Source organism: Sphaeramia orbicularis, chromosome 4 (assembly GCF_902148855.1).
Source record: "Sphaeramia orbicularis chromosome 4, fSphaOr1.1, whole genome shotgun sequence".
NCBI lineage: Eukaryota > Metazoa > Chordata > Actinopteri > Kurtiformes > Apogonidae > Sphaeramia > Sphaeramia orbicularis.
In genome coordinates, this window is record NC_043960.1 from 31,362,911 (window position 1) to 31,464,970 (window position 102,060).

The following is a 102,060-nucleotide window of genomic DNA, read 5'->3' on the forward strand; positions in this document are numbered from 1 at the left end:
GCTGCCTTCATCCCCAGGGTGTTTCAACTCAAGGGGTCTGCATGTGTGATAGTGCAGTCTGTTAGACATAATGGGTGTTTTCAGGTCTGCTTGGTGGACTTTCAGTGGTTAGATTAAGTTGATTTAGAACCTCTCACAACATTGGACTTCCTGTGTGAAGTGAGAAACACTGATGCTATATGCAACCCATATCAACCATAGAACAATCATAGAGTGCTGCAGAAATGAGACATAAAACCTGGAAATGAGTTGGCATGAATTACCATTACATAGATATTTGAAAAGGTTTTGGGTTACATGCCTGAAATAAGGTCACTTCCTTTCTCATAAATGGGTGTGGTCAGAAGGGTTGGGAATGATATGCACATGGATGAAATAATCCACCACTGTAGCTTTGTTGTGTTTTGCTCTTATAAACAATGCTAGGTCAGGTCACGCAACAGTGTTTTTGCAAAAGTGTGAACCAAAGCACAAGATGTGAGAACTGCATCAATGACACTGAAGTCATGCTACCAAAGTGTGGTTTGGTGACAGTGGCATTAGCATTGGCATTTTACCTTTGGGCTTGGAATTTAACCCATAAAGACCCAGTGATACTTATGTGGCAGATTCCAAATACATTTTTCTCTATATTTAACCTTTCTTAAGTGATTTATCACCATTTATTGTAATATTATCCTCTTGAGTTTGATTTTTGTTTCAGTGTAAATCATGTATTTGCCTATGTTAATTCACTGATCATGTAGATGTTCATTTAAACTCAGAGTAAATTCAAAGGTTATAATATCAAAACAGCGAAAACTTAAGAAATAGTGACTTTTTCAGTAAAATCTATCATTAACTGAACATAAACCCAGTGTGTCCATCCACTGTCATTTATTAAACTCCATGGGTTTTACTGGTGAATCAATGTTGTAGAAGATGAGGGTGTTTCTATGGTAACTACGGAGCCTCTGAACGTTCAAATGGGTCATGTCTGATGACCGTGAAAAGACGACAAACTGCATTTTACATCGGTTATTTACATGTATTGACAGAATAAGTGGATCAACGGGTATTAAACAGTTTACCTCAGGAGTTTGTTTTGGTTGCCAGTGACTGTTTGGGTCTTCATGGGTTAACATGTAGGATGTGTACTTGTGTGCTCACTTGCATTTTGTGTTTACGACTGGGAGCCAGTTGGTTTTTGATTTTTGTTAACTTAAGGCAGAGGTGTCTAAACCCGGTCCTCGAGGGCCGGTATCCTGCATGTTTGACATATTTCCCTCTTCCAGCACACCTGGTTCAATTCATGATCAGCTCATCATCAAGCTCTGAAGAAGCCTGATAATGATGTAATGGCTTCCAGGTGTGCTGGAAGAAGGAAAAATCTAAAACATGCAGAATACCGCTCCTCAACGCATGGATTTGGACACCCCTGACTTAAGGCAAGTACATTTCTAACCCAACAGCATTTATTGTTGCTGCTGTAGAGGAGCAGAACAGTCTTCATTCCATAAGCTGTTATCATAGATCAAGGCAACTAAGGAGATTGTTAGCTTAGAAGTGAATTTAGCGCACTCAATTCCGAGAAAAAAAAAAAGAACTCCTTTACTAAAATTCATGGTTACACAAGCCCATGAAAATCTTCCAAATTGAACCTTTAAAAAATTATTTAGGTGGTTTGTCAACCTTATATTGCTGAAAAGGTATCATAAATGTATGTTTACAGTGGAAAACTCCCAGTGGCTTTTTGTTAAGATGCTAACTTCCAGGTTAGTCTAAAAATATATGTCCTCCCTGCAGCACTCTATTGCTGTCATGTATGGAAACAAATATGAATAAATTACAATATGCTAATAAAGCTGTCAGGGGCACAGGGATACTCTTAAGGAGACAAAATGGAGTTGCAAGCAGGAGTAATAAGTCAATATAAAACGCTGAAAGTCAGTATCATCAAGATAAGAAGTGGAGTCTTCATGTTGTTCCAACTAATGGCTGTTTCATAAATGTAACTCACAGCTCTGAATGAGAACAGCCATAATCAGTCAAAGCCAGGCTCATCTTTTTTTTTTTTTTTTAATAAATCATTATTCCCTGATTATTGTAGCAGATTGTATCTACCCCTCCAGTGGAAGGCACTATGAATGGTTTGAATGTCCTTGGATTTTCATCAACTGGGTTTGACTGATGGCTGGATAATAATGTGTCGGTACATTCACTACTACAATACAAGTCATCTTCCTGACTGAGAAGTTTGTGTAGCAGTGCAAAGCACATTCCCTTCTTTGTGTTCATGTTGTCATTGTGTGACAGACAGTCCATCCTTCCTTTCCTCTGTGACCAGCATATGAAGGGAGTCGGTAAATATTGTTGGTTTTTTCATACCTGAAGTCACAGAGGCAGCAGTCTCTGTGAGGCACAGGCCTGTTCTCTGTTTTTATCTCCAGGTATCAGCTTCACAGGAAAGACTTTATTTGGTTGCCTTTCAATGCTCTCAAATGTTTTGTGTTGAACTGTGCTGTCCTCCTTTTGCAAACTCCTGAATTGTGCTAAAGGTAGAGATATCCCACCCAGTAGACAATGTTAAACAGCAAAAATGAGGTGGGAAAAAAGACACGGGAGTAAGCATCCAGTTCAAGTAGATCTATGTGGACCCGTCCTTTTCTCCAAGCGCCTCCTTTACATTCTTCGTAGCAGCAGAAGAAGCTCTGGCAGTCTTTTCCATCAAGACACTCGTAGACACAAGCGTCCTCAAAGTCCTGCCAGTACATGGAGTTGTTTAAAGCGATGACAGTGTGAGGAGGTCTCACATCCAGGACAGAGTAGTTCTGAAAAGATGAAGAGACAGGAACACACTAATACACCATGTTTCACAGTAATGATTTGAGATGACCCATCATTATGTTATTCTTCTATTTCTATACAGATTAGTAGCTTTGCTGCTGCAATAGATAGTACTTTTAGGAAACCTGACATGTACACAAAATGCATGTTTTGTGTTTGCAGTGTTTACATGCACATCAGTATTCGAGTTACTATTGGGTTTTTGGAGTATCCTGTCTTTGTGTTTGCACATAGATACCATATCCCGATTTCAGAACCACAGATATTACCTTATTATAGTTTTGAGAAACCCTGGAGTACCTGGAGTACTCCCATAGCATCCAGGCAGTATAACATGTCATGCACTGTTACATGTATATGTCTCAGCCCAGTGACTGACAGTTGTTGTTGCACAGTCATAAAGTGATGTAACAAATACAAACATGGCGGCAGCAGCGAAAGCATTTCACTACAGGAGCGTAAGTGATGAAAAAAAAAGTAAATACTTGTCAGATTAAATGTAAAAGGCATCGGAAAACCGAACATTTCAACCAACAGTACGTCGGCTTTCCCAAAACAAATACTGCAACAAGTCAGGTCACAGTGGAAAACACCACAGAAACATTATTGTGTGGATTAACATCAAAACCCGTCATTGAGCTCCATCATGACGACCCTTTGCTATCAGTCACCACTGCAGATCTTCATCATCCTTGTCATCCTAAATCATTACAGTGTAAGAGGAGAACATGTTCACCTGTTGAAGTTCTAATTTAATGTCAGATTAAATGAACACACTAGGCTGTGAACATGACAGGTGCTGGAGCAAACAGCACCAGTACGAATTAATGGTTAAATGAGTATTTATCTTGTATGTAAGTATGAATGTGAGTATCCAGACTTCTTTGTATGCCATGTAAAGCCACATCCTGAATGTCACCAAAACAAGGACATGCCTTATAACAGGGATAGTAGTGTGCCTGTAAACACATTCCATGACAACTGCTTCACAAAGGCCACTGTGAACTTAAGTGCAGCCATGTACTGTACATTCAGAGTAATTGCCAATTCTACTGGAAGTAGAGTGTTAGCTTGTACTGAAAGAATAATTTATGTTGTTTACATCATTTCACAGACAGTACATGTACAAATGAAGCTGCTGCTCATGCAACAAAGCATTAAAGCTGCAGTGCATCATAGGGATTTGATGTCACATATTGTAACTCAAGTGTTCTGACAGGAAACAGTAGTTTTACCATCCTCTTCTGTGAACTGAAGTCAGCCTGAAGAAAATCTGCCCTCTAATGCAGACTTTGGTTAATCACATGTAGAAGGTTAAATATATGATTGACAGATGTAATTACTGATCAGTGATCGGGTTCAGTCAGACATGTCTCTACTGCTCTCGTTGCTAGTTTGACACAGAAGCTTGGTAAAGTGTTTTGTTTTTCCCACATTGGCTCGAAACACTTTCAGGTTCATCTATATTCATGTTCAGTCCTTTGATTTGGAGAGAGGAGAAAGCTGCACTAGGAAGGTGTTTGTTATTACATTCTGGCATCTTTTCTGTCTCCAGCTTTAAGTTTTAGTATTTTTTATTTTGATGTGGTTTGACTTAGACATGCACATAATGATCCTGCACACTGAAGACAAGCAGGATAAATATGTGTGTAGTTTTTACCCCTGCTGATTCTTATGTATGTCTGGAACCTATTATCTTTTGCTGCTTAAGTAAATGTTTCACAGCATGTTTTTTTTCTGCCATTGTCTCTCTGTGATGTTTGTCCATTAGCAGATTAGAATGTACAGTTTTGGAAAAAGTCCTTGACAAAGACTGTGTATGTGTAAGAGTGTCCCTATAATAATGGACTTTTATTTTTGTGCCTTTTTGAGTTGTCTCTGGCTGTTTTGTTTTTGCACTACTTATTTTTGGAACATTTATAACTGATTTTCTGCAACAGTCCTTTTCAATCTTTTGCCTTTCATGCATTCCATCCCTGTCCTTCATGAGCACCTGATTAATTTATGCACATTTACATTTTGTGTTTGTTGACCTACGGAAGCACCTACTATCAATTTTTTTTTCTTCAGTACTGGAAAAAAAAAAATCGTATGTATGGGTTCCTTGAAACAGAGGCTGCAGATGATTACACTTTGACCACTCTTGGTCAAAGATTAAGGTCAGGACAAATCCCCCAAATTCCAAAAGACCTTTTTTTTTATCATGACAACACAATTTTTAGTCAAAACTCATCTAATCTGACTAAATCACCACATATATGTAGGGCATCAAGATCTAATGCCACATAAGTTTAGTCCTTAAAAGGTTGTATGCATGCTCATAATAAGAGCATGCATAAAAGGAAATTGTTGTGAATTAAAATCTTTATGCAGCTGATGCAGGAGGTTTGCTTTCTAAGTCACCTGTAGAGCAATTAAAATACATACTAAAACAATATAAACTAGTATTTTCCATGCCACACTTTATTCTCTTGTGCATTAATGCTGTGTTAGTTGTACATTTTGTCTAACATAACAGACCAGATCCTTTTTATGTATAAGCCCTGACTTGACAATGCACTCCCTTCTTTCAGTTGTTGACAGGCTAGAGAAGGTGCATCTGTCTCTTTCAGATTGAAGCAGTGGCCCTTAAAATAGTAACAAGCTTATAAGAAGAGCTTAAAAAGTGCACATCATTTCAACCCTGAAAGGCTCTCTAACATCCAAAACCAAATCACTGTCACAGAGAAGCTGCTTTTGTGACAAGTGACAGTAATCCAGAACAAAAGGGCATCACCTTAATTTACATTTTCTTGTTTCTCTATAAATTCAGAAGTAGGTAGCTTTCAGGATCATTGCAACAAGAATATTTTTATCAAAAACAACGTTGAGGCTAACTTACTGATCTTTTCGTTTCCATGCAGCTGGGCCTTCGAGTGCTGTGTGAGTAGTAATTCAATGTTGCGTATTCCATCAGAGCAGCAAAGACAAACAGGAAGCAGACAGTGACGAAAAGGTCCATGGCCGTGACATAGGACACTCTGGGTAACGAAGTCCTGGCCACTGTGCTGAGAGTGGTCATAGTCAGCACCGTGGTTATACCTGCAGGACAGAAACACAGAGGCATCTTAGCCTAAAGGCAGTGATGGAATTTGCAAAGATCCAGTTTGATTTGGACATGTTTCCTGAGGTTCAATTACATGATGGGCATCATGAACACTAAATAAAAAATACTCATAGTATAGCTGTACAACTGAACTTATCCTTGAACACCTTCAAATGTCACACTGATGCTACTGGTGGGTGTATTTCAGCTAAAAACACGTTTTTTTGTTTGTTGTTTTACAGTTATTCATTTTTATGTACACATAGTAAAATATTCCAGGTATTTGTAGAGCAAAAACAGCTGTGGAATGTAATGTTTAATAAAAGTGTCACTTTTTTTTAGATCATATTTATACAAAAAAAGAAAATTACATAAATGTTCACGTGTTCGTGTGTAGAGGTGTGTGGCTGTTACTGTGTGTTAAGTTGAATATTTAAATTGTTATAGGTTTTATTTGTAATTAAAACAAAAACAAAATAACTGTAGGGGTGAGGGGCAACATATTTATTAAATTCAAATATAATTAAATAGTTGAAGCTTTTCCATATGCAGCCTATTATATTATGCAATATATTTGACACCAGCAAAAAGCCATTGAAACCCCTTCCTCCTGAAATTTTCCCCATATTTTTGGTCCATTAAGATACAGTGTGTTAACATGTGATGCTAATCCTGTTTAACATATCAGTGTGGTAGTGGTATTAGCACATATTTCAGTGTAGTAGTTGCAAATGAACTAATCATATCCATGTAGTGAAACATCTAATCACACCAGAGTAAGAGCTTCACTCCTGCTAATCCACTATAGCACTAACCATGGACGTATAAGACCAGATTTGTGCAAGATCCCACAAGAGTTTGTAGCTGAGACAAATTCTCAAACAAAATAATTTTTTCTATTGATATACTGTATATGTCCGGGAGATGTTATTTTATTGTCATAATCTTCAGAAGATATGTGGCCTATGGAAAATTGGTCCATTTCTATGTCTCCCATTGGAAGGAAAAATGGACCGATTAGTCTCCTGAAGGGGTGGGGTGGTGGAGAAACCCACCTAATATGACAACAGAAAATAATTTACAGTAAAGTGTCTTCAACTAAAGCATCTATAGTGTTACCTTTAATAGACACCAGTTCAACTTTTTCTGCTCATGTTTGACTGAAGGCAGCATTGACAGTGATTACCTCCACCAGGAGGTATTGTGATCGCTTTGCTTTGTGTGCGTGCTTGTTTGTTGGTTTGTTTGTTAGCAAGATAACTCAAAAAGTTATGGACGGATTTTCATGAAATTTTCAGGAAATGTTGATACTGGCACAAGGAAGAAATGATTTAATTTTGGTGGTGATTGGGGGGGGGCAGATCTGTCTTGGCAGAGATCTGAGTTATCTGAGTGCTTTTCTTGTTCACTATTGTCTCTAGTGTTAAAAAGTAGTATATAATGGAAAAAAGTTTTACGGCACCAGCAATATTTGCAAAAAAATCTGTTTGTGTTTCAAAAAGTGTGTCTGCATTAAACAGACACAAACAAATGCAATTTTTTTTGTTTGTTTAATGTTAAGAGAAAATTACCAAATCTAATTTGTTGACAATTTCAACATGTCAGGCCCTGGATGTGTTTCATCATTTTGCTGAAACATCCAGTTTTGACCTCAACAGAACAGAGCATGTCACTGTCATGTCTCGTCAGAGGTGTTAGTCATGTTAATGTTTAGAGTTTCATGTCTTGTCTTAGGTTGTTAGTGTCTTGTCCTTGTTTGATTAATCACTTTATGTTAAGTTAGAGTTGTTCATATTTGATCCTGTCTTGCACTTCTTGCTTTATTTTGTAGTGATGTGACATTCATGAACGAATCAAATCTTTTGAACGGCTCTTTGAAATGAACGATGGGAACCGAGTCTTTGTAAAGAGACATTCATTTTTTATTTATTTATTTATTTATTTTTGTAAGGAGGGAGTGCCTGATTGCCTGTCAATTTAGCGTCACTGGGGAGGCATTGGGCAGGAGGAGAATGTTCGAGCAGAAAAAAAAGTGCTTGCACACTGCGCATGTCTCATGGCAAGAAGTTAGCAAAAAAACAACAGTTTGAAGCGTGAGGTGAGCATACTTGAGGAGGCGGAGCTGGAAGACTGGTCGAAACCAGAGAAAAGTTTGAGAGTGAGTGAGTGACCATCTATGAGTAATGAGCCAAAGAAAAAGGAGTAGTATTTGGATGCACTTTTCAGAAAGAAAAGATGGGCATGCAACTTGCCATATTTGCAAAAAAAAGTATATCTTTCAAGTCTGGGTCAACGAATAATTTGCACCACCATTTGAAGATGTTTTTTGTCAAATTCCAGCATTTGCCTAATGTCACCTCTCATGTCATGTATTTAGCCCACACATTTTAACTAACTATTCTTTTTTATGGTGAGATAATATTTACTGCTGCGCCAATTAAACACCTTTAAAATGTAATGTCAATCATCCAAGCCCGGATTAACCATATGGGCAACTGGGCAATTGCCCAGGGGCCCGCGATGTCTGAAGGGCCCTGGGTAGCTCGGGCATAACGAAAATATCTGGTTATCTTTTGCTTATAAATGAAACTGTCCGCTGTCCGGAGCTATTGCACTGCACAGAAACCCTGCTCCTCCTGTCTGTGACCGTGAGCTGAGACCCTCTCCTCATTGGTCAGTCCAAAAAGCAAATCAGCTGTGACGCAAATCAACGTGCGTGCACTGAGCGGGATGTGAGACGTCAAGAACTATGCGACATACGTACGCGAATCAAAACGATGTTTACATTGCACTTATTTAACTCTCTTGTTGAATTCTGAGGTGACAAGTGGATTTCTGTTTAACTCTTTCTTCGCCAATGACGAGATTTTCCGTCAGTCCGTGTTTTCACTTTCATGCTATAGTTGGAGGTGTTGCGGATCATGTGAAATACTTTCCTTAGTCCAAAAATAAACAGTTAAGTAGTTTTTTCGGAAAAATGAAGGACCGGGTTAAACGCTTTTGCACTGGAGTCTCCGTATCCCATGGCAACGCATCCAGCGGCAGTCACTGAATGAGGAAGTGCAGACTGTGCAGGAACCGCGCGCAGTTTCAAAAGCCTTAAAGATGATTATGGAGACAGAGTCTGACAGTTCAATATGTGATGGAGCTACAGAAGAACCATTTAGAGACAGGAACGGAGAAATAGAAGGTGAGGGAGACGGACACGGAACACGGGAAACACGGAGCGGCTCAGGTCCGACACGGAGATGGGGGGGGTTCACGGAGCGACACGGAGAAAATGACAGACAGGAGGAAGAGAAAAGAGACATTTCTAGGGGACATTCAAGGAGAAGACAGACAACCAGACGTGGGACAAGACAAAGGACAGCTAGTGTTCATCTGTTAGAGTGAGTTCAGATTCAGACTGTGGACACAGAACAGATTCAGCTGTAGAATGTCAGCAGGGACAGAGGTAAGACACTGTTGGATTTAGCTTTTGTATGAAATAAATAAATAAATACATATATTCATCCAAAGATAAATAACTACATGTCCATATAATTATTTACAGATCAAACACAGCAGGTGGTCCAACAGGAGGATGTGGTGCAGCCAAAGAAAGGCCAGAAATCTGCAGTATTTAGTGAATTTGTTTCTTTTTTTCTTGAAAATGAGGAATATTGAAGTGTTTATATCAAAAAGCTAAACTAATATGTTGTTACTTATAACTGATGTATGTCAAAGTGTAAAGTTTAGAAGGAACCTGGTGCTTTAGAAGATGTTTGGTCTAAAGTTTGGTGTGGATTCCACTAACATTTTGCGGAATGATGGAATATCTTAGAGCTGTTTGTTATTATTATTGTTGTTATAATTATTTTATTTTGTGATTTTGAATACAGTGTTACGGTTGGTAAAGAAGAAAGAGTCAAAAATGTAAATAGGAAATCAGTTTTATCTTGAAAATCAATGTCTTTGAAAAAATTCAATTTTCTCAGTTTTTTGCTCTAAATTCATTTTTTTCCTGAAAATGACCAATATTCAAATATTCATATCTCACGAACGAATGAAGATAGAATAAAATCGTTTTTTGTGTTTAAAAGTTGAAGTTCTGTTCTTTCTTTTGATGTATTCAGTGTTCACATACTCCTAACACAACATTTTCAGTGAGCCTCCAAAGATTAGTGAAAATGACCAAAAAGGCTGGCGCTGGCTACCAACTCACTGGAAAATGCTCTGGCGGGGAAAGAGTTAAAATTCATATCTGAGTCTATCAGATTATGTTTGTGTTTTGTCTGTGGGCTTTTTCTGATGATTCAATACATTTGTGTTGGCAAAAAGTGTTCTTAAATATATACTGGATACTTTGGAAATGGTTTCTTATTTATTTTTTGTGAAAATGGAGGACACTTCCCTCTCTTTCTAATGTAGTGGATCAATTTTAGATTATACTGATGCTAATGTGTTTTGTTTTCATATCATCATATGCAAGTGAGTGGCCTTGACAAGAGGCTATAGTGGTGCACTTGTAGTTCTACGAGCATTTACACATTTGTACATCAAAATGCATTTGATGATAGTTAGATATTGAAGTATGGGGTATATTTACATATATTCCTGGAATTTATTCTGTATTTTGCCAGATTATAGGGATCCTGGGGTTGTGATGATAGGGCCCTTGAATATTGTTGCCCAGGGTACAATGAAGTGTTAATCTGGCCCTGCAATCATCCCATGAAGCCTATTTAGTCATTAAAACATTGGTGTTTCAAAATAATGCAAAAAACACAAAAGAGCCAGTTTTTTGAACGGCTCTTTTCAGTGAGCAGCTCCTGATTGAACGGCTTCTTTCAAAGAGCCAAAAGTCCCATCACTATTATTTTGTACACATCTCTTCCCTCTTGTTTCAGACCCAGACTTCCTCCCTTTGTGTGTTTTCCCGCCAGTGTGATTGTTAGCCCCACCCTGAGTGGTGTCACCTGTGTTCCCCTACCTCATGTATACATAGTCCTGTCTTCCTTTGTCTTGTGCCAGTTCGTCTGAATCTGTCAGTGGGTTCACGTCAAGGGGCCAACCAGGTTTTTTCCATGTTTGTCAGTTTTTGCGTCAGTTTTTTCTGTAAGGGTTTATGTTTATCATAGATATTTTTTAGTAGTTTTATATATCCTCCTTGAGAGCGCCTTTTATTAAATCAGTTTTTCAACATTAAAATACTTTTGTTAAAATCTTCAGTTTTTGGAGAGTCGTGCTTTTGAGTCCACCATTTTGTACATGTCAAGGAGTTTAACAGTAGAAGAGCATGTGGGTTTGGAAAGTGGAACAATATTCAGCAGAGTTCAATGCTGATTCTTAATGCAATATATCACAAATGCATGGGGTGTCCAAAACTTTTTTCCCCCCACTATTGTAGAACTGGTACAAGATAGGCCGACAACTGCTTTGTAAGGATTCTAACTGTTATTGATATCTCAGTATAGGAGCCTACACTGACATCTTCAGCATTAGAACTTTTTTTTCATGTTCTAAAGCAAAAAACCCTGCAAATAACTCCTGTAGGTGTAAAATATGTAAAATGAACATTAAGGTTGATTGACTTTATTATCCCTGTAGGGGAATTCAGTCTCTTTTAACCAAACTTAATACACACACAGCACCTAGCATTAGCACTTAGCATATTGAGATAACAAGATAACATTAGATCTAGAGTTAAGGACACTGACAGAATTAACTTCATACACCAGTTTGTCACAGTGGGAGAAACTCGCTAACTGTGAAATGGAATTACTAATCACTATGCCACACAATTATGCTTATGTGAAGCTTGCCTTGGAGTCTATGTTGTGCTGGGAGCTGATCATTTATCAGTATAGATGGTAGTCACTGATGTCACACATCCAGGGCACTAGGTCAGTCTCCACCATGTTGAGGGGCAAACAGATGCATAGTTGACTGTGCTTGCCTTTTCTATGGACTCGTGCTTTTTTCAAACAGCACTTGGTTCGTTTGGAATTATTCAGGCTTACATGAACCATGTCATCACCGGAGTGGCGACATCAAAGCACGTCGCAAATCTCTTTAAATGGCTCTGGTGACGTCAAGTGAATACCATCTATTAGCTAATTTCATTTCTAAAGTAACAGTAGCACACTGTTGCTGCTGTAGAGGAGTAGAAAAGAGGATCTCAAGATTTAAGGATAACTGTGTTTTTGAGAGTCTTCTACACAGATATCAATGTACATGTTATCATGAGTGAAGGCAAATGAGACAGTTAATGTAGGAGTGAAGTTCACTGTTCCACCACAAAACAGACTCCAGAGTTCCCTACATTTCTATAATAATTATCTTCAGACTGCTGCTAAGCTGCTGAGTTAAAATCCGTCCTTTGACTGAGCAGCAGATGTTGTTGATGTGGCAAACTGATAACACGTGAATCACTCAGATTGACAGAAAATGAGAAAGACCTCTTGCTCTAACACACATTCACTCCCCCAGCATCTCTGGATGATTTCATTCTCTCATCGCTGCCATGGAGGAGAGATAGATCTCTCCTTCATGAGCATTATAGAGATGCCTATAAGAAAAAAAAAAAAAAAACATCTGCGACTGTTTCACCGAGGTTCCCATGGTAACAAGCTGGCCCCCATCTATTTTAGGCGGACATCTCACACTTTTCCTTTAGCCTGTGCTTGCCACAGTGATTACCCTTACCTGCTTTCTGCCGATGCTGTGGCACAGATTTGAGAGTTTTTTGCTCAGAACAATAGAAAGTACAGCAGGTTTTAACAATGGAAAATACTCAGAAGCATTTATCTTCTCTGACAGCTCAATCTGGAGGAACCTGTGAGATGCTGTATGCAATGTGTCAACCATTAAGGTTGACACATTGCATACGTACGTCGCAGCATTTCTGAAAAATTTGAATTATACTGAAATGTGATCACATGAGCAGGTAATGTAGTTGATAAAAATGTTTCTGAACCCACTTGATGCTATAAGTACTCGTTATTAAGGCTCAAACCACAGTGGAAAGGTTTGCTGCGACAGTCTGACTCACCTAAAACCTTTATGAAGGTCAGGATTGCAACTTAAGGGTTTTATCTTGTACTCCCACAATGCCTTCGCTAACCTTCTTTTCCATTCACAATCGGCTGACATCTAAGATCCATTCATTATCTTTACTCTTTGCACTGAAGATACTTTCAAGCAAAGATGGAGGATTAATAGGGGTCATTCATTTCCTTCTTTTGTATTTTTTTTTTCTTTTCAGTTTTGAATATAAATTATTGAACACACTGCTGTAGGACATAACTTGAAGTCGCTGATGTAAGGCTTTACTGACACTGGGTCAGATGTAGGAAGACACCAGACATATTATGTTTCCATTAAGAGTGACTGAAAAGTACGTGTTCATACCAGTTATTCAGCAGCTGAAAATGTGACTGACTACAATACACGTCAGACAGTAATTTTCACTTATATTATACCTACTAAAACACACAAGATCATTGCATTAAATGATTTAAATTACTGATGGCGAGTCATCAGAGTGTTCTAAGATGTCTGTAAACTGGTCTAAATTTACTGTGGTTGTTTGTGCAAACACAAACATCACTCAAATGTATGGATTGTGTATGAAATATAAATGGAAAGAAGAGGAAAAAAGTGTAAAATCATTTACCTTCAGTGAGATGTTCCAAAGCACTGCACAATGTACATTAAGGCAAGGCAAGAGTACAAGCATACAAGAAGAAAAACATAGCGTAATAGGAAAAAAAACACAGAATTATTCAAGTTAAGTGATGAAAATCCATGCAGTATAAACAAAAGCAAGCAATGCATGCTCAAAAGAAGCAAAATGAGATGAAAATGCAAAACTCAAGAGTAGAACATAAAGATGATAAACATCAATATTTTCTCTGATTGTCTTTAACTGAAACAGACAACAGTCTATAAGGCATAAACCTTACAGTGTGTACTTGTACGCGGTACCTAAAGCGGTTCGCGCTGGAGTGGCATCTTTTTTTATCCAGAAGGAAACCCAGGAGAGGACCACAGTGAGGATGCATGGGATGTATGTCTGGATGGTGAAGTAGCCCATTCTTCTGCTTAGGTCGAAGTACACCGTCATCACCACGTAGTCGCCTATGAGTTAAAACCAAGGAGCTTGGTTATAGCCAATATAAAAGTAACTATGTGTAGTCCAGCTTAGCAGTATTGATGAACCTGTAAGTTGAACTGTTCCAATACTCAGTCAGTAGCAAGACATCCAGTTCTCAGTTTTCATACTTGAACATTAGCTTTAAAGTTTAGTAATAAGGAAGTAATGCAGAAGTTTATACAAGACAACTTTTCTCATCCTTCCTGTTGAGTTAAATAAGAAGTGGTGCTTCTTGTAGTGGAAAGAAGTTTTTGGACATCCTTAAAATTTTACACAATTTCAGTCATCATGAAATAAAATCTGTTGCATTTCAAAAGGTGTGGCTGCAGCAGACGGACACAAACAAATGCAAATGATTATTTCTTTTCTTGTTATTCATTGTTACGACAGCGTATTAGGGCCGCATAGGAAAAATAAAAACACTTGTCACTCCAAGAATAAAGTCATAGTTTAAAAAAAAAAGAAAATGATGTCATACTTTTATGACATTAAAGTCACAATATTTTGAAAATAAATTTGCAGTAGTGCAACAAAAAGGCATAATTTAGAAAATGAAACTGAATAGAAACAAACCCTCTCTGTATAGCTCTCAAGGTGTAACCACCAATAGCCCCACAGCCGACTACTTCCAGTCAGTTCCACCTCCACAACAGAGGCCGTTTGCTCCAAATCTATTCAGTTCTTATGATCAAACAAACCCAAACATGTGCAAACTCACTTTTATGTCCTTAGATTAATGATAATGTGTTGACGGTAGACTAATAGGCTCAGTATTTGGCTGTGCATAAACCCTAAATGAAAGTATAACCTCACAAAATGTTCCAAGTTCTCCACTATGCGACAAATGGGTACGACTTTATTCTCATAAATTATGATATTTTTCCCGTCTGTTTTTAAATTAGGACGTTATTCTTGTAATATTATGGCTTTATTCTCGAAATATGATGACATTATTCTGATAATATTACAACTTTCTCGTAAAATTACAACTCATTTTGTATTTGTCTTTATTCCCATAAAATAACAGGTTTTATCTCGATAGTTTATGACTTTATTCTGGTAGTGACAGGTGCTTTCGTTTTCTTATGTGGCCCTAATACACCATTGTACATTATTATTGTTTTATTGCTAAATAAATAAATAAATAAATTCATTCATTCTTGACAGTGTTTCATTATCAAAACCTCCAGTTTTGACCTTGATGGAACAGAGCATGTGCAGAAGGGAGCATGTGGATTTGGATAATAGAACAATACTTGGCAGAGATCAATAACTTAAGAGCGATTCTTAATGCAAAATATCACCAATACATGGGGTGTCCAAAACTCTTTTGCACTATTGTATCTTTGTGCAGATAGGAGGATCATTTCCTTTCACTCAGGGTGTCAAGGTTTGACTTCTCTGCATCATGAGTCATTAGTGTCAATGTGGCTATGCTACCTTCTTTAAGTCTATGTACAGTGGTTCCATCTACATGAAAAGTGTTCAGTTCATTCACTTTAACCTGCAGACCTTTGTGTAAAGTGTTTTGCTGCCACTGTAAAGTCATGATATCAGATCTAAAACACCTTCAGATTGTGTTCAGCTGCAGTGCAGTGGACTTGTTGGAGTTGTCCCAGTTGACACAGGATTTCAACAAGTTACAGCCATAAGTGAAACTGGTAGGGTCATCTGCCACATTACGATGCACTATTGATACCTTCAGGGTAATTTTTGGACTTTGCGAATTCACCCTGTGGGCCAGATTGTACCCTTTGGTAGGCCAGTTTTGGCCCATTGGCCAAATGTTTGGCACCATTGCTCAAGAAGCTGGCTAAAAAAAAAAAAAAAAAAAATTGTGACTCCACTGTCAACTGTCAACTTACAGATATATTCTATAAGAAGTGTACTGTTGATCCTTTAGTTAAATATTAACTGTGTGGACTATGAAAGCTCACTTGCCTAGATTTTTAGAAGTTAGTTGATTAGAACCTGTCAGCATAACTTGGCTACTAAGATTAGAGAGCGTGTTTGTACAGTAGACGAAGGGGACATATTAAAAAAATAAAATCTAGATTTAACTAGACAAATAGGTAAGAGCGTTCCATCAGATAATAAGTAAGATGATCAACATATTTCAACTGCAGCAGGTTATTTAACCCTAGCTGATGCAGTGAATGACTTTCTTAAATTTCTTAAACAACTACTGATACAATGGTATGACTCAACAGGTTCATCTGGCTTAAGAAATAAGTTCAGGAGCATGTGACGTCATTTTCATCTATGGATGGACCACAACTCCTGTCCAGACCTGAACCCCATTAAGAATGTGTTGGATGTGATAGAGAAGACTTTACAGAGCAGTCCAACACTCCCATCATCAGTCAATCAGATATTAATGTAACTGTGGATGGAAAAAAAATGTGACAAATATTGTGAATGTTTCCTGTGATCAAAGCTGTGATGAAACACTGCATGTGGCCTTTCTTTTTGGCTGGTCTGTATATGTTTACAGACACATCCACCTACATGCAATATTCATAAGTCAGGCCAAAATATTTAAGAACTGAATACTGTTATTTTTAGTTTGTGTGAAGTAGGGTCTGCTCCACAGGTTAAGTTGCGTTTGATTACACATAAATATTTATGTTATGTCTTTGGGTGACTCAGCTCTATACAGACTGCACAAACTGCAACTGTTATAGGATGCACCTGACAACAGGTTATTATTAGTGGATTAAAAAAAATCAAGGATTCGTGTTGAATTAGGCAGCATTTTTTTCTGTTTTGGTACATATAGTCAGTAAAATTCAAAAGTCACTGCCTTACCCAGAGACATTTGAACAACTTTTACAAGGAACTGGAAGTTGCGAGTGGCTGAAGTTTTAATTCATGCTGGAAAGTAGATGCCTAAAGGGCAAAGTCAAGGGAAGGTTAACATCTGGTCAAAAAAATGTTATTCCTTATATTTTCAGGAAAATTTATTTTCAAATGAGAAAAAAATTGTGAAAAATTTGTTTGCGGACTTTTATGAGTGTGAATGTTTGGAAAGTGACAAAGTTTTCAGCCGTCACTCTGGGTTCATTTTCTAAACTCTCATAAATAAACTGAATTAATTCCAAATACACTGATATTTGACTATTATATTATTTATGTCATATTCTAAACACACAGTGTTTAAAATTAATAAATGCATATATCTATGCAAAATATATTTGAATATAATGTTAAGATTATTTGTATCTTGTAAATATTGTAAAAAATAATGTATATGATATTGATAATTGAAATAGAAAATGCTTAATTTGATATTTACATCTGTTGTCCATCCATGACATTTTTGGCTTTGTAAATCTGTGATACTGACATTTGTCAAAACTCTTGCTATTTAGGTATGATAAAAAAATTTTTTTCCTCTAACCAATCATTAGGTTGTAAAATAGAGGGTTTAAGGTATACACTGAATACATTTTAGGATGAAAATGTCATAGGAACTTCACTTTTGAGAACTTTGTAATTCTTGCAAAAAATAGACATTAATTTTTTTGTCCATCTGTGATGCAGTAGTTTTTGATATTTTTCATTTAAAAATATTTGAAACTAAATTTTGCCCTTTGAGTATATTTAAGATGGCATTTAGACCTTTCCAGTTATGTGTAATATTTGTCTTAAACTTGTCTGGTTCAAAAGTTATGAATCAAAAAGTAGTGGGTTGTCCATCTGTGACGTCCTTGACCTCACCCTAATACAGTATATGAGGCATGTGTAGAGTCCATATGCAAAGGGATATTATTGCAGTGCGTGTAATAGAGGAGAATCAGCTACTACTTCTACAAAGTAAATGTCTTCGTGTGCTAACAACATAGTAAATATCATCAACCTCTTGCTCGCAGATACTTTGTGGTACCAGGGACAGATCCTACCTGCTGTGGTCTTTATTACATCGGTGGTGTTTCTCAGGCCCATAAAATCAAACTGGTAGAGCCGCCAGGATTTTTGGTCAGCCGCCTCCACAGAGTTCTTTCTCCACTTGTAAATCATCTCGTCTCGTGGATATCCATCTGCAATTATACAGAGCATGTGTGTGTGTGACCCCTGGCGGATCATGGCACTTCCTAATGATGGATACCATGTGCAGACAGACCTAGAGCCACCCAGAGCAACATTTGTCTTGCGCTGGAGGCTGCCTAATGAAAAGACAGTCTGGGATGAAGACAGAGGCAGAAGGAAACTAGATTAAATGAAAGCTTTGGTTCAATAATGTACTGAATCCATCTTGATGTTGGGCCTGACCTTCACATGATGCACATGGAGCCTGGGAGTGCTTTTACAATCGATCATGTGAGGTTAATGAAGGCCTAATGTTTCCTTTTCTACTTCACTGTCACACTAGCCTGAATCTTTTTGGTCCCCAACACTCACATAATTATTTTAAGTCGGAAAGCTAGCAAAAATTATGATCCTCCCTGATAGCAATTTGATGTAATAGGCTTTCAATTAACAAAAACATTAACTGCGAGGGAAGATACCCAAACTGCTAATTGTTTTCAAACATGCTTGATGAATGAATTCCATTAGCATTTGCCACACTTCTTTCATTTGCTATTAATGATGCCATTAAAGATTCAGTGATACTCTAATGCAAAATGTTTGGAAAATAAGAGCTCGCTTCTGAGAATAGCTGCTAAACTCAGTAAACTTTTATGAATGGAAACACTGGAATGCAAATGCTCTTGAAAACATCCATTTCCATTTGTGGATTTGTTTACTTCATGAAAGCATCTTGTAATTCATAAATTGATGTATTAGAGTACATGATGTATATTAGTGTAGTATTGTTATCTTACACAGGATAATTAAGCTTGATGAATTAATATTGTTAAGTATTCAATGTGTTGTTAAATCGGTTTTGTATTAGGCCTACTAAATCTTTATTCATAGGTTTTATGATGACAGTTAACTCGGTGTTATTATACTGTTATTTGGGGTGTGTGGAAAAAAATGAAAGAGCTAATTCCTACCAACATTTGGATCCAGTGTGACTGACTTCATGAAGTCTGAAAATCCCAGTCATTTTTACTCAAGGTCACTTATACAATAGAAGTTTATTTACACCTTAAAATGGCTTTCCTTCTTTCTTAAACTTAAATTGCTCTAAGGTTAAAAAAAAAAAAAAAAAAAAAGACCACACATTTTCTTAAAAAGATTCTGGCATTTGGGACAACACTGACTATATTCATTCATTCAATTTCCAAACTGATTAATTCTTGACAGGGCTGATCCTTGAATTCTTGAAGCCTTGAGCAAAGAAAGATACTTTGGTGGAAAAAAGTTTTTGGACACTCCATGCATTTGTGACATATTACATTAAGGATCACTTTTAAGTCATTGAACTCTGCCGGCTACTGTTCCGTTCTCCAAACCCACATGCTCCCTCCTGCACATGTTCTGTCGAGGTCAAAACTGGATGTTTCAGTAAGATAATGGAACACATCCATGGCATGACATATTGAAACTGTTCAGAATCCAGTTTTGTTATTTTTTCTTGGGGACATTAAAGGAAAAAATCATTTGCTTTTGTTTGTTTGTCTGTTGAAACACAGATTATTTCCCCACATATATTTAATAAGATTTAAGATTGTGTACAATTTTAAGGGTGTCCAAAAACTTTTTTCAGCCACTTTATAGAGACAAATAACCGTTAAGTCTCACATTCACACCTACAGATGATTTAGATTGGTGAGTTAACCTGTTCAAGTAAATGTCTTTGGATGGTGGGAGGAAATGAGAGAGAGCAACTCTTACACAAACACTAACAAACACTTTGCATTTATACCTTGAAATTGTTAGCTAGATAGTGTCATTTAAAAAAAGAAAAAAAAAAAAAAATCAGAATTTCTACCAGGGAACAATGACTGGCCTCATTCAACTCATTCTTCTGATAATCATTTCTGGTCCAGATCCACCAGTTATAAACTGTTCCTGATGCAGTCTGGGTTTTCATCACATCATCAGTCTAACTAATCTGGGCTAGTGCAGGGGGCTGTTTGTTGATTTAACATAAGATTACAGTCATTCATTTATTGGGCAAAAAACTCATTTTCTAAGAAAGAAAATTCATGTGGAAAAACTCACAGCAATGAGGGAAAAAACAAAAAACAAGCTAAATCTGATATTATAAAGTCCTACAGTTGTGATAACAAAAATATTTAAGGTTATTTTCCAACATTTTTCTTAGAAATCTTAGAAGTGTCAAATAATATTTTTTTTTTCTCAGACTTTTTTTAATACTACCCCCATAATCCCTAGCTTGTAATATTTTGTACCTAAACTGACCCTAATATGCCACAGTAGAGACCAATTATGTTGAAATACATATATATATATATATATATATATATATATATATATATATATATATATATATATATATGTTTGTGTGTGTGTGTGTGTGTGGCACATATCTAACACACAGAATTTAGAAAGACAATGATTGTTGGTCATCATTAAAACCGTACTGAAGCATTGAATACTCATATTTTTGTCTATAATCCTGGGGATAGTTGTGGTGGAGTTTTGTAACTGACCTTTTCCTCAGTCCGTCACTGTGCCTGACTCACATACTTGTAGCTCAGCGTCTGTTCGCTCACCTGCCTCAGATTGTTCCCCTCAGCTGTGGATTATTGGTGTGAATCCTGATACCAGTGCTGTCAGTGAGAACGAGTATTCTCATATGAAAAGTGTCATGTTCCTTACTCGAGATCCAAACATCTTTTTTGATTTTGTTGCTTTACAGTCGAGTGGAAAAGTGGTTACTTTTTTCTCTTTTTCAATTGATTTTTCCTTGTATGCTATTTGTATGCTCTGGTGCAAAACTGCAAGCCAGCAAATGTGTAAATCCAACTCTGATTAGCTGACACACACATATTACATTTGTCATCCCTATCGATTTTCTGTGAAAGTCTATTGTCGTGAAGCTACACTGGCTGCATTAGTAATGTGGGCATTAATAAGAAAAGAAGAAAATTGTCTAAATTTGGCATTTTCAGCACAAAAATGTACCCATTAATTTACAGCTGGAGGAAATTGAGTACAGCATCTCTCTGCAAAAACCTGGAAATGAAAAGGTCTGATTATGCAATAAAACACCATATTATGAGCCTCGTATCATTAGTTTAATCTTACTGAGAGTTACAAAGTCCCAAAAAAAAAGGACTTTGCTTGAAAACTGTTAACAAAGACTATGTTGAAACTAGTCTCACAAATCCAGGTCCATCCTCACACTCTGTTAACAGTGTGTCAATGCTGTAGACAGATCTGGCATCCTCTATGGTTCTGGGACAGGGGTAAAAGTTGTCTATAGGGTGGTGCTGAGCATGGGATGGAGCAACAGTGCATTTGCAAAATAGTACTGACGCAAGAGTTGTTTTGGTGGAGCATGTGCATGAGAAAACCCACTGGTATTAAAATGAATAATTCTTTTGTCAGAGGTTGCCATTTTCAGATGTAGTTGCAGCTCAGAGGTTTTTCTTTCATGATGTGATGATGGCAAACACTTATTAACACTTTCAGTACAGATATCAGTACAAACCATTCTAAAATGACAGTTAAAATGAGTATTAGAAGAAAATGCCTGTATTTTGGCTTCATTTATAAATCTGTCTCTTCATCCACCATAAACTGTTATAACTGACTAGACATATCTTTGAGATCACACACAAATCGATACATTTCTGTCAAGGTAAATTTGACGTGGTGGCTGTTAGGGGCATAAATGTCCAGTCTTAGTTACAGATTTATCTTGACTATGTTTAACCATTGGGAGTGTAACACAACAGAGTTTTAGGAAAGGTAAAGAAAACAGGGAAGATTCAATAATTTATTAAAACAGAGAACTGCACAGTTAAAGAACCTAACCTAACCTACTTTCAACTGCTCAGATAGTAATATTCCAATGAATGGTGATAATGAGGGAGCAGATATTCTCTTTCATGTCGCCATGGTACCAAATGCAGGACAGCAGAGAGTGTAGATGGTCTATTGTAGGCTGAAGACAGCGTACTTCACATACAAAGACCTGTTTAAACACTGTAATTTAGTGCTATATTCACATACAGTGTTATTCAGTGGAAACTACAGTTCACAAACTGAGGTACTTGGGCACATGCTGTTCAAAGATGTTGTTGAATTTGCTGATGACAATTTGAATAAAATTGATGCTAACATTATTATTACCTTATCATCTAATTATTAAAAAAAATTCCATGTTAAAAGAAAATTAATAGAATCACAGATGCAGGCGTATTAGTATGAATAACAAATAATAGTCCTGATCTAAAAAGTCTTTGTGACCATTTTAGTATAGCTCTCAGATGTTTATGAAGTGTACTTGAATCATTCATTCATTCATTCATCTTCTGAAGCTGCTTTATCCTCACTAGGTTCGCTACTTATGGGTGAAGGCGGGGTACACCCTGGACAACTCATTCAAGTTCATTGTAGGGCTGACATATAGAGACAAACAACCAATCACTCTCACATTCACATCCATGGGCAATTTAGATTAACCGATTAACCTATCAGTGCATGTCTTTGGACGGTGGGAGGAAGCTGGAGTACCTGGAGAGAACCCACGCAGACACAACATGACATCAGACATCAGACAGAACATGCAAACTGAATTTCTCTCTTTCGATAGGGTCTATAAGAATAAAAGCTAAATATTGTTTATATACTTTATGAAAAAAGCATGTCATATTCCTTAATGATTGATTTAATGTACCCTTAGGGATACAGTTCAGGCGATGGCATTTATGTAGTAGAGCTAAATAAATTCTGCAGAGAAATTCAATAAAATAAATGGATCTGAAGAGGGGCAGTTTAGAAGAAATGGGCATTTCCGACTTTGCATCATCGACATGATGGAGCGAGATTTCAGTGGAGATAAAGTGATTGCAACTCATCAACACCATGATCTGGTTCAATGAACGGCTATCCCAGCCGCGGCATCGCAGCGCAGACAAACCTGCAGCCTTCGGACAGGTGTGGACAGGGTGACTTCCCCTGTTATTCAACTTCAGCAATGAAGCCTAGTTTGGGCAGTGGTGCCCCCTACTGTCGACACCACAAATCCTGCCATGGAAAAGGGCAATTAACTGACAATTAATAATTTAATCAAGCAAATTCTTATCGACAATTAATTGATAGTCGATTAATTATTTACATCCCTACATTGTATATAAATCAAATTCATTTATATAGCATCCTATCATAACAAAAGATATCTTATGACACTTTACATTTAGAGCTGGTCTAAAGCAGACTCTTTTGCCAATTTACAGCAGTGTATATGTACTACTTTCACATTAATATATTTTCACTCTTAAATACCAGTGCATACATCTGAATTTTAGATGGATGGATGGATGGATGCTTTATTCATCCTTTGCAAGAAACTGCAGGACTTACAGCAATAGCCATCAAATTCAGTCGTCACAATACTGTAAGATAATAAAAACACTCCAACTTTTTATGCAGCAATTGAAAAGACCTAAAGTCCTAAAAGACCACGAGAAAGGTGAAGCTTCCTTCTGTAAAGTGAGAGAGAAGTAAGAGCACAAAAAAAAAAAAAAAAAAAATCATCCTCACTGCTTGATGAATTCATTACGTCTCATATTGCAAATTCACACAACTAATTGAATGAATTAATGTGTCAGAATCAAGGTGCAAGGTTTATGTGTGTCACAATTTTCATTGGAGGACAGATTAAAGAATGCATGTACAAAATATGGACTTGACTGGATAAAGACCTTAAATTTAATCTGAAAAAAAAAAAAAAAAAAAAAAAATCTGAAATTTGAAGTCAGTGATATTAATGTAAAGCACCAGAATTTTTTAACAACAAATTTCCCAAAAACAATACGGCACATGTGGTCTTTAATCTTACATTCATTAAGTGCAAAGGCGCATGATTGATTTTATTCCTGTTAGGAATATAGTGACCAGTTTCACCATTAGATAATTTAGCCACATGTCCAGAGTATAGACACTGCTCTGTTCATTTATGCTGCATATTAACATTTTACTCAGCTGGTTAGTGAAGTGCCCAGAGGTCTGAAGGCTGTCAATATAATCAAGATATCAAGATAATCTGCCTTAATCAGTAACACAGATACATCGCCATGGAAACCCTGAGAAATTCAGGTGATTCCTTCAATATGGAAATGAGTTAAATGGATCACAGCAGGACAGGTCGACACACTGGTCAGCGCAGGAGCATGTTTGGAGCTCTAATGGGCTGCACAAGGGGCACATTAAATCACTCTGTAATCTCTATAATAGAGCTCTCTGATAGTCTGTGATGAATGCACAGCAGATGACACATCAACTACCTCCATAACCCAACATCCATCCCTCATATTGTCACCACTTGTTGTGTTATAGACTCTGAGTAGTTTTCTAAAGACTGACACAGAAATTAGCCTAAAAGCTGTAATGAAAGGTATCATTTTGTACCTAATTTAAATACTTATTGCATTTTCAATATAATTCCTACATTTTAGTTTCCTGAATTATTCTAGTTAATTTGAATAGTCTGATATTTATTCAACTGTATCTACAGAAATCTATCCATCTGTTATTGTGTATGTCACGGGTTGTATGCAGAGTAGATCCAATTGTGTGTATCGATCCTCCTTACAACCCAAAGACATAAGTCCCAAATTGTACCCCCTTTACATTTTTGTCTCTACATTTGTTGATGAAAATTTCACTAAATTGTGATTCTGATTCAGTGCAAGATTATGAAAACAGCCACTTAATGTAATGTTAAACACCCTTATGTAACATCCTTTATGTTATTATTCTCAAATTTAGTTCAAAACTATTATGAAATATGTTATTCCAGATGCACAGTCGTAGCTACTATTTTCGTGGTTAAGTGCACCTCTTAGCTCTTAAGCTTCAGTTTTCTACTCATCTACCTCTATGATTTTTCAGGTGTTGCCATAACTACTGTACTTTCAAGTAAGTGTGAGAGGCTGAGGATGTAACAGCTGCTGGCATAGGATGGCTTGCAGATCTACACAGTTTGGACCAATGAAACATAGTCATGGTACAAATGATATGATATGATATGATATGATATGATATGATATGATATGATATGATATGATACGACATGACATGACATGACATGATATGATATGATATGATATGCTATAATATATATGATATGACGTGACATGACGTGACGTGACATGACGTGACGTGACATGCTATGCTATGCTATATATGATATGATATGATATGATATATGCTGCTATGAATGTTTTGCATTTGTTTGTTTGTTCCTTAATTGTTTGGGTGTTCAATAAGGCAGGGTAACTGTGAACTGAATTGCCCTTCAGGGATTAATAAAGTAGTCTGAATCTGAATGATACCATATATCATATCATATCACATCATATGATACAGTATATGAGATATGATACAATCAATTCCATTAGGAAAGCAAGTAAATCTATATTTCCTATACCTAGACATACTGAAGCACTGTTTGATTTAATTTCATTAGATACACTGTGAAAAATAAACAAATATAAAGAATATCTACAGTATGTACAATGCAGACAGTATAGTTTAACATATGACATAAATAACTTGATTATCTCCTCATTTTCATTACAGTTGAGCTACATTTCACTTTTCCAAACTTTCTTTCAAACAAACTAAGTTAGTTGGCCTTGAGGTTTGCACCAAACCTTTCATATGACCACAGATGCAATAACATGTTTTTGTACTTAAGTGTTCCTCTGCTCTGCCATCACCATCATCATCCTCATCATCCTGTACCTGTAACTACTACAGTGTAGGAGTACAAACTTTACATCACTGGTCTGTGCTTTATAAGGAATAAGTCCCTCATAAACATTAGTGTTCAGTTTGAAACTGACTGTATGGAAAGAAAAACAATTTGGCACAAAAACAAAGGACACCAGATATATAGTTTACACACTGCAAAGAACATAAAGTAAATCTAGTAAAGCAAAAAACAGACAGCATTATATTGAGAAATGTATACTCACAGCTGGAAAAGATAAGAGGACAGGAGTGCTCATCCATTGGAAAGTTGTGGAGCTGCAGCTGGCATTCTGCATTGATAGTTAGCCTGCAATGAAAACAACTGTCAGATGTATGAATTTTTTAATCATTATGATTTATTTAATTTATTTATTTTTAGGTTCATTTTCAATTTCCCCAACAGGAAGTTCAACCTCTGCATTTAAGCCATCCAAGTAAACACGCATAGAGCAGTAGGCTGCCACTGAATGTGCTAAAGGGTTCTCTAATGTCATTACTGCTTTTACAGACTTTACACTAAAACTCTCCAGCTTTAGTTTAACTCTTTAAGTGCCAGACAGTTAAGGGGATAATAAGCCTTAAAAGTGCCACAGAATTTGGCCGTTTTTCAGTATTTCGCGTCGTTTTCATAATATTTGAAGAATCCTGCAGGAAACCGCTCGGTAACATCCGACCGATTGCTGATTAGATCGAAAACGCACCGGACGCAGCCGATTCATTATTGATCGTAATTTGCATAATTTATGATAATAATAATAATAATAATAATAATAATAATAATAATAATAATAATAATCTTTATTTATATAGCACTTTTCATACATTAAAAACTGTAGCACAAAGTGCTTTACATATCAGTTTAAAAATCAGTACCGCCCCCCACCCACACCCACCCACTCACCCGCACACACATATACATGCAAACCCACATATACATGCAAACCCACAAGCTCACACATACTTAAGAAGACTGACTGAGCACAGGTAGACCAGAACAAAAATGTACAAGTAAAAGTAAAACATCAGTTTAGGAGGCGCTGTCTCAGGGAGCCATCCGCACCAGGAGGCAGCCGCCGACCCCGGCACCAGGCACCAGCAACACAGCCCCGCATCCCAACTAGTGGGAGAGGGCCAACTGGGACCCCCACCCACCAGAAAGGAGCGGATCCCAGTGAGAGAAGGCGACGCCACAGCCCCCGGAGTCCACAGCCGCCCCCCGGCATGGAGGGCTCCCTCTGATGAAACACCGGAGAATAAGAAACATTAAAAAGATATAAAAATATTATTCGGTCGCGTGACCTCAAATTCCCGTCTGCTTGGTCTCAAAAGGGGGACACAGAAAGAACGTCATCGAAATGTGAGAAAGAAATGGGGGTGGATGGTTTGTTTGTACACAAATGTGGCGTGTTCTCCAAAGCCGATCTGATCGGCCCGTGGCACTTTACAGGTTGTTTTCGTAGAGCCGATTTAATCGGCCCATGGCACTGAAAGTGTTAAAGTTTGTAAAAGCAGTAATGACTTTAATGTACTGAGTTTGCCTCATCACAGAGATATGTGTTAGTAACACCTGTTAAAAATGTATAGTGTTTAAAATTAAGTCTCAAAATCATGAAAAAATAAGCAGTATATAAGCTCAAGAAGCATAGCAAAACAGGAAATGGTTCAATCCCAGGTTCGTGTCAAAGTATCCTTGAGCAAGACACTGAATCCTGAGTTGGTGCCAGAGGCAGTGGCCCTGGTGTGTGAATGGGTGAATAATGCACTCTGTGAAGTACTTCGACTACCAGTAACGTAGAAAAGCAGTATAGTCAAAAAAAGCAGTATCCATTTATATGTACACTATGATATAAATATTTTCATAACTTCTCGTTGCCGTAAGACAGCTTTAGACTGAAGCTGTTACATCGCTAACTGCAAAGCCACCTGACTCGAACCAAAGGCAAAGTTAGACCAACAATTTCTGTTTGCCTGGAGTCGGTGACATTGTAGAGATCACTGTAACAGCTGCAGTTAAATGTTGGAAAGGACTGTCTGATGACAACCTGAAGGCAGGGGTAAAACATTTTTTAGACATAGTATACAGCAAAACTCTCACTGTTTGCCATCACTTAGCTGCTGAAAGTCCTATTTGGATCACTCTGGTAAATACCACAGCAGCCATTTCATCTAATAAATTCATTTTACAAACCAGCATAACTTAGACACCATCAGATCTGAGAATGCCTGCTAATGCTTATACGGTTACAGTCACACTGAGCCAGTTCAAATGGACGATAAAGACTTTATGAGGTCTAACTCTGCTATTCAGTACCATGCATTTCAGAGGTTTTCAACAGTTTTCACAAACTCTTTCATCAGATGCTTAATAAACTTACAAATAATTTACTTAAGTGACTTTACACCAACCTTAATGTGTAACAAACATGATACCAAAAGAACTTCTTTTAAAAGCATCATTATCATAAGTTACTTGTTCTACTTCCTTCATGACTAAAAAAGGGTGCAATAAACATTAATGTTGCAGCTTTAACTAACTCATAAATTACCCACACTAAAGAACACACTTTTAAGCTCCACCATAAGTTAGGGTGAGATAGCTGTGTGTTTTTGCAGCAAGACACCTCTAAATCACCACAGTAAAGTCTGTGTGTGTGTGTGTGTGTGTGTGTGTGTGTGTGTGTGTGTCCGTCCTTCAAGGGCAGGGGGGCTTTACCGCTTCTTTCTCTTTTTCTATTAATTGCTTCTTGAATTCCCCTCAAGGACATCTGAAGTCAACTAATGCTGTAAAGACACTTTAACCTGCAGAACGCAAAAGCCCCCAACACTCCTTTCAGAATTCTGTCCTTCACACCTCCATTCTTTGTTATAAAGATGAAGGACAACAATAAACCTTAATAAATACTTAAAACTACCGTAATAGTAAGGGATATCTCATACAATATGTGATTTAATACAGTTATAAAGTCTGTCTACTACAGTACAAAGGGAGTCTAGTTTCCTCCAGACTGCCAACTGACATTTTCATCCCAGTTCAGACAAAAACTTCGTGACAACATGGATAGAAATTTCTAACTACTTACATAATGGTTTCATGTAATTTTCTGGCAATATTATGAGTTTTTGTGAGTCTGAGCTTCCTTTCTCCAACAGGATTCTGTAGAAGCTCAACCCAGGAGTATCTAATTATCATTCACTGCATCCAGAGGTGAAAAAAGTACTCACATTCTGTACTTAGGTAGAAGTACAGCTACTTGGGTAAAAAAAATACTCTCGTAAAAGTAGAAGTACTGATTTAGCTCCTTTACTTAAGTAAAAGTTAAAAAGTACAACTTCTCAATTGTAATAAAGTACAAAACTAAAAAGTATGAAGTATGCCATGAATGAAACAATATGTATTTAACCAGGTAAAATCATATAGAGAATCATATAATCATATAAGAACTTTTACGGGTACAGGCACGGGTAAAATTAAACGAAATGTGACAGGTAGCAGGCAAAGAAGTGAAAAAATTAAAAAAGATTCATGGATGAAAATAATTTTAAGGACATTTAATGATAATGATCATCTAATTTCACTGTGGTTGGTCCACAGCCGGTTTGTTTTATTTTGAAGTGAACGTCACTTCTGTTTATATCTGGTTAAAGTTGTCATTGAGCAGCACATATAGCGATTTATTGATGCTATGCATTTTAGCCCTCAGAAGTGACTTACTGTGTAGACAATGCCTTTAATGATGCGTCGGGTCACGGTACTCAGCTTTGTGGGTACAGGTGGAAAAGTTTGGAAAAAGTGGACCCATTCAGGACTCTGGTGCTGACCCTGTGCAAGACTCTGGTGCTGACCCTGTGTAGGATTCTGGTACTGACCCTGTGCAGGACTCTGGTACTGACCCTGGTCCCAGCCTGTGCTCCTTCACTCCTCCACACTGATTTTCCCTCTGAAGCGATGCATTTTATGTACTGTCACATCTGTTTAGTTTGAAAAAGTAATGAGCCTCTTCTGAAAATCTAAGCAGTACAAAGTACAGACAACAGTAGACTTGGAGGTAGGGCTGTCAGTTATCTAAGTCCTGTCATATGGAACCAGATTTCAGTTTAGGAGGCACACATGCTCTACTTTAATGAAACAGACGAGAATCGATTTTTGGCTAAGTGATTATTTAGGGTTGGTTCATATGACCCTGAACCATCCCTTAGATCTGATGCACAGTGAGGCTGGAGGGGATCAGTGATGCACCAAACCTCACTCTCCCTCCTCATGTATTTACAATAGCGGAAAAAAGATTTTGGACGCTTAAAATTTTACAGTCTTAAATATTATCATGAAACATATCCATCTGGGCCAGAACCAGTAGGCTGAGGCACAGCCTGTACCCCCATGCAGTGAGGCTGTTGAATGAACACTTTACGCCCCCCAACCAATCCCCCCCATCACATCTCCCACATAACTACATATCTGTGAACTGCCCCCCCCCAATCCCATGCAACCACTTGGACTTTCACTGGAACTTCATCTGAACTTTTGAACCGTTACATTCATAGTCCTATGTTTGATGCTATTTTTTTTTTTTTTTTTTTTGCACTATGAAGTTGCACTTTACTTTTACTTTTGCATTGCATTGGTACGTCTGTCTGAAGATGCTTAAACTTCAATCTTCTTGTGCAATGAAGTATTGTATTGCATTGAATTGAACTGAATTGAATTGAAATATTTGTGATTTTTTTTTGTGTTTCAAAAGGTGTGGCTGCATCAAACAAACATAAACAATTACAAATCTATCTATCTATCTATCTATCTATCTATCTATCTATCTATCTATCTATCTATCTATCTATCTATCTATCTATCTATCTATCTATCTATCTATCTATCTATCTATCTATCTATAAAAATTGTTTATCGTTAACATGAGAAAATATCAGTTTTAACATGTCATGCCCTAGATGTGTTTCATCATTTTGCTGAAACATCCAGTTTAGACCTCAACAGAGCTAAGCATGTGCAGAAGGAAGCATGATGGAGAATGGAGCAATACATGGCAGAGTTCAAAGAATTCAGACTGATTCTTAATGCAATATATCACATATATATGGGGCGTCCAAAAACCTTTCTCTACCACTATATTCATATCACCATCATACGTCACTAACTTTTATTTCCCTCTTCTGCTGTTTTTCTTTTTCTTTTTCCCTCCTCCTTTCTACTGCTGTCTCTACATGATGTACCATTACTGGACTCCAACCTGCCCAGTGTCTGCCTGTGTTGTCCAGTGTTTGTGTTGTTAGTTGCTCTTTATCCATGTTTCTCTTTTCTCTCCTCTCTTTCCATTCACCCCAACTGGTCGAGGCACATGGCCACCTACCTGTCTCATTCTGTCAGAGGTTTTTTCTTCCATAGAGGAAGCTTTTCATCTTGCTCTTATAGGTTTTGTTTGAGTTTTTCTCTCCACAGACTTTTTAAGGCTTTGACCTAAATTTGCAAAGTTCCTTGAGATAATCATGTATTAGGATCTGTCCTATATGAAAAAAAAACTGAAATGATTTGAATAGCTGCTAGAGATGTACAGTAGGCCTACTGTAGCTAAAGGCCAGCTGTCTGGTGATGTTATTATGCAGCCCATCTGTTGCTGACCTTCAATTATAAACCAGTTAAAGCAAGAAAGTAGCATCCCTTATCTTGACGGGAAAAGAGGCTGCAGGCACTGTGAAGAGTGCCCTGACCCCTATAAACATGATAAAACAGACGAGGAAAAAGCAGAGACTGAAGATGAACAAAAGAAAGCATGTAAGCAGGATAATGTTGGGAGATGAGTGGAGGACTAAAGAAAAGAAAATGTGAAAACAGCACAAATCAAATGGACACGGATGAAAGAGAAACCAAAAGGAGAGTGGTGCAGAAAGCTAGGGAAATAAAAAAAACCTCTGCACAGTAGCTTTGGAATGATCTTTCGTCCTCATTAAAGCATGGAATTGGGACAATAGCATGCATGTGGAAGAGGCATGGCTATCACAAAATGTCATCTCTGTTTACTCCGGCCAAGCCAATGCACAATTAACACCAAATGACATTTCATTGTCTTGCTCATGCCATCAGCGGATATTACTCCTCAAAGTTTGCACGCTCCTGAATAGTCAATATCAACACAACTCCATGATGGAGGATGCTGCCTTGGATTTGTTTGGAACTTGACTTGCTTATACAGTGATGATATTTCATTGTGATTGTCTAAATGTACTTTAGCCATCTGTGAATTGTTACATTTCCCTAGGACTAAACTGATATTTTGCAAGCTGAAGTGACAACAAACAAAAGTAAAACAGCAGGAAGCAGATGAATAGTACACATGCATATTTTAAAAATGTCTTTCTAAACAATATCAGTTAAAGTGTACTGAAATCTTGGACAAAAACAGAATACATAAAAAGATGCTTATTACTGGAGAAGTGTCTTATATTAATATTGAGTGCACCAATTACAAAGAGTGCTTTGGGGCATGAGGGTGGCTGCTTTAGTAAATTGGTCTTAAAGCCCAAGCAGGCAATTTGCACATACAAGTGGTAATGACAGCAGCTAATTGCTTTCAAACTGCTCTTTTTGGGAATGTTTGAATCACAAATTGGTTTGCATGAATTTTTTATTGGGTAAGACAGCTACGGTCTGCCACAATGTAAACCAATGTGTTGACTGATAGGCCTTATTGATTTCTGAAGCTGTCAGCCTGAGCAGTTAACACAGTGATTATGATGTCTTCAAACTACACAATATGGACAATGAAATATGTATTTTGAAGTTCCAGCACAGGTTCTGCCCCTGTCTTGTATCCCTTCATCTGTTACATGCATGAACATTAAAAACTATTATCAGATCGTTTCAAAATTGTGCTTAAATAGGAAAAAAAAATTGTTTCCATTTTTAAAAACGCTATTAAATAGTTGTTTAACTGTTCATGATGTGGACACCATGCAACAAAGGACATGAAACAGGGGTATAAATCCACAGCTAGATGGGTAGATGGGCGGCCATAGCTCAGGAGGTAGAGCGGGTCAATAACCGAAGGGTTGGCAGCTCTGTCCTAGTCATATGCTGTCGTGTCCTTGGGCAAGACACTTCACCCTCCTTGCCTCCAGTGCTGCTACTCACACTGCTGTACGAATGCATATGAATGTTCGATGGTGATTGGAGGGGAAGTAGGCGTGAATTGACAGCCACGCTTCCGTCAGTCTGCCCTTGGGCAGCTGTGGATACATATGTAGTTTACCACCACCAAAGGGAGAATGTGTGAGTGAATGAATAATGGATCCACTGTACACGCTTTGAGTCTGCATTCATAGAAAAGTGCTATATAAAACTAATCCATTATTATTATTATTATTATTATTATTATTATAGAATAGAATAGAATAGAATAGAATAGAATAGAATAGAATAGAATAGCTTTGTTGCCATTGCAGAAAGATTTGAAATGAAAATGCAATGAAATTTACTTAAATTAAAAAGTAATCAGTAATAAATACTTTCAAAAACCTGGAGGCTCAATAGGTAGGGAATTGGCTTGGAAACCTCAGGGTCACCGGCCCCATCCCCAACAAGTTACTGCATGTGGACTGGAAGGTGCCCTTGAGCAGGGCATCAAACCCTCAAGTGGTCAGGACACCTAACCATGTGGCAGTCCAGTCCCTCTGACATCCCCTTATACTCATGAAGTGAAGTGCAAATACAGTATATTGGTCCTGTTTGTGCATGTGTCCTTGAAAAAACAAAAAGAATTCTTTCTTCTAAAAAAACCAACATACCCAACACAGTCATGCAAAATAATATGTAAAATAATCATTAAACAGCATACAAGCAATGGCACTGATCCCTGTCTTGCACATCTGAAATAAAACTGGCATAAATAACCACATAAACTAAATAAAGAAACAGAAAAGAAATAAACATTTGCATCAGCTAAAATGTCATTTTAAATACTGTATTGTTGCAACCAAGAGTTTTGCAGCCAGTTCATTTCTAGTTTCATAATATTCTGATATTTTATGATGCGTACAAGTATTAAAAATCAACTCCAAGGTTATCTTAGAAGAAAAAACTCAGTCACCTGACCTTGTGACACATCACTGCTAATGAAAATTTTTTAGCTCCTCATATCACTATACCTCACTAAACCATATTCTCAACTCCTCTGCACTATGTGTCTCTTAGTAGTCAATATATTATCTAATTATTTATTTATTTATTGACCTCTTGAGATGACTTCTTTGAATTTTTTCGCGGATATGAATGAAGCGTTTTGTGCATAAACCACCATCAGTCATCTCAGACTAAATGAAAAATGATTTTTGAGGTTAGAAGATGGTAATTACTGTTACACTGTTGGCTCGCTGTAAGAAGTAGCACACTGACCTTAAAGTATAAAGTATCTTCCCATCATTCCATATCCTCAGGAGCTGATTGGGCATCGTAATCCAGTGGGACTCGGCAGTCTTGGAGTTCCTGAAGATTGTATCAGGCAGCCAAATCAGACCAACCATATTGCTGTTCAGAGTCAGTATTTTCATTGTGCTGTTGTATCTTAGTCGACTGTCTGTCCACGTCTGAGCAAAGATGATGTCAATCTGGTATTCCTGAAAGAAAAAAATATAACATAATGTATGTAAGTGGATAAACAAAGCATTTCATTTTACTTTATTGCAAACTAAACACCACTCTTGTTTCCCTTGACAAAAACAGAAAAGGGAGCAAAGCCACATGCTGTTCAGAATTATTGATTTTGTTTTTTAGTGAAAAGTCATTCTGTTTCAGTCACTGTGTTTCATCATTCATTATTTGGCATGTTCACTGTACCACACCTCACTCCTTACACTGATCTGGGTCTTGTTCTGAAAACACACTCTTTCAAGGATGTGTTGCAACAGTGAGTGAGCTTCTGCCACAGCAAACTTTATTTCATTTTCCATTGAAGATACAGGAATATAATACACATGATGGACTGTGCTTACTGCACCTGTGATACTTTCAATCAGGCCGTTAACTCTTTTTTTTATTTCATCGTTCTATATTTGAACCAAGCACCTAAATAAAAGTTGCAGATGTGAATTTGCCTTTGGAGGTCTTAATCAGTATTTGCAAACATAAAAACCATCCTAAAAACCTAAAACAGCACCCGAGACATCCACCGCAGTGTGTGGTACTCTCCACTCACTTAAACTGTGAGCAGAAACATTCTGCTTTACTCCGTTCAAGGACAATCCATCCAACTCGCTTACTTTTTGTTACTTGAGTGCTCAGCAAAGAGGATTGAGAAGACATAGGAAAGGTGAGTGCAATGGAAATACGAGAGGTTGGAAACATGTGGCGATGGAATGTAACCCTATCACTGTCCAGATTGGACCAAAATGGACGAGCACACAAACATAAACAAATTAAGAGTTTGCTAAGGCAGGAGAGCAGAGCTGAAACAAAAAGGACAATGTCATTCGCCACTTAAATGAATTGTAGAAGCTACTTTTACCTCAGATGAACTGATGTACTGAATCTAATCGCTCATTCTCTGCAGACTACACATTGTAATGATATTTCATAACAATCAATCATCATAATTAATTTAGAAACAAACGAATCAGTCTGACTTTGTCCTCACATAGCATTAAATTGTAAATTAACCTTCATGATCTGGTACAATTATGTAAGCTTTTAACTACACCAATATATGCATGAAGACAACTCATGAGTTCAGTCTGAAGATGGACAGAGTAGAGTGAAGATGAAACATTAACAACACAACCTCGTAGACAAACTTTATGCGAAAACTCACAACATGACTAAATAGAAAACCAAGTGCTGGTTCTGGATGACTCAAAAGTCAATTAATGATTTGCAGTCATATGGGTGGGTTTGATGATGAATATTCAGTTAATTCTGCAACATCACAGCTAAACATCGCACAGTGAACCTTTAACCCTTTAAGTGCCAAAGTTGCCATATTGCAACAAGTAACATACCTGAATGACACAGACAGCTTTTTGTTGATATCAAAACTTAACATAAGAAAAACTAAACTCTGGTGCTTAGTAAGTTATTTAATGATATAATAACAGATGATTTACAAGTGTAATGACCAATTTCTGTCAACATTCTGTCAGAGGAGGGGGAAGATATATATAGGGCTCCAGATGGACACCACATCCCTCTAGAGAATGTTTTTATATCTAGACTCCGTATTAGGGGTGTAACGGTGCACTTGTTTGTACTGAACCATTTCGGGTCAAGGCCTTAAAGGTGCGGGAGACTTTCGTGACCGATTTTTCATCAAATCTGTAAAACCTCAGTCATAGCCTAAGTATCACAAATCTGTAAGTCTTTCTGTGATTACTCACCTGAATCTCTTGCATTACGGTGAACAATTTCGAAGTGTCATCCACCATAAACAAAACCCTGTGTTTACATTCAGAGCCAGGAGGTAACTTGGGCATCTTCAGCTGCAAGAACCTCTGTTTCCCACAATGCACGTTGCAACAAAAAAATTCTGAAGATCCCTGAGTTACCTCCTGGCTCTGAATGTAAACACAGGGTTTTGTTTATGGTGGATGGCACTTCGAAATTGTTCACCGTAATGCAAGAGATTCAGGTGAGCAATCACAGAAAGACTTACAGATTCGTGTGATACTTAGTCTGTGACTGAGGTTTTACAGATTTGATGAAAAATTGGTCACAAAAGTCTCCCGCAACTTTAAATACAATATGAAGGTGTATTGAACAAATACATGTAGCCAATGTGAAGAGTGCAAACACTGGGGGAACAGGGTGGCCGCAAGCAGAACCCATGTGCAGGGTTTCCCCTGTATACATTCTGCAGCGGTGCTGCACCACTGCTGAATTCTCAGTGCTGCTGCAAAAAAAACCCACTTTATTCTAAGGCTGGGGAGCTGATAAGAGGGGTAAACATGACAACAGAGAGTATAACAGAGACACAGAAGCTAGGTTGGATGTATGAAGCGTGTTAAGTTTCACTTTCGGTTTTTGGTTGTTATGGAGCGCACCCCCCCCTTTACAGGTCTCCTTCACTGTACTGAAAACATAGCAAACATGTATCGAACCGAAGACTCCTGTACCGAAAACGTACTAAATCGAAATGTTTCTGTACTGTTACACCCCTACTCCATATACTAATTATACTAGATTCTAATATTGGACAATACACTGGAAAGTTCTTATGACTTGAAACCAAGCACACATAGGCTACTGTGATTTCTTATAGTAAATAGGTGCTGACTAAAACATCCTACATAAGTGTTATACCTTCAGATGTGACAGGTCCTGGCACTCGTGATAGTGTTATCACCTTAGGGTGTGAATAAACACAGTGTAAAGTCAAGCCCTTATGGTCACACCATTTTTAAGGACATATATTCACACACATGACCGTGACCTACAAACAGCTGGATACTTTGTGCCTGGTTGGTGTTCACCCTCATGGAGTACTAATTGACTGGAGAGCACAACAGGCAGTTAATACTCCATCAGTCCATCTGAAAATGAAATCACATCCAGTGTTAATGATTCTTTTGTGAACGGTGAAGCTGAATGAAAGATTTGTACTGAATAATTCATTTCTGCCTCAATACATTAATGGCACAATATATATGACATAGTGTAGCAAAATGTTGCTCTACTAATTTGATATAACTCAATGTTCCCTACTATTATATGGTTTAGGTGTAGTACCAAAGCTATTTTGGGAACCAACTGGACCAGATGAATTTGAAACCAAGGTGCATAGCATCACATTTATCCCTAAAAGACCTAAACAGTCAATGGCAACTAAAAGCATCTACTGTCCTTAAATGTTTAATTACTGTTGAACCATTAGTCCTATCAATACATGTAAATAATTCAGGTAAAATGCAGTTTCTGAGCTTTTCATCCTCATTAAATATGACCCTTTTGGACATTCACAGGCTTTGTAGTGAACATGGAAACATCTTTTACAGGACTGATTCACCAGTAACACCTATGTAGTCTGAAAAATGACAGTGGTTGTAGTCAATTGTTTTCATGCGTAGTTAATGAGATATTTTGCTGAAAACATCACTTTTTCTTCAGTTTTCTCTGTTTTGATATAATAACATTTGAATTTCCTCCTGAACGTTCATGAACATTTATGTGATCATTAAAATACATATATGAAAATTAGGGCTGTCAAAATTAATGAATTAACACAGATTAATCCAACATCATGATTAATCTGATTAAAAATTTAATGCAATGAAACCATCTGCAGTGCAGAATGACTCTGTACGTCTCTGCCAATGCATTTCGGGCAGTTTGTCCAAGTAGAGTTACCGTCGCATATGCGCAAATGGGCAGTTAATCCGGTAGTGACAGACAGCAAAACCAACTCATAAAGATGGAAGACACTAAAGAGCACATTGGCCGTCTGGATGGAAATATGAGGACAAAAAAAAAAAAAAAAGACATAACAATAGACCAACATAAAGTATTGTCCACACTCTGCAGGAAGGAGTTTTCTTTTCATCGAAGCACTTCCAGCCTAAAATACCACATTAACAAGAAGCATGCGTTAGTCTGGGATTCTGCTAGCACTTCGGCTAACATGTCACCCAGCTTGTGACAAATACGTTAAGTGCATTTATATTCCCTTCTTTCTTGAGTCTGTTTGCTCATGCTAAATTAAACACGATTAATATAGATTAAAAATGAATGATATTTAATCGTGATTAACTGAAATTAACCCTTTCATGCACACTGGTCACTACAGTGGACAGCTGTTCAAAAGTATTCTCTTGTGTATTCATGGATTTTGTTGTTTTAGTTCCATATCAGCCAACACAGTGGACGCTTATGCATCATCCCATACACTGCAATTCATACCATTACTGTAACTTTGCTGGTCTAGATAAACCTGATCTGCAGTAAGATGTTTGAGAGTAAAAAAACTGCTAATTGTTATTAGACTGTAATTAACAGGGTTTTTTTTTTGTGCATATTATCTCCATGCAATTATGTTAAAATGTGAGAAAACATCAGATTGGCAGCATTAAAAATGTTTTTATTTCATAGTTTTCACACAGTTTATCAGTAAATACATGTTTCTTTGGTTCTAAAACTAAATGCATGGTGTTTAGCTGAGTGGACATTTTTGTAACTCCATAAAAATAGGCTAACAAAAATCAATAGAATTATTATTTTTATGCCTAAAGAGGGATAAAAACACTCAGGAAAAAAATCGTGATAAAGGTTCTCATAATTCATGCATGAAAGGGTTAATCAACAGCAAACCTGTGATTAATTGGATTAAAAATATTAATTGTTTGACAGCACTATTGTAAATACATGATTTTCACAGAAAAATGCAAAATACAGAGAATAAAATGATAAACAAACAAATAATTAAACAAACAAACAAACAAACAAATAAATAAATAACTTAGAAAAGGTTAGGTAGGTAGATGTAGTTAACTGTAAGATAAAGCCTGCTTCTTTCACCCCCTTATAAGGTCTACTACAAATTTAGAAAAACACCGCCTCTTTAAATGGACAGTAGTATCCTGATTTTAAAGTGTGTTCTTTTTTTGATCATATTCATGATATGGTCTCTACATGACATACAGATAAATCTTTATTGTCATATACCTGTCTACATGATAAATAGTAGGATCCTGGTTATTCATTGTCACTGCTGTTTGTGCCTGTCACGTTTATCACATAACAGGCTCATTTAATCTAAGTTTAAAGGTACTGTGGCTGTAGAAAACAAGGCCACCGGGTATATGACAGATGAAGCACTACTAAGTGTTCCGGAGTTGTCTCACAGGTGTTCATCTACTTTCAGCAATGGGAGACCAGACCAACAGGTAAACATGTTTTTTTATGGAAGAGGATGAGGAAGAGGATGAAGATTTGCAGCCATGACTGATGGCAGAGTGGTCATGATGATGTTCAGTGACTTGTTTTAATGTTAATCCATATAATGATGTTTCTGGAGTGTTTTCCACTGTGACCTGACACTTGTTGCATTTTTCATATCGGGAAAGCTGATGTTCTGTTGTTTTACTACAGACTTTTCCCATGTGATTTGACAAGTATCTTTATTTATGTTTTTATTTCTGAAAGACAAAACTCTGTATCTGTTGCTCTTGTAGTAAGATGTTTTTTTCATGTTTGTATTTATCCACAACTATAACCAGGATAAGGTGTATACATGAAACAATATCCCACAAAGTATCAGCTCAGTATCCTTAGCCAGGACACTGAAATGTCTGAATCTGTGTTTACATGTGGACACACAAAAATGGGATGCTCCAAAAACCTGACACTATCCAGGATACTGACACTGTGACTGTTTACTGCCACCCACACAGAATATAAGCCATAATCTAGTAAAAATTGTAGTTTATAGATATGTACTTGCAAATGAGCCTGACTAAACAGGTTGTGAACGATTGTCTTGACATTACCGTAGCTAAAAAACCTCAATAAACCACACAGATGTGGAAGAATAAGCCAAATATCTCCACAGCAACAACAGCAGCTGGCTCCTCTGTGGCAACAGCAGCTAAAGTACAATGCAATGAAATTAATAATAGTCTGCCCTCCTGCAGCAGCCCACACCTTTTCATTCTGCTGCCAGTACCTGAAAGCATTTGACCTTATATCCAGTCTTTGCACCACTTTGAAGAGCTCACCAATTAGAATCAAGTCTATAATCAAGAAAACCACTGGGTGCTCATGACCTTTAACTGTGTGGCACTTGTGGGATTTGAAAAAACTCAACATTATCTAGGATTTAATGACCAGTGGAAGAAAAAGTACTCCAAATCACATGAAAAAAAGGATATGAGCTGGAGAAATCACATCTGGAAATAGTGAGTTGCACATAGAGGCCAAGAGGCAAATCTCACAAAAAATTTCCAGCGCTGTAATGTCTTATATCATCTCATATTAGAAGGTAATTTTAACTATGCTGAAAGAGTATTGATCTCATTTCCCCTCCGCGGGGCTGGCAGCTGCTTTCAGCCACTACAGCATGCATCGTTGTGAAGAAAATGGGTCTTTCACCTCATCTGCCTCAGAGGAGTTTCTATATTAAGGCTACAGAGCAAGAGGTACAACGCAGTAAAATCAAAGACACTGTATACAGTAGAAATGGATGCAACTTAATAAGTCATCCAAACATCCAAAGTAATTATCCTTTGAGACAGGTACTATAAAACATACTGAAACAGCATCTGTCAATAATGTCCACAATCCACGGAGGGGAGAAAAAAAATCATTAATTGACTTTTGAGTCAACAGTCAAATGGTCTAATGAAGATTTACAGAACCAGGATTCAGACCTTTAACGTCAGTAAAATGTTAAAGAGCTCAAAACATATTCAAGTCTGGGACCAAAAGCAAATATTGCAATATAAGCAGTGGTGGGTCATCAGGACCAGTAAGGCCTTCTCTGCTGGCCTAAACACTATCAGAAACACTGACCTACATTTATAAACTAATTTTCTAATATTTGTTCCATGAAATTGAACACATTTTTTCCCAACAGACTATTCTCTTTATTTCTTAGTGTTTCAACTGGCTACACTGCTTTCAGTATATGTATGTGGATGTAAGATATTTTGTCCAATCAGATTTCAGTCTCTATGTGTTGCCAGGGTTAATTTAATCTGCCCTGGGTGAGTGGTTTGTAAGATGCATGATCGGAGGCTTTCTCTCTCGCTCTCTCTCTCGCTCTCTCTCTCAAGTTTCACTCAGTATGCACAGGCCGTATGGATGTACGACTGCAGGCACCAATGATGAAGGGGGCATGTATTTACTCATGCTTTTTTTTTTTTTTTTTAAACTAAACAGTATGCTCAGAGATCAAGGGCTACTGTCAAATCATCCAGGGCTTAAGCCCCGAATGCCCAGGTCTAACGACACCCATGCCAATCAGATTTCAGTTTCACCTCACAGGACCAGCTTGCTGGCCCCCAGTGTCGTCAGCATTTATCCTTCCTCTGATTGGATGGTAAGAGCAAAACTATTATTTGATATAGCTTTGGCAATATTCTTTTTGATTCATGCCAGTAAAGCTCATTTGAATTGAACTGAATAATTAATACATTTAAGGTTGAATTTTTTACGCCCACAAAGGCTGACGGAGGAGAGGAAAATGATCTGGTCTCAGATATACTTAAAAAACTAAAATATTTTCAAGGCAGACTTTTCCAGAAAAGCTGGACATCGTGAGGAGAGGTCAGCCCACCCTGATCCAAGCTAGTTGGTTGAGCGGACATTCTCTGTCCTCTAGAGAATAAAAACTTATGTCAGGAATGTGACTGGACAGAGGAGACGCTCAACCTTGCATCCATGGAACTGAAATGCACAAATCACCTCTATGACACAGTCACTGAAGTTTTCCTGTGCAAAGAAAGGAGGATGGATTTTGGACATAAAAAGCCACTGTAGTGTAGAGGTTTGGAGTTGTCCTACCAGGGTTTCTTGTTTTAGTAATATTGGTATTCACCCCCAATCTCTAGGTAATGCCACACCTTGTTATTTTGGTTCTTTTTTGTGTATAGTATTGATGATTTCTATAACTGTGATGTCATAGAGGTGGTATTAAGAGGTGGATTAAGTCGAGTAACTGAAGGCCTGAGTACCAAATGCACTGACACCGCCACTAAATACAAATGAAGCTAAACCAGTGATGAATACATTCATTCATTTTCTGAACCCGCTTTATCCTCACTAGGGTCACGGGGGTCACTTGGAGCCTATCCCAGCTACAAAGGGGCGAAGGCGGGGTACACCCTGGACAAGTCGCCAGTTCATCGCAGGGCTGACATACAGAGACAAACAATCACTCTCACATTCACACCTATGGGCAATTTAGATTAACCAATTAACCTATCAGTGCATGTCTTTGGATGGTGGGAGGAAGCCGGAGTACCCGGAGAAAACCCACGCAGACATGGGGAGAATATGCAAACTCCACACAGAAAGGTCTCACCCCCCGTCGACTGATGTTGGAATTGAACCCAGGACCTTCTTGCTGTGAGGCACGAGTGCTAACCACTGCACTACCATGTCGCCGATGAATACATTTTAGAACAAAAACTTCAATCATGTATAAATGAAAATAAATGAGTTTTGAGTTAGTTGCACCATAGAACAATGTGTTTTCTGTTTGTTTGTTTGTTTTTTACCAACCAGCCAACTCTGAATGATTGATAAAATCAGTATGTATATGACATTGGTTTGAAAATCATTAAACAGTGAGCAGCTCTGAGATGCTGGAACATGGATTCTGCAACTACACCCAGATTTAGCCTCTCAACACTTAGAGGTTAACTCTACCCCTGTTCTGAGTCCTACTCCATCAGCTGCATTATTCTAAAAATGACCACAGAGTCATAAAGAGGTTGAGATGGAGGTGATCAGTGTGTGGATGTGCAGGAGTTGGACCGGTGTTATGGTAATAACACCCCCCTCCCCCTCTCCCCCCCCCCCTCCCCCTCTCCCCCAGTCTCTATCTCTATCGCTCTCTCTTTTTCCCCTTCTCTACTCTCTCTCTTTAACCCCAACTGGTCAAGGCAGACGGCCATCCTCCAGGAGTCTGGGTCTGCTCGAGGTTTCTGCCTGTTAAAGGGAAGTTTTTCCTCGCCACTGTCACCAGTCACAAGTGTTTGCTCCTGGAGGATTCTGTTGGGTTTCTGTAAATTGACTTAGAGTCTGGTTTTGACCAACTCTATATATAAAATGTCAAGAGATAACTTTTTTGTGATCTGGCGCTATATAAATAAAATTTGATTGATTGAGTGATTTAATTGGTTTTCCCCTGTAAGTCGCTTTGGAAAAAAGCGTCTGCCAAATGCGTAAACATAAACATAAACATAAACATAATATAAGCACAATGTAAAGAATACACTCCAACTACCTGAACCAACACTGAAGCTAACTGAAGGTTATAACTGAACCTGTCACTGCTGCTCACCTGAACGGATTAAATCCATATCCAATATTATCCACAGTGTCTACAGTTTAAAGTCCAAAAGAAACAATGGTTTATCTGAGCATTTTAGTACCAGTTTTTTTGTTTCTGTGTTGTCATGTGGACCAAGATATGACGACACAATGACAAGAAAGGCTATTCTATTCTATTCTATTCTATTCTATTCTATTCTATTCTATTCTATTCTATTCTATTCTATTCTGACATGACATGACATGACATGACATGATGGTCACAGTGTTAGGTAATGTGAATATGGTACCCAATTCACCCAAGGAGGCAAAAATATTCTGAAGATTATTTCAAGACCAAGGAGGAATAATAAGAGAACAGTGTACCCAGTTCTGTATAAATCCTAGGACTATTGTATAGAAGCTGTCTAGAGGATGGTAAGTATTTGCTTCTGTACATCACTACAGTGGATGTAATGAAGCAGTCAAGGTGTGACTGTAGTGTGGACTTTCAGTTTTAATTCAGGCGGTTTAACAAACATTTGCAGTCTCTCCTTTTTCAGAGGATCAAAAGTAATTGGACAAACTGACAAACAGAAAGAGTCTCTGGACAAATGAAACCTGTACCAGAATGATGGTCAGAGAAAAGTCTGGAGAAGGAAAGGAATGACTGATGATCAAGATCAGACCACGTCATGTGTCCAATATGGTAGAGTTGGTGTTATGTCACAAACATGTATGGCTGCCAGTGGAACTGAGTCACTGCTGTTTATTGTGATGCTGATAGAAGGAACAGGATGTATTCTGAAGTACACAGATTCACATTCAGATTCAGATAAATGATGAAAATGGAATAGGATGGTGCTTCACATTGCAGAAGGATGATGACCACCAACCAACAAACTGCAACAACAACCCAGGGAGGTGAAATAAAATAATGGAATGCTCTTCAGTGGCTGAGTCATTCACCTGATCTGAACCTTTTTCAGTTACTGAAGACTAAACTGAGGGCACAAAGACCCACAGAGAAGCAGCAACAGAAGGAAGCTGTAGTAAAGGCCTGCAGAGGCATCTCCAGGAGGACTCAGCGTTTGGTGGTGCTCATGGGTACCACACACCGGGCAGTCATTGACTGCGAAGGATTTTCGTCTTAGCATTAAAACAGTCCTCATAATTATATCAATCCTAGTTTGTGCAGTTACTTTTGAGCCTCTGAAAATGGAGCAACTGGGTGCTTCTATAAAACTGGTCCCTAAAAACAGGACAGAGGGGCTAAAAATTCAAACCAGATGTAGACTAATGTTATGAAGCAAGTTTGGAAGCACTTTGGGTCTATTTTAAAAATAAATATTTACTGAGATTAAAAAGAAACTATTTTTCAGATAAAACCAATTTTTATATATTTTCTATATTATTTTTATACAAAAATCTGCATGTATCACAGTAAAAAGGACATGAAAATTACGCACTACTATTTTTTCGAATATCTTTTATTATTATTCTCTCACAGGTACATTTTGGGAATCAAAGTAGTTATGCAAGGCAGAGTGTTTCACAAAAATGACTGCTATTGCAAAGTCACTCATGATTTACATGTATTTAACTGGGCAGTTTCCACATGTAACATAAGCGGACACGATGGGTTACACATGAAACCTGGAATGAGACTGCCGATTCATGAAAAACCCACATGTCTGGATTAGAAAATCCACTAGGATCATCAAATGTAACAGTGTCTTTATTTATGGTGGTATATAAGACCATTTCAATCCATGTTTTCCAGATCAAATGCACTGACACCTAGGTAGCTTTTCATGTCCCAATTTTGGTCCTATTTTTGGCCCCGATATTTTATTAAAAATTCATTCATTTTGGGATGGCATTGCATTTATCTGAGGTCATCATTAGGTACATCCTGGGGGGAAATATGTCTAAACTTCTCTTTATTTTTGGGCCTAAAAAGCTGGCAAAGTGCCAGGTACCCAACCCAAAGAAGCATCCAACTATGTTTAAAATGCAATGTTTTTAGAATTAAAGCTGAAAGTCCACACTTCGGTCACATCTTGGTGGTATACAGAAAATGATTTGTGTCAGTGTCCAAATACTTCTGGGTCTGACTACTAATTTTTGATGGGTGGTAGAAAATTACATCAATAAAATGGGAGTTTGCCTTCTATTCTTGTCTTAGTGGAACTCTGCATTCATATGCTGTCAGTCGGGTTGTGGCTCCAACATGTGATTAGTGTTAATGTAAAACACTTGCTTACTCTGCCCTCTTCATTCAGTGTGAATTTCCTCTTAAATTAATAAATATGTGTGGTGAGAGTGGAATATGTAATCCTCAGGGCATTTTAAATTTCATCATTTCATCATTCATAATTCTGTTGCTGTACAGAAGATGTGACGTTAGGTTATGCTGAACACATTTACTTTCATAATGGAATATTTTCCCATCAATTTTTAAATCATGTGGACAAATGGGAATATTAGTCATTATTGAGAATCTACCCATGGCTTAATGTCAACTCTAATATGAGAGGAATCATTGTGCTACAGTTAAAATGACCAGAATACAAATAAGAGAGTGCCTGAGCTGACTGATAGTTTAAGATGGAATAAACAGCTGAACATTTGCAGCGGTCTGGTACAAACCACCTACCATGACACGACTGCTCTGAGCAGTGGAGCTGCTTCTTCTTTCTGTGAACAGCCAGTGGAGGCACATTCTCCTGACCTCTCAGTCCCCTTATGCAAATCAGACATTAGTGAGTTGCTTTTTCAGACTTCTGATATTTAGGATAAACTTTGGTCCACACAATGGCTAATAATCACCTGCTGTAAATGCACATGATGGAGATCTAATTCTAAACCTTATGTTTTATTTTGTGCAGAGAATTATGTTTTTATGAAATTCTTTTATGAAGAAAACTAGAAACTAGTCTTTTAACCCTGACAGTTCTGCACAGTGAGTGTTTTCTTCCTGACATCTTCGTGACTCAAAAACCTTCATAAAACTCTATTTTTCAGCTTCCCAGCCTTGTCTTCTCTAAACAAGAATTCACTCTATTTACTCTATTTTAAAAACTGAATCTTTTTCTCTCCACTCACTCCTCCATTACCATGTACTTTTAGTTGTTTCACCACAATTAAAAGTAAAAACTTTCCATTTTTGTTCACACAAGAAATAGCCAAATCTTCCAATTTGTATTTCTACTCAAATACACTTCAGTGTCAAACTGGTGTAAAATTACACTGTTCACTACCCTTTCAGTGGTTCAGCTCTGGTAACTGCACAAAATATAAAATCGCTAAATGGATGAATATCAGTGGAAAGCTAATGGAAATGTTAAATCAGGGTTTGTGCAAATTGTGAAAGGTGTCTCACTTGGGCTCAAATATTAGGGGGGGTGTTAATATCAAATACCACATTAGCCCTGATTTTCTGATACAATAAGATGTTCTAAGCACTACTGTGTAATTTTTTTGAAATTTTCATCCAAACCCCCCCCACCCCCCCTGAACACACACACCCAAAAGTTACTTTTTTAACTCTGAAAATCCATATTTTTCACAACTTTCACAGCTTCTCCACTCTTTTGTTCAGTGCAATGTATAAATATGTTCATGATGAGCCATTTAATGATCTTGTAAGTGCCATATGGTATCGTAAGAGTACTTTGTACAATGAAAAGTCTAACATCAAGGTCATGTTGTAGGTTAAAGGTCACCAAAATGCCTAGTTTTTTCAAAAATTCATACATTCTGACATTTTATCAAATATGTCTTAAGTTCTCTTCCCTCTGGTTTCCTGGTGGGATCCCCCAAGGCCTTTGGCCCTTTCAAAGTCACATAAGGGACAAAATTTTGCGACATGTACGTTCCATTTGAATTTGCCGCCATTAGTGTGGCAGGAAACACTAGCACACATTTTGGCGGGAATCACGAACACTTCATTCATTCATTCATTTTCTGAACCCGCTTTATCTTCACTAGGGTCACGGGGGTCGCTTGGAGCCTATCCCAGCGAAGGCGGGGTACACCCTGGACAAGTCGCCAGTTCATTTGCAGGGCTGACATATAGAGACTATATTAGATTAACTGATTAACCTATCAGTGCATGTCTTTGGATGGTGGGAGGAAGCCGGAGTACACAGAGAGAACATGCAAACTTCACACAGAAGGGTCCCACCCCCATCGACTGGTGTTGGAATCGAACCCAGGACCTTCTTGCTGTGAGGTACGAGTGCTATCCACTGCACCACCGTGTCACCCCGGGACATATTCATGTAAATTGCAAAGCCATGTGAAACTACCATTTGTTATTTTTGACATGTCTATATAGATAATACATTGTGTACATAGTTCTGTTTAATGTCTTATTGAATGGAAGTTGTTTGTGGTCAATAGATGTATTATGAGAACAGAACCTGAGCCAGACATTTTGAAGAACCCACATTAACAGCTTAATTCCATCAAATATGCATTTTTGTCCATTTGGGTGACCTTTGACCTATAATTTGACCTTGACACTACACCTTTTGTAGTGCAAAGCACTCTGAAGACATGACATGTCTCACAAAAAAACATTTAAGGGCCCATGAGCATATTGCTACATTGTACTTTAACAAAAGTGAGGAAGATTTGAAAGATGCCAAAAACTCCACGTTTTCAGGGTTGAAAAAGTAATTTTCGGGGTAGGGGGGTTGGGGCTTGATTTTAATTAATTTCACATTTTTGTATTCCCAGGACATGGGAGCATTAGAAAATATGGGCTAAAGTTGAATCTGAAAATTTTCCTGAAATAACACCCCACCCCTATCAAATACTGGACCTTTTAGTTATTTTTATTTATTTATTTATTGCTTTATTTTATGAAAGACATTTTTAAAATGACCATGTGTTGTATTTTACTGGATTATTTTGATTTTGGGATGTAAAGCACTTTGTTACACAAAAAATGTTGCTATTATTTAATATAGACTTTATTTATTAGTGTAATTACATTTTTATGCAGATGACACAATCCTATTAAATAGCCACTGTACATTCAACTGTTAAGTCTTTTCAGCGCTACTTTGCTGACTTACAAAATGTACTCGATAATCATAAAGTAGTTCTTAGTGCAGATAAATACATCCAGGTTTTTTCTAGAAGCATGAACACTGATTCTCATCATCTATAACCAAATATGGAGTTGTGTCTATGTACCTTGGGAAAGTGGGATTTTTGTGGTAATAAAATATCCTCCCATGCATGATAGGGGGACACTTATTGTGGTAACTTCTCTGGATTAAAGTGATAAACATGATTCAGGTGCAACTTCACCCATTGGGCACAGTTTGTGTCTCTGCACTAAGATTTATTAGTGATGATGAACACAATGATCAACATGTGAAGGCGATGGCCCTACATCTGTAAAATGTGGGGCAGTTTTATATTTGCATAGGGCCCTCACTGGTCATTTACCTACTCACATTGCTTCTTCTTTTAATACGGGCTCTTATAAAATACTATTCAATTATTGTATTATGTTGCTGTTATATTATTATCAGATGGAGAAAACTAAATTTCAGTTGTTTAAACTTTGAAAAACTTTAGTTAAATTGGTCTCATTTCCACCCTTATGGCATTTCAATTTTTAGATCCTACCTTATGTTACAATCCTCATTTCCAGGGAAGTTGGGACATTTTCTGTAATAAAAACTAAAACCTGTCATTGGTCAATTTGTTTTAATCTTTAACTAAAATTGTAAAAAGAAAAATGTGTGACGTTTCACCGACCAGCTTAATTGTAAAAGTTTTGCCAAATGTACATTTCTCAATTGGGTACATTGCTTTCCTTTTTAATCATTTGGGAACTGAAGACAATAATTGTTGCACTTTTGTGGAATTTTCACTGATTATTGCTGTTTTACAAGACAGACAAGCTCTTCAACAGTCCATGGCAGCTGGTCGGCTATCTGCTCTCCTCTTCCAGAAATGTTCACCAGGACTCGAACATGGACACAAGACAGTCAAGAACCCTAAACTACTTTACAATAACAAATGCTGTTCTTGAACTGACTGACAATTCACTTGTGGTGTTTGGCTCAAAATGTTGAGCCATGCTGCATCCTGTATTTATTTGCAAAATATCTCTACAACACAAAATGACTACAACCTGCTGAAATGTGTAGCCAAACCATAGTTTGTGTTTAACGTCACTGTGGATAAAACTAGATGCAGCTGATGTACAGACTTGAGGTTGAACAGCAACAATAAGTGAAGTTATAAACTTTAAATACCAGATGTTGGTGTGGGCTGTCAGTGTACTTATTGATTTTTTTTTTTTTTGTTATAGATTTAATCTCCCACGTGTCCATGAATACGTCAACCTATTTCAGGTAAAACATTGTCTTATACGCCTCTATGACCTATATTTGATGCTTCAGGGGCATTTTCTTTACACAAAGCAACAAAAGACAAGTGTGATTCAGGGTATGATGCCATTGTTTTCCTTGTCCACACGGACACACATGACCAAAGGTTTCAATGTCTTCCATGTTACAAGAACTTCAGTGACCTAAAAAACTGTTAATATGTGGAAAAAAGTAGAGAAACATACAGAATACCCATGTAGGGTTTAAGTGTTTGGTTGATGCTCCTTTAATGTCAGCCATCTGGAACCCGTAAACCTGATCATTATTCTATAAACTGTCAAGGCTTTTTTTTTTTGTCCCAAAGTTTTTTTGCGTGTGTTGCAAGCATCACATTTTGTATGTTTTAACAATATACATTGAAGTTAGTAAAGTAAGTAAAGTAAAGTAAATTTTATTTATAGAGCACTTTTCACAGACAGAGTCACAAAGTGCTTTATCAATTCAAATCAGAATCAAATTAAGTTTACAGAGACCCAACAGAATCCTTCAGGAGCAAACACTTGTGATTGGTGACAGTGGCGAGGAAAAACTTCCCTTTAACGGGCAGAAACCTCGAGCAGACCCAGACTCCTGAAGGATGGGTGTCTGCCTTGACCAGTTGGGGTTAAAGAGAGAGAGAGAGAGTAAAGGAGGAGAAAAGAGAGAGCAATAGAGATATAGAGAGACTGGGGGGGGGGATGACACATGGAGTACGTTATGATGAATACATAGAGTGTAATCAGTCTGTGGTGGTCCTGGGTCAGGTGGGAGACTAAAAAGCCTTTTTGAACAGGAGGGTTTTGAGGTGTTTCTTAAAGCTCTCTACAGAGTCCATGGACCGTAGGTGTAGAGGCAGGTCATTCCATAGACGTGGTGCCACAGCAAGACACAAGTTGGTCATAAAACAATGACAGTTATTTCTTTGTGCTTTTGTCAATTAAATTCTGGCTCAAATGAGTTGCTAAATCATAGTTTCTACTGTGTTTTTTAATATGGAGTTCTGCCTGAACATGTTTAAGGTGACTTGTTTCTTTTTTTATTTTCATGTCTGCAATTATTCCTAACATAATTTATTTTACTGATTGGGCCTTAGTTTTTAGCACTTTACTGTATGTTTTATTGTGATTGCTTATTTCAGGTATATTGAAAATGAGGCCTTCACCTTAATATATGTGCTGAGTCAAAGTAACATTTGAATGAAAAATGAGTAAATAAACTGGGGCAAAGCACACCGTTCTGCAGTGTGAAGCTGGCCCGTTATGATTATGCAGCAAAAAGGAATACAGTACAAAGTGTATGTGTCCTGAGCTTAGAGACATCTTGTCATGTTCCTTCCTGCCCAGAAGGCTTTTCTTGTGCTCTCATTAAATGCACATAAAGGTCATTTAAAGGAGTTTTTTTCCTCAAGTGTACCCCTACAATAAGTTAGGATAGGAAGTTTCTGCTTTAAGGTAATAAAGTGTATAATTCACAACCAAGGCAAGGATTTCAAAAGCTAGTCTTTTATTTTAATTTTTCATGAGGTAAAAATGCTCCTTCAGCTCTTTCACTCTTTGGTGAAATACAAATTGGGTGCTCTAGTTCTGTCCCTCTGTCTCACACTTCCACATCAGGTCAACTGGAAACTCTACATTTCCCACCGGGTGGATCCCATGTCTGACACAATGACACAAGTACAGGTAGCAGATGGATGCATGTACTTCACAGCATGCTCCGCATACGTCATGTGGAAAATCAAGGACTATCGGTGTATTATTTATGTTTCACAGTCCACTTGGTTTGATCAAACTCCCATCAGGTGTAACTTGTACATTATGAGGATTTTTTCTAACAAATAACATCAAAGTTATTAAAAGGATTCAGAAAACCACAGGTATCTAATTTTTTCTGGCGTCTAAAGTTTAAAGTGGAAGACCAGCTTACAAGAACATCAGCTAGCATTTCATAATATGCCATCACAGTCAAATTAAAGTTCGATTTCAGAGCCACAACTGCATCAACTACAAATGAGTGAATGTGGTATCCTGTTCTCTTTCAGTTTTTCTATTTTTTTCATGTTTCTGTCCCTTATTTAAGCATGATAATAGGATAAGATGTATTTGATGGTGATATCTATCAGCTGGCCATTCTGAACTTGTACCTGAATGTGGGTTTCAGCCGCAAAAACATGTTGGTTTAGCTTTTATCTTGATTTTCCTTCTTTTACATCTAAAAGTTGTAGTATTGCTTTGTCACATTTAAAGAAATGGGTCTAAGGAATCTTTGTACTTGGTCTAAGATAAGATAAGATAAGATAAGATAAGATAAGATAAGATAAGATAAGATAAGATAAGATAAGATAAGCCTTTATTCGTCCCACAAGGGGAAATTACAGCAAAGTACAAAAGCACACAAGAGCAAAAGAAGTGCAAGATCAAGACAAAACACAAATCAAGAAAGCTATGTACACTATTTACAACTGAGCACATGCTGATCATGCCACAGGTTTACTGGATGGTTTACTGTACTGTTTATTGTGTGGTTATTGCATAGAATTGCAAAAAATAGTCTACACTGTTGGACAGGTTGCTTTAGAAATACAGTCGCGGAAAAAATTATTAGACCATCAAAAGTCATCAAAAACAGTGGTTATGCAATCACGTACTAACTCTTGTGTGTATCATGTGACTAAAACAGACAGAAAAGAAAACATTGAATGCCTAAACGCACTGTTTTTGTCAGTACAATGCCATAGCTATGGACGTAAGAACTGAAGTGATTTTGGTTATGATCAAGAAAACATGGAAAGTGTCTAGATATCAGCTCTGAAATTAAATTCCTATGAGCTATTTTTGTTGTTATCATTATATTTGTTCAATCAAATGTACCTTTAGTTGTACCGGGCATTAAAATGAACAAGAAAATTTAAGAAAACAAGGGTAGTCTAATAATTTTTCCGCGACTGTATAAAAGATTCAAGGTCACTACTTACCCTGACCTACCCAGCTTTATTACCCAGCTTAACATTTGCTAACATTTGTAAAGATGGGGAACATTTAATTCCAGGTTGTCACTGAGCTTTAAATGTCCACATTGCAAAACAATTATCATATTTAACAAAATGTAATCAAATATATACAATTATCTTCATTTGATTTTAAGATTTCTCATATTTCTTCATGCTTTACATGAAACATAAACTATCACCCTTTAAGCTGCACTCTAACAGGTAATTGCCTCCACTAGTTACTAAACTTTAACCCTCAAAGACCAAACCAGCCACTTGCAACAAAAAGAATCTACTGATCTAAAATTTTCAGTAACTTTTAATGCATTAATCCTATCAATACATTTAAATAATTCAGAGAAAATGCAGCTTCTCAGCTATTCAGCATCATCAGAAGCGCCTTATATGGAAGTTTAGAAGCTCCGTAGTCAATATGAAAACACTGTATTTTTCTGCAACAATCATTCACAAGTAAAACCCATGTAGTTTGACACTGGTTGTATGCACTTGTTTTTTAAATTCAGTGAATGATGTATTTTGCAGGAAAAATCCATTTTGCTACAGTTATCTCTGTGTTGGAAAATAAATAAATGGCAAAATATCAGATTTTCACAGAAAAATGCAAAATTCAGACAATAATATTATAATGAATGATGACAAATCACAGAGAAAATTTCATTTGGGAGTTGCCACAGAAATGGTTCTAGGCCTTGAAGTGTTAATAAAAGGCAGAACTGAAAGATATACAGTATTGTAGCTGTGTGTGGTTTTACAGATCAGTTGCAGTTTTCCTCATGCTTTATAAAACAGTCAGACTAAACTGCCCATCTGCAACACTGTCAAAGACACTAAGGCTCAGAGTTGGTCACACGGGTATCATGAAACTTAGGAAAAGGGGTAAAATAGGAAAGATATTTTTGTTAGTTCATTACGTGGTGATTGAAGCACACCGGCAGCATATTAATATTCCACTGAGATCTGTTCTGTTTGTGGCGTTACCAAGAGCCTCATTATACCATCCTCATGCTGATGACTTCATTACACAAATCCTCCACCCAGAAAAATGAAAAAATGAGATGCACCACTCAGCCTTATTAAGTGAAAACATCACTTTCTTTTTGTATGAGTCATCCTGTAACTAATTTGAACCAGCTAACCAACCTGTTCTAAGATTTTTATGATATGAGTGGAAAATTATGAAAGCCGCCTTCACAGCAGGTATGAGTCAAACAATTACAGTAGGTGCCAAATTTCAGGATCATTACAAATTAATATTGTGCTCGGAGCAAAAGAAAATCACAGCACGTAGGATGTAGCAGAGGTGCTGGCAGCAGCTCGCTTATGCAGTGGGGAATGAACTGGCATGAATACTGTATTTTTCTGAGTATCAAGTGTATTATAGTCTGTGAGTGGGCCGCATCAGGGACCCCACTGGCACCGGCTATTGTTTTGGCAGGGATTCCTGGATAACATGAGGTTGCCAAGGACACTGCCTGACCTGCAAGTATAAAAATAGCAACTTCTTATAATTACAAAGAGGGTGCCCTCCCTCATCTTTACATGTACTTTATTGCTTATTAAAACACAGCTTGGCTTATTGTTTCTCTAGGATGGATCATTTATGCCCTGCTTTTTAATGCTACTGCACTTAATGAAGAGAAAAAGAAAAAACAATAGGTAGATTTAACAGTATGTAAATATTGCTGCTGTATTACTAAAGCCACAGTGTCTTCTTTGAGGGTTGGGTTTATTTAATTAAATTGCTTTTACTGAGGCGTGTTTTGTTTGAGTTCTTTAGCCCTTGAATACATTGAAATTTCATGCAAATGATGAAGTAGTGGTAATTATAGCTCTGCAGATTGAAGCTTTTGTCTTGTCCTGTAAAACTCCAAACGTGTCTTTTACAGTAGTGACTGGATAATTGAAGGAAAAAGAATGTGAGGGTGGGTGAGTGCTCTTGAGACAAAGAGAGTTTGCTGAATGGACCAGGCTTGGTAATTCATCCCCCACTACGGGTCCACAGGAGCTTTGATTGAGATTTTTTGTCTCGTTGTTCATGAATAAGGAAGCTCATAAACGTGAATAAGGCTGTGGTAAAGATAGATGGATGTTGTGGTGGTTTTCGCTCCACAGAGAAGTAAAAGTGTCTTGAACCTAATGTAAGCTGGTATTGATAATCACTGGTGGGTCATGTATTTCACACAGTGGCAGGCTGTGTATTTGATACCTGGATCTTCAGTGGGGACTTACTCAACTGAAAACACCTCTATATACCACCACTATGACGACACAATTATAGAAACCATCAATAATATACAAAAAATATAAAATAACAAGGCATTGCAGAGAGAGAGAGACATGTGTCATGTTGAGTGTGAATACCATTATTACTAAAGCTAGAAACCCAGTTAAGACAAAGCTCTACACTAAAACTGCAGCTGTGCCATGTATATAATCTGGAGCAGTTCACAATCAATATTTATCTAATAACATGACAAAACTAGAAGCATTCGGAGAGCGCAGACCTCCGCCAAGGCAGATCAGTGCCGTGGATTTGGATGAAAATTTCAGGAAATGTTGCTACTGGCACAAGAAACAAATGATTAAATTTTGTTGGTGATCGGGGGTGGGGTGAGGGGCATTGATTGCCTTGGTGGAGGTCTGTGCTGTCTTTTCTAGAAAAGCACTCGTAGAGCGCAGACCTCCGCCAAGGCAGATGAGTGCCCCCCACCCCCGATCACCAACAAAATTTAATAATTTGTTCCTTGTGCCAGTATGAACATTTCCTGAAATTTTCATCCAAATCCATCCATAACTTTTTGAGTTATCATGCACACAGACAGACAAACCAATGCCGACAAAAACATAACCACCTTGGCGGAGGTAAACATACAAAATTAAAAAAAAAAACATCATAGCCTACTCACCAGAGATGCTCATTATTTATATACAAAATCCAACCTTCCTTTGCACAGGAAAACTTCAGTAACTCTGTCATTGAGGTGATCTGTGCGTTTTAGTTCCATCATTAACCCATAAAGCCCCAAACATCCACCATCTACTAAAATCATCTACTGATATGAACTGTTTAATCCCTGTTGCTCCACTAATCCATGTAAATAATTGGTATAAAATGCAGTTATTAAACTTTTCATGGTCATTAGATATGACCCATTTGGACGTTCAGAGGCTCTGTTGTGAATGTGGAAACACAGTCATTTTCTACAAAATTGATTCACCAGTAAAACCCATGGAGTCGGATCAATGACAGAGGATAGAGATACTTGGTTTATGTTCAGTTAATGATAGATTTTGCTGAAAAAGTCACTTTTTTTCTGTTTTCTCTGTTTTTAATATAATAACCCTCAACTTTAGTCTGACCTTTTATGAGCATCTACATGATTAGTAGATTAAATGTGGGAAAATACCTGATTTCACTGTAAAAAAACACAAAATACAGAAGATAATATTACAATAAATGGTGATAAATCAGTTAATCAATAACCTGATCATTTAGTAAGGGGCATGGGAAAAGCTCCCACATATTGAATTGGGGGGGTAGGAGATTTCAACTTGAGCAGTATCTGCATGAATCTTTCTACGACTAAACTGACATAAATCTGAGATTATCATGGGTTGAACTCATCTCATCCTGATATTTCCTCACTGCTCTGCTACTTCTCATTAGACATGACTCACTTTTGCAGAAACGTCTGCATTAACTATCTCTTCTTCAATCAGCCTAATGAATCATCCAAGCGTGCTTTACCCAAGTCAGAACTTACCATGCTTTAATTTCATCCTGTTTGGATTACTGCAGTCCTCTTTACACCAGCCTACCTCAACAAGACCTACGCATAAACTCTGGTGATTTTTGAAGTGGATTTTATAATTTTAATGGTGACTTTTAAGGCTTACAACCCCATTGAAGCCTCCATCTCCTGAGGACATAAGTGAACTCTTGACATCCTACTAACCTGAATGTAGCCTCACATCCTCTAAGTCACAAGTGTCAAACATGTGGCCTGGGGGCCAAATTCGGCCCACCAAAGTGTCCAGTCCAGCCCTTGGGATGAATTTATGAAATGCTATTAACAATCCTTTTAATTCAGGTTCCACATTCAGACTAATTCAATCTCAAGTGGGCAGGACCAGTAAAATACAATCATAATAACCTATAAATAATGAAACTCCAAATTTTTCTCTTCGTAAATTTAAATATTTTCATGTATTTACACTAAAACAAAATATAATTTTGCAAAAATTGCGCATAACCTGAACAAATATGAACAACCTGAAATGTCTTAAGAGAAGTAAGTACAATATTAACAATATTCTGCGTGTTCCTAAATGTTTTGTGTGTTTGTAGAGCCACTGTGGTCCTTAAGTTATAATGTACATGTGTAAATGATAAACCGAGGCTGAATTTGTTAAAATTACACTTATTTTTTCAGTTTGTTCATGTTATTCACATCTTTTGAAAGGATAGCTTGTAGATGTAAACCTTTTCATAATGTACTTTTTTTTTTTTGCTCTAAAACACAGAGAAAAGTTTGGAGATGACATTATTTATATATTATCATGTTATTATTTTACTGGTTCGGCCCACTTCAGATCAAATTTAACTGAATGTGGCCCCTGAACTAAAATGAGTTTGACACCCCTGCTCTAAGTCAATCCCCAAGAAACACTAAGGCATTCAGGCCTCCTGGCTGTGAAATGACCTAACATAGAAGACGAGGAAAACAAACTAATTTTATTTATTTATATGTTTTTGCTTTGACATTTTTATTCCTCCTTCTTTGGGTTTTTGTGGTTTAAAATACATAAAAACTCAACTAGTCATTATATATATGCAAAAATACACAAAAAACCACCGGCATCCAAAAGACAGATGGACCTAAAGTAACTTAATAACATTTTAACCACTCATCCTGCTAATACATGTTAATATTTCAGGCAAAATGCAGTTTTTCAGCTTTTTTGTGGCATCAGATATGACCCATTTGGATGTTCAGAGGCTCTCTAGTGAACATGTAAACACCATCATATTCTGCTAAATTGATTCACCAAGAAAACCCATAGAGTTCTTGTTGGCACTTGTTTTATATCAAGTTACAGATGTATTTTCCTGCTGTAAGTCACTTTTTCTTCAGTTTTCTCTGTTTTCATGCAATTATCTTAGAATTTTGCTTTTATGAACATTTACATGATCAGTGAATTAATTATAAAAAAAAGAACAAGAAGAAGCAAAATGCAGATGAATATATTAAAACAAATGGCAAAACGTCACTTTGGGAAGGTTGGATGTAGAGAAAAATTAATTCAGAGGTTGTCACAAAAATCGTTCTGGGTCTTTAAGGGTTGAGATGAACTGAAGTGAAAGAATTAGCTCTTCTCTTCTTGGAAAGTCAAAACACTTTAAACTACATTGCAGTATAATTACAAGCAAAACAACACATACTGTAAAGTAAATGTGATATGATACAAAATGCCACTTAATATTACATATCATCATAAATCTAATAAAAAAGCTTATTATCAGGAAGGATGGAAAACTGCATATATTTGCAGCAACTGCTTTTATTGCATTTCTTTTTCTTACAACAGAAACTTGTGCAATTGGAAATTAAATGTAAATATAATGTAGGATAAACAAAAAGGTGGTATACTGAAAATCAGATACTCACTCAGTTTAATACCATCTTTTGACAGATTATCTCCAATGAACTAAAAATATATATAATAAACCTATAAAGGCCATAAAAATCGAATGTCAGCTTGATAGGCATGTTTCTCATTTGCACAGATAGAAGAAAAAAACCCAGGCCGGTATGTTAAAGCCCCATTAGAATTCCAAAACCATGAATGTCATTAAAATTAGACATCAGGTGCGAAGGCAGTCACTTCCTATATGCATTAATATAAATGATAATTAGCAACAATAAATGAGACCCATGTTCAAATGGCAATTGAATGTCAAAAAGGTCCACGATTCATAGTTTTAGACACATGACCAGACAGAGTACTGAAGGGCAAAAACCTACATAACATGATGATCAACACTGAACACAGAGACATGGGCTTTATTACAGGGGTCATATTTTACTAAATCCACTTTTATTAGTCTGTGGTACATTCATTTGTGTATTTGGACCCTGATAGTTGAAAAAGTTTGAATTTGAACCCTCCAGGTGCTGCAAAGCTATCTTTAAATTCATTTTGGCAAAAATTGAGTGGACTTCTACAACCTGTTTTAATTCCTGGTTAATTTGTTATGTTTTATAACTAGTTATGTCATGACATTTTTTCTTTAAATTGATTTATTTCAAATATGGATATGATACAAGCTTCCTGATTACTACTATCTGACTTCTTTGCACAACATAATATAGAAATGAAAATTCAAGGAAACATAAAATAATGATGCATGCGAAAAGAAAAAGAAAAAAAGTCATATTCAAAAAGGAGTGAGAAGAGGCCTAGCTTATTAGCTCTCACCCCTTTGTCTAAACCAACAATATGTACATATATACATACATACATACATACATACATACATACATACATGTACACATGCATACATATACACATCCACATATATCATACACACACACACACACACACACACACACACACACACACACACACACACACACACATATATATACAAATGCATACATACACATATATGCATATATGCACATATACATACCCATGTGCATACACTTACATATACATGTACAAATTCATATATACACTGTTCCATACATACACATATACATTCCCATAGGCTTCTCTGCCTCTAATCCCTATGCCATATCAATAAGTAAAGGAAAATAGTCAGTAATGAAAATTATCAATTATAACTGCTAAACAAAATATTTTTGTACATTTTCGTAAACTGGTTAATATTTGGACTTTGCTTGAGTTCCTCACTTAGATTGTTCCATAGCTTAACACCAGAAATTGATAAACAAAAACGTTTTAAGGTTGTTGTCCTGTTTTTGATTTTGAAGTTATGTTCCCCTCTTAATTGATAACCTCCCTCCCGATTTCTAAAAATTTTTTTGATATTTTCGGGTAATTGTCTGTTTTTTGCCTTGTACATGATAATTGCTGTTTGGTAAGATACGATGTCCGTGACTTTCAGTAGTTTTGATTGCCTAAAAAGTGGATTTGTATGTTCCAAGTACTGAGCCTTGTGAACAGTCCTTCTTGCTCTTTTCTGCAGGATGGTAAGTGATTGTAATGTCATTTTATAAGTATTTCCCCCAACCTCAGCACAGTAATGTAAATATGGCAAGACCAGTGAACAGTAAAGTGTGCGAAGAGAACTTTTATCCAATAATTGCTTTGCCTTGTATATGATTGCAATATTTTTGGAAACTCTGGACTGTACATGTTTAATATGTGATTTCCAGTTCAGCCTGTCATCTACTATAACCCCCAGAAATGTATTTTCATGTACCCTTTCAATTTCAATCCCATCTAATTCTATTCTCACCTTTGTGTTCACTACATTTAATGAGAATTTATTCAAATCAAACCATGTCTTTAAGTTTTTCAGTTCCTCATTTATAACTACTTCCACTTGTCCTATGTTTTCTCCTGAACTAAAAATATTTGTGTCATCAGCAAAATTAACCAGTTTTAAGCATTTAGACACTTTACACGTCATTTATATACAAAATAAACAATTTAGGGCCCAATACTGACCCCTGTGGGACACCACAAACAACATCTAGACATCCAGAACAGCAATTACCCAATTTTACAAACTGTTGCCGCTCTTTCAAATAACTCCTTACCCAATCTACCCCTTATCGCATATTTTTCTATTTTTTTGAATAATATTTTATGGTCAATTGTATCAAATGCTTTTTTGAGATCGATGAATACTCCAATTGTATTTGCACATTTAAGGTCAAGACTTCAAATGAACACTTCTCCGAGTATGACATAATTGTTTGTCAGCAGCAGCAGTTGTAGTCCATACTGAAAATATGTCCAAACTTCGAACCGATTACCTAAAATGTTCAGTTGTTGGTTGAACGGGACAGAGCAGCACATGAAGTGTCTCATGTGCATTTAAAGGGCCAGCACTCAAAACAACCTTTCTGGTGTCATTACTCAGAAATAGGGTTGAAGATGGACCTGTGGAGTTGAATTAATGAAGAATTCAGACCCAAGCATAGCATTTACAGTTTATGTAGACCACAGGGAAATGTTTCAAAATGCATAATTCTATTTAAAAAGCTAAACATCACTCCTTTAATACAGTGGCAATATTTACACAGAGCACAAACCTCAATTTAACATCTGTCTCCAGATACAAGTACTTTTATAACCTCTCAAAAGAATTCAAACAAAGAAATGTAATAGGCTTTCGTCCATATATAGCACTCACCACAGTATTTAATCGGTAAAATGGTGACGTTCCTGTCAGAGCTGTATGTACAGGCTAACTGTGCAGGAAAACCCCTCTAAAACTGCTGCAGGATGAAAGTAAAAATAGTTCAGTTCTATTCTTTGCATATCCCTAAGTTATTGCTGCAGCTTGGGAGGTGAACAATGAGAAATCCCTGATTATTAAGGGTAATGTTGATCCAATCTTGCCTGATTCATGTCACTATTCTGTTTCGTTCTGGTTACGTTAACACATGCACCCTGCCAGGATAAGCTCCAGCGTCCCAACGACCCTCATGAGGACTAAGTGGTTCACAAAATGGAAGGATGGATGGAAGTTAACAGTACCTCATGACTTTAATCTAATCTGTTTGCAGTGTCAGGTCAACAGTTTCTGCTGCTGTGAACAAGGGACTGGTGTGGTCTGTAGTCACTTAAATGGTAGAGTTATGAGAAGTATAAATAAATATGTGTGAGTTTTCTTTCTTAAACAGGACTCAGTAGAAGCATAATCCCAGCTCGCCTCCTCATCACTTATCGCATTTGACTGAAAAACAACCATTAGGCATTTCAGCAAAGAAAGTGAAAGAAAGCCTTGTTTTTTCCAAGTGGGTGTCACTACAAGTACATGATGTCATATGAAAAGTCTGAATAGTCAAGCAAAATATGAAAAAGCCTGAGTGTTCACATTGATCAGTCTTTTTCAGTCCATTGTAGTCCTCCTTTATATTCAGTCAGTTACTGAGATCAGTCTGTTCATGATTTAGTCCCAACGTCCCCGTCATACTGACCTGCTTTGGCATATGTCTCTGTATATGATCATGCTTCTGTGTGAGGCAGTGACAGGTTTTTTACTTGTCTTTTGTTTTTTTTCTGACCACAGCATCTATGTAATGGGGAAAAACCTTCACTGAGCTACAAGGAAATGTAATTGAAATAGCACTAATGATAAAAGGGGTACTTGTGTTCCATTTGTACTGTACTAACTCTTTACATTTTTTACTCACAGACAGAATTACACCATTTACATTTGCACTGGTTATTTTTGCACAATTTCTATCTTCCTCTATTTTTTTTAAAAATCTTTTATCTATATATACTTGTTTATTAGCTCACAGACTGATAGCAGTGTTAATTTTGACAACAGTTTTTAGTTTAGTTTTGGTCAGTCTTCAGATAAAAGTATTGTTTAGTTTTAGTCATAATCTAGTCATCCAAACTATTTTAATTTTAGTCTAGTTTGAGTCAACTAAATGTCATTCAAATTTAGTCGACTAAATTCTTCTGTAATGATATAAAGGGTATCTGAAGTCACCATTTGGCTTAGGTTAGATGAAACTTCTAAGTATTATAGAATGGCAATAAGGTTTGAATGTGCAGTACACACACATTTCACTGATGTTCTTTCAAACACAAATGTCTCTTTATTTACCAGAGGTTTCATTAAAGGGCATCTCAATTACAATAGAAAAACAGTGAGAAGTAGAGTCCTATTTTCACCAGATATGCATTCATCAGAACAAACAGCACAAATGGACGATTGTAAAAGCAGCAGCGTCACTGGTATATAATAAACCAATTAAACTATAAATAGTGCTCACCTTAAACTACTTCAACGGCTAAATGTGTCAAAACATTTCATAGGATGTCACATAAAATGCCACCAGGAATTTGAACTCGGTATCAAGAAAACTGGAATAGAATTGAAAACCCATTTCTAAGCCTTGACAACAACAGCAGTAAATACCACTGAATAACACTGGTAATAATGACTCTACAGAGTTTACAATGCGTCTTGTTGACGTTAATAGCAAAAGTGAAATGTTTCCCTATATCTACTCTTCGCTGTCTCCCAAGCGACACCATTTTTCAGTTCCCATGTGCAGCTTTACTGTCAACACACTCTGCCAGATTAGATCAAAACAAATCTAAGCGACTTCCATGTCGCTCATGAAGTTGAGTTCTGATTGGAGCTCTTCTCAATTCATGCAGCCTCCTCCGCCTTCCAACTGGGTCTTGTTCTCAAGTTATCCCGCCTCTTCCTCCTATCGAGTGGATGTTGTTTTAGCTCCTCCCTCTCCCTCTTTCTTCTGACTGGATCTCGTCTCTGGCCAACCTATTCGTCTAGTTTTTATTTTTTGATGAAAGTGTCATTACCTTTAGTCAGTCTTTTTGCTCTTGTGAATTACTTTTTATTCAGTTATCTTCTCGTTTTCATCAGAAAAAATATGTCGTTGATGATAACTATGACAAAAATTATTCGTCAACAAAATTAACACTGGCTGATAGGCCATGAGCTATTGTGAAGACACTGTGTCTGGTGTTGTCTTCGTCAGCAATTTGGTCAGATTTATTTCAAAATTTTTTTAATGTATTTCCCTGGGACAGTGCCTACAAAGTTTGTTTACGATTTTGAGAAATTTAGTTTTTAGAATTTTTGACAAATTTTTGAAATATTAAAAATTGGCCTTTGCTTATGATAGGACATTTTTGATGGCTTATAAAATTGAAATGGTAACAGATGTAAATATAGTTACTATTGATCACTGATAGGAAGTCGTATATGGACTTTCATTTAATTTGTTAAATTATCTTCAAGTGAAAGTACCACCCACTTCTATTGGGATATTGATGTCCTGCATCCAGACCACAGGACTGTAACATAGCAGCAGAACCTGACAGCCTCGCAAATTCAAGTTGTTTTTGATTTTTTATAGAGCATGCAGGTGAGATGCTGGGCCATTGGTCCTATTTTCGTGTGTGTGTGTGTGTGTGTGTGTGTGTGTGTATATATATATATATATATATATATATATATATATATATATATATATATATATATACTGTATATGTAGTGTATATATGGCAGTACAGCAAGAATTTCATTGTACAGGGAACATAATTCTTCACCATCTATATGACAATAAATGCTTTGAATCTTTTAATCTTGCAGATGTGTTAAATATTTCAAGTTAATTCTAAAGATTAATACATTAATTCTGACAAAACCTTTTATTACTGATCGTCAGATGCTCATGCAGCTGTCCTATTTCATTTTAACGGTGTATCAAGTGGAAAACTCTTCTTATATGTACGTATGAGTGGTCTTCTGCGGTACTACAGGATGAAGTAACAAGTGCCGAGGGTAACTTGTTTTGGTGGAACATTTCCTCTGGCATTAAAACATCTAAAGCCAAGAAACAAATAAGCCAAAAAGGCTCGACTTGCTGCATGATCCAAATACTCATTAAAACCTGTCATTTCCATCATGTAGTTGTAGCTCAGAGGTTGTGTTTCATTAAGAACAGGGAGGTTGGCTTATTCCAACAAACTGCTTCCTGTGACTCATACTGACGTTTGTCAACAACACTGCAAAAAATCTTTTTAAGGTCACTTTGAAACAGCTTGAAAACATTGTGGAAAAAAACTATTCAGGTGGCAGAAATGACCAAAGAGTTTCTCCCAGGTGTTTTCACTTATTTTAGCTGAATAAACAGTATCAGTGTGAGGTGTGCATAGTCTGACCTCAAACTGTTAGTTATGTAGTTAATATTAGGCTGGAACAACCTACACCTGCATTAAACCCAACCTACACCAAACATAGTTCAGTCACCCATGAAACTGTGTGGTATAGCAGCCTATAAAATGATGCACTGAGTTGCATTGGCTGAAATGATCGCTTACACATCACACAATGCATATTTATTACTGCAGCTAAAAATAGATCATTTTTGGAAAAGTCATTAAACACAAAACCTCATACCAGATTATCAACAGATGCCATCTCTAATAAAACACTTCTTCAATTCCCCCAGTCTTGTTTAAATCTGATGCCCTCTGGAATAAGCCTGTCGATACTCTGCATCCTGTTCAAAAGCCCATTAATCTTTTTTACTTGACCAATCCTCCCATGCAGACCACTCAAAGTTTTAGAAACCCTCCTCTGGTCTACTCTCCTTCCTTTCCTCCCCTCAGCCACATTAAGAAGTATATAGGTTCATAAATCCTGTAAGGTGTGGTCTTAAAAAGTAAAGTCACACATTTGACAGACTAATGCATAAGGAAACATGTCTCTGTATTTGTATTTACAGTGACTGTGTCTTTGGGGAATGTGGAGTATGCAGAGAAAACCAACTCAATAATTGTCAGTTTCAGGGATGTCGTGGTGCATGGACAACACCTAGGAGTGTTCTTCTATATCACCACAAACAAAGCGACAAGTAAAGAAAAAAAAAAAAAAAAAAACTCACTAAGAAAAAGATTTACTGTGACCGTGAACTTCCTCTTAAAGGTCAGAAACAAACACACAACTGTCACATTTGTCAGAGATTCAGTTTGACCATTAAAAGACCTCTCCAAAAGCACAGGGGTCTGCACAAAGAAGCAGAATTAAAGAGTTAGTGAAGTGACTTTAGGTTTGACCCTGGGTTTTCGGTGTGACAGCTGTGGTTCAGTTTTTACCATGCAAGGTAAATCAGCATAGTCAGTCAACCTGCTGTGGACATGATTCAATACAAGACAATGAACCAGAATGGATGAGAGCACCACCTACTGACCGTTAGATTAGAAGTGCAGATTCTATTGACCTCATTGTGCAGATTAACCCATAAAGACCCAAACAAACAGAACCATCTACTGATATAAACTGTTTAATACCTGTTTATCCACTAATCCTATCAATACATGTAAATAATTGGTGTAAAAGACAGTTTGTTATCTTTTCATGGTTATCAGATATGACCCATTTGGAGGTTTAGAGGTTCCGTAGTGAATGTGGAAACACCGTCATCTTCTATAAAATTGCTTCACCAGTAAAACCCATGGAGTTGGATCAATGACAGTGGATGGACACACTAGGTTTATGTTCAGTTAATGATAGAATTGCTGGAAAAAGTCAGTAAATCAGATCAGTAAATTAAACATAGGGAAATATCAGATTTTGGCGGGAAAAAAATGCAAAATACAGAGGAGCATATTATGATAAATAGTGATAAATTACCTAAGAAAGGTTAAACAGAGAGAACAAGTGGTGCCAGGCACAACAAACCCAGCCCCTCACACATATTGTAGCTTATTTTGGCATCGATCCAGTTGATGTCATCATGTCTATGCATGTGCTGATTTCAGCATATCAATTGCCTCTATATATGTGCCAAGTTTGAAGTAAATTGAAATGAAATTGATGTTTTTATAGACATTTGAAATTTCACCCATTATAAGTAAATGGGAGGGAAAAAAAAAGATTTTAAAAAATTCATAAAAAATTTTAACTTTGACGTACTTTTCCTAAAATGTAACCACATCTATTCTGGGTCACTGGCAATCTATAAACCCAATTTGGTATAAATTCAACCAATAGTTTTGCTGCTGAAGTGTTAACAACCAAACAAAGAAACAAAGAAAATTCATTGCGTGCTGTGTTGAGAAATCTGATGTTTAAATTTCTGAGTCGCCTGAATCATTCAGAAAATACTATAATTTTATTGCTGACTAATCTTGCATATAGTGCTGTATGTTACACATCTCTGTTCTGGAAACACTGGTATGACAACCTCTTGAAAGTATAGAGTTTTTTTTTAATATTTTTTTTATTGTGTTTGTATTTACCTGTTTGCTTTTTAATGTGGACCATGAGTCTGTCATAAAGCTTATCTATCTATCTATCTATCTATCTATCTATCTATCTATCTATCTATCTATCTATCTATCTATCTATCTATCTATCTATCTATCTATCTATCTATCTATCTATCTATCTATCTATCTATCTATCTATCTATCTATCTATCTATCTATCTATCTATCTATCTAAACAAACAAACAAATAAATCAAACCAAAAACAATACCCTTTGCCTCCCCTTCGGGTGGTGGGTAAAAATTCATTTGGGAACTGCCACAGAAGTAGCACTGGGTTTTTATGGGTTAAAAACATAAAATTCAGTTAAATTTATTTGACAGGGTCCAATCAAGGAAACTTTGATGAGGTCTCTGCAGAACACAGTAGTTACAAAGACTGTATACACATAAAATAGAACCTAAAAAAAAAAAAATGTGATTCATACTCCAAAGCCTTGACTTCTTAGTAACTGATATTAAAACCCTACATACTAGTGTATATTGTATTTATTTGTTTGTTCTTCACCTGCTCCCAAACAGTTTAACAGTTTCAAGACTGAACTAAAAGAATGAGTCTGGGGTCAGTCTATGTGAAATCACTGGAGGTTTCAGAAAGTAATGTAATAAGTCCCTGTAAACACCGTAGAAAAATTCAGCCTTATATCTTTATTAATGAATGCTGCCAGTTGATGTGAGCGGGGCCTCCATAATCTTCAGGATAGGCACAAGAAATAACAAATAATTAGTTATGATTAATGAGTTGATACCTTAATAAATATAATTTAATTTGACGATACCATGATGATATTTCCTGCATATATTCATGCTGACGTTATATTTTCAGTGATATCCCTTAAAAAGAGATTTTGATCCTAAGGGACTACCTGGTTAAATAAAATAAATGACATAATTACATAATTGTTTATATGGTAGGCCTTGTTGTACATTTCTTATTTTTAATGCCTCAAAACCAGACAATTTAATTTCACCTTAGTCACCAAAACAGAACAACAACATGAGAAATAAACACCAAAATGTGAAATATCTGAAATGCGTCAATGTCAAGATACAAATTGCTCTGAAACACAATTTTTTTTTTTTTTCTATAAGCTGTAATTTGGCAAATATGCAGCTGTGAATCTTGTCTTGTTAAAGGCATCTTGTATTTAAGAATAACTCCTGAAAATGTCATCCATCTATAATGAATACTTCCATAGTTACCTTCTTTTTCTGCATCTCAAGTTCCAATATCTCAAAAACAAATGACAGTTTAAATCTGGTGTTTTATGTGATGTCAACTGGGACTGTAAAATAATTTTATGAAAGTATGTCTCAAATTTTTAAGAACATTTTCTAAAATCTGGGGATTTGATGTGGATTTTCCCACTAGTATTGTGTTACACACCCGGAGAATACATCTAAGAACACATTAGTTTTTTGGACCACACACTGTCAGTACTGTAGAGTTATAAAAATACTCAATATTCAAAGTGGGGGTATTCACTGCCAGCTTTCCTTCCAGACATTGGCTGCTACAGCTGTGTTGCTTTTAGCCTTGTTAGATTTTTAAATTTCTCTTATCTGTTCAGGTTCTAGTGTACTAATACAAAAATAACCCGATGAGAAATAAGCCTAATCTTCTTATATTTAATCAAATTCTCTTGTTTTGATCAAAAAATATGCCGTTGGATTAAGTAAAATTTGCTTGGCTAGAATTTTTAAAACTAGCAAATAAATCATATCACTTTGAGACTTGAAACTAGAAAAACAGTTCAAAATGTATAGACATTTTGCTTATTATAATCAAATAAATACTGATATGCAAAAAATGTTTACTTAAAATAAATATTCTGTTTTTACTTACTTCTACAATATACTCAACTTTTCAAGCAGTAAAAAAAAACTTACAACAGGACATATTATTTTTTAAACCAAATATTTCCTTTCCTGAGCAGATTTTAAGAATTTAATTGAACTAAATCTCTCTGAGAAAAATAACTAGCAAAAACTCCTTTGAACAAGACAGCATTTCTTTGAAAAGTACAGTAAAAATAAGTGACTGTGTTGTAAATCAAGGCACCAGAAGCATTTTCATTTTTATCATTTTCATGAAACAGTTGCAGCTGAATTTTGGCAGCACTCAGTCAGTGAATCAAAACAGATGAATTTAAAATTTAGTGTCATTTCATACATTTCTTAAATTCAGAAGTTGGGCATTCTTAAAATAAGAATTTCATGTAAACCATTGTTGTAACATGTTACTAGTAAATACAGCTCCATAAGCTGAAATATCTAATTAAGGAAAAGTTAGACATATTTCCTTAAAATAGGAATAATTTTGTAGTGCAAAATTTGTTTGTTAATTTTATTTTCAGGCAAATATAATAATAATGCCCCCCCCCCCCAAAAAAAAACAAAACAAAACAAAACAAAACAAAAGCGAGGCCTTTTTATTACTTTCTTGAAAATCCTTTTTCGCATTGTGAGAAATACGCTACTTATCTCACTCTGTCCATGGTTACAACTGACCATCCGGGGTTAGTCTGATTTTTATGTGAACCCTTTTGTGACATCACTTAGCATGATTGCAAGTGTTAAGCATGGTCACAAACAGACAAAAAGAAAAGATAAAAGGTGCAAACTTACCATATTTATTGATGAAACCGGTCCGATGCTGTTCACAAAGATGTCAACATCTATGACGGTTGGTTTAACTGTAAAAAAAAAAACAAAGCAAAATAACAATCAGTACTTACTATCAACCAGTTTGGCCAATTATTGGCTGAAATCGGTTAATTATTGTTTAATTCTTGGATTTATTTTTCAGATCAAGAGTCACAATGTTTTTAATAAGGCAGTGGCTACTGCCACAGTACTATGGCATAAAATATTGGTTTGTCTATTGTCACAGAGCCAATCAGATCTGAATTCTGCACTCTGAATGTTGTCCCAGAGACTGATTGATTTTCATCAAAACCTGGGCAAATTCCTAATGAGGCAAAACATTTGCCATGTTTCATGTTGTTTACCTGCATGTTGAAACTGAAGTGTGAATAGGTGCACACACCAGCTTTCAGTACCTGGTACCCTAACCTTTTCCAGTTACCGGATAGGCACAGGACATGTGCAGTGCTTATTGCCACAGTACTGTGCCACAGAGGGACAGCTTACAGGTTAACAATATACACATGATATAAAGAGCAAGCTGATTGGCTCTGTGGTAATAGACAAATGAGAAAGTAGTCCCACAGTACTGTCGCAATAGCCACTTTGTTTTAACAAACTTGAAGAAGTCAGTTTTGGACATTAATAATATGTTTTCAATATGTTTTAGGGTTGCAGCAGGATAATATTGACCAGTTTATATGATTTTTTTCTGCTCGAAATCATCATTATTATATCATCTATTAAAAAACACACTGTCAGTCAGTCTCTTCATAATATCCCTGGTTCTGTAAAGAGAGGCAAAACAAAGTCAGATCAGCAGTCTGGATGACGATCATATATTAATAGGGACCCCTCAGACTATTATTGTACATTTTTTTAATTTTTGAGACTATGTTACAATTTATGGCATGAACTTCTGCAAGAATGTTTCTTTTTTGACATCATCATCCATCTATATATTTTTCTGCATAAATCAACCAAAACCACTTCAGCTCTGCCCAACACTACCAAAAGTCCAATAAGCATTAGGATTTTAACCCTTTATATGCCAGTTTGAATTTGTGATGGAATTTGTTTTATTAAAAAACTAACATAAAATATGAGATTGTTCATATTATACATGGTGGAAAGATGTGACATTGTTTTATACGAGAGCCTTAAACATGTCACAGATTAACAATAACACTGAGTTCATTGTATTAGCAGATTTTGTGCAGTGCAGGACACTCATGGCAACAAACATTTCATTGATTTAAATGTTGCTACTTTTTGCCATAAATTTAAAAAAGACAAAAAAAAACCAAGGATTTCCAGTGACATCATGTATTCAAAACAATCATGCACTTGAAGTGTTAAAATTCTGGAAATGATTGACCTTTTGGTAGTTTTGAGCAAAACTTAAGTGGTTTTGGTTGATTTATGCAGAAAAATATATAGATGTATGATGACTTCAGAGTAGTTTTTGTGCATGTGCAGTTTGGTCTGAGGGTCCTCAGAGGGTAGTCAGTTAGAGGGATGCATAAGTGTTAACAAGGATCAAATGAATAACATCACACCATACCTTTACAGTGTCAGTGGTCAGTGCATGTGTTCAGGTATCTGGAGACCAGCCTGTGGACTACACTCTAATATAGAATTTATCTGTTTTTAGTGTGCACTTCATTTCATCCTCAGACTGTAAAGCAAAGTCCACGAGTAACAACAGAGAGGGGTTTTACCAAGAGAAGCTACCACCTTCTCCAGTGTGTTTCTTTTTTTAATCTCCACTGAGCCCTGCTGGTCTCCACTCCAACCTACTAATCATGAACTCAATTACACCTGGGACGCAAGATGAACGCAATTAACTGATAAACCTGCAGTGCTTCGGCCTGATTGGACCAGGATACAACGCTGGGGTATCCTACCTGATCTACTTCCACTGTTTTCTAGATTATCTGAGGGAAACATCATTTAATAAATCCCAAAAAGCCAGAAAGCAGTAAGGTCTTGGTGGTTCTTTGGAAACAGCAGCACAAAGTGTACATTTGAGGAGGAGCTACCAAAGTTGTGGCAGTTTGTGTTTGCATCTGCCATTTTGTGCACATTAAGATACTTACATCAGCCTCTTAAATTAATCCAAATGTTTCATTACAGAACTGCAGTTGACAATTATTTTCACTGTTGATGAGTCCGTTGTTTATTTTCTCAATTAATAAATGGATTGTGTACATATACATAAAAAATAAGGAAATGATGAAAATGATGATCGTTGTTTCCTAAAGTAAAGATGTCATCTTCAAATGTCCATTTACTTTTATAGTGGAGGACAGAAACCAGAATATATTTACACTTGTCACAGCAGAACCTAAGAATTTTATTTTTTTATAATTAGCAAAATACTCCACTAGTATTTGACTATAACATTGTTCCCTGATCTCCACTGAAAAAGTGCTAGCTCTGTAATGAACTGGTAACACATCCTGGGTGTAGCCCACCTTTACCCAGTGATAGCTACGATTGATTCCAAGACTCTTTTTAGGATTAAGCAGTTTGGAAAATGAATGGATGAATGAATGAATGGATGAATGAATGAATGAATGAATGAAAAGGTGCGGGAACACTGAGGTGAAAGGTCTAGAATACTTACTGGGTGATGACATGCACATTCTAACCAAATACACAACAAATAGTACCAACACTGTCCAGTTCTGTCGTCTATAACATAACTCCTCCTGCCATGACACCCAGCTCCCCTTGTGGTGGTGGAACACCCCTGGCTGTCTCCATCTCCACTGTTCTCTGATTTCACGCTCAGCGTATAGTGTCATTTACAGCCTCAACATTTAAACTGGCTAAGTGACAGCTGTGACATACTGCTGCCGCGAGCATTCACATTTGCATAGCAAAGAGCTTCTCCATCATTTTACATTACCTGTCTTTGGAGTCTTTGTGTCTCGGCCAATTAAGTCCACAGCGAGAATTTTTCCACCTGTCACTCTCCGTTGTGGCGTTCAGTTCGCGTGCTAACAGATGGTACACTTGAGAACACTTCTGGAGAGTCCCTGCTGAGGCAGCTTTTCAGGAGACGCATATTCATAACTACACAACACCTGGTGAGCAAACTGCACAGATCCACTACATCATCCACTGAAAATAAAATAAAGAAAATAGCATCTGAGGTCTGAATGTAATATTTGACTAAATCAATTTCACATTCTCTTATGATAACTGACTTACTCACTTGTACAATTTTGTCTCACAGAAATCAGAGCCTGTTTCATGCCATATGCCTCAGACTCCCCAGGCACAGACCTACCACTGAGTTAACAACTCACTGCGTTCTGTCAGGTAATAATGTCAGCTCCTGCAAGAGGCTGCGATTTGACCGACGGAGCAGCCGTCAAGACAAGAAATTAATTGGAGACAATCAACGTTGCTGGTTGGCCCTGAACACAGTGGTCCTCCGTCTCCTTCATCTCCTCTCCCCTCACCACATTTTCTCTTCCAAACTTCAGCCATAAGGAGACAGACTGGAGCTCAACACAACAGATGATTTAACTAATAAAGATCAACACTGAAAATGGGAACTTCAAAAGGCTTCAATCATATCAGTCAAATGTTGGATCCATTGTGTTTATACACTGTGTCCTACATGTCAAGTGTGTATAAATTATAGATTTACAGCACTGTGCAAAAGTCTTAGGCAGAGCTTTTAGGTTTGTTGATTTTGCAGGGTGGTAATGGCCGTGCGTCTTTAGTTTTAAAAAGAAATATGCACGAAACATGTACACATTATTAATACACACACACACACACACACAATCAGAACTAAATAGGTTCTGCAGGTAAAGTCAGTATTTGATGTGAGCTCCATTTGGATTTAGTACATGTTTGACTCCCTTGGTTTGACTGTCTGGATATTTTCTTAAATAATCATGTGTTTTATATTACACATCTTCAGAATATCCTAGAGGCTTTCATGGTCTTTTATCCTTTTCTCTGTCCAGACGATCCCTTAGAGCTTCTACAATATTCAGACTTTTCTCCTGAAATACATGAACAACACATATCCATTTCTCACTCTTTGTATTAATATATGTACAACTGGAACATACAGTAAAAAGGCTATGTAAACAGTATCCTACTATGATGGATGTTCTGTGTCCGGTGCGTGTCCGACGCGTCTAAGCAAGTCTCAGTTTCAACTGTGAAGAGAAGACTTCCAGTTGCAGGTTTGATCAGTCCATAACACCTTCTTCCAGTCTTCAGTTGTCCACTGGTGCTGTTTCATGGCCCAGCCAAGCCTCTTCTTCTTATTCTGAAGTCTCAGCAATGGCTTTCTTGCTGCAACTCAACCCATCAAACCTGCAACTGGAAGTCTTCTCTTCACAGTTGAAACTCAGACTTGCTTACCACCACCACTATTGAGCTGTGCTTGAAGCTGTTGTCCTGTGAGTCTCCTCTCACTCCAGCTGTTGACTCTCAGAAACTTGTCTTCTGATTGTGTTGTGTCTTTGACTCTGCCAGACCTCTTCCTGTCAGCATTTCCCCCAGTTTCTGAGTGCCTTTGGATGGTGAAGGAAACTGGACTTACTGACACTTTGACTTTCTTGGCAATTTCTCTGTAGGACAGACCTACATTTTTAAGTGTTCTGAAGCTCTGTCTCTCTTCTATCGTTAATTGCCTTTTCCTTGTCATTTTTATAGTAACACACTACTTTCTGCAGTACAATACTGCTCAAATAATGCTCACAACGGTATGGTACCAAAGTGTGTTCCAACACTACTTTTATGCAGACAGAAGGGGTTGGAAAGAATTCACAAATGTTGGGACACCTGTAGGAATTGGTAGCACCAACTTTCAAGGCTTTATCAACCTCTATTGCTGCAGAACTGCTTTAAGTTGTTAACCCATTTGTTGTTCGCCTTTTTGTATAATTCTGAAATGTACATTATTTTTCAGGTTTTTTTAACCTTACCTTTTTTTTTTTTTATTTTATTTTTTTACCTCTGGCAGTTCACCGTTTACCTTTGTACCATTTCAAGCTGTTCATTGGACTTGGACTGCTTGAATTTCAATACAAAACTGGAAAAATTGGGGTGTTCTAAAACTTTTGACGGGTAATGTGTATGTGATCAAAGGTAAAAATAACACTGAGCACAAGAAGTAGCTTGAATTTCCCACAGTGTAAAGAAATAAGGAAGTGGTGGATGTGCATCATTGGATTATGACAAAACTGAACATTATGAATATCTTCTATCTTCATATTAAGATTACAGTAAAATAGATTTTTTTTTAATAAACTTGTTTTCTTATAGTCTATTTTCAGATAAATACCTACTCAACAACACAATATAAATGATAAATATTTTTCTTTGGGATAATTTCTTGTTTCTTGACCTTTTGGCATCATTGTATTCTTGTAATTTTCAATTCCATAACTTTAGAATTGTCATTGACTAATGAGTTCCTCATATGTCACATAGTTCATGTATTTAAATACTTTCTGGAGCTTAAGGCAAACACTTTTTTTTTTTTTTCTTTCAGACCAAAATGGCTTTTAAGTAGGGGTTGCAGACGCCTGTTCTACACTTCCAGACTTCTCACTTTGGTCTCGAACTAAAACTATTGGAGCGAAACCTTCCCTGAATCATGGTCTGAACTGAATAAAACAGGTGGTCTCAGTCCAGATCAAACTGAACTATGGTTTGGATTGTCAGTGTGAAAACTTTGAGACGAGTTAGAGGAAGTTACTAAAGGCAATAATCAGACAGGTCTTTAATTGAAATATACCTTGAATAACAAAAACATGGAGAAAATTTGAAAAAAACACAGAACCATAACAGATCTTAATATTTTTTCTGAGAAGATGAGAGAAAATAGGGAATAGTAGAGTAATGTTAGTTTTGAGTATTCTTCCAGAAATTGGTAGTAATGACATAATAGAGCTGTACAATATATCGTTTGAGCATCGACATCGCGATGTATGTGTGCACAATAGTCACATTGTCGGTCCTGCAATGTAGGAGGCAAATGAACTCAATGTGTTCTCATCTAATTTCAAGGGTATGTGACAGCGATCCACCAATCACATTCATTCTTAATCAGCTTGGAGGTAACAATATTGAAAAATGAGCAACGAACCAGAGAAAATCAGTGTAAATGAAGACTTGGTGCCAAAAAGAAAAGCAACGTTAGGTATCTGGAATTATTTCGGCTACAAGAAGGATGATACTGAAACACATGTTCTGTGCTGACAATTCCTTGCACCTGTCGCCACAACGAGAGGAAACACATCTAATTTGTTTGACCATTTACGTCGGCACTACACATATTGCCTCCTGAGTATTTTTTCATATTGGAATATATATATCGCAGGGTTAAAAAAAATCGCAATGTCAGTTTTTTTCCAATATCGTACAGCCCTATGACATAATGACATTGCATCAATGAAATCAATGTGTTTTAATTTTCTCCTTTAAATCTAATAAGAACATGTCAGAATCACACCCATCTAAAGAAAAACAAAGGATATGCAACATCTAAACAGTACTGTGAAGTGAACCCTACACTACCTGGATCAAATATACACATTAGCCATTAGCTTCAGACATTCCCAGTTATTCCACAAGACATCCTGTTGCTGCTATTATGATTTTACTATTTATGGTAACATCTAAGAAGTTGTGGGGAATCAGCTGATATGTTATATTTCAAATAAGGCAAAAAACACCTCAAGTGATTAAAAACAAAAATAATTTCCATTTCCATAAGGGTTTTCTTGTGTGATACTTGAATAAACACACAGTTCAGGACATATTATAAAAATATGAATTGTGTTTCTGATTCTCAGGCATGAAAAGGTCAAATCTTTACACCAGAGAATTACAGAGAAAAACCAGGCAGCACATCCACAGTTTAACGTAGCATTTGATCTCACGGTTGCTGAGAGCTTACATAAATGCACCTGACATTTTTTTATACCGTATATGAAGTGTGTACTTTCCTAAAAGCCTCAGGTGAAGTGGAATTTAATTGGAAGGGTGGTGACCGCCTATTATCTTTTCAGATTCATTTCTTGTCTTCCCATTTTCATCTTTCTTCACCAATCACAGTTAAGTCACAGACCAAGCCTTCGTTGCAACGAAAATCTCATAAACAATCTAAGTGCTTGAGCCTCAGCATAAAAAAACCCCAACAAACTGACAAACAAAGCATATTTCACGGTGAAGAAAGCATCAGCATGTTGCAGCGGTCGGCTTTGTGCTGCGACAAAAATAGAGCCCAAGGTGTGGGCTGTAAAAAGCCTAAAGACAATAGGTAGTTTAGTTGTTAATTATGTCCCTTTGGAGATGTGCACCTTTAGTGATGAAACTGCATTACATTACTTCCTTCATTATACAGGTCTAATTGTGTTGCAGGCTATAATTCTGCACCTGCCTACAGTGCCACTTAGCAGCAGTTAGACTTTGACTAGTCACTAAATGGAGAAAGCTCATTAACTTTAGGGAAATAGATAGCATAAAAGTAGAAATTAATTAGCAGGTGTTGTATATATGTTATTTTTCAGTACATTTAGAATGGTCAAATAGCTAGCGCTGTAATATCAGATATCCTGAAAATATGTAGTTTTTAACATGACTTGTAGATAATAACGGGAAGTGAAGTCTCTGTGGTATAATCTGCTACGTGATGGTAAACAAGTACTTGGAGACATTTATAAAATCATTCACTGAGAGGGAAAGCGAAGCCATAACCTCTTGTGAGATTTATTTGTCACTATGGTGGGCAGAGGATGATGAACAGGCCCACAGAGACATTAGTTAATCTGTTTCCAGGTTTTGCACCGGAGCCTGGTCCCGTCTGATGAATGGATGCGTATTAGCTGCTAGTGAGGACCCAGAGCAGATCGTAGCCTTGTCTCTCTGTTTGACAGTGATATTCACCGCAAACAAAAACACGTGGCTGGCTGTTTGCCTTTTAGAGTAAAATACAATTAGAAACGCCCTTGTCTGGTCATATTAGCCTGTCATCTGTATTCAGAGAAATGAAGTTTGAGCAAAAAACGGAACTGACAAGGCACTGAGTTAGAGTCTTTTGTAAAGTTATCCACATGCCTCCTTATTTTTTATCCTTTTTTGTGTGAGCTGTTTTAACAAATAACAAAGATTCATGGCAGACTCACAGTTTGTGTCCTTACCAAGGCTACCTCTCTCTGTTCTTAGTTAGTTCATTAGACTTCCACTGATCAATTCTTTTGACCTTTGATGGCCCGTGAGTTTTCCTGAGTGGGTTTGGATCATCCCACTACAGCCTCTCCTGAATGCAGTTTCTAGTCCAGACGATAATCCATCTTTGATTTTCAATAATCCCTCATCACCAGTCATTAAAAGCAGTATCTGGCAGTAGGTGTTGTCAGATCTTTGTATCGCTCATAGCCGGTCAGTGCAAGACAAACAGGTTTAACTTTCCTCTTTGAAATCCAGTCAGAGGTCGCTTTTCCATTGACCCTCAAATTGTGCAAATATAACTTGTACATAAAAATTTACCTAATGGAAAAACGACAATTTTGCCAAAAGTCTGATTTTTCGATTAAAAGTTTTTGCGCTGGCAAGAGGCGTAAATGGTATTTAGAAAACTGCAATAGAAAGACCTTTTTTTACAACTAGAGTCAGGTGAATTAAAAAAACGGATGTTGACAGACGTTACAACAAGCGAAGAAGAAGAAGAAACATGTCACAGTACATGTGGACACACCAGTAAACCCAATCATTTTTTAATTTAGTACGAGATAGAAGGGTAATATATAATAATAATGAATATATCTGTAAATCAACACCATATTTACGTTTGTTGCCATGTTTATAGAATGACTTCTCGTGTCATCTCACGAAAATAAATAAACAAATTATCGCATTTGTGATTTAATAGAAAAACTGACATTACGCACTTGGGGAGGTCTCAAACATGCAGTTCATGCAAGAAAACCCAAAATCTTAAAGGAACTGAAAGTGTTTTGCCAAGAAGAATGGGAAGCTTTACCACCTGAGAAAATAAAGAGCCTCACCCACAACTACCACAAAAGACTTCGAGCTGTCATTGATGTTAAAGGGGCCAATACAGAGGATTAAGAACTAGGATATGTAAACTTTTGATCAGGGTCTTTGGATAGTTTCTGTTGTCAGTGTGATTTAAAAAGAGCAAATGCATTTCACCCAACCACTAGCCATGAGTGAAAGAAAAGTTTTTGTATTATCATTCATATTCTCTGAAAAATGGCCAAAGAATCACACATTCTGCTAGAGTATATAAACTTATGAGCGCAACTGTAAATGATATACAGTGTGACAACAATAACAACTATAACACTGGACTTTTGGTGCTGACAAAGTGGCCATTTCAAGGCTGAAAAACCGAATCAATTGGAAAAAACATGCAGTTCCTCAAATGACCACTCAAGGATGGTTCCAAACATGAGTCAATCCCTATATAACTATATAACCCATCAGAGGTTGATCCTTTTTTGGGAAACTTGCAGGCTATGGAACTTAAAAAAGTTAATTCTTTATACATATATATATATATATATATATATATATATATATATATATATATATATATTTATATATATATATATATATATATATATATATATATATATATACACACACACACATGCGCAGGGACAGCATACAAATATGCACTGACCTCAAAAGAAGGAAAGCTGTTGTACCAGTTTATAACAGAATTGCTAATTTCCACCTGCAGTCTGTGGACATATTGATTTTACAATAAATCCAAGAGGATGATGGATGAAAATGCAAATGCAAGGCTTCAACATCGCCATCCACAAACATAGGTGTGGCATCACAGTTACTGCATCTGCTTGATTTATTCATTCTTGCAGTACTGATAATGGTTTCTTCTTTCATCAGCTACTTGGACTCATTGCTGTAACTTCATGTCTTTTGATGCTTTTGTTGGAATGCAATCAAAGAACGATGGAGTGTCTTAAGTCATTAAACAAAGTTGAATACCTTGCATTTTTTCATCCAGGAGTAGAGAGAGCATGCTAATATGCATGAAGTTAGGGTTGGTCGTTCCACCAAACTGTGATTTCTCCACTACTCCTCAGTTATTAGTGACATGTTCAGAATTTATAGTCACATTTGATCTCATGGTCACTTACAACATATAAAAATGCACCTTTTTTTTTTTTATTGTGTATCAAGAGTTTGGTTTTCTTAGGTCAAGTGGACTATAATTGGAAGGGTGGTGGCCACTTGTTGCATGTCTTGTCTTTCCATTTTCATCTGCTATGCCAATCACAGCACAGTCACAGCCTTCACAGGAAAAAGCATCAGCTGTTGTGAATCGTAATAAAAAAGTGACAGACAAGTCATATTTCACAGTCAGAAAAGAATTAGCATGTTCAGACATCAGTCTTTGTGTATGAAAAACCTCCTTGAACTCTTTGTGAGTTTGAACATTGTGTTGAATGAATATCAACTTGTTTTCTTCACATTATACAGGGTGTGAAAATATTGCACTTTTTTGTTTTTGACCAGTTGTTATTTTCTGCAAATAAATGCTCTGAATGACAGTATTTTTGTTTGTGATTTGAGAGAAATGATGGTAGTAGATTCATAGAGACAAATGTTTCATTTTAGTGAAACTCATACATACACTATATGGACAAGAACACTGGGACACATCAAACTGACAGCATGTCCGATGTCCCTTTCCCGTTGATTTGAAGTATTTATTACCACGATAAGGATTTTGATGTCAGTTTTTGTCAAGAGTTATGATGGTAAATGTTAAATCAATAAATCTTTTACATATAAAGACTAACTTTGTGAGAGTTCAAAAAACCAGATGATTATTTATAGTCAGAAAGTGACAAATATTTCACAAATGTAGAGGCGCAACATGTATACAATGACTAAAAAAGTGAAACAATAAAGTTTATTGTAATGATTTGTATCGCAATGTACATTTATATTAACACATTTGTTGATCACATTTACAGCCTAGTCTCGTTAGCAATGAAACACCTAAATTCAATGTGTCCCAATATATTTGTCCATATAGTGCATAGATAGTCAATCTAATGATTTCTTGAGGTTTATACAGAGCTGGATCTCATTTTGTGAATATCTTTTACTGAAATTAGTATGAAGTAAAGTGCTGTTTGTTAGTTAAATAAAATGAACCAAACACCAATATTTGACAGTATAGTTACCATAATACACATTAATTTCACCATAACAGCATAAAAACAACAATAAAAACAAGCATAAAAAATATGAATGTGCTTGTGTTCAGACCACACACTGCTTTTAACTTAAGTTCTTGATTAATGGAATCTGGAGGAAATGACTTAACCTCCTAAGACCCAGGACATCTCAGCAAAGTACAAGCTTTTCTGGTTTTTTTTTTTTTATTAAATAAGTGCCTATATTGGAAACATCATGATGCAACAGTTTTTTCAGATGCAGTTTTTAAAATTTTTATGGAATGTCCTTTGTGGTGGACAGTTTTCTTTTCTTTTCTTTTTTTTGTGTAAAGTTGTGAAACTCTTGTCCACAAATGTGGACAGTGGGTCCTAGGAGGTTAAAGTGATGTGATTTGCACATTGAGTCTTCTACCTGAAACCAAATCTGGTAAATCTGTCTGTTGTGAATAACTAATTGAAGTACAGTTATTTTACATCCTAATGAATAGCTTAAAGCTTTTATTACTGTCTATAATCTCAAAGTAAGTCTTGACTCATGTCTTCTTTCCATCACTGGAGCACTGCTGAACATTTTCGTCTAGTCATTAATCACACATTCTTGCAGGAAGTCCCCATAACATAATCACATGCAGGAGAGTCGTAGCCTATTCGTGGTTAGCGTCTGCATACTCTGTAATGACTGATGTCTGAAAGACTTCAGCTTCTCCTCTCACTGTCCAGGCTCATTACTAGAAGAAATGCCAAGGGCTCTGAAATATTCAAAAAGTAGAACAGATCACCTCCCTCCGGCTAACTGTACCACGGCCGATCATATGTCACGGAGTAAGTAGCACGACACCAAAGCTCCTGCTCTTTAATGAACATGCGAAGGAATAAATGCACATAGCTGGGATTGTTTTTACTATTCTGAGCTCTGTCCCATTTATTTCAACACTTCTGATGCCTCTGCTGGCAGACAGATCTGACACTTTGAAGGAAATAACTTCATTTGCTCTGTTTTACTTTCCTCAGACTTCTCACCTGATTTTGACTAATTGAGCCTCTTGTCTCTAATAAGGTTCCCTTTGTTTTCTCTCACGACTGGAACATAAATAATCAATTACAAAGTCGTCTGCTTTAATAGAGTCTTACGATCCAAGCTGCATTGTTTATGATCTACATGGTGTCTTCTGTAGGTGATAGTAAGAACAACAGGCACGTTCAGAGAAATAGCACTGTTTGGCTGTTTTGTTTCTTCTTTTGTGCTTTTCCCCCACTTGTTTTCCTTATTCTGCTCTGCCATGTCACATTCAAAACCCAGTCATGTGTCAGCCCTCTTCTGTTTTTTTCTTGACATTATGCACAACACAGGAAAAATCCCACTAGATTTACTTAAAGTCTGCAACAGAACTGTGAATGAACATTCATTGTATTTTCTTTATATTATTCATATATATGTGTGAATGGTTTTCAACTTCCAACTCTTTAAAGAAATTATTTGTAAATCTAAAGCTGCCAGAGCTGAAATCAGGACTTAAAAGCCCTACTTTGGAGACAAAACACCTTCTGTGTTGAGCTATGGAGTAGAACAGGCAGCATCTTTGGTGATGTCTGACAAAATCATTACAACAGTCAATCATGTATTCAACCCGTGACGGATCCACAGAGGTGGGTTGAATTCTTGTCTCATCTCAGACCAGCTGAATTATAATATGATGAAAGGTAATTTTTGCCCAAGGACATCCAAAAGCGATCATATACTGCAGTTTTATGAAAGCAAATATTACCTTCTGATGTCACCAAAGAGGGCAGCATTTCACACCGTTGGCCATGACTGTCAAACTACATAAATTGCGGCTTTAAATCCTGTTAAACCCTGGACTATTTTATCTTCACTCAGAATGATTTCAATGTAACACAAAACTGTGTATTAGCTGATAGCAGATGTTTCATTCATATAAAACTTAGTTATGATCAGAAAACAGTAAAGGTAAGACAACATTTGTAATCATCGCCCCATAATGTGATACTTATTTTTATTATAGTATAGTATAGTATAGTATAGTATAGTATAGTATAGTATAGTATAGTATAGTACAGTACAATATAGTATCTATATTATAAAAGGGAAGTGGATTCTGTGTGTGTGTTTGTCTCAGGCATCACACAAAATCCAGAAAAAGCTGACTGCTGCAGTTTGGCGTACTTATATATTTTTGGTCAAGGAAGCGACTAGTGAAAACGGTAAGTTGAAAGGACCAATATTTTGGGAGATATTAGTAATTTTGGAATACAATAGCCATACAATCACCTTGCTATGCCCATGATGATTTTGGGAGGAACTGCCTTCAGCTGTTGACCTCCAGGTAGCACAGCCTGGAAGACTGCAGCCTGGCTCCACACCTCCACCTCTGTTCACAACACAGGACCTCTACTTAGGGTTAGGCTTAGTCTTAGGTTTAGGGTTAGGCTTAGCGTTAGGGTTAGGCTTAGATTTAGGGTTAGGTTTAGGCTTAGGTTTAGGGTTAGGTTTATGGTTAGGGTTAGGATTAGGGTTAGTTTTAGGGTTAGGTTAGGTTCACTGTTAGGCTTAGGTTTATGGCTAGGCTTAGGCTTAGGGTTAGGGTGACGCTTCTCCGGAAGTGGAGCTCCAGGTGTTGGAGCTCCAGGTTCTCCAGCCTTCCGCCGCTGTGGTCTCCCAGGCTACGTTTCTGGAACAAATTTGTTCTCAATAGTGTTCACTTCCTCTGATGTTCATTCTACACAGCACAGTACAATATGTCAAATTAATTCAATTTGTTTAGATTTTGCTGTGATCTGTGAAAAATGCTAAATTGGCTAAATGGATCTTTTTCCTCTGGAGACATCTGGTGCACAACATAGACAAAAATGCTACCTGTTTGCTTGTTACAATATAGAGTACATGTTATGAATATGTATGTACAGAGTCTTTGTAAAGAAAACAGTTGCTGAATCATGTTTTGCCTTGAGTTCATGTCAGGGCCAGATTAACACTTCATTGTACCCTGGGCAACAATATTCAAGGGCCCCATCATCACAACCCCAGGATCCCTATAATCTGGCAAAATACAGAATAAATTCCAGGAATATATGTAAATATACCCCATACTTCAATATCTAACTATCATCACATGCATTTTGATGTACAAATGTGTAAATGTTCATAGAACTACAAGTGCACCACTATAGCCTCTTGTCAAGGCCACTCACTTGCATATGATGATATGAAAACAAAACACATTAGCATCAGTATAATCTAAAATTGATCCACTACATTAGAAAGAGAGGGAAGTGTCCTCCATTTTCACAAAAAAATAAATAAGAAACCATTTCCAAAGTATCCAGTATTTATTTAAGAACACTTTTTGCCAACACAAATGTACTGAATCGTCAGAAAAAGCCCACAGACAAAACACAAACATAATCTGATAGAATCAGATATGAATTTTAAACAGAAATCCCCTTGTCACCTCAGAATTCAACAAGAGAGTTAAAGTAAGTGCAATGTAAACATCTTGAAATCTGCTTTCTCTCAACAATAAACATATCTCAACATTTTCATGGAGCCACCACAAGGAAAAAATAATTATAATGCAGTATAATCTGCTAAAATAAACATTTTGGTCCCAGTTTAACTTTTCAACAGAAAACACATCACAATTCAAGGCATGTCAAGGCAAGGGTTAAACATTTTAACACTAAATACTATATAAACTAAATACTATAAACATCTGGAAAACCGTCTTTAAAACCGTTTTTAATGTCCCTCTCCTTTTTTAATTTTCGTTTGGTGTTCCCACTTAGCTGCTTCTCCATGTTTGCAATGTTTTGATTCGCGTACGTCGCGTTTGTCGCGTAGTTCTTGACGTCTCACATCCCGCTCAGTGCACGCACGTTGATTTGCGTCATCGCTGATTCGCTTTTTGGACTGACCAATGAGGAGAGGGTCTCAGCTCACGGTCACAGACAGCAGGAGCAGGGTTTCTGTGCAGTGCAATGGCTCCGGGCAGCGGACAGTTTCATTTATAAGCAAAAGATAACCAGATATTTTCGTTATGCCCAAGCTACCCAGGGCCCTTCAGAGGTCGCGGGCCCCTGGGCGATTGCCCAATTGCCCATATGGTTAATCCGGGCTTGGTTCATGTAAATATAAGAGAAAATCAATGGGTCCATCCTGGAGACCACCTGTTCAGTGTTATTCTTTATGGATGAAGATACTGGAGCCTTAAAATCAGAAAAAACTGAACTAAAAAACACTTTTTATCAATTGGCAAGCAGGAAACTCAACTCCAACTTCAACCACTAACTTTTATGCACCTTTAACAAAAATATGCAATATTATTGTGTGCAATACATTCAATTATTCCTGTACAATCAGCTTGTAATTTGATAAGTCTGTATAACAACATGTCATGTTTCCCTTTTTATTTATTTATCTGTATCTTGTATTTGGTACATGTTTTTATTCTTGCACTTTTAAGTAGTTTCTATTCCAATTTTGTTGTATAGGTGACTATACAATAACAGTAAAGGCTATCTTATCTTATCTTATCTTATCTTATCTTATCTTATCTTATCTTATCTTATCTTATCTTATCTTATGCACAAATAGCCTGCTATATTCAATTTCTACAATTAGATCCCCTATATCTTAGTGTGTCTTGAAACTTTAAAAGCTACTAGATTCAGACATAAACAGACAGTGGACTCAGGACTCAGTGGACTGTCAATTAACATCACTGGCACCAGTTTCACTTATGATTCAGACCATGTGGAGGAAATGCCCCTAGTTTTCTGAGTACCGACCATCATAAGCTTCAAATAGTCACATTCATGAGTGCTCCAGACAACAAGGTTAAAATACTTTAGTGCACCATCTGCCATCAAAGGGGCCAACATCACAACAAATGACTTTGTGTAGCCAGGGGATGTTTAAAAAAAAAGGCTAATTGTCCCTGTCCTATTTATCAGGCTTCTTTGAAATAATAATAAGTTAATTTAATAAGCTTTGGCACAACAACAAGGGAGGAATATGGATCGGTGATAGACCCTAGAATAACGAGTGTGAATGACTGCGTGTGGAAAATACAGAACAGAAAAGAGTGATAATACGACTGTCCCTGATGCTTAGTGAAAAGGTCACTATGTTTATTGCTCCAAACTTAGTTTCTATTGTTGTACATTCAGTGACTGACAGGTGAACGAGGAGACATACACAACATGACACAACATTTATTGTTGAATAAAGTTAAGGTTTACTCTGTAAGACCCATGGATACTGATGTGCTTATGTGAGGTTTGTGTTGGAGTCTGTTTTATTACCCCGCCCCCCAAAGGGGAGGCAAGGGGTATTGTTTTTGGTATGTTTTGTTTCTTTGTTTGCAGAAATTACACTCTAGCAGAAAAAAACTATTGTTTGAATTCATACCAAATTGGGTTTATAGATTGGCAGGGACTCAGAATGGATGTCATTACATTTTGGAAAAAGTAGGTCTAAGTTTAAATTTTTTAGAATTTTTTTTAAATGTTTTTTTCCTATTTACTTATAATGGGCGAAATTTCAAATGCCTGTAGCAGCAAAACTATTGGTTGTATTCACATCAAATTGGGTTTATAGATTGCCAGTGACCCAGAATAGATGTGGTTACATTTTGGAAAAAGTATATCAAAGTTATAACTTTTTATGCATTTTTAAAATCTTTTTTTTTATCCCCTTTTTCTTATAATGGGTGGAATTTCAAATGTCTATAAAAACATCAAAAACTTCAAACTTGGCACATATATAGAGGCAACTGATATGCTGACATCAGCACACACATAGACATGATGACATCAGCTGGATTGATGCCACAATAAGCTACAATATGAGCAAGGGGCGGGGTTTGTTGTGCCTGGCACCACTTGTTTTGTTTGCCATCATTCATGATATCTTGTGCACTGATTTCTACACTGTTGCCCATAAAGTGGAAAAAAACATATATTATTACCTCTTTTCATGAAATGACTGTGACAATGTGAGTTTTCTTGATAGATAAAGTGGAACTGTAATTATTGCACCAGGTCAAAGGTGATTACTGATGTGTACTAATAAGAATAAAAAGAGGAATATACCAAAAAAAAAAAAAACATTATTCCATCTTCATGAGAAACAGTGTATACAGAGCACTTGGGTTATTTTTTTGTGCTAAAATCTTTATGCTCGATTCTGGATTCAGAAACATGGAAAAGTTGGTGAGTAAAAGTGGAATTATTAACCAACTGAGCAATGGAAACAGATTTACCAAAAGGCAGAGAAGAACAGAACAGCAGTTTGTTCAGGAGATAAAAGTTACAGTTGGGGCCAAAGGTTATGGCAGTGAAACAAATTCTTTGAATAAATATGATATATTTGCCTATAAAAGTCTTTAAACATGCTTGTAATTGTTCTGAAATGTACCTCAGAAACACATGGGGGAAAACATCTGAAGAGAATGAATCAGCAAAGTTGCAAAACCTACATTTGTGCTAAGACTATACATGCAGCTTCAGATCTATGATAAATATATGGTGCCTCTCATGTCTGTCAGCTCAGATAGTACAGTCTTATATGTATGAAACCCTATCCAACTGGAGGGCAGAGTTTTAACCAATGATGATAAATATGATGCGGATGAATACTGGCTGACTAGTCATGGAAGGAAACATAACTTTGCATTTTCTTCTGTCCAATCACTGAAAACTCATGATATATTTGGATGAAACCTGTATGTCAGAGTCCAGTTCTTCATACCTCTGTCCTCACAATGTGTCTATAAAAATATCTTAACATATACATGAAACATATACAGCACAGACAGAGCTGGAAAATGTCTAAAGCTGGACAGGATGTAATGAGGCTGGTCTGTATTGACTCCTGTGTGATGTAGTGATGCCTGACCCGTGATCGCTTCACAGAGGAAACCAGGGTTAGAGGGGCTCACGTTTGCCCCACAGCCTCCTGGATGGTGTTATGCTCCAGATTTGACATGCCCATGTTTATTTCACCTCTATTTTGTTTCTCAGTGCAGTGATACAATGCACCGTATAAGTGTTTGAGTTCAACAAAACCTATTAGTATTTGTAGCCCAATAAACTCTACATTTTATCTTTAACTATGGAAATATTTTATACTAAACCTCTTTGTTCCGTCAGATGCCTGTGGGACATGACAGTCATTTTATTTGTCGATCCTGAGGCCAATTTTCAATTCTCCAAACGATGTCACAGAAGCAGAGGCTCAGTAACAGAACTCGGTGGCAGCTCAACATATTATCATCAAAAAATACAAGCGGGCCCAGGGTCTGTCAAATGCACAACTCTTTGTATCTCTGTCCCTCAGTCAAACCTATAAATGTAATTTATATTCATGAGGTCATCTGGAAGAGTTATGGCTCTGAGTTTTATTACTGTGGGTCAGTAAATTGGCAACAAATAGAATGAAATGGTAATTTTCTATTTGGTTCAAGCAAATAAGCACAAAGGTAATGAGAAGAACGTTTGACTGTGTTTGAAGAATTTAATGAAGTGTCAAAACAGTGTTATAGCATGTCATAACCCCACTTTCAAAACACTACAGCTGTGATCCACAACCATTTTAAGAATAATTGCAGCCATATATAATACAAAAGGCCCCTTGTGGTTATAAGTGTAGCTTTGTGAATTGGTAACTGTGCACATACTCATAGATAGGACTGGGTGATATGGAAAAAAAAACATATGATAATTTTTTTCATATCAGACGATATCGATATGTATCACGATATAAATCAAATCACTATTTTTCTCAAGCTTAAATTTTCCGTTACTTCTAAGTTAGTTGTGAAGACATCAGAAGGTTATTTTTTATTTAAATATGGCTTATTTTCTGTCAGAGGTTGAACATGACAGATGTGCTGAAGATGATTATAAAACTGTTTCAGATAAATAAAACAGGTACATATACTTAAAACTAAACTAAAAGTCTGACCAGCAGGCAAAAGCTTTCAAGTTTTAAAAGAGAACACAAACAAAACAGACCATCTTCATGAAATAATACTGGGGGTTTTGAGGTTTTGCTCATACGTCACATGATCACGTGGTTTGCTGTTTACGACGCCATATTGGTAGGCAAGCTTTCCTTGGATCGTACAACGTGTTAAAGGATGGACCTGCTAAACTCCTGTGTGCCGTTTATTCCTTAGCTTTCACCAAGTATCAGTTCGGCATACAGACCGCTGGCTTCCTCTGGTGGCAGTGGTGGTTCTGTTCTGCTGACCGCTGTTCATAGTTATTACCATGGTTAGCGTAGCTTCTCAGTATAGTTAGCCTGCATGCCATTTGCGCTTAGCGGTGTGGAATAAAAGAATTGTCATCATGTGGTACGGTGATGAAGACCCCTTTAAACCTACCAGGAGGGCTTCCCCTGACCTATCACCCTATAGAGACAGAGTGATTGTGGATCTACCTGCTCCCTTTGAGTTTCCTCAGCTGGGTGAGGCAGATGGAAGTGGCAGTCGGAGCTACGGTGGGTGACACTGGTGAGTTCAGTGGGGAGCTGGTGACAATACTCCCCACCAGTCTGTGCAAGTCTGCTTTTCTACTATGGGACAGCCTTCCCCATGCGGTCCAGTCAAATTATGCGGCCGTGAAAGAGAAGATGGGATCGGCTTTTGGACAGAGACAGTTAATGGACCGTTTTAGAGCTAATATATCAGCTCGTTCACCAGTTCCAGGGGAGAGCCTGGAGGTGTACGGCTGATGTGAGCTGGCTGGTAGCTGGTACTCCTGTGTTTGCCTCTGAGTTACGCGTGCATCACTGTTGTTAGTAAACATTGAAACTCATCTATGGTTCCTTTATCATAGGCAGACATACTCACAAATAACGAAACACGAGTCCAAAGAAAAACACAATATAAAGCAACAGTTGTGACTTTCTGGATCCAGATAGCGTGCCTACCAATATGGCGGTGTAAACCACAATCACATGATCAGTGACGTCAGCTGCAAGTCCTCAATATACATGGGGGTACAATCCGTAACTGCCATAACTACTGTAACAGGCATAACCCAAAAATTAAACACTAACATGCTTTGACTACTGACTTCCCGGCTTCTATGCCTCTGTTGTATGCCGGAACTGAAACGGTTTGCACCCTACTTTTCAGTAACCCAGTCCCCTGAGTACTCAGTCATATTTTCTCTATATTTTTTCCTACAGCCCAAACATTAGCATATGTGCTGCAGCTGCTGTTATACCTGTACTGTGTGCGTCAACCTAACTTGTGGCTCTAGCGTGATTGGTTCAGTGCGTTGCAACTTAATTATGATTGACTCTTCTTATGTCTGTCAAAACATGGACGAATTAATTTTGCTGAAATTTTATCAAGCATGTTTCATACTTCTACTGAGGGAAAGTTATCTTGCAATATATATCGTTATTGTATCACCCAGCCCTACTCATAGAACAAGAGTAACAGTAACAACCACTCTCCTCTATGTTTTGCCACCAACAAATAATGAGATGTCATGAGCAGTGTTGAGAATAACGCATTAAAAAAGTAATGCATTATAGTAATGGATTACTTTCTGCTGTAATGCAGTGGTGTAAGGCATTACTAATCAATTTTTAGTAATATTTTACTCGGCACATTTTCAGCGCTTGCATTACAACATACTTTTTGCCTACATTTAAATTATTCAAATGAAAAAAAAAAAAACAAAAAAACAAAAACAGCAAGACCATGAGATCTTAAGGAATCAAAAATGCATCTGTAAAGTTCTATTTCCTGTTGGTGTTCAGCCAATGGGTGAAGGCGGCAGAAGAAAGTACATTGGCCACATGGACGTATGCTCATCACTAACCCAAACCTGCTTTACAGAAGCTAGTTAGCATGATCCCTGTGATCAGCAATGACAAGGTAAGCTAATGTGTCTATGACTAGTTAAAATTCTTTATCGATTTCAGATTTATCCACCAGCATCCTCGGCTTTGCGCCCTCTGTTTGAACATGGAAAATGTTGAAAAAAATGCAAGCGTTCCTGCTGGGATTCAAACATCATAGACTGTAGCCTTACTTACTGAGCTATATTCGTCCACATGTACTTCGGGGCACAAATTTATGCATCCCAAGGCTCTCCTCTCTGTGGTTTTGGGGGAGGATTGGGTTCTACTGCGTACGCGCCATTTATGACAAGAATCTGTATGGAACTCAAAAGTAATACAGGAGTCATGCATTACAATTCTGAGACAGTAATATTGTAAGGTAAGGAATTACTTTTAACCCATAAAGACCCAGTGCTACTTTTGTGTTGATTCCCAAATTAAATGTTCTCTCTATTTAACCTTTCTTAAGTGATTTATCACTATTTATCTTAACATAATCCTCTCCATTAGGGCTGGGTAAAAAAATCGATTTAATCGATCCTAGATCGATTTCGTTTTAATTTTGCGTAATCGATTAATAGTGGATGAGATTGATTTTTCAGACCAGAACCAGGAGTATGCGGAAGCGCAACTGGCTCTATCTTGCGAACCCCTGGGGAAGACGGCATCTTGATCTGGCTCGCGACGGCTCTGGCGCGGAAAAGACGTGGAGGAAGGGTGGGGAAAACCCATCCGCTGGAGGTACCCCCAGCCTCAAACTGGCCGCCCGGAGATTCTCTGAGGCGAGTCGTGGAAGGTGGTCATTAACTTGGATCCATACTATCACCTATGGGTGAGTATGGAGTAAGAGGAAGAGTAAAGCGACAATGTCCAACTGCTATGCTACTACCCCCCCCCCCCCCCCCCGGCTCCCCAACCAACAGTCACGGAGCACGAAGTCCATAGATGCCCGGCGTCTATGGGCTTCAATGAGAAAACAGCACAACGGGAATGTATGAGAAGTAACAACATCGCGTCTGTTGATTTGTGATAAAGATGATTCTGAACAAACTTGTCTTTGAGATGAACATGTTCTAACACATTTGTAGTCAATAAAATGTCAACACAACTGTACATATTTAACCATTTAATTTTAGTAATTTTAGAGGAAGCCGGGCTTCCCTTGCAGTCTATGAGAAATCGCCACTGGTTCATCCACTGTCATTTCTCAAACTCCATGAGTTTTACTAGTGAATCAGTGTTGTAGAAGATGACGGTGTTTCTACGTTCACTACGAAGCCTCCTAACGTCCAAATGGGTCATACCTGATGACCATGAAAAGATGACAAACTGTATTTTACAATAATTATTTATATGTACTGATAGGATTAGTGGCTCTAAAGGTGTAAACATTTTACATCCGTAGATACTTTTGGTCATTGGTGTATATTTGGGTCTTTATGGGTTAAATAACAGTAACAAGTAATCTGTAATGTATTACAGTTTGGAAGTAACTTGCGCAACACCGGACATGAGAGACGTCAGGAGCTTCTTCATCACCCACAGCCTCAGTAACAGGTACAAAACAAATGTTTCAGAGGCCACATCATTAACGTCACCAGCCTCACACTGTGGAAAATGCTACCAGCTGATGTTAGGTAATTGTAAAGTTGACAGTGGCTGTTCTCGCCTGTAGACAAACACTCAGGTTGTCAGCGGGAATGAATATAAAACAGGTATCAAAAGTGTCACCATTGATTAATTACTTTATCTGCAGTAAACGCAGCAACAGGTTAGAAAAGTAGAGCAGCTGATGTGGAAATAGTTGCATCTTCCAGGTTTCAGATGCTGATTATCCCTTTAAGTACAGCAGCAGGGGAACTTTACCTGCACTGGAAGATTCCATTCTTCTCTGTTTCTAAAAAATAATCCCCTAATTTTTACAATTCCTGTTAACATGTAGCCATGCCGTTCAAAATAACTCTTCTTCAGGTAACAGATATTCCACTTTCTGCCTCCCTGTTTAGTTCCATCGAACACCTTAACGAAAAAGGTCGACCTTTCACTATTTTCTCATATCTATAAACCTATTAATCTCCTCTACCATCATATTTAAAATTAGGTGTTTCTCCTCATGACCAGAAATGTGGTCTTTTCTCTGGAGCCTCCATCTCAACCAGAGAGGATCTTCGTTTCACTTCAGCTGTGCATAATAAACAGGCCATAAAACCAGCAAATTAGATTCATTTTCAGAAAATACATCCAAAGCATAGTCATAAAACTGAAATAATATCAGCATATCCACATTTGAATTGGGAAATGCTCCATGTGGGAAAATCCTACTTTGGAATATCCAAGAGGAATGTGCTGTTTTCACAACTCCTGTCAAATTCAGAATAATAGTGTAATATTAGAGCGCATGTAAACATATTCATTGTACAGGATAATATACAGTTACCATTATAAGGATTGTATTTTGAGTATTTTTCTTCTTTAATAAACTCCTGAACTACAAATTAGAAATTCCCCTTTAAATAAATGGCTGCGTAGGATTCGAAAAACAAACACAGGTTTTTATTTCTAATTAATTATTGCATTTGTTTTATTGAAGCCATTCAATCTGAGCAGACTTTTCTACATCTGCCATGTTTAACAGTTTCCTTCCAGTATATTATGACTTTGTAATCTAAGTGATATTTGTTGTGTTAGTCGTTTGTCCAGGACAACAGATGGAAATTAGCTTCTCTGCTATATCTGGTGTATGCATCTTGTTCTTTGTAACTAATGCCAATACACACTGTCCTGTAACTAAATAAATAAATACAAATAAATACAAAAACTGAGGAATCAAGTGACGATCCCAGTGCAGGACATATGCGATGGAACTGAATCTTCAGAGCAGTGTTTTTGTGCTAATATATTTATTCAGTTTTGTTTAATTTTTTTTTTGGTTTCATTTTGTTTTGTTATTGCACTGTATTTATTGCTCTTCATAATTTGAAAATTCTACTAGTGCAAACATTTGAAATGAAAAAGAAAACCTTAAATTTTGTTTGTTTTCATGAAGGTAATTGCAATGTTAGGCTTTTGAAAATAGTTCATATCTTTCGGCCAAGAACTCTTTAACCCTTTCATGCATAAGTCACTCCAGTGGACAGTTCTTCTCCAGCTGTTCTCTTGTATATTAATGGGTTTAGTGGTTTTAGTTCCATATAAGCCAACACAGTGGACACTTACGCACCATCTCATATCCTGACATTCATACCATTACTGTAACTTTGCTGTTCTTGATAAACCTGATCTGCAGTAACATGTTTAAGTGTAAATCAATTATTTGTTAGACAAGTTTTTTTTTGCACATTATCTCGATGAAGTGACGAATTAATAGCATTAGAATATGTTAAAATGTGAGAATACATCAGATTAGCAGCATTAAACATGTTTTCATTTCATTGTTTTCATATCCCTGTCTGATACTGGGTTTAAAACACGTTTCTTTACTTCAAAAATTAAATGCATGCATATTTTTGTAACTCCACAGAAAAAAAAAAAAAAAACTTGATTGCATTGTTTTTTTCATACCTAAGGAGGAATAAAAACACTGAAGAAAAAAATCTTGACTAAGGTTCTCACAATTAATGCATGAAAGGGTTTAAGGTTTAACGTATTATAAAAACATATAATGGAGGTTATACACACCTGTTCTAGTGTAATGAGACTTTATCATTACTTTAATTACTTCACATTTGTCTGATTATCAGATTACAACACCAGCTACATCTGCAGGCGATCAGTGAAGTGTTTTATTGCTTATTCTTTGTTTATTATCATCTGTAAGGTGCATGAATCTGAAAGTTACCTCCAATATCAGGACGCAGTGTCTTATCATACTCCTTCAGTAGATTGTTGAGTATTTCCGTGGCGTCTGTTTGTTGAGATTTTGGAGCCAGCATTTGGTTCACAGTTACATCCTCATACTCCTCTTCGTACTCCATTGTTAGAGAGCTGCAAAAGAAAAAGAAAAAAAGAAATAAAAGAGGGTGGATGGAATTGGAAACAGCAGATCTAATGGCACAGTTAAAACCTAATGTAGAGAGAGTATAGAGAGGGAAAGTTTCCACCAGAAAACAACAGAGAAATGTTCCCACAGACAGCAAAGTTTATCTCAACCATCAGATTGAACATGACTCAATTCCAGCCACTTTGCAGAGCTGTTATAAACTCAAACATGCAACTCACCAGGTATGAAGGACTGACAGAAGCAGGACATAAGACAGGAGTTTGGATGACATGTTTTGTTGCAGGATGACAACAAGTAGAGTGTGGTTGTGTGCGCACGGTGCGTATCGGCGTCTGCGGACACTGGACACGATGGTCACAGCTGCTCCGAGGGGAAAACGGAGACAAAATACTTCATAGTTTGTAATCCAGCAGGAAATACAGTCATCGTTCACCACAGTCGTTTTCAAATCCCGCTTAGAAAAGGACAGGAGAGCAGATCCGTGTGAGAGTTGGTGCAGTTGGATCCTCGGTTGCGGACACTGCTGGTGTTACGCAGGTGCGCACAGTCTGAACGCGTCCTCTGAAAGCCCCCAATTCATCCAAAACTCCTCTGTGGGTAAGTCGACGTCACTCCACTTTCTGAAAGACCACCTTGCAATTTGCATAGAATCTGTTTGACTTCACTTTCTGTCGCTTTAAGCAACTCGCGCATGTGCCAAAAATGCGCAAAATAGAGATAAAACTAATAACTGTAAGAAAGATTTAAAAAGAACATATATTAATCCACATACAACCTGATTAGCATAACGTGAGAATGGTTCATTTGGTTCATTTTAGTGTCAAATATCCACATTCATCTTTTTTTTTTTTTTTTTTTTTTTGCAAAACCAATTACGCACATTCAATCTCTGACAAAAGTACAAAAAAAAAAAAAAAGAAAACATCTCACCCCTTTTATAACAATGGCATCATTACAAGACTTACAGATGCTTTTCTCTTTTCTCCATAGAAATACATAACAATCATCCATAACATAAATGTTACTCACTTCATCTGGACATTTTCCTAAACTGAATCATAACTGGAAAACCTTATTAATATATTATACATTTATACTGAAAGACAGTGGATTCATTGAAAATATATAGTGAAATAAACGTTAATTAACCCTTTCATGCAAGAATTATGAGAACCTTAATCAATTTTTTTTTTTCCTGAGTGTTTTTATTCCTCTTTAGACATGAAAAAAACCGACAATGCGATTGAAAAATTTTTTATGAACCTATTTTTCCATGGAGTTCCAAAAATATCTACTCAGCTTAACCTCATGTGTTTAATTTTTGAAGCAAAGAAACATGTATTTACTGATATATTGTGTGAAAACTATGAAATATAAACATTTTTAATGGTGCCAATCTGCGGTTTTGTCACATTTTAACATACTCTAATACTAGTCATTACTCACTTCATGGGGATATTATGCAAAATAATAATAATGATAATAAAAAAAAAAAACTTTTATTTGCAGTTTAATAACAATAACAAGCAACTGATTTACACTCAAACATGTTAGTGCAGATCAGGTTTATCTAGAACAGCAAAGTTACAGTAATGGTCTGAATATCAGTGTTTGGGATGATGCATTAGTGTCCATTGTTTTGGCTGATATGGAACTAAAACAATAAAATACATGAATATACAAGAGAACAGCTGGAGAATAACTGTCCACTGTAGTGACCACTATGCATGAAAGGGTTAATGATATAAATCACTGTTTTCATTAAGTTCGTCCTAATACAAATTGATTTTAATGTATCTTTTGGTGATGCACCTGTTCCTCTTTGCCACTCTTTCTAGTTCCTTGATATAAATTTGAAAGCCTGCATATCAAAGTACTGCAAGATGCAAATGCAGACAAACACTGTTCATTGTCATGAAAACATGGAGTCCCCTTTTTCTGCAGGGTCATTGAGAGTCCTTTTACAGAACCAAGGCAGCAATATAAAATTATAAAATGGTGAAGTCTCAGAGGGTCCTAAAAAAAAATACTGAACTTTATATTTCCCATAATGCATCTGTCTTTGTCTCATAAATGTGAACTCCACATGTAGAGGTCAGGACTGTCTGCTGAAAAATGTATCCGAGTCCAAGCTGTTATAACCCTAGTGAGATCATCAGGGTTATTCTAAAGCACCATTCAGACCCATAGAAATAAGGAACAAAGGACTTTACAGTGAGTGGTAACAATAAACCAGTCCTCTGTACAGAATATAATGTGCAACTGCGTATCTTAATAAACCAAGGATGCATATAGCAGAGTACTATTCATTGTCAAAGTTTTTTTTTTTTTTTTTTTTTTTTTTGTGAGTGTGAGTCAGAGGGTCACAGGTCTGTACAGTCAGTCCTTAAATACAGCCATATTTCTGCAAACCATTGTATCACTGTACAATGTCAGTAATTCTAATCTAAAAGTACTTTACCAGTTATGTATATTATAGAGTTTTACAGCCCTCATATACTACTACTACTAATAATAATTATAATGGATTGGATTTTATATAGCACTTTTCTAGACACTCAATGCGCTTTATATTATTGATCCATTATTCATTCACTCTCACATTCTCCCTCTGGTGGTAGTAAACTACACCTGTAGCCACAGCTGCCCTGGGGCAGACTGACAGGGGCATGGCTGCCAATTCACACCTACAGCCCCTCCGACCACCACCAAACATTCATACGCATACATACATCAGTATGAGTGGCACTGGAGGCAAGGAGGGTGAAGTGTCTTGCCCAAGGACACAATGGACTGACTAGGATGGAGCAGGATTTGAACCACCAACCCTTCGGTTATTGGACGACCTGCTCTACCACCTGAGCCATGGCCACCCATCATATGTCTCATAAATTCAATTATTCTCACTATAGGATCCATAATGTTGCAAAATTTAGATAGAAACTGTGGTCACAGTGTATGTAATGATTAAATTTTCATATATTAGGAACTTACAGCCTGGGTTAATACAGAAAAAGTACAATAGACGTGATAAAACTCACACTGCATTTTCTAACATTTACACCAAACAAATCTTTATAAGCTCAACAGAACCTAAAACTAAGAGCTATTGAAGAAAGGGCGCAAATTACTGAGTAGAAATCACACTTAGATGATATGCAACTATTAGACTTGGCTTGCAGAAATGTACAATGACAGTATCTTCTATAAACTTAAGCTTAATGTTGTTGCCCCTTTAAGTTGTGCTGCGATAGGAGATATACTCCAGAGAAAAGTGCTAAATGCAGTAAATCCTGCAGATGACAAGAAATAAATCTGAGCAGTTCCAATAAAGGGTCAGTCAGAGGTGCTGTTCAGAGAATAATGTGATCCTCCATGGCTATCGTCTCACATGAACGCTGGACTCTGGGGAATGGAGCCCAGATGAGCGTTTCAGAGCCCAGACCTGAAAAGACAACAGTCATTTTTTCTCACTCTGTCGGCATCTTCCATTCTCCCACTGACAAGAGGAGTCTGTAAGAGCACAAATTAACTGCTGAGGTAAATGACCCCCTGATCACTACAAGATACCAGCATGTGACAGATTGTTAAAGAAATATGCTGCTGTGATTCTACAAAACACACGTGAAACCAAACAACAATCAATCTTTAATGAGATTCACATAAAAGACTGGTATAAAAATATTTTCTGTCTAATTCAGTAAGCAGGAAACAAATGTAAAGCACCATTAAACCCTGATAATTAAATACAATATCCAGCTTTCTTTTTAATCCCTGGTACTTTTTGCTTTTGTCTGATCAGCAGCAGTTTGAGGGTTCAGCCACAGTAGCATCAAGAGACTTGCATGTCTACAGGTAACTGGTTTATTCAACTATGTGATGTTTAACAGACAGTCTGATCCGATTAAAATCGATCCTGTCTGCAGTGGAGCTGTTGGAGCTGACTACTGTCGTCCTCTGCTGGTTAAAAACAGAACTGCACACAATGGGAAAACAGGAGTTGGCAAGCAACCACACCAACAGAGGCACTCATACAACTGCATAGAAATGGACAAAACAAGCATCTATTTAATATATTTAGGACATCCTCTTTTTTTTTACCTGACATAGTTGACAGAATAAAGCATTTTTTTCTGCTTATAATATTAACACTGTTACACACATTATGTAAGTAAGTAAGTAAAATGTATTTATATGGCACTTATCACAGAGAAAAACTCACAAAGTGCTTTACAAATTAAAGGATATAAGACAACAACACACAAAAAATACAAACATGTAGCATGTATGAGTCTGTTTGTTGGACAGTCCTTCATGACTTTTATCTGAAATAAATAGACAAGTTTACTATTGAAAATTACAGATTTTATAACTCAAATGCATAACTTAAAGACACCTTCTTAAAATACAACATTAGCTTTAATGCAGGTGACAAGGAAAGAGTATTCTTCTTACTAATAATAACAATAAGAAGAATTCTTTAACCCCTAAATACTTTGGACTATTTTTGTGGTGACTTCCAAATGAAAATGATTATCACCATTTAATATAATACTATCTTGTAAATTCTACATTTTACATCAGCTATTTTCCTATATTGTGCATTTTTTTTTTTTTTTTTTACACAAGAAGCACTATCACAATAAAAGGAATGTTAAATCTTAAATGTTTAATGGACTGATCATGTAGATGTTCAGTAAAGCTCAGAGTAAATTTAAAAGATATATCGAAAGAGAAAAAAGTATAGAAAAAGTACTTTTCTGCCAAATATATCATTAACTGAAGATAAAAGAAGCATCTATTGTCATATGTCATATTACATAATTTTTTTTTTTTTTTACTGGTGAATCAGTGTTGCAGGGGATGACAGTGTTTTTGTGTTCACCAAAGAGTCTCTGAGTGACCGATTGGCTCATATATGATGAAGATTTAAAGCTTAGAAACTGCCTTTTACCTGAATTATTTCAATATACTAATAAGATTAATGGTTGAAAAGTTATTAAACATTTGCTGTTTTGATCTTTAACCAGATAAAAGACATGCAAGACCAAAACCAGAGTCAAAAAAAAGAAAAAAAGAAACATAGCAAGCATGATAAATTGGTTTCATATAGATATGGTGAGTGTTGCAGGTATGATATATACTTTACAGAGGAACAGGTTTGTTTTTGTCATGTTTTGTTTCGTTAATCTTTCTGTCGTCAGAGCCACAATGAACAATGTAGCCGTGAGTTTACTGTTCAGTGCAGAGGGTGAAGATAAGATAAGATAAGATAAGACAAGATAAGATAAGATAAGATAAGATAAGATAAGATAAGATAAGATAAGATAAGATAAGATAAGATAAGATAAGATAAGATAAGATTTTACTGATCCCACCATGGGGAAATTTCGCAGCTGACAGCAACAACGTACAACACACCAGTGCAAGAGAAAGACAGGTAGAAAAAAAACACAAGTGAGACTGAAACATAAAGGAAAAATAAGAAATTTGGTATTCATATAAAAATCTATATAAATAGTGAATTAGAATCTAAACATTCTTAACATTTTAGCATTCTGTTTTCTAACTAAAATCACTAAAACTGCCTTTTAGAACCTAACAAAAACCATAATCCACTTTTTCTGAAAAAAATATGAATACAACAAAATATTGGTGTGGCGCTTCATCTCTTGTTACCTCTGAATACATGAACGAGGACAATGTTTGCCTTTCAAAGAGTCCATCATGTTGTGCCACTGTTTTTCTACAGTAGCTCAGAAAGGACTTCTACTATTTTTATCTGCTTTATGGTGGTGGGGATTCAGTCATAAAAAGTGTTAAAAGTTCAACAGGGAATATCTGTACACACTGTGCTTTAGTGAAGTCTGTGTTGAAGTCGGTGTTACATGTACTTGATAATGGTGCGTTATGCATCTCCGAGCTATTACAGAAGAACGCAGGAGAGAGCATAAGGATTTGTGCAGAAAATCAACCCAAGCCATCTACACAGAACTCACTGTGAAGTGGCTGTTATAGATGGCACAGCTTTTATCTTAATAATGGAGTTAGATAATCTCAACATACAGCCAACGCCAGGCACAAAACTCCAACACAACACAACAGCTCCTCATTATGGTTTACCCTTTATATTGCACTCATTGAAATACTCTGAAATTCAAAATTTCAACCTTTGTATGTTGTGGACTTCATTATCTACCTCTTTGTTGGTTGGCGTGGCAACAGTCTCCCTCCTCTTGCCATAAACCATTAGAGCAGCACTTACTAAAAAGTAAACACATGCAATAAAACAACTGTTATAAGGTCATAAACTGACCAAAATCAGTCCAATTTACTATTTACAGCTTCAAAATGTCTATAAAATCTCTCTGAATCACTGTATAGTGTCTTAAAAACCAGCAACCTTCTTGACCTCACTGAGGCTTGGGATTGGCCCCAAATTTAATGTTTGCTGAAATTACCAAAAATAGTCACTTGCCTGATAAAGGGTTAAACTTGGTTAAAATACAGACTCCATACAAATCAAAGTCTGGATCTTTTTAACCCATCAACTTCAAGGACTTAATGCAAACTTGATATACCCAACCCAAAATCAACATTAATACCACTTCACCTGTTAGTGTCATAATGTTGTGGATGATCAGTGTATACAAGTCTATTTTCCACATACTGAGCTCTTTAGCAAGTTGTCTTGCTTTAAGTACTTGAATACTGTACATCATCGCCAAGGAACGGCGGAGGTTATGTTTTCATCGGGTTTTGTCTGTTTGTTTGTCTGTTTGTTTATCTGTTATCAAGAAAACTCAAACTTTTCAGGAAATGGTGATACTGGCACAAGGAACAAATGATAAAATTTTAATGGTCATGGGGGGGGGTGGCTGATCTGCCTTGGCGGAGGTCTGCGCTCTCTGAGTGCTTTTCTAGTTACAAAATAAAACCTTGACAATGATGATTTTTTTACTGTGAAAATGGTGAAAACCTGTAGCCAATGGCAACACATATGTGTGTGTATCAGGTCAGGTGAATGTTTGTA

The 102,060-nt window shown here is 36.9% G+C and overlaps 1 protein-coding gene across 1 annotated transcript; it reads right to left on the reverse strand.

The window, feature by feature from the left end:
• Positions 1-1,523: 1,523 nt before the first annotated feature.
• Positions 1,524-95,535, reverse strand: gabrg3 (gamma-aminobutyric acid type A receptor subunit gamma3). Its single transcript, XM_030131364.1, has 9 exons — positions 95,246-95,535; positions 94,866-95,011; positions 69,908-69,975; positions 34,291-34,511; positions 26,114-26,196; positions 17,951-18,088; positions 13,880-14,032; positions 5,708-5,907; positions 1,524-2,810 (listed from the first exon to the last, which is right to left on the reverse strand). Exons 1-9 carry the CDS (start codon positions 95,296-95,298, stop codon positions 2,532-2,534), a joined length of 1,341 nt encoding a protein of 446 aa, XP_029987224.1. The 5' UTR covers positions 95,299-95,535; the 3' UTR covers positions 1,524-2,531.
• Positions 95,536-102,060: the final 6,525 nt, after the last annotated feature.

What these genes read in the sequence shown, in the direction of transcription:
- gabrg3 (XM_030131364.1), bottom strand. Translation starts at nt 95,298, where the DNA reads ATGTCATCCAAACTCCTGTCTTATGTCCTGCTTCTGTCAGTCCTTCAT. An exon ending in AAGATACTTTATACTTTAAG is followed by an intron (nt 26,197 to 34,290) that starts GTCAGTGTGCTA and finishes TTTTCATTGCAG; the next exon opens with GCTAACTATCAATGCAGAAT. An exon ending in TGTAATAAAGACCACAGCAG is followed by an intron (nt 14,033 to 17,950) that starts GTAGGATCTGTC and finishes TTTAACTCATAG; the next exon opens with GCGACTACGTGGTGATGACG.